General features: G+C 40.2%; 2 protein-coding genes across 3 annotated transcripts; both read right to left on the reverse strand.

The window, feature by feature from the left end:
• Positions 1-11,415: 11,415 nt before the first annotated feature.
• Positions 11,416-54,426, reverse strand: si:ch211-39i22.1 (cytochrome c1). 2 transcript variants are annotated; one of them, XM_041806495.1, is made up of 12 exons: positions 54,116-54,426; positions 34,556-34,677; positions 30,724-31,006; positions 29,572-29,669; positions 28,857-28,932; positions 28,124-28,159; positions 23,412-23,486; positions 19,222-19,248; positions 18,760-18,777; positions 14,168-14,284; positions 12,266-12,325; positions 11,416-12,165 (listed from the first exon to the last, which is right to left on the reverse strand). In XM_041806495.1, the coding sequence occupies exons 1-12, from the start codon at positions 54,177-54,179 to the stop codon at positions 12,137-12,139; spliced, it is 1,005 nt and encodes a 334-aa protein (XP_041662429.1). In that variant the 5' UTR covers positions 54,180-54,426; the 3' UTR covers positions 11,416-12,136. The 2 variants fall into 2 exon arrangements, with proteins under 2 accessions (XP_041662429.1, XP_041662428.1); XM_041806494.1 differs by having other exon boundaries at positions 18,760-18,780; positions 54,116-54,424.
• Positions 54,427-62,245: 7,819 nt separating this feature from the next.
• On the reverse strand, positions 62,246-79,947 carry snx4 (sorting nexin 4). The gene is made up of 14 exons (XM_041807267.1): positions 79,802-79,947; positions 76,384-76,508; positions 72,532-72,673; positions 72,204-72,353; positions 71,808-71,855; positions 69,089-69,144; positions 68,829-68,901; positions 66,727-66,788; positions 65,862-65,927; positions 65,630-65,719; positions 64,553-64,652; positions 64,317-64,462; positions 62,730-62,844; positions 62,246-62,547 (listed from the first exon to the last, which is right to left on the reverse strand). The coding sequence occupies exons 1-14, from the start codon at positions 79,895-79,897 to the stop codon at positions 62,500-62,502; spliced, it is 1,317 nt and encodes a 438-aa protein (XP_041663201.1). The 5' UTR covers positions 79,898-79,947; the 3' UTR covers positions 62,246-62,499.
• Positions 79,948-114,459: the final 34,512 nt, after the last annotated feature.

Genomic DNA, 114,459 nt, shown 5'->3' on the forward strand with positions numbered 1-114,459 from the left:
ATTTACTGCTACTTATATATACTGCTACTTATATTTACTGCTACTTATATTTACTGCTACTTATATATACTGCTACTTATATATACTGCTACTTATATTTACCGCTACTTATATTTACCGCTACTTATATTTACTGCTACTTATATTTACTGCTACTTATATTTACTGCTACTTATATTTACCGCTACTTATATTTACTGCTACTTATATTTACTGCTACTTATATTTACCGCTACTTATATTTACCGCTACTTATATTTACCGCTACTTATATTTACTGCTACTTATATATACTGCTACTTATATTTACTGCTACTTATATATACTGCTACTTATATATACTGCTACTTATATTTACCGCTACTTATATTTACTGCTACTTATATATACTGCTACTTATATATACTGCTACTTATATTTACTGCTACTTATATTTACTGCTACTTATATATACTGCTACTTATATATACTGCTACTTATATTTACTGCTACTTATATTTACTGCTACTTATATATACTGCTACTTATATTTACTGCTACTTATATTTACTGCTACTTATATATACTGCTACTTATATTTACCGCTACTTATATTTACTGCTACTTATATTTACTGCTACTTATATATACTGCTACTTATATATACTGCTACTTATATATACTGCTACTTATATTTACTGCTACTTATATATACTGCTACTTATATCTACCGCTACTTATATTTACTGCTACTTATATATACTGCTACTTATATTTACTGCTACTTATATATACTGCTACTTATATATACTGCTACTTATATTTACCGCTACTTATATTTACCGCTACTTATATATACTGCTACTTATATATACTGCTACTTATATTTACTGCTACTTATATTTACTGCTACTTATATATACTGCTACTTATATATACTGCTACTTATATTTACTGCTACTTATATTTACTGCTACTTATATATACTGCTACTTATATTTACTGCTACTTATATATACTGCTACTTATATTTACTGCTACTTATATTTACTGCTACTTATATATACTGCTACTTATATATACTGCTACTTATATTTACTGCTACTTATATATACTGCTACTTATATCTACCGCTACTTATATTTACTGCTACTTATATATACTGCTACTTATATATACTGTTACTTATATTTACTGCTACTTATATATACTGCTACTTATATATACTGTTACTTATATTTACCGCTACTTATATTTACTGCTACTTATATTTACCGCTACTTATATTTACTGCTACTTATATATACTGCTACTTATATTTACTGCTACTTATATATACTGTTACTTATATTTACCGCTACTTATATTTACTGCTACTTATATTTACCGCTACTTATATTTACTGCTACTTATATATACTGCTACTTATATTTACCGCTACTTATATATACTGCTACTTATATATACTGCTACTTATATTTACTGCTACTTATATATACTGCTACTTATATATACTGCTACTTATATATACTGCTACTTATATATACTGCTACTTATATTTACTGCTACTTATATATACTGTTACTTATATTTACCGCTACTTATATTTACTGCTACTTATATATACTGCTACTTATATTTACTGCTACTTATATATACTGCTACTTATATTTACCGCTACTTATATTTACTGCTACTTATATATACTGCTACTTATATTTACTGCTACTTATATTTACTGCTACTTATATATACTGCTACTTATATTTACCGCTACTTATATTTACTGCTACTTATATATACTGCTACTTATATTTACTGCTACTTATATATACTGCTACTTATATATACTGCTACTTATATTTACTGCTACTTATATATACTGCTACTTATATTTACTGCTACTTATATATACTGCTACTTATATTTACTGCTACTTATATATACTGCTACTTATATTTACCGCTACTTATATTTACTGCTACTTATATATACTGCTACTTATATTTACCACTACTTATATTTACTGCTACTTATATATACTGCTACTTATATTTACTGCTACTTATATATACTGCTACTTATATTTACTGCTACTTATATTTACTGCTACTTATATATACTGCTACTTATATTTACTGCTACTTATATATACTGCTACTTATATATACTGCTACTTATATTTACTGCTACTTATATTTACTGCTACTTATATATACTGCTACTTATATTTACCGCTACTTATATTTACTGCTACTTATATTTACTGCTACTTATATATACTGCTACTTATATTTACTGCTACTTATATTTACTGCTACTTATATTTACTGCTACTTATATATACTGCTACTTATATTTACCGCTACTTATATTTACCGCTACTTATATTTACTGCTACTTATATTTACTGCTACTTATATTTACCGCTACTTATACATACTGCTACTTATATTTACTGCTACTTATATTTACCGCTACTTATATATACTGCTACTTATATTTACTGCTACTTATATTTACCGCTACTTATATATACTGCTACTTATATTTACTGCTACTTATATTTACTGCTACTTATATATACTGCTACTTATATTTACTGCTACTTATATTTACCGCTACTTATATTTACTGCTACTTATATATACTGCTACTTATATTTACTGCTACTTATATATACTGCTACTTATATTTACCGCTACTTATATTTACTGCTACTTATATTTACTGCTACTTATATATACTGCTACTTATATTTACTGCTACTTATATTTACCGCTACTTATATTTACTGCTACTTATATATACTGCTACTTATATTTACTGCTACTTATATATACTGCTACTTATATTTACCGTTACTTATATTTACTGCTACTTATATATACTGCTACTTATATTTACTGCTACTTATATTTACTGCTACTTATATTTACTACTACTTATATTTACTGCTACTTATATTTACTGCTACTTATATTTACTGCTACTTATATTTACTGCTACTTATATTTACTACTACTTATATTTACTGCTACTTATATTTACTGCTACTTATATTTACTGCTACTTATATTTACTGCTACTTATATATACTGCTACTTATATTTACTGCTACTTATATTTACCGCTACTTATATTTACTGCTACTTATATATACTGCTACTTATATTTACTGCTACTTATATTTACTGCTACTTATATATACTGCTACTTATATTTACCGTTACTTATATTTACTGCTACTTATATATACTGCTACTTATATTTACTGCTACTTATATTTACTGCTACTTATATTTACTGCTACTTATATTTACTACTACTTATATTTACTGCTACTTATATTTACTGCTACTTATATTTACTGCTATTATAACCCATTTTTCACCACTTAGATCAGGGGTGTCAGACTCAGTCACAGCAGGGGCCAAATTCTGAGTTTGGGTCCAACCTGAGGGCCGATCAGGGTCCACATTTACCATAAACTGTCATAGACCAGCAATGAATTATGGGAGAATAAAACCTTAGCACTGGTGAAAAATGATTTTGATATGGAAAGATGTCAAAATGATGAGTTTAATGGCGCGAAATCTGAGATCAAAATTCAAACTTTTAAAGGAAAATATATGAGATGAAAAGGTGAAATTACTATTTTTAGGAGTCAAAACATGAGATAAATTCAAAATAATTGGTTTAAAATGTCAAAATGTGAGATTAAACATTTAAATTTTAAAATTCAAAGGTCAAATATTGCCTTAAATTGAGGATCTAAAAGGTCAGATTATGAGATAAAAGTCAAAGTAAGGAGCTAAAAGGTCAAAATGTGAGAAAAAATTCATAATCATGAGTTTTTAAGGTCCAAATATTACTTAGATAATTAAAATTGAGGATTAAAAAGGTAAAAAAATACAATAAAAAGTCAAAATGTGAATTGAAAAGGTCAACATGAAATAAAAAGTTAAAACCACGGCGTCATAACTGTGATGTGCAAAATTTAGAATATGAAATAAAAACAGAAATGGATCTGACTTTTTATCGAATTAAGTCAACTTTTTACTTTTTCTCATTTTTATGACTTAACAGGGATATTTTAGTCCAGTGGTTCTCAACCTTGGGGTCGGGACCCCCTTCGGGGTCACGAAACACTGAGAGGGGGTCTCCAGATTCCAAAAAAAATTAGGAATATTTTTTAAATTACACTGTTGCCACTTACTAAACTTTAGTCAAATTTTAACCTATTTTTTATCATTTTTCCCACAAATTTTAACACATTTTTACCAGTTAAAACTCATTTTTGCCCATTTTTAACCCTTTCCACCACTTTTTTCTTCCTGTTTTTGCCACTTCTAAACCAGTTCTTGCAGCTTAAGCCTAATATTACCTCTGTTGGCCCATTACTGCCACTATTAACCCCATTTTACCGCTATTTATGCCCAATTTTCTTATTTTAACCACATTTCACAAATACACCCGTTTTTTCCAGTTAACTAATCTCCACCAATAGCTGTCTTTTTTCTTTCTCAGTTAACAGTTTTTGCCAGTTTAAATCAATTTTTCACCAAATTTTCACCCATTTTTGCCCATTTGAAGCCTTTTCAGCCTCTTTCTGACTCTCTTTTACCACTATTTATGCCCATTTTTAATTTTTTTTTTTTCAATTTTAATCTAATTTTGCCTCATCTAACCCATTTCTCTACTTTTAAAATCCAATTTCCCCTCCTTTTCTACCATTTTTGCAATTTTTAACCCATTTTGATTCTTTTTTAACAAAGGGATTTACCTTTCTAAGAAGGCTATTTACTACACAAACAATTAAAAAAGATATTTCTTTCTTTGATTAGAGCGGTTATTTTTCAGGTTCTTTATAAAGTACAGGTATCACAGCTTAGCTGGACAGGGGACCAGGATTTCGCTGACCTCCATGGGTCACCAGTTTGGCTGGGCCCCAGAAAGCTCTCCCCTCATGGATGGCCTCATCTCCACATGGCTGTTCTACAATGTTCCTGGCTGTGTTCAACCTCCTTCAGGTCCAGTGGGGTCCCCGGTCTCTGGCTCCTTTATTTGGGGGGTCGCGGGCTGCAAAGGTTGAGAACCCCTGCTTTAGATCATCATTGTTAAGTTTACATTTTTAAACTGGAGGAAATCTGCGAACCTCAAACCAGTGGGCCAAATATAATAAAAATATATGAGCTGGTGGGCCGGGTGTAACTGTACCGGGGCCAGATTTGACCCCCGGGCCTTGAGTTTGACACCCCTGACTTAGACTGTGGCTCTTGCAGAGCTTTTTTACAACATTTAGGCTCTTGTTTTGAGAAGGGTTGAGTAACGCTGAAGAACTAGTCTGACACAGACGCTCCGTAGACCTCTGATGACCTGAGCGCTATAACACTACAGTTAATCAGTAACTTGACCCTATAGAACTCGTCTTTATGGCTCTAGCTCTTTTACAGTGGAGAACATTAATCTGATAACGTCTGTCATCTCTGGGATTTATGGATGTTTTTATGGTGCAGACTCACTCACAGCTGACTGTTAGTGTTTGTTCTGTGGAGTCACATCAGTCTCATTTAATTCAAACTGTATTTTGGAGAGGATATCAAAGTTAGCGCCGCTGCTCTCTGAGCTGTGGTTTCATTAAGCTGTTTATAGTGGGTATGGATATGGATGAAGAAAATGTGTGTGCAGATTCTCACGTCTACCTCTGAAGCCTCAGGTGTCTATCACCCATAAATCACGGATCACATGGAGACCGTGTGTGAGCGCTCTTCTTTAAATTCCTCTCATATCAGGCGTTTCAGGTCATGTCTAATAGGACTCGTTCTGTTTTTATTAGACAGCTGCATGAACTCAGACAAAAATACAAATGATGTATGTGTTTGAATGTTCCGGTTATTCCACAGCTGATGGCACAAACACACCTGACAAATACATTCTCAGTAAATAAACACACACACCAGCTCCCACCAAAACTGTTTATTGACTCCTCAAACATTATTTACACAATTCCAGAAGAACAACACAAGTGCCAGATGACAAAATAATGAAGAAGACGCACAAAAAAACACAGAACATTTAAATAAAAAGGAAGAATCACTAGTCTAAATCAAACATGAGTTGTCTAAATATATTTGAAAGAATCAGGATGGAAAGTGCTCCTCCCGTAGAGATCGATATTAAAATGCTTGTTTCTGAAAATGACACAGCAGGATAAGGCAGGACTGGTTTGAAGCCATTATTGGTGCCTTACATTTATGCCGAAGTGCACTTCAGGACCCTGTAAGTCTTCAATTTCCTTGGTTTTACATTCTAGTCTGGATGCTACGATCCATTTAACTGTGTTCACAAGGAATCTGACTGTTTGGGACTCTGCAGAATCAAAGTAGGGCTTGTTACACTTTCTTTTACTATCAGATGTCCTTCAGTCTCCTTTGCCTCAAATCAGTCCCTGCTAGGTTCTTTAAAGTCCCTGTAAAGTGACGAAAAAAATCTGGATTTTAAGTTTATTATATGACAGACCTCTGTGTTATGAACCTCCAGGTGAAATTAAACATCTCAGAGTTATAAAATTAAGCTTCAAAATCATGAAAAATGAGGCAGTAAAATCTGCTCCAGGGCGGTGTGGGCGTGTCTGCTGAATGAGCTGAAGCCACGCCCACTCAGAGCAGCTGCCTGGCTCTGTGCCAGAGCAGAGAGACAGGAGTTGAGGGTTAAATTTACTGTTTTCTGGCACAAATTTCTCTGTTCTGATGCTTTAAAGCAAGGGAGTCAAACTCAATCACAGCAGGGGCCGGATTCTGGATTCAGGTCTAACCTGAGAGCCTACAGGGTCACCTTTTAACCACAACTGTCAACCTCATTTTCACCAGTAATAAAAAACAAAAAACCAGCACTGATGATAAATCATTCAGAAATTCAAAAAAGTAAAAATGATAAGTTAAAATGATCAAATCTGAGATAAAAATTCCAAATTTTTAGTTAAAAAAATCAGAACACGATATGAAAAATAGAAAAATAATGTTTTTAAAGAGCAAATATATGAGGAAAAGGTTTGAATCATATGTTTGAAAGGTCAAAATATGAGATCAAATATGAAATCATGAGTTTAAAAGTCAAAGTATGACTTAAAATTTAAATTGTAGGTCTAATAGGTCAAAATATGGAATTAAAAAGGGAAAATTAGGAGTTGAAAAGGTCAAAATATGAGCTAGAATTCAAAATGATGACTTACATTGAAAATTGGGAGTCTTAAAGGTCAAAATATGATATAAAAAGTGAAATGTATTCATTTTAAATATCAAAATATGGGAAAACTTTGAAACAATGAGTTTAAAAGTCAAAATATGTGATTAAAAAGCCGAAGTAAGGAGTTGAAAAGGTCAAAATCTGATTTAAAATTTGGAATGTAAAAGGTTAAAATGTGACATAAAGTCCAAATTCTGAGTTGAAAAGGTCAAAGCATGAAAAGTCAGAATCAAAAGTTTGAGTTGTACCCTTGAGATGCAAAATGAAAATATGAATAAAACACAAATTAATTTCTTTTTCCACATTCTTAACTTTTTATGAAATCTTTCTTACTCTTTACTTTCTCAGGTTTTTATGGTTTAACAAGGATATTTAAATAATCAAGTTCAAGTTTATATTTTTATACTGGAGGAAATCTGCAGACCTCAGACTGGTGGTCCCGTTAGGATACTAATGTGAGAGGATCTTGTGGGCCGGATATAATCGTTCCACGGGCCGGATTTGGCCCCCAGGCCTTGAGTTTGACACCCGTGCTTTCAATGATCATAGACCACTGTGGCTGATAGATTTGGTAAATTTACCTCACAATGAACAAAAAAACAGCATTTAACTGACTGTTAAGTTTCAGTGAAGGCAGTGACATCAGCTAACAACAGACTGGACTGAGATTTTATTTCATTGTAGCGTTAGGGGGGCGGGGCTATTCACCTTCAAGGCTGGTGATGTCATGGGCTCCTTTATTTTCCCTGCTCAAATAAAACCCAGCCAGGAACGAGGTAAAAACTTGCAGAATCATCACAACCTTATTCTAACACAAAGTTTGGATTTCACTTCACAGGGACTTTAAATCAGAGCAGCAGAGAGCTTTTACTGTGAAAAACCTACTAGGGCTGTCACGATGTCAGGTTTTTAAACTTTGATGCAATACTCGTAAAAATCAAAGACATTGTAAAACAGATGAAGGTCGTAGGCATCAAATATTCAGCAGTTTCTAGTATTCAGTCAGAAAAATGCAGGTAGACTCCTGCACAGCTGAGACTGTGAGACTGATGCCGAAAGATCTTTAGCTGTTTTTCACTTTTATTATTTTTTGATGGAATCAAAAATCAAAATAACCGAGGCTGCATCGTTCTAAGACGTAGAATCATAAAGTTTCAAGCACCAACATGTTGATCCCCTTAGCTTGTACTTTTATGTCACAGGTATTTTGTGCATTATAATTCCATGCTGTTGCATGCAGTAAGACATTTCAGACACTTCCGCTTGGTCCCAATGTGTCGAGAGAAGCAGATTTTGATCCCAGATTACAGGATAAGAAGGCAGAGCTCTGATTGGACGAGCAGCCCACAGTTTATACAGTAGGTTTAGTTGATATGTGACATCACAAACTATTCATATTTCTCAGCTTGAGGCTAGGCTGTTAGCAACAGTCTCTGTCCTGTATTGCAGCTATATGGTGCTTTTACGAGTAACACACTTTACATGAACTGCAGCACAACGCGACACTAAAATGACCCTTTCTGGAGAGTTTAAAGGGAGCAGAGCAAGTACAAAAACTGCAAGGCAACAAAAAGACATTCAGAAGTTTATATTGATTTGTGCTACAGCTGCAGAAAAACAGAACAGGTTGTGTTTTTTTCACCCTCCTTTAAATGCACTAGCGCTGCTTCTGAGGCATTTCACAATAAGACTCACAAAATACCACAGCAAACAAGAGACTACCTGTGTCAGCTCTGAGGCACCACTGCTAAATGTAAAATTCCTATAAAAAATCACAGGAGGATTGCAATATACAAAAAACGCTGTGACAGCAACTGGCTTGCTCAAAAGAAGAGACACAGGATGAGGAGAGTCTTGATAGAAATGGAGGTTGGAATGCATTATTGGTTAATATAAAAGTACTAAAAATAAAAAACACAGCAAACTGGCCCACTGTGAAGACATTTACAGCAGCTGTAACAGTTTCACATACATGAGCGGTTCACCAACAGGATTGTTCTATGAATGATCACACATTCTCAGTTTTCTCACTAATATTTCTGAATTACATTCATCTACTATGATGCCTGCTTTCACTTCCATTGTCCCAGCTCTCTTTGTGTCTGTAGATTGTTCAAGCCAGGCTGTGTCAGTGAAAGGCACTAGAGAGGAGAAATTACTGCATCACAACTAGACTGACACACACTACATCAGAACATCACCTAGCACGTTATCACATGATCTCTTTAAAAAGGCTGGACTTCACTTCAGCTCCACCCAGTATGTTCCACAAAGTCTCTGCGCCTTTTCAACGAGGGAAATGGAAAACAAAACAGCAACTTTGGGGACATTTTGGTCAATTTTTAACGGATTTCTGCCATAAATTATTGCAAATTTCACCTTTGAATTTGTTGACGTGACTGAGGAGAAGCGTCAGTCGCCCGACAGGATCAAGAACGAAGCCCCTTCACCGATTAAAATGGACACACACAAACACAAACACACATACAGTGACATCAATGGCCCACTAATACACATCAGACCATGAAACTGCATTACCGTAAATCCTGGATTATAAGACCACACTATTTTTCAAAGAATCCAGGAGGTACAGCGGTAGTTACGAAGCCCCCTGTTAACCTTTCACCCTGCGTTTGTGCTGCAGACTGTTACGATGGAAAATATACTTGACATGCTTTCACTTTCTAAATCATACAGGTGGCTCGAATGATGACAGAACACGAGGAAAAAAGTCAATTTAAAGCTCCTGTGAGATTTTTCATGTGGTTATGAAACAGATTAAAACTGATGCTCCTGTCTCTTTAAGGCGGTTTTTCTCAACCAAAGAGCCAAGTTGTTGAAAAATACATTTGCAAGAGCCACAATCTAAGTGGTGAAAAGGGTTAAAGTGGCAATAAAATCAAGTTAAAGGTGGCAAAAATAGGCGAAACGGGGCCAAAACATAGAAAAAAAACATTGTGAAAAGTGTCTTAAATGGGCAAAAATTTGGGAAAAAATGGAGAAAAGCAGCAAAAAGTAGCAAAAATTGGAAAAAAGTGGCAAAAGGCAGATTAAATCTGTGCATGTGGTGGCGCGTACAAACGCAGCAGCCCGGCGCTCCATCACAGCAGAAAAACAAAGAAAACCCCCACAGTTCCACCAGAACTGACAGCGTCCCCACAGAGTTTACATCTTTTCTCTGAAAGTAGGAGGAGTGGAGCAGCACGACAGCTACAGCCAGTGAGGAGGAGGCAGAGATGGCGTTGTGCGAGAAGGTGGAAGCGGGGCAAACAAGCCGGGCTGCAGGCTAGGCTAAGAGGGTCCCACACAAACCTGTCGTACCAAGTATCTTTCTCCAGGGTGCCCGCGCCCTCGCCAGCAGGACGGAGACTGACAAATGTAATTTCATTGTGTTTTTATAATGCAATGACAATAACCGACTATCTGTCTGTCTGTCTGTCTGTCTGTCTAAATGGGTGAAAATGGCAAAAAAGGGGGAAAAATTGCAAATAATTGACTTTATGCAATAATAATTGAATACAGTCAGTATTGCACACATGCAAAAATGTTCTTGAAGCATTTATGCAAAACTGCTGACTCAGTCTTTACCTATGCTGCACAGATCCAGGTCTCCTGCAGACGCTGTAGTCTCGTTTACGTGCTGTTTAATCTAAACCAGTGTCACTCAACCAAAGAGCCAAATTGTTGAAAAATGCCTTTGCAAGAGCCACAATCTAAGAGGTGAAAAGTGGTGAAAAGGGGTTCAAGTGAGAATAAAAGTAAGTTAAAGGGGGCAGAATGGTCAAAAAGCAGCAAAAAAGGGAAAAAGGGGGCAAAATTGACATTAAAAAGCCAATAACTGGGTGAGAAGTGACAAAAACGGGGGAGAAAAAGTGGCAAAATAAAGGGCAGAAAATGTCAAAATTTGGGTGAGAAGTGACAAAAAATGAGTTACAGATGAAAAAAACGTCAAAAAGTGGTAAGAACATGACAAAAATAAAAGGAAGGTGACTAAAATGGGCTAAAAGCAGCAGGGTGGCAAATATTTGGGAAGAAAGTGGTAGAAAAAGGGGGAAAGGCCCCAAAAATTGCAAGTAAAGGCCAATAGAAATATGTAGACAACAAAAAGGTTGACAAACTGATAAATGTGACTCTCCATGGATGTTTTGTGAGGTCAGAGTTTCCTTTTTTTAAGGTTTTCTGGTGGAATAATATCCCAAATTTAGATATAAAAGCCATACATTGCCTTTTCTATGTGATTATTTAAATCTCTGTTATTGCTGCCACAGGGTAGGCGCCGAGTGAATCTATCATTAGCATGATGAGGAAACAGCCTTATAATCACTCTAAGTGATATGTTTGTTAAGACAAAGCAGGACTATTTTCACATGTAAAGGACAAAATAAAAGCGGTACCACTTTGTCCACAGGAGGGCGCCAAACCAAGACAAAGCAGAATTTCCTCACAGGAGCTTTAAATATTCATTACAAAGGATCTATCACTGCTTATATTCACATTTAATTACTAAAGCTCTATATTAGCCATACAAAAAAGTATTTCTATAATTTAGCCATCTTATGGTCATTCTAAATTTGAGATTCAATCTCTTTATTTTCCCTATTAAAAAAGAAACATTAGGATTTGGTTTAAAGTAGAAAGTTGACCAATTCTTTTCATAAATTCCTATTTTTATCAATCATAAAATCCCTAAGGTTCACATATTTCTACCTACTATTCTTTCCTTTCCCCCCAAACACACACACAAGCATTCACTCATTCAGACACACATTAAAAACAGACAGACACGCACAAACACAGCCCTACTGAGGGGCCTCACAGTAATTTAACTCCAAACACAATAGAGCCCAACAGTGAGATTGCCGCTCTGCTTGCCGGTGGTGTTCCAGGCGTTCATGTGATGGTCGCTGGTCTAGGAGGAGTTTAGCAGGTTGCTAAGGACTGCAGAGAGGAGAGCACATACAATGCAAAGGTCATGACGTTGCACGGTACCGGGCGTGTTTGGTTTGTGTGTTTAAATGTGTGCGTTTCTGCGTCCTACCCTGGGGATCCGACTGGGCCTCCGCTGCGTCGGCTTTGCGTGCAGCTTCTGGATCTGCTTCTGATCACAGACATCGACGAAGTCACACAGATGGGAGAGCAGAGAGAGGGAAAAATGAGCAGACATGTCGGTTTGCATTTCATGAGGATTTCATTAACTGTGCATAAATTAAAAGTGTGACATCATTAAGTCTGACAGTGATAGCACCCCGGGGGATTTTATGTTAAAAGGAATATTTCTCAGCTATAATTGCTCATTAACGCCACCATGAAAATGTGTTAGATTTTTTTTTTTTTTTTTTTAACTAGTTCTTTCTGGGCCCTCAAACCCCCCCATGCAGAGTGCAGTGAGCTGCCAGGCTGCACTGCCTTTAAATCATTCATACTCATGATTACTGACTAGACTGTCACAGAAATAAGCAATTTGAAATAAAATAAATGCATTTATCATACTCACATGTAAAGATGTTTAATTGCATTAGAGCATTACAATGCAATCCACAGCATAATGTATGAGCGGAGTGTGATGTTTGCCCTACTTTGCTAAAGCTGAGTGGCCTTTTGTTGATGTTGACTGTAAATGAAAATGTGCTGAATCGGTGTTATTGGTAAGCAGGGTGGGTGTGTCTGAGTGTTATTGACCACACTTTCAAAGAAGAAAGCTGAGTTAGCCAAGTCTCAAAGGAACTCTGCCGACCTCCAAAATGAAGCAGAACTTAAACAAATAAAGCTAAGAGTTGACTAAAGAGCAGCTGCTAAGTTTAATTTGGTTCGCTCTGGTCCAAGTCTACATTTTCCTGCATGGTGGTGTTATTTCTAAAAGATATTCACTTCTGACAGAGACCAAAAAGGCTGTGTAGCGCTGTGCTTGTTGACTCTTTACGATGTGGGCACCAAATAAATTAAAAAAAAACAACAACAACTTTATTCAAAAGTTCTCTGGGAGAAAAAAGGTTCAAAAAGGCCGGAGGACTTTCCTAAATGTGGGTGATTGTCCAGGACTGGACATGTTTTTTTTAAATCAGGGATGGGTGAAAAAATTTGTTCACACAATAGACTGTATGAAAAGACAGATCCTTCGATGTGAAGTCAAAACTACATGGTTGTAGCTAACATAGCTAAAGCTAGGCTCACAGAGCAGCTACATAAGCTACATATCTACGTTATCTGTGTAAGCTTTAGATACGTTTGCTAAACCTAACGTTCCTTAAGTTAACTTAGATAACCAAGCTTTGGAGCTAATGTAGCTTCGTGTGAATGTAGCTAAAGCTAAGCTCACAAAGCAGCTACATACGCTACATATCGATGTTATCTGTGTAAGCTTTAGATACAGCGCTTAACAAATTTATTAGACCACCAACCACAGTCAGGTTTCTGCCACAGCTGCCCTAAATTAACAGCATTGGTAATTACCAAAATCATTTTTGATGCTTCTGCAATGGTTAATACACCAATATGTAGAAGCTCTTTAACCCAAATGATATTTTTAATGCTAAAATAGAATTATTATTGTTATCCATGAATTTTCAATTTTACTGATTTACGAAAAAAATGAAAAAAATAGTAAAGCACATTAATATTTCTGATGAATGTGTCAGATTATAGTTATTTACTGTCATTCCTGAAGAGAAAAATGAGTTTTAGTGGTTGAATGTTATGCTTGATTCATTTCTGACTTCTCAGAGAAGCCCAGTGAGCCGGCTCAAATTTGGGTGAATTCAGTTTGAAATTCCTCATTCCTGTTCAAAATGGTAAAACGGGGAGAGCTGACTGAAAATGAAAGAGTCCGCATTAAAGCACTTCATGATGCTGGATGGTCTCTGAGACAGATATGACAGCTGGGCTGATACGTTTGTTGTATATTCACGTATATGGGGATGTAATAAGTCTGCGGGATCATTACCCTGTCTGTTTTTGAAGCACAGTTTCTTCTTCTGGTAGGCGATGTAGCCGGCAGCTGCTCCCACCACAGCAACAACGATGGCACACAGGATACCTGCTAAAGAGCTGGAGCCGCCCTCTGTGGAGAACAAACACATAGATCATTAACATCTCATCTGCTAAACGTCTTCACTATGACCGTACAGTTTAAAGTATGTTTGATTATACTAGAGGGACAGTGTGGATACAACACCAGCTCAATGATTAGAGAATGCTCAATGTCACCTCGCTGCGCCATTTTGCAGCTGAAATAATGAAGAGCAGCTCAGCAGCGAGGCTCAGTGACATGATATGATGAGCGTGTGTGTGTGTGCGTGTGTGGAGGTGACAGGTGGCGGAGAGAGATGAAGAGACGGAGCATGATAAAGGTATGCATCATCTTGTTCGAGCATTTTCTGATCCCCTTCCTGTCGCCTATCCTGTAATTTAGACCTGAAAAGCATGGAGTGGCAGCATATATCTGTCTGCACCTGTAAGCCTGTTGCCATGACAACATGAATCTGAATAGTTTTCATGCTGTGTCACATCAGATGGTAAATGCCTCTCATAGCTTATTAGAGGCACAGGAAACAGAAGCACACAAAGCCAACAATGTCATGATTAGTGACAAATACAGATAATATGATTATAAAGTATCATCAGCAAAGACTGGAGAGCTGCACCTGTGTATACATCACTCTGTATAATGATCATACCTGTGCATATGAAATAAATCACTCTGATTACATATAAATGTTATTTGTGCAAATTTACAACAATTTGCAGACGAACCAGAGTAGAAGATAAAGAAGATATGAGGCCAGTGTTACTGCTTTTCTTCTTACTGATCAAATAAAGACGTTACACATCAACTTACAACTGTCAGCAAGGAAAAAACATCACTGTATACTGTACAGTAACTTTAAAAAGCATTCACCGCCTTGGATGTTTTACCTTTTTATTGATTTTATAAATCAATCATGGTCAATAAAAACACTCCAAGCAACTCAGAGAAAATGTTACTGAAAGTCTAAATCAGAGGATGGAGACAGAAACATCTCCAAGTCTCTGAACATCCCCCAGAGTTCAGTTAAATCCATCATGAAGAAATGAAGGAATATGTCACATGTGTAAATCTGCCTAGATCAGACCGTCCTCACACACTGAGTGGGCGTGCAAGAAGGAGACTAGTGAGAGAGGACACCAAGACACCTATGACTACTCTGAAGGAGCTCCAAGCTTCAGCAGCTGAGATGGAGAGACTCTGCAGACAACAACTGTTGGCCGGGTTCTTCACCAGTCAGAGCTTTATGGGAGAGTGGCAAAGAGAAAGACACTGTTGAAGAAAACTCAGATTCAATCTGGACTAGAGTTCACCAGAAGGACTGTGGGAGACTCCATGGTCAAGAGGAAGGAAGTTCTTTGGTCTGATGAGACCAGAATGGAGCTTTGAGACCATCAGACAAGACGCCAAACACTGACATCACCACAAACACACCATCCACACTGTGGAGCACGCTGGTGGCAGCATCATGCTGTGGGGATGCTTCTCAGCAGCATCATGCTGTGGGGATGCTTCTCAGCAGCATCATGCTGTGGGGATGCTTCTCAGCAGCATCATGCTGTGGGGATGCTTCTAGCAGCAGGCCCTGGAAGGCCCAAAGCATACAAAGAAAGCTACATAGAAATGGTTTCAAGACAGCAAGGGGAATGTTCTGGAGTGGCCGAGTCAAAGCCCAGACCTCAATCCAATAGAGCAGGGGTTCTCAACCTTTTCAGCCCACGACCCCCAAATCAAAGGTGCCACAGACCTGGGACCCCACTGTACCTGACGGTGGCTGAAATTAGTTTCTTTACATAGAAACTAATTTGTATGACTTATTTTTGTTTATTTGACAATACTTGGTAGAAATCTGTTTTCACTTTTGCATTAAAGAAGTTTTTTCTTTTTTTTTTTTAATTATATTGACCAGATTGATTTATAAAATCAATAAAAGGGTGAAATATCCGTCTTTTTAAAGGCACTCTGTATTCTTTATGCAGTACTTCAGGTTTGTTGTAAACCGGGTAATTATGGCCAAAGTGAAGGTAATATTCGTGGTTACAGCCTGCAGCCCTCTGAATTTACTAGAAATGGGAAGATCATGAGGCAAATATTGCAAATTAAATACAGTTTGTGTTTTTTAAGTTTAAACCAGAAATAAAAGACAAAATCAGACACAGTGGATTAAACTCTGCAGGACTGTCCCAGAAGTGGAGTTTGCACTCAGAGTTTTCAGCTCCGATAAAAGGAGCCCTTCATTCGGCTGCGTTGACTTCAGTCAGCACAGAGTAATAACAGCAGGATATGCTGAGGTGATAATAGAGAAAGAGAGTGAGGCACGGCGGGAGAGCGATGTCGGAGTTAAATGGATGAGTCAGCAACGTGAGCACACAACAGAAACTGGCAGAGTCGAACAAATCCATGGATAAACAAAGAAAAAAACTCTTAAAAACAAGGGAGTGGTGTGAGTCAGAGCACTCGCATGATTCATGATCAATTCCAGAGTGACTCACTGAATTTAAATGGAATCAAAACAGGAGAGGAGTGAGTCAGTTAGAGGAAGTGGAGGCAGGTCCAGGCAGGTACGAACTTGAACATAATGCAAATGCAAAGCAGCCGACACGGACGCACCAGTCCGTCTGGTCTTAGATAAACAGACGGGAAAGTATCACTATGGAAACAAAAACGATGGGAACCGTTTGTGGTCAGCAGCCACAGCCCCTATCACCTGTGTTTGCTACATGGCTGAGGTTAAAGGTCAAAGGGAAAATCTGCAACAGTAGGCTGTCAAAATGGGAAAATTTTTGGGTACGTTTGCCGTTGGAGTCCCTCAGTGGTGGAATGACCTGCCTAATAATCTCAGAATCTCCCTTTAATTCACTTTAAAGCTCCCATGAGGAATTAAACCTCTGTTAACAAAACGTACTGAAGTTTATGCTGACGCCTCTTTATGGCCAACATAAATTAAAGAAATCAAGAGTCATTGTTTCAATTTAGCGCCTGTGATTTACACTATTAACAATGATTACCACTGACTAGGGGTGTAGATCACCAGTTTCATCACGATACAATATAATATCGATTCTCAGAACAACGATTCGATATTTACCGATATCGTCAAGTCTGCTACGATTCGATTCCGATTCGATTCGATTTAGAGACCTGCGATCGATATCAGACGATATTGTGAACCCATTTTCCACAATCTGTTACTTTCCACATAAAGCAAAAACACAATATTGAGACTCATGGATGGGTGGAAACTGTCATAACCAAGCACATGGGGGACTTTCAAATTAAAAGCGTAAGGTAAAAATGGCGATTAATATCGATGTTTATACTTTCAATCGATTTGACTGAATCATTGCTCAAACAATCAATATATCGATCCAGATCGATGAATCGTTACACCCCTACCACTGACTTTAACAGGAACCACACTAGAGCAGAGGTGCCCAAACTTTTCAGTCCATGATCCCCCAAAAACGCCATCAGAGATCAGGGACCCCATCTACCCTCGAAGGGGAGAACGCGCACAATACTGCACAAGGCATCGCGCACAAAACTCACATTTTAAGGTCATTTTTGCAACTTTTATTTACATTTAAGCACAAATATCACTTGATTGAATGATTGCTTGATTTTAATTTGAACTATTTTTAAGAACTTTTTTTTCAAAATAAAAGCTAAAATGTATGATTTTAAATCATATGAAATTTCTCTTACTCTTTGTCCCGACCCTCACTTTGGGAAAAGGGCTGAACGATGCGTGAAAATAACCTAATTGCGTTTTTTTCCCCCAATATTGCGATGGCAATCTAATATGCGATTATTTTTAGGTTCCTCATCTTATGCATTGTTCAGCCAACACAAGCAATAAGCCATTCTATACTACAGCCAACACAATGTTAGATAAATTAAACTAGGGATGAAAGATTACGAAAAATATCCAATTGCAATTTTGGCTTATGTAGCAACACTGAAGGGGAGAATACTTCTTTAATGTTAAACTTGTTTTAAAGAAGAAAATAATATACATGAACAGGAAAGGTAGGATTTTTGTAAAGCATTCCAAAAACAGTCGTTTGAATGTATGCATGATGTGTAGAGCATAAAATCTCTGCTGCAAAAAGGAAAGGTATCAAACTGGTATTTTGACACATTTCAGGTTAAGGAAATATTGCAATGATTGCAATTTGAAAACTGCAGGAGGCCATATTGCAATTTAATCTCATTTGTGATTAATTGTTGGATTTGGTTCCCGGGCCTTGAGTTTGACACCCCTGTACTGTGGGTACAATCACCCTAACGTTCCTCCTTTTAACCCTTTCAACTCCACACAAGTCCCTACAGACTCTCAAAGTAAAGATAACAGTCTGGTGAACGTCATGCAGCAGCTGCAGCGCCAACACACCTGTCGCTTTACATGACACTAAACATAGGGGAGTGCTTATGTTGCAGGTGTGTTTGGAGCGGTGTATAGGAGGGTGGCATAGTGTGTCCAAAACAGACAAAAAGGAAGGAAAACTCACCTTGGGCTTCAGGTTTGTCTGCTGTAAAGAACAGAAAACCACAGTTAGAAACGTGAAACCAGGCGACACACAAACTGGTTTAACAGTCGTGCCTCCAAGTAAAAGAGGAAACATCTGTGGAATGGTGGCCGACTGACACGTGATTTGAATATTAAAACTATGGAGAGCTAGATAGTTATCATAGAACGTGGAAGCGTTTAAAAGCAGGCAGGGACATGCACCTGTCATGCTGCTGCTACACATGCAGCGTGACTAAACTCAAAAACATGTGGCTATTTTAAACATTTGAGCTGAGACAACAGGGAAGAGCATTTCCGGCTCACTAATGCATCCTGTTTTTATTGTGCCAGTCATATCCTGTGAGCTTTATAAAGATGCTAAGCTACAGCAGCATGTGACTGGGTTGTGATTTTTCCTCTTATTACATAAATAATGGGCGTTCACAGTCATAAATAGACTTACCGTCTCCTGTGGCACCGGCAGCTTGTGCTGTAAGGAGAAAGAAAGAGACTTACGATCAAAGGAGGTTCAGGTTTTAATGTGCTAATGATGCATGTAAAACATTTGTCAGAAAGGACAGAGAAGGAGAGCCAGATTTCTTTCTACCTGTGAGGCATTACAGGTGTAGAGTTTCTGTCCTAACCAGTCTGTATGCATTCACACCTCTCACTTTTAGAGAGCCTTTTCAACATGAGAGATGGAGACACTTATTCTTCGATATGCAAACAAGCTTGTTATCTTCAGTAGTCCTGCATGCCCGTATTCGCCTCTGACATCACAGCTACCTGCTCCAACCTGACAAATCCGCTAATCACCGAGCACTAAAGAGGAGCCTCTTTCAGCAGATTATAATGATTATACCAAACTACATGAATCACACGAGGAATAAAAGGAGAGCAGAGAAATCCGCCTGTCAAATGGCTGTGATTAAACCCAGGAGGTAAACGGGTCGACCTGGTGTCTTGTCATGGGAACGCGGCTCATTACAACAAAGCTGCATTCTTGCAGGAGTCTTATGCAGCAGAATATCCGTTGATGATGGAGCACTGCTGTTTCGATGTAGGACTACAATAAAGATGGCTGCCTTACTGCAGGGGTTCTCAACCTTTTCAACCCACAACCCCAAAATAAAGGTGCCAGAGACCGGGGACCTCCACTGTACCTGACGGTGTCTGAACAGCCATGCACTATCAAGAATAGTCGTGTGCAGACAGTGCTGCCCATAAGGGGGATAAATGGGAGAGCTTTCTGGGACCCAGCCAGACTGAGGGCCCATTGAGGTCAGGAAATCAGGGTCCATTGTAAAGTTAGCTAGATATCCATATCCATATCCATATTTAACGTGAGGTGTAACCCCTCTTTACATAGAAATAGATATGTTTTTTAAGTCTTTTGTGCAGTAGTATATAGTCGACTTAAAAATGTAAATCCCTTTTCCTAAAAACAGTATTAAAATAGTTGAAAAAATGTCCAAAAAAGGTGCTTAAATGGGATTTTAGAAGAAGACATGGGTTAGAAGTGATAATAGTAGCAAAAAGAGCACACCATGGCAAAAAAGGGTGGAAATGGCAAAAACAGTCACAAAAATTGGTAAAATGGGATATAAAAGTGGGAAATCATGCTTTAAACTGGCAAAAAACTGATTAACTGGGGCAGATAAATAGGCAGAAATGGGTTGAACTGGTTAAAATGGGCATATCAAACAGTGAAATGTGGTTGAAATGGGGAAAATCAGCGTAAAATGGGATAAAAAGGGGTTGATAGTGGAAATAACGAGTCAACAGAGGCAACAATATACGGAAAGTGGTGAGAATTTGTTAGGAAGTGGCAGTAAAAAGTAGTGTAAAGGGTTAGAAATTGCTAAAAATGGGTTTAGAATGGCAAAAACTGTTGGCAAAAAGGGATGAAAATAGGTCCATATTGTGCAAAATTGATGAAAAGTGGCTAATAATAGTGACAACACCATGAGAAAAAATCATTTCAAAAGTATTCTCCATTTTTTAAGGCATCTGGCGACCCCTTCTTGGTGTTTCACGACCCCTAATGGAGTCCCGAACCCCAGGTTGAGAACCACTGCCTTACTGTGTGATGTCGGTGTTAGTGCTAAGCTGTAAAGCTGTAAAACTGATGCTAGTCACAAAAGAGAGGCGATGACAAAAGGAAGACATGATAAGGACATTTAGATAAGCTTGTTCCAGCTTAAAGGTCAGGAGAGGAGATTTAAGCACGAGAAGGGAGGAAACCAAGGTTATTACTAAAACTGTTCAGTGTTCTTACTAAACTAACGAAGATAAAATAAAATTACAACGCAGATACACTTAGATTAGGATAAGAGCTTTTTCATTATAAGTCAGAAATGAACTTTTTTCTAAAACAATATTCTCTAACTTTTCTGAGAGCGAGGAGGAACATGTTCAACTTCTCCTGCAGAGGCACACGAGTGCATGCATTTACACTTTCTATAACATATCCCCAATTATAATTTAGACTTAACCTAAAGAATCAACCCTTTGCCCCAAGCCTTGGAGTGTAAAAGGACCTGATCTGGGAAAGACTTCACACAAAAGCAATTTTAGGTTTTTAGTGACATGATTTTGAGCCAAAAGTTCCAGTGTTTGTCGACTAAAACTAACTAAAAATGTTTGTCTACAGCCTTTTCTCCATGATAAAACTGACTAAAACTAAGTTTATATCTGTTAATCTGTATCTATTCAACCTCTCAGCTGTAGAAAGCAGGGACCCCAGGTTTGGCAGAGAACACGCTACCATGATTTGGTACCAGATTTAGGCAAGAGAACTAAAAGTAAAGACTAAAACTAGACTACAGCCCGACTGATATGGGATTTTTGGGGCCGATGTCGAAACTGATATTGGGGGCTAAAAAAAGCCGATATCCAATATATCGGCCGATAACCGAAATATGAAATAAGAACATTGATATACACAGGATATATATACTGTACACGAACACAAATTCTTATATTTGTGTTATCTTTGTTGATTTCACAAAGATGAAACTTAGACGAAGTTAAAACGCCGTATAATAGTCTTTTATTAGATAATGGTGGACGTGAATTAACAGTTGCATTTATCTTTGTTTATTCTCTACTACAACTGGTCGACTACAACTCCCACAATGCTTTGCATGTCAAAGAAATATGGCTGCCCACTGAAGAAAGTCAAAGTACATGATCGAAAATGGATTAAAAATGGATTAAAAAGACGCTTATTATCGGATGTAACGCTGTGGATTTAATCTCCAAAGACCTCGAAAAGCCACCAAAGTTCTGGGCTCACAACAACTGCGTCCTTTAGAGCTACGGAGACATTGATGCAAACCAACAGCAAAACGGTCAGCTCTCAGAGGAAAAAACAGAGTCAGTTTCTATGACTCACGGTTTTTATAAACTGTGTCACGTATTAATGTATAGGACAACACCGTCCTCGGAGACTCCAGAAAGTCAGCCAAGTTCTGGGCTCACTAGAAAATGTTAGTGCCCACGACTTACGGTTCAAACGTTACCAAGTGATTTTTAAAGGGATGTGCCTGCTGCACGTATCCGTGCCGCGTGAGCTCTAAGGGTTAATACATCAGCTACATACTGGCTGATGGTGATTAATCTGTGATGCTCTATAATCAGCGCGATTAATCGGTCAGGCTCTAAACTAGACTGAAACTAAAAAGGACAGAAATGACTAAAATGTGACTAAAACTAAAATGCATTTCATTGAAAGACTAAAACTAAGGCTGAAATTAAAAATAGCTGCCAAAATTAAAACAGCATAAGAGTGATGTTGCAAAATTCAAATGTGTGCAGGGCTGTGCTACATGTGGAGTTTTTTTACTTCAACATCTGGGTGATTCATCTGTAAATGATGTTTCTGTCCTTTATTTTCCCATTTCTCATTTAATGATCAAAGCAGCAGAATCCTCCTGTAAGGTTTATTTGACCAAATAAATGTTTAGGCTTTTTATTATGGCATGCATTCTTTATTATAGAAGGTCCAGTCACTGGTTCATCAGTACTCCTGGCTACCATTACACCATGAAGAAAAAGAACACTCAGTGAAAAGGTGATTGAGGATGGAGACAGAAACATCTCCAAGTCTCTGAACATCCCCCAGAGTTCAGTTAAATCCATCATGAAGAAATGAAGGAATATGTCACATGTGTAAATCTGCCTAGATCAGACCGTCCTCACACACTGAGTGGGCGTGCAAGAAGGAGACTAGAGAGAGAGGACACCAAGACACCTATGACTACTCTGAAGGAGCTCCAAGCTTCAGCAGCTGAGATGATTAGCGAAGTATTTTCAGAGCCAGTGTTGTAATCTCGCATGAGTAGGGCCTGCCTCTGTGTGATAAAGCTGTGTGTAAAACAGGCTGTTATGTTTACATCACATCGCTTGTCAAAGAAACATCATTTCCAGTACATAGATTACAGATCTTGTCTCACTTTGGTTCCTGAGAGCAGAAATTCCTTTTTTCCCATTTCTGTTCCACACATCCTTTAGTACTTTGGGAGCTTTCAGCTCACAGTTTGAATAATAAAATCATCAGTAATTGGAGTAAAGATCCCTTTATACCACAGTGATCTAGGGTTCTTGATTATAAAATAAAACCAACAGTGAAAGTTTAAAGAAGTTTCTTACGCCCAGGCTGCAGACTGCGGCTCTTCCCTGACGTCTCTTTGTCGTCCAGAGCATCTTCCAAATTGAATCCCAGATCTGAGAAAATAATAAGATATCATTGGTGACAGAAATACGATATCTCTCCCTGCAGGGAAATTCTCTTCTCACCGCCCCGCCCAAGAGGGATTTCTTCCAGATGTTCACCTCAAACATGACATCTCTCTAACAAACTACCCTAACCATCCCAAACGGCGTAATAACACCAAACTATCTACCATCATGGACTCCCTCCCCTCTCCAGTCCCTCATGGCCCTGAGTGAAAGCCCTGCAGACGGCCCTGATAAGAGCCCTGGAACACTACCTGTTCCAAGGGTGTGACAGTGATCCTGAGAACCAGCGCTGACTTAGATTAAGGGATATCATCTGTCCTGAACAATACCTTACCCTGAATCTGGTCTCATAGGGGGAAAACCCAGGTGACTTTATACGACATGTGTGAGTCAGAGTACAAAACAGTTAGAGGCAGGGCAGGGTGAGGTAGCAGCAGGGAAGGATCCTCCGGCTGTGGAACCTCGGAGGTGTAATTATTCAAAAACCTGTTCTTCTAATAAATATCCTGACACTGAATCATGAGTTGGGACCGGGTTCATCTTCTACGGTGCAGTTTGTCCTTAGAGACTCAATAATGATAAGAGAGCTGAGTTTAACTCCAGGAGTGTTATAGTTCCTGTTAGGATATGGTCCTAAAACAGCAGCACAGCATCTACGGAGGCTTGGAAGGACAAATACAGTTCCCTTTACCAGTCTGCTCATGGTTCAGCTGTCAATCATACTTTTAACCACGGTGTCTGAACTACTGTACTCCCAGTCAGAGCTGGTCAAACCGTGAGCCTCTGCATGCTAGCGTCACCATGGCAACTGAGCCAAACATGCTAACCAAACTTACATTATTCTACTGACAAGACGAGGTTAAAAGCAACCGTACACTATAGACCTAAAACTACAGTAAGCTGTAGAACCCCTCATAGCCACCGCTAACAATCAGCCTTCAATCCTAAACCTCGGCCCGACTGCACTGATCTCCACTGTGACAGAACTAAACTTCTACAACGCTGAGAAATCCCCTCAAGAGACGATTCTACAATCTTCACTGATATTTAAAAAAGGTGGTAGACCACAGATGATCAGATTCTTAATATTATAATCCTCACAATGCCACACTAGAAGATTTGACTAAACTGTAAGACCACAGACCTGCTGCATGTAGGGACATTTACAGGAACCCTAACAGAAACCAGCGTGATCAAATCTGGTTTTCCCCTAAAAACGTGTTTAGAGGATGCTCAGTGTCCTCAGCAGTGTTGGTGTGAACTCTAATGTGCAGATAAAACCCATCTAGACATACAGAAGGTCAGTGTTACTCAACCCTGCTCAACCAAAGAGCCAAATTGTTGAAAAATGCCTTTGCAAGAGCCACAGTCTAAGTGGTGAAAAGTGGCAAAAATGGGCGAAACGGGGCAAAAAAGTGGCAAAAAATTGAGAAAAAGAGGGGCAAATAGCCATACAATTGACAAAAATGTGTGAAAAGTCACAAAAAGTTGAGTTACAGTTTGTCAAACAGTAGAAAAAATGAGTGAAAAGTGACTAAAATGGGCAAAAAGCTACAAAAGGTGGGAAAATGGGGGAAAATGGCATTCAATGGCAAAAGGAATAAGGAATTAAATAGGTGGAAAATTACAAAGAAGCAGGAGAAAAGCGGCTAAAACTGATGTAAAAGGGCAAAAATGGTTGAAAAGTGGCTAAAAGAAGTGGTACAAACAGGCTAAAAGCAGCAGAAATGGATTCAAAGTTGCAAAAAATGTAAAAAAAAAAAAAAAAAAAAAAGGGACAAAAAAATGCAAATAAGGGCAATGGAAATATACAGGGAAAAATAAAGACTGACAATTAAGTTTGACCATTACAGCCTACTGTATAAGTGTGATCAAACTGATCCATGTGACTTGCAATGGATAATTTTTGAGGTCAGTTTCCCTTTTTAAAGGTTTTCTGGGGGAATAATATTTCAGATTTAGACATTAAAGGCCACATGTGGCTCCAGAGCCAGGTGTTGAGTATCACTGCAGTGGGTAAAAGGATGCTGCATCTAGGTAGGGATTCTACCTCGTCTGCTCACTCTCTCTGGATATTAAAGGGAGTTCTGCTGGAGGCAGACGGCCTCAAATCAAGCCCCGTCCCTTGAGTGTGTGTGTGTGTGTGTGTGTGTGTGTGTGGGAGGGGCTTAAAATTGTGTTGGGTGTGTCCAGCCTAATAATTCCTCTAATAAAGGAATAAATATCACCAGTGCCAGAATCCCACCCCATAACCTTCCAGAGGGACTCTTGCTTTTTAATAGAAAGCCACATCTGCTTTCCATTATTTGTTCAGAGACGAGGGAGTTTTAGAACATGATGCATGACACCTATAAAAACAGAGCATGTGCATTATTTATAAAACTGCAGCAGATACTTCATGGGCATTTTTCTGGGGTCAAAATAAGACAAAGTGGAGCTCTAATAAGTTAGAAAAGGTTCAAAGCTCCAGAAAGACTTCTGCCATTGTTTTCACTGAGAAACACTTCTATCACTTTCAGCTGCAGAATTTTCACTCAGAGCAGAGAGATTTTTTTAAAGCTGCTGTGTGATTTCAACATTTCTACATCCACAGAGCACCAATTAAACAGAGCAGTCTCTTAGTCAATCCAGTGTTGATAGAGTTAGTCAAAAATATTCCTTTAAACTTTATATCAGTGCCCAAGGCACACTTAAGGTTAAGCCAAAATCTCAAGGCACACCATATTTAAATAGACTTTTAAATAATGTTACAGTCATGGTGGCCAATAAGGGGAAATAAAGGGAAGAGCTTTCTAGGGCCCAGCCAACTGGGGGATCATGGAGATGGCAAAAGTGGGCAAAAAGTGGCAAAACAAAGTCAGAAATGGTCAAAAATTGGTAAAAAAAAAAAAAAAGTGCCCAAACAATGGGTTAAAATTGGCAAAAATGGGTTACAAGTGGCCTAAAAGGATGAAATATTGTAAAAAGGGTGAAATTGGGCAAGAAAGTGGTCAAACAAAGGCAAAAGTGGGTAAAAATTGGCACAAAGGTGGCATAAGTGGGTTGAAAGTGTCAAAAAGGTGGGGGTTAAAGGGTTAAAGTTGCAATAAGGTGGTAAAAAAGGGGTTAATAGTGATTAAGAAGGAGTAAAAAATGGCCAAACAATAGTGATGCACGATAACTGTTTTTTTGAACTGATACTGATAACTGATAATTTCCTACTCCTGATGGCCGATAACCGATAAGAACCGATAATTCTTTTAAATTGTGTGATTTTAAAAAATAAGTTTATTCCATGAATTTATGCACATCTGGGGGTAAGAAGGGGTTAATATGTAGTGAGCAAAGATGTTTAAAACTAATTCTAACCGGCATTATCTCCTTTTCCCTTGGAAAACATTCTTGACAAGTGGTCAAATCTGACATTTCAATTAACTAAACAAGGATTCAGCTGACTCATGTCAAATCAGACATAAAAACAAATGATAGGCTGTCATGATAAACAAATGGAGATTTTTGGGTGTCTCTTTTTTATTTTTGCTGCATAAGTCAGAAATACAGCTGTTTTACATATCAGAGGTAGGTTAAGAAGGTAAAGTCCACCGTGGTCTGTAACTTCTGCAGGTAAACGTCTATGAAAGCAGCGGTGGATCAGCAGACTGTCAGAATGATTTGTCATTATCAGCGTTGCCTTTTGGCTCTGACGAACTTTCTGCAGTTTCCAGTGTCTGCTCAATCAGCACTCTGCCTGGTTTTAACCTTTGTGTAGGTCCTAATGCTAGCGGCCACTTCGTTTTAATGTCGTTAGGATGATGACTTTAAGTGACTTTAAAGACCAGTCGAAGACTTCTTTCCACTCTTCAGGACCTTTGCAGGGCAAATTCTGCACACACTGTCATGTTATCCTCCCAGTAAATACTGAATAACTTTGCCGTGTTGTTAGCTCTTAGCACAGAGGCCGCTTCTCTTCTTCTCTGGTGGTTAACAGTGGGTCATGTACTGTGGCGCCACCTACTGTTTCGAAATGTGTAGTCTCGTGAGAAAGAAAACAAACGCCTTTATTATCAGTGGATATTATTGGTTATCATTTTATTATTGGCAAAATTAAAATATGTAAAATGTATGCGTTACTGGCCGATAATTCATCGGTGCCGATAATTATCATGCATCCCTACAGAACAATAATGAAATTGGCCGAGAAGTGGCAAAAAGATTGCAAAAATGGGTCAACAGTGGTTAAAAGTGGCGAAAAATGCAAAAAAATAGGAAAATGGTTTAAGCTGTCAAAAGAACCAATCCAATCAACCCAAAATTTGCTTGCCATGCTTTTCAGCTCTAAATGAGTTAACCGTTAGCCAGGATGCTAGCACCAGTGCTACTGATCCAAACACACTTACACTGATATCATCAATAAATCACAACTGGGGCGGGAAAATTTTCTGGGGTTTTTCCAGCCAGCAGGCCTGGCTACAGAAGGCTACTTGCCACGAAGTCGTAACGTAACGTATGGTTGTTCAAGTTCCCAAGGCACACCTAGACCTGCCTCAAGGCACACTAGTGAGCCCTGCCACACCATTGGAGGACCTCTGCTTTAAAGACTGACCTGGAAAAGAAGATAACTGAAGGAAAAGAAGGATTTTTACCTGCATTCACCTTAGGCACAGCAACATCTGGTTTAACTGTTGGAAACACAGAGAGTGAGTTATCAGCAGCAGAACAGCTGAGGATTCAACTCTCAAACAAATAAAAACGCTATCAAACTGTCTTATTTCCAAAAACACGTCTTCTTCTATAATCCAGCCGCAGCTCAGTCTCCTTTTCGCTCAAACATCCATTTAAATGTAGAAAAGTAAAAAGAACTGAGCTAATCTAAACCCCCTAAGCTCAGCGTTTAGCTGCCACATCTGAAAACTAATGTTTACCTTTCTCATTTACTGCTTTATGCTGTGAACGATGTTTCTGAAGCTTTCACATCATTTCAGGTGAGTTATTATGATTGAAGACGCCGTTGCTACCATAACACACCATGACATGATAATTGGACAGAATGTGCCAGAACAAAGGAGCGGAGCATGAGAAGTTTTACAAACAAGTTTGTACAGTTTCCACATGTAAAGGACACGCATGTCAGAGAGGTGAGCTCATCCACAGAGAACATGTGTTTCACTTTCTCTGCTACTCCTCTATACGTTCCTATACGGTCAAAACAAACACGCTGACGAGGTACCCGCTCTCTCAACAACGCCTCGGCTCGTAGCGCTGGATAAATCCTTGTCACTGGTTTCAGTCTGCACAAACTCGACATGTTAGAAAGAGCATGTTGACTCTCAGATGGATCAAATGCATTTCCATGCTTACATAACTCTACATGCTTACTTGTTGGAACAGCGATGACTGGACCTGTCGGTTCTTCCTTGCTGTCTTCCTCTTCTGGATCTACTGCTGGTTCCACCTTTGAGAGAGAATAAAGAGCAGGAATAATGTTGGTGTTACAAACAAACGTTAATGAGAAACACAGAGTTTGTGTCTGAACACTCTAGAAATGTTGGAATTGTGAATGTGAAAACGCTGAGATCTTGTGGGCCGGATACAATCGTTCCACGGGCCAGATTTGGCCCCCGGACCTTGAGTTTGACACCTGTGCTTTAGGGGATTGTGGACAGGCCAGGGGCACATATTTATGTTAGAAAAGCCTGAAAAAGTGATTTTTGCATAATATATCCCTTTTAAAGATAAAAAATTAATTATATATACAATAATATTATGTAATAATACATTAAGAATAAATAGTGTATGTGGCTCTTGAGAAGTGTCTAGATTTTTAGAGGTAGAGAGATTTTACAATATGCACCAATTTATATTTATAAACTGTAGAAATAAATGTGCTAGTATACAAAATAAATCAAAAAAAAAAAAGTGAGAATAAATAAAGATGCTGATTAATACAGCACTGACATTTTTCATGGATATTTATATGAATACATAGATCTGGATCTAAATTTGTGCCCATATGTTTACATTTCTTTACAGATTTATTCTTATAGCACTGCTGAGCCTTCAGACACAGGGAAGACATGTTTCTGCTACAGACCTTCTTAGGAGCAGGAGTGGTGTTTTTGGTTGTTGTGGTGTCTTCATCGTCTTTCTCTGTTGGCTCTTCAGCCTCAGGATCAGCTGCAGCTGCAGGCTCTGCGGAGCGAAATAAAAGGAGGGCAAGTTTTACTGATCACTGGCGTGTTTCAACTCTTCATGTTGTCAAGGTTTTAAAGACAAGATGAATAAAAGAATTACACCTGCAAAGGAGAAATTCAGACTAAATGCAGGCCTCAGTGAGGGCTTATTGATCAAATATTAGCCTCGTGCTGGCTCTGTGGATCAGACTGGATGTCAAGGTTGCTTCTCTGAATAAATCCTATTTTCACTGCTGGATTGAGGACAGAGCTCAAGGATCAGAAAAGCACTGGACATGCCAAAAAAATAAATAAAAAACACCCTCTGATGATGCAATTTCATTCTTAGTCTCTGCCGCTGTGCAAAGATCTGATTGGTTGATTTTATGTGAAGAACACTAGGGTAATAATAAAGCAAACAAAGGAAAAAAATAATAATAATAATAATAGATAAATATAATAAAATAAAAATAAATTTTAAAAATAATAATAGATAAATAAAATAAAATAAAATTAGAACAAAATAAAATAAAAATAAAATAAAAAAATAACATAAAATAAGAATAAAATTTTAAAAATTAAATTAAAATTGAAAAAAATAATAAATAAAATAATAATAAATATATAAAACAAAACAATAAATAAAATAATAGATAAATATAATAAAATAAAAATAAAATTACAAAATAATAAAATAAGAAATAAAATAAAATAAAATTAGAAAAAAATAAAATAAAATAAAATTAGAATAAAATAAAATTAAAATGAAATAAAAACAATAAATTAAAATTGAATAAAATAATAAAGAAATAAAATAAAATTAAATAATAAATTAAATAATAATAGATAAATCTAATAAAATAAGAATAAAATAAAATAAATGAAATAAGAAATAAAGTAAGAAATAAAATTAAATTAAAGGAAAAGAAAAAAATGTAATAAAATTCAAGTCAAATAAGATTTTAATAATATAAAATAATAAATACAAAATAAATAAATAAAATAAAGGAAGTTTTCAGGAGACGTCATGACAGGGACTATAATTTTAGGTGAAGTCGATGAACATTAACCACCTTCTGTTGCTGCGGCTTTGTCCTCCTCTGCATCTGGAGCTTCGGTAGTCACTGCCTCCTCCTCTTTATCTTCAGGAGCTGCTGTGTCCGGCTCTTCTGCAGCGGGTGTTGGATCTTCCTCCGCAGCTTCAGTGTCATCAGTGGGCTCAGCATCAGCAGCTGGTTCATCAGTGGGCTCAGCATCAGCAGCTGGTTCATCAGTGGGCTCAGCATCAGCAGCTGGTTCAGGATCATCAGTGGGTTCAGGCTCAGGCTCAGGCTCAGCCTCGGTCGGTTCTTCTTCCTGTTTTCATCACATAAAAAAAGAAAATGATGTTCACATGCTGGTATGTTACAGGGATAAAAACAGCCGTTGGGTGTTTGGCAGATTTATCACTGAAGCCTGGCATCAGAAATCAAAAAGTTAAAAAACAGATACAAAGGTACCATAAATAATGCGTTCCTAACAAAGAGGAAGAAACATCTCAGATCATCCAATGACTGCCTGAGGACAATGAAGGAGATTTTTACCAGCCTTGAGTTAATTTGACGATTCACACGTCAGACAAACGTTCAGTTACTTTGGAAAAATCTGGTGGCCCTGAGCTGGCAGGGGCCCTGAAAGATCCAGGAAGAGGGCTCTATTATAGAAAACCGAAACTTCAGACTACATTCAGGAAATGTTCAACCCTGCAGTAGCATACATGTAGCCACAGCGGCAGTTTTATCAGAACATTTCTTTATCAACTCTTCATGAAAATGTTCTCTCTCTTCTCCCAGCCTGCTTTGACATGAGTTTGTGAATATTACAGGTATGAGGCATCCAATGGCTGCTACCATGGTAGCTATTAGCTTGGATGTAGCTGTAGCGTAGCGGCTGTTTAATAAGACTTGACCACATTTCTTTATTTAATGTGAACCAAGCTAGCCAGCTACGTCAGTCAGGCTGGGCAATTAATCATAAATTAAATTTAATTGCAGTATGAACCGCTGCAATTTTCAAATCGTAGAAGGTGCGATATTTCTTTCACCTGGAATTTGTGTCGAACTACCAGTTTAAGACTTTTTTGCAGCAGAGATGTTACGCATTACATATGCAAACATTCTGGTGGCATGTTTTCAGAATAGTGTACCAACAAAATCCTATTTTCTTCATTTTTTTCAATGTTTTTTTCCTGTTGGATATAAAAATTACATGAAAAAGCTCATTCCCTTTAATACAACCACTCATATCCAATTTGAAAAAGTAGTTAAAATCATCATAATTAGATATTAAAAAAGTAAAAACTGTTCAGCCCTAGTTTAATCTAATATTGTGCTGGTTATACTATAGAATTAATTATTGCTCTTTTTTGTAAGAAAAATGCATGAGGTGAGGAATGTAAGAAACCATCGTATAGTAAATCGCAAATGCAATATATGGTAAAAACAATCACAATTAGATTATTTTCCCAAATCGTTCAGCCCCATACGTCATGACTAGAAAACATTTGATTTGGCACAAAACAGCGTTCTAAAACCGACCAAAAGGCAAAGGAACGAGACTGTTTACATAGGGGCAGACGGCCTAGCGGTCTGAGGTGCGACCCACGTACGCGGGCCTGGGTTTGAGTCCAGCCTGTGGCCCTTTGGCGCGTGTCGCTCCCTACTCCTGTCTTGTTTCCGACTCCATCCGCTGTCCTCCTCTGTCAAATAAACGCACTCAAAAGCCCAAAAACAAATCTTAAAAAAAGACTGTTTACATATATTAAAGGAGGAAAGAACTACGTATCCCACAATGCATTTCGTCATCTTATTGTGATAGCTTTTCACCTTTATTCTACACTTATCTTGTGACTATTTTTGAAAAGTTAAATTTGAATGTTGTAACAGGTCATAGTTTGAGTATTTATGGCTTCTTAGTGCAGAGGCATGTACCGTCACCATCAACAGTCAGATATGGAGGACACGCCCCACCAAATAATCATGGCTAACCCCACCAATCACAGACGTCCCTCTTACACTCAAGAATTGTGGGTATTGTAGTATTTCTGCCTGAAATAAAACCGTTTTTCTTGAGGTTCTGAGGTTGATATCTTTCAAACTTTTGCAGTGATCATCAACAGGTGGCCCGGGGCCACATCAGGCCCCCACATCCTCCCAACCGGCCCCCAGAACATCATCAAATTCAGAACAGGTGCAGAGGAAAAGAAATGTAGAATTTTTTTAATAATCTTCAAACTGCTTATAAACTGACTCCAAAAACAGTCGAGATTGAAACTGTTTCTTCAAGATGACGTTTTTATTTTTTCAGAAACCCACCGGTCAGCCGTTACGAGCAAATATGATGCATGTTGAAAACAAATCTATCCGTCCACTCCTGATAAAACTGCCAACTTTTCAGCTTAAACAGGGGTGTCAAACTCAAGGCCCAGGGGCCAAATCTGGCCCGTGGTACAATAACAACCGGCCCGCAAAGTCATACCATGATCTTATTATAACTGGCCCGAAAATATGAGGTCTGCAGATTTCCTGCAGAATAAAAATTCAATCTTAACCTTGATGATATCAAATATCCTCCAAAAATCTGAAAAAATAAAGAGTAAAAATAACTAAATCAAAAGAAACGTGGAGAAACAAATTCATATGTGTTTTTATTTCATATTTTCAACTTTGCATTGAACAATTATGACTTCAATCTTTTATATGGAATTTTAATTCACATTTTGACCATTTTCAATTTATTATTTTCACTTTTTCTCTAATTTTTGACCTTTTCAATTTATGATTTTGACTTTAAATCTCATATTTGAAACTATCAATTTATTATTTTTGCTTTTTATCTAAAATTTTGATCTTTTCAATTTATTATTTCAACCTTGGTATCATATTTTGACCTTTTAGGTGCACCATTTTAAATTTAAAACTATATTTTTGCCTTAAAAACATGATTTCGACTTACTTTTTTATATATTTGCCTTTTAAAAGCATTATTTTAGCATCTAATTTCATGTTTTGATCTTTTGAACAAATAAGTTTGACTTTTTGTTTCAGAGTTTGAGCCTTTTAATCATTTTGACTTTTTAAATCTAAAAATATTTATCATCACTGCTAACCTTTTTTACCCATAAATTATTACTGGTAAAAGATGAGGTTGACAGCTAAATGTGGACCCTGTTAGGCCCTCAGGTCAGACCTGAATTCAGAATCCAGTCCCTTCTGTGACTGAGTTTGACCACCCTGAGCTAAAATATCTCAATCACCCCCTTGTGGCTGGCTGTGATAACTACGACTGATCTCACTGTTAGAGCGTAACAATTATATACATTTGAAAGAAAATTAAATACATAAAAAATACATTTATGTTAACGAGACCATTTATGATTTCTTTAGTTTTTTAAGATCGGCCCCCAAAGTGCCTTATAGAAGATTGGTAAGATTGACTTGGATGTTTTTAATAATAATCAAATCTGCTGAAAACGAATGAGATTTGGGGAGCAGGTGGCCTAGTGGTTAAAGGCGCTCCCCATGTACACAGGCAGCCGGGTTCGAATCCAGCCTGAGGCCCTTTACCGCATGTCTCACCCCCACTCTTTACCCTGTTTCTGACTCTATCCACTGTCCTCTCCTATCGAAAAAGGCACAAAAAAGCCCAAAAATACATCTTAAAAAACAAGGAATGAGATTTGTGCTTCCAGAACCACGCCGCTGAGTCCTGTTGTACATTTGTAATGAAAGAGCTCGTTGTGATTGGTCAGAACTGTAGTTCTGGAACTGGATTAGGGAACATTTGGATACCGTTACACCACAGCTTAATCATGTTCACCAAAAACATGAATCCAACAAACAAAGCAACAAATGAAAATCCCTCTACCTCAGATGTGTGCTCCGTATCGCCTTCAGTGGGTTCTTCCTCTTCTGGACCTGTGTCTGCCTCAGCGGTCGGTTCCTCTGTGGCCTCGGCGTCGTGGGCCTCCTCTGTTGGATCGACGTCGTCTAAAGAGGAACGAGTGAAGAAAGGAAGTTAGGAAAGAATGAAAGAGGAGGCTCTCTGCAGGGACATATCCATTTCAAAAAGTAGGAGGAAAAAGAAAGGGCTGTCCTGAAACCCTGCTGCTTTTATAAACTCCAAACCTGGGACACAAGTCTGCACCAGTTGGATTTTCTCTGTAGGAAAAAGAGGCCGGCACGGCAACCCAAACCAATGTCAGGATTTCAAAAGGAGTTCTTCCTGTCTTTGAAAGCACAGAAGTGCAGAGCAACAACAAAATCCCTTAAAATTCATAAAGTGAGTTTTTCTCAAAGTCCAAATAAGTTAGCACTGACAGGAGACCGGTAGTTAAACACGCCATTTCTTCATTCATCTGTTTTCATTTAAATCCATTAAAATCATCCATCAGAAGGTCATAGCGATGCTGTGGAGTCAACACAACCTCTGACATAACTATTATTAAAACACACCCACACAGAGCTCCGCCCTGCTGATTGGCGCCTGATGTTAGCGCCACGACTGCGTGACAGACACATTGATGAAGTCCGACCTGCCCCGACATCGTGCGCGGTCTCGACCTCGGTGATGACATAGCAGATGAGTGCTAATGAGGAAAATACAAAGTGTGTCTCCTGGTCATTTTGCGTGTGTGTGATGAGGAGAATGTCAGCGTGTGTGTGAGCCGGCTCTGTGACATTCCCCCCTCACATGTGAGGAGCTGAAGCAGCAAACTGAGCCCTGACTCGGTCTTTCTTTGCTCTGCTGATTTCAGCAGCACCCTGATGCTGGTCCATCTGGGCCGCACGCCCTTTAAATGAGGAGAGATTACAGTGGTGTAGATATTCCTCTGTGGGATGGGATGTTCTTCCTGTGGGACAGGAAGTATATCGCTGACAGAGCCACAGAAGCAACAGTCGTATAGATAATTACATGTGATCAACTTCCTGTGAGCTAAACTGGAACGATAAGAAGGCAGGACATGTAAAAAACTCCACCATCAGTCTAGAACAGGGGTGTCAAACTCAAGGCCCGGGGGCCAAATCCGGACCGTGGAATGATTCTATCCGGCCCACAAGATCGAATTATATTTTTATTCTACCCTGCCCACCAGTATGAGGCCTGCAGATTTACTCCAGTCTAAAAACGTAAACGTATCCTTGATGATTTAAAATGTCCTTGTTAAACCATTAAAACCTGGAAAAGTAAAGAGTGAGAAAAAAATCTTGAAAAGTCAAGAATGCAGGGAAAGAAATAAAGTTGTGTTTTTATTTCATATTTTCAGTTTTGCATCTCAAACTTATGATTTTGACTTTTCATTTCATGCAAATTTTTATCTTTTAGATTCTTAATTTCAAATTTTAAGTTATATTTTAACCTTTTCAACTCCTTGCTTTGGCTTTTTAATGCCATATTTTGACTTTTACACACATGATTTCAATTTTTTTCTCATATTTTGACACTTTAAATCAATCATTTTTACATTTTATATCATATTTTGAGCTTTTTGACTCCCAATTTTAAATGGAAGTTATTTTTTATAACTTTTTTAGTCATCATTTTGAATTCTAGCTCATATTTTAAGATTTTTAACTCCTTATTCTCCCTTTTAATCCCATATTTTGACCTGTCAGACTCACAATTTCAAATTTTAAGTCATATTTTGACTTTTGAACTCATGATTTCAAATTTGATCTCATATTTTGACCTTTAAAACTTTTGATTCCAACCTTCTCCTCATATATTTGCTCTTCAAAAACATTATTTTTCTATTGTTCATATCGTGTTCTGATCTTTTGAACTAAAAAGTTGGAATTTTTATCTCAGATTTGAGCCTTTAAACTTAATTTGAATTTTTTTTAAATTTCCAAATGATTTATCACCAGTGCTGTGTTTATTTTCATATTTTATCACTGGTGAAAATGAGGATGACAGTTATGGTTAAATGTTGACCCTGTTAGGCTCTCAGGTTTGACCTAAACCCAAGATCTGGACCCTGCTGTGGCTGATTTTGACACCCCTGGTCTGGAACCTCCTCCCTTCTTTTCCAGTCAGTCGAGCCAGCCTACCCATGACTGTGCCACTTTTATCAAGTCCACATTTGTTTCTGGATTAATTTGGAGTCTCTGAACAGTAGACAGAATGATCACTACATTTTGGAACAGGTTTTACTTGATGCACCATGCTGACGTGCTTTTGGCTCCTGTTCCCCTTGCAGGATTGGTGTATGTTTTACAGCTGTGATACCATAAAATGAAGTCACAGAGCCTGTGAGACTCAACAGCAGCATCGATAAGTTAGAAAGTTATGGGTTTTTGGGTATTTAAGGAAATGTACCAGTCAGTCTTCACTCCCATCCTCATCTACAGTCATGAGCTCTGGGTAATAACTGAAAGAATAAGACGGAAAGTTCCATCCACTCATACGGTAGGGCTGAACCATTTTGGAAAACACTCTAACTGAAATTATTCCTTAACTCGCTTTTATTCCTAAACGAGAGCTGAACAATCTTTAAAAAGTGTCTAATTCTGATGATTTAGACTTGTATTGCAAATTGTATATGAATTGTTGCATTGAAGGGTTTTTGTCATTTTAATATTTAATAAGGGAAAAGTACAAAAGTGCGGATTTTTTGTAGATGATTCTAAAAAAAATGGTCACTTAATACATCATGCATAACATCTCTGCTGCAGAAAAAAGGCTTAAACTGGTATTTCAACACAAATTTCAGGTGAAACAAACATTGCACCTTTTGCCATTTGAGAATCGCAGCAGGCCATATTGCGATTTAATCTAATTTTCCATAAATTGCCCGGCCCTATCATCTGTCGATTTTCTTCCAGTTATCGAGAGTCGGGTCGCGGTGGCTGCAGGCTCTGCTGGTCAGCCAAGATATCTCTCTCCCTAGAAACATTTTCCAGCTCCTCCCGGGGATTCTGAGGCGTTCCCCAGCCAGCGAGCTCTGGGTCTACCTGAGGGTCTCCTTCCAATTGGACATGCCCAGAAGACCTCCACAGGGAGGTGACCAGGAGGCATCCTAATCAGATGCCCGATTCTACTTCGAGATCCCTCTGGATGTCCAAGCTTCTCACCCCATCTCCAAGGCTGAGCCCAGCCGCCCTCCTGAGGAGTCTCATTTTGATCTCTTGAACCAGTCTTATTGAACCAGTCTGGATGTTATTCTTTCAGTCATTATCCAGAGTTCATGACCATAGGGTTGGGATAAGGTACAACCAGTAAATTGAGAGTTTTGCCTTCCGACTCAGCTCCCTCTTCACCACAATGGTGAAGCAATACTGCAGAGGCTGTAGGATCCACCTGTTGATCACACAGTCCCTTCTACCCTCACTCATGAACAAGACCCCGAGGTACTTTGAGAGTTCGAGCGGTAGAAATGAGATTCCTCATGAGGTTGTTTAGGCTCAGCCTTGGCGATAGCCTACTCAAAGTAGAGCCGGTGGTTCGGGTGTCTGATCAGGATGCCTCCTGGTCACCTCCCTGTGGAGGACTTCCGGGTGAGTCCAAGAGACCCCAGGGTAGACAAAGGACTCACTGGAGGGATTACACATCTTATCTGAGAAGAGCTGAGGTAGTTTCTGGGGGAGGGGGATGTCTGGGTGGACTTACTGGGCTTGCTGTCGCTGCCGACATGGTCCTGATACGCAAGATGAATGAAAAATACAGAACTGTGTCTTTATGGACTCAGGTCTCGATACCTATCCCTAGGCCTAACACGGTATATGTCATAGGTTCTGAAAAGTCCGGGGCCCTCCCACACACTGTGTATGGGTTGTCACCCAGATGAAATTGGAATGAAAGCCATTTAATGGAAATATGAGACGGTCTGTCCGATGTGCCAGCTCATATTTCTGTGGCCATGTTAGTTAAACAGATACCCACCTGTAACTGTGTGGTCTGAATTTTATCATCTCAAAGTTTGAGATGATAAAAAACTGCTCTGAATGAACTACTGTTGGGATTTGGTTCAAACTGAACTAAAATTGTCTGAGAAAAATGAGGACGCATCAAAGTGTCCTTCCTTTCTTCCTGACTACATTTGAAGAAAATAATCATTTTTTCTTACTCATGGCCAATCAAGTTTCCAAGAAAGTTCCCTGCGCTTGCCAAGAGAGATGATATCAGAGTCAGTGAAGCCTAGAGGGAAAGCAGCAGGAACACATCTCAGCTATTTCCATCACAGTGAATTCTCTGGAGGCGAGCGAGCACCAGTGACTACCTGGATCCCTCGACACACACAAACTTAAACTTCTACCATATCTAAGAACAAAAATCACACTCATACCCACAGAGAGAGAGAGAGAGAGCACGAGGGACGAGGCTAAACACACATTTGTTCACGTGATGGCAGAGAAGAAGGGAGAAAAAAACAAGCGCTCTTTGTTTCATGTCAGTGCATTAACCCTTTACCTGCTGAGTCTAAGAATGTCGATTTGGACATATTTAGTTATTCTGGCTTTAAAATAGTCAGGAAATGCCCTAAGTCTGAGAGCTTTGCTCCCTTGAACTTGACTTTTCAACATCTGGTTAATGATTATTGGACATTATATGGAATTGTCAGCAGTTTAAAAGAAGAAAAACACAAAAACAGATTTGTTTTCATGGCTTTTATGAGAAGAAATGTTGTTATTGCTCATGAAGTTTTGATTTGACATTTGAAATGTGAACCTATACATGTTTAGAACAATCAGCAGTCATTGTTGGAGTCTAGGACTCTGGGTGTGGATAACACAGTGCAAAAGATAACTATATACACAGGCCACAGTTAGTGCAAATAAAGGTGGAAAAATGCATTCTCAACATTCTCAGTAACATATTGTTATTGCACATGACAGACACGCACAAATGCCACTATCTAACACTATTTTAGAAAACTAAACCCCACTCTCGCTCACTCTCCTTTTACTCTCTTCCTTCACTCTCCTTTCTCACTTGTCTTCTGCCAAAGCTGCTGTTTTCGCTGTGCTGTTTGACATTACCGTAATATATATACCACACATCATACACTGCTGGAACGCTCAGTTCTGAGTACCGTAATGAACCATATATGTGAGCATGCCCACAATTCTCAGCTTTCCAACACCGTTGGTATTTTTCTGATCAGACAACCTTTGATAGAGTTACGGTAATAATACTCTGGACATATAAAACACAGCCTGGTGTATGGACAGGTATAGATCTTTGTATGGGCAGGTGTGGATCTATGTAGGGGCAGGCGTGGATCTATGTAGGGGCAGGTATAGATTTATGTAGGGGCAGGCGTGGATCTATGTAGGGGCAGGTGTGGATCTATGTAGGGGCAGGTGTGGATCTATGTAGGGGCAGGTATAGATCTATGTAGGGGCAGGCGTGGATCTATGTAGGGGCAGGTATTGATCTATATAGGGGCAGGTGTGGATCTATGTAGGGGCAGGCATGGATCTATGTAGGGGCAGGCGTGGATCTATGTAGGGGCAGGTATGGATCTATGTAGGGGCAGGCGTGGATCTATGTAGGAGCAAGTGTGGATCTATGTAGGGACAGGTGTGGATCTATGTAGGGACAGGGATAGATCTATGTAGGGGCAGGTGTGGATCCATGTAGGGGCAGGCGTGGATCTATGTAGGGGCAGGTATAGATCTATGTAGGGGCAGGCATGGATCTATGTATGGACAGGTGTGGATCTATGTATGGACAGGTGTGGATCTATGTAGGGGCAGGTATAGATCTATGTATGGACAGGTGTGGATCTATGTATGGACAGGTGTGGATCTATGTAGGGGCAGGTATAGATCTATGTATGGACAGGTGTGGATCTATGTATGGACAGTTATAGATCTTTGTATGGACAGGTGTGGATCTATGTAGGGGCAGGTATAGATCTATGTATGGACAGGTGTGGATCTATGTATGGACAGTTATAGATCTTTGTATGGACAGGTGTGGATCTATGTATGGACAGGTGTGGATCTATGTATGGACAGGTGTGGATCTATGTATGGACAGTTATAGATCTTTGTATGGACAGGTGTGGATCTATGTATGGACAGGTGTGGATCTATGTATGGACAGGTGTGGATCTATGTATGGACAGTTATAGATCTTTGTATGGACAGGCGTGGATCCATGTAGGGGCAGGCGTGGATCTATGTAGGGGCAGGTATAGATCTATGTAGGGGCAGGCGTGGATCTATGTATGGACAGTTATAGATCTTTGTATGGACAGGTGTGGATCTATGTATGGACAGGTGTGGATCTATGTAGGGGCAGGTATAGATCTTTGTATGGACAGGTGTGGATCTATGTATGGACAGGTGTGGATCTATGTAGGGGCAGGTATAGATCTATGTATGGACAGGTGTGGATCTATGTATGAACAGGTGTGGATCTATGTATGGACAGGTGTGGATCTATGTATGGACAGGTGTGGATCTATGTATGGACAGTTATAGATCTTTGTATGGACAGGTGTGGATCTATGTATGGACAGGTGTGGATCTATGTATGGACAGGTGTGGATCTATGTAGGGGCAGGTATAGATCGATGTTTGGACAGGTGTGGATCTATGTATGGACAGGTGTGGATCTATGTAGGGGCAGGTATAGATCTATGTATGGACAGGTGTGGATCTATGTATGAACAGGTGTGGATCTATGTATGGACAGGTGTGGATCTATGTATGGACAGGTGTGGATCTATGTAGGGGCAGGTATAGATCGATGTTTGGACAGGTGTGGATCTATGTATGGACAGGTGTGGATCTATGTAGGGGCAGGTATAGATCTATGTATGGACAGGTGTGGATCTATGTATGGACAGGTGTGGATCTATGTAGGGGCAGGTATAGATCGATGTTTGGACAGGTGTGCTATGTGGGTCGATGTTGTGTTATGACAGACTTCCTTGGCAACAGTCTTTATCAAAGTGTACAAAACATTCAAAGGCAGTGTAGATGCAGAGATTGTGAAGTCGCATGATTGCACAGAACACTTAAGGAGAGAAGAGCAATCAGTGCTTGTTTACTTTATCACACTTTTCTTTACAGAGCACCTCTTCAGGTTGAGGTAGATCATTAATGTCTGATTTTTACATAACTTAAGTTCAGGCAAAAATACGATGATAAAACTATTAAAATCATAAAAAAATACCACAGTGAGACTTAAATGTGTGCTGACGTGATAGCTGCATGCACATACATGCATGTTTACATTCTCCTTTACAGTAAATGTGGGCACATATTCCACATGGCGCTGTGCTTACACACACGTGTCGAGGTATGTGGCTCTCATGTAACTCCTGCGTGTGCGTTTGTGTGTCACAAAGACACAGAAAGGTACACTGCCCACCGTTCTCTCTCTCTTTCTCTCTCTCTCTTGCCACTCTATAGAACATTCTGTTCCCATCTATCAGTTTGCCACTTCCTGCTCTAACTACCTCCACTACACTCCCATAAACCCCCACCCCACCCCCACACCCCCCAGCGCACACACCCACCTCCACAACACACTTAACACACACATGCATGCGTGCAACCTTGTAAAAAGCACCTTCCCCTCCCCTCTTCAGCGCTAACATACAAACAACCACATGTTCACACGCACGTAAACTTCTCGTGCACACACATTAAGTAAGCAGAGTCCTGTTTTGTGTTAGCGGTGTAGTGGAACAATTTGTTGCCCTTTCAAAACTTCTCTCTCCCTCTCTTTCTTCTATTTCGTTCTTACTTTCTTGTCTTTCAGATGGCCTCCCCCCTTTCCTCTCCCTTCCCTCTCTCCCCCAAAACTCTTAACTCCCTTTGTTTCTTCGCCACTGCTCTCCCTTGAGGCTGATGAGTCATCTCAGTGTCTCTGACACGGCCGCACGCGATTTCTTTGGGACTGTACAGCGTGTGCAGAGATAAACCGCTAGCCCCCACTGGAAAACTCTTAAGTTAAACCAGTTGACACTTGTGGGAAAACATCATACTAACAGACATGTTTTCTTCTTTAAAAAACAACTTAACTGGTTTGATAGATTGATATTTACACTCCCAACACTTTATTAGTTATTCACAGTTCAAACCTTTGTCAGTAGAACAGCTCTGCCTTATCTTCTAACTTCATAAATCCTCTAATGGCCAGGTTGTGATCAAACCTTCCAAAAGGTGCTTAATCAGCCATGCTGTTGAACTAGACGGCATTACTTTGATATCTGTTTCCAATATTCCTCCCCTGAAAGTCAGTGGAAGGGTGTGGACCAAACTTCAGAAACATTTGTCAATAAAATGCAGCCAATTTCAATACAACAGAAAATTACACACCACTAGTTCAACTCCTTCTTTAAAAAGTTGCAACCAAACTTATCAAAATAGGTGTAAAAATGAGTAATGTGACAGAGTTGCATACTGTCTGACATGACCGTCTAACGGTCACATGGCCGGGCGCGGTTCGTTTGCATTCACACTACCGAAACTAACCCGGCTTTGGGCTCAAGTGCACTCGGATCCAGGACCGGGCCCCTAGCGTGAAAGCCACCTTAGTTTCACATAAGGACTGAAAACAGGCACTTGAGCCGTTAGCCTAGTCTACCTTACGTTGACTAAAGCCTCTGATTTAGTCCAGCATATACAGAGAATGCAAACAGTGAGATTATCATAGCATATCCGTTAGTTTACGTTAGCATGACCCCTGATAGCAAAGCAAAGTATCTAGCTAAACTAAAAAAAACATCTATCTTAACTTTACCTCAAAAACAAGCTAGCTTAGCATATCAAGTAAATAAAACTTTATCTTAGCAAACAACCTTAAACCAATTTAAACTATTGGTGTATCTTAGCGAAACAGGATGAAACTATCTTAGCACTAATATCTAACCTTAGCAAGTGCGCTGAAAACAGCGAACAGCCTGAATAAGGGTTAAGCCCTTAGCTTAGGCTACCATTCACCAATTTAGTACAGAGAACACAGAAAATACAAACCAAAAATGAGTAAAAACACACAAGTTTGGCAAGCATTAGCTAACCTTAGCAAACAACCTTAAACTGATTCCCTACCTTAGCATGCTGAAAACAGAGAGAATCCTAATGTAGCTAAACACCAAAGTAGGCCGAAGCCCTCTGGTCAGTGTTGCCAACTTAGCAACTCTGTCGCTATATTTAGCGAGTTTTCGGACCCCTCTAGCGACTCCTTTTCAAAAAAGCAAATAGTGACAAATCTAGCGACTTTTTCTGGCGTTACTGGAGACTTTTGGCTCACGCCTCCATGTGCAAACTGCAGATTAACCGCGCTGTAAAGGCGCCTTGATAGTTTTTTCTGGTGCCTCTTTTTGGTCTATTCAGATTGTTAATGAAGACTGTATACAAAAAAATAAATTGATTTGTTGTAGGCTCTTAAGTGGACCATAAGCTTTAAAACTAAACCAAACGAAGAAAACTAAACTTCTAAGAAAAATAGAATAATAGCCTCAATAAATAATAAACCAAAAGTAACATTTCAAGTAACTCTGCCAGAGTATCTCTTGAGTCATTTTGCAGTCCCAAGCCCAGATAAAGAAGGAGGGTTGGAAATGTGACGCTATAAAAGCAAAAATCAACAGAAGCAAGTTCATTTGTAGTTCCAGACATATTAAGGGTCTTTTTATTCACTTCTTGTCTCTCTCATGATGCTTTTCCTTTCTCCCACAACGTCCATCAAAATTAAATTCATATGAAAAATATGCAAATTAGGTGATGACGTCACTTAGCGACTTCTGGCGACTTTTAGGACAGCCAATAGCTACCTTCCTTCCTGGGGAGTTGGCAACACTGCCTCTGGTCTGTCATATACATAACAAAGCCACTATGGAGAACGCCAACAGGGAATAAACTATAGATTATCAAAGCGTAGCCGTTAGGTTATCTTAGCAGGACCACTGGAAACAAAGTTCAACATCTAGCTTAACTTAAAACTAAGTGAAACATCCAGCATGGCTTTGCATACCAACCAAAAAAGGAGTGAAAACGCTAGCTTTGCATTTAGCCTGCAGAGTGCAAACAGGATGAAAACACTCGCCTAGCTTAGCACAGTGGTTTTAAACCTTTTTTTTGCCCAAGGCACACCAAAGATTAAGGCAAAATCTCACCGTATCCAAATCAATACTAAACACCCTCTTTAAAACGTGACAGTAATGTAAATGGTCGGATGATTGTTGAACTAACTTACCGAGACTTGCCACATCATTTGAGAAACATTAGCTTAGCACACAGTCTGAAAACATGGGGAATAGCTAATATGGCTCTTACCAAGGGTTACAAACAGCTTTCTAGCATTGTAGTACTTTCAGTGTCTAGTTCAGGTATTTAGGGTGTTACGAGCCAATCTAGCTAGCAGGCTGTAAAAGTGAAACCTTTAGCTTAGCTTAGCATTCATTCAAAGACTAAAGTGACCTGCACTGTGAGATATTATGTAAAACTTTTATTCTTTTTGTGGCTCATTTTTCTAATAGCAACATCCTTTTCACAGATATTGATTAACAAATGCTCTGTACAGAAAATCAGTGTTGTAGACACGCTGCATTGTTTGGTTGTTCAGTTAGCATCATTGTTCAAACTGGGACGTAGCATTTTAGTGCTGTTTTTAGGGACTCCAGACCTCCTGGCTTCATGTCTTATCACCCAAAAGGTGTTGAAAATTAGCCTTTTCTACAAGTTTACACTTGAATGCTTACATGGGATGGATATTCTAAGCTGTCTATATCAGTGATTTTCAAACTTTTTTTGCCCAAGGCACACCAAAATATCAAGGCACATTATATTCAAATTGTTAAAAGCGATGCAAAAACAATGCTAAATTTGGCAAAAAAGCGGTGAAACAAAGTAAAAAATGGGCAATAGTTGGCCAAACAATGGGTTAACAGTGGCAAAAAAATGTTGAAATAAGGTAAAAATACTGGACAAAGATAGTAAAAATAGCTTAAAGGTGATGAAAAAATGGGGGAAAATGGGGGGATAAGTGGCCAAACAAAGGCGAAAATAGGCCAAATTGGCACAGTGTTGCAATAATGCTTTCTAAGTTGCAAAAATGTGGTTAAAAGGGATTAAAAGTTATGGAAATTTTGGCAAAAAATGGCCAAACTACAGCAAAATTAACAAAAAACTGGCCAGACAATGGGTTAAAAGTGGCAAAAACTAGTGAAAATGTCAAAAAGCTGGCAATAATGGGTAACCAGCGGCAAAAAAGTTAGTGAAAATGGGTCAAAAGTGATGAAAAATATGGCAAAATAAGGAAAAAATAGCCAAACAAAGGCAAAAAAAATGGGTTAAAATTGCCATAATGTGGCAAAAATGGGTTCAAAGTAGCAAAAAAACGGTAAAAAGAGGTTAAAAGTGATGAAAAATTGGCAAAAATACTGCTGGTCCAACACACTTGCACTGATATCGATAAACCACACCTGGGGAGGGTCCCATTCTCTGTTTTTGTTCAGGGGTCAAGGGATCCGTGCGCAGGCCTGGTTACAGTACTTGCCATATAAAAGTTGTAGTAATAATGTATGGTATGTGTGTGCCATGTCACACTATTTGAGAACCACTGGTCTATATATATCTGTCCTAACAAATAAAGCATGAATATAGAAATCTAACCAGACTGAAACATTAATGAAACCACCAGCTTAGCTTAGCATAAACACTGAAAACAGGGGAAACCTCCTTAGCTTAGCATACAGACTAATGACAGAGGGGAGCAGCTAACCAGCTGTTTCCAAATGTAACAAAAAGAGAAAATAACTAACACCTCCACATTTTAATGCTCTGTCTGATGTAAAGTGGACAGGGACGTCAAGTACAAAACTAGCATGCAGACTAGAAACAGTGAATCTCTAGTTTATTTCAGCATGCAGACAAAACAACTTCTGAAAACATGTTAGCATAGACGCTGGCACCAAGGTGAAACCGCTAACTTATGCTAGCAGCTAATGAACTGGCACGTCACCTTTAGGCTAGGTGTTACACGGTGTTATGTGCCAGACTATTTCTTGGCCAGGCAGAGCCACTTCCTGTTTGGCATCACAGTAAGTTATCTTCAGGTCCAAGACATAACGAATAAACAAAAACCACAAACGAGTTTAAGTTAGCGGCATGAAATATTTAGAGGTGTTGATGGGTAATGTTTTGTGCTGAGCTAAGCTGAATTAAACGTCTTCATATGTGCAGTAGAGGCATGAAAGGCCCTTCATGTAGCTCTATGAGGAGTTCTCTACCATAGACTACATGCCTCACTCTGAGTTAATCATTCTTCTGGCTGTACGTGTGGGCTGACATCCTGGTCTATAATAGTTGAACAAGTTTTTACTGACTAAGCTAAACTCCACACGGTGTAACATGGAGAGAGTTTGTAACTTAGAATGGCTCTGGCACATCTTCTTATATATTTAAGGGGTTTTATCAGAATATTGATTGTAACTCTGAGTGTAAGAATTCTTCTTTGATGCCACCGTGATGAACTTTATTGATCATTTCTCTACTATCTATATTCAAGCAAGCATGGCTGAAATCACGAACGTGTCTAGTCAAGTCAGTTTATTTATACAGCAGCGAATCCTGGGGGCAATATCTCAGGGCTGTTTTCTCACAGAGTGTAGACAGCACATTATGTGATTAGGTAGTAAATCTTTGAAAATAGAGACGGTAAATATAATCAGTGTGAAGTTTGTGCTTTTATGAACAAATTAGCTTTTTTGTGTTGCGTGCAGAAACTTTCAGCCTGTTGCATCATGTCAGAAAGCTCCAATGACAACAGGCGATGGAGCATGAAGAGAAAGGCAGAGGACTTTTACATTAATCAGGTTTCACACTGGGATGTGAGGGGCTTTATGCAGGTTCTGATGTTTTCATAACCAAAGGGCAGCATATGATAGACAAAGAACACAGCTGTACTCAGGTTAAAGTAGAGTTACTCTGGTTAATCTACTCCAGTAAAAGTATTAATGTGGAGAGAAGTTCAGAGTGAGGGGTTGGGCTGTAAAAGAACAACAGAATAGATCTTCAGTCAGGTTAAAGTAAAATACAGCCAAACTGACTGTGTTAATAGTGACGTAGTGCTGGAGAACCACGTTTCTAAAGGTCTTGTAAAGGAGAAGTCCTTGCTACAACGACAAATAGCTTCAATCCAGTGTAACTCAGTCCACGTGTGGAATAAGGACGAAGCTCTTAGGTGGAGAATGAGAGAAAAGAGAATAAACTAAAATAATAATGAGAACTATTAGGCAGTATGGTGATAACAGAAATTACAGAAGCCTTAGAAGGCCATGTATTTACTAGGGCTGGGCAATTAATCAAAAATTAGATCAAATCGCAACATGGCCTGCTGCAATTTTCAAAATGAAAAAGGTGCAACATTTCTTTTACCTGAAATTTGTGTCAAAATAGCAGTTTGAAACTTTTTTTTTGCAGCAGAGCTGTTCTGCATGACATATGCAATGATTTAGGTGCCATTTATTTTAGAATAGTCTAGAAAAAATAAAAAAATGTAAGAATGACAAAAACACTTCAATGCAACAATTCATATCCAATTTGCACTACGAGTCAAAATCACCAGAATTAGACACTCAAAATTGTTCAGCCCTTGTTTAGGAATAAAACAAAGATAAGGAATTGTCGCATATCAAATCGCAATTGTAATATTGGGGAAAAAATTGCAATTAGATTATTTTCCAAACTTGTTCAGCCCTAGTATTCACATACATTATTTACAGCATTTTCCTGAGATAAGTGGATAACTCAACTCATTATCACGTGAAAACAAACGTTTTTAACCTGTGATAACCTGAAAATTAAGTCGTTATCATAGGAAAACAGAGAATATATGTGAATGTATGGCCCTTTAGGGCTTCCATATATAATATAGATGAACGGTCATTTTAGGGAACAAACTGGTTAAAATAGTTGCAACCACCTGCATATTATCGGTAGGGGTGCACTGACTGCAATTTTCTGGCCGATCACCGATCTTTAAAAAGCCTGACCTGCCAATAGTGATTTTTTTATAACTGACAGCATACACCTTCAATGTTCCAATCTTATTCTATCGGAAAACATTGAACAATACCCTTGAAACAATAAAAACTTGTTGTTTTAACTGCACATGAGGTAGTTCTCTCAAATATAAATGAAAAGTTTAGAGCATTGCTGTCCAAACTATGAAATTATATCAGTTCCTTTAGTCTTTCATTTTCACATTTTAGTAGGTAGAGGTAGATAAGATAGGTGGATAAGATCAGTTTCATATGTATTGGCCGATCGAGATACCCCAAAATTAAGGAATTCTGCGCCGATTGATCAGTGCACCCCTATCGGCCTGATATCTGTATGAGCAGATATTAAAATTTCTGCCAATATTTTGCCCGTGTATTTCAGCAAACATCCACTGTAAATTTTGTCCATATATCCTAATAAATCAGTGAAGTTTTAGGCTGAACCATGTCAGCTGAAGGCTTTTTCTTTATTTATCTCATTCTTTAAATTTCTACATGTTTTTTAAGGGCTAAAGTTTCTTTCCTTGGTCATCCTCAAACCTTAAAGTGTCCAGAAGGACTACTATTTCGTGCCTGAAGGCATTATAAATATTGGTATCGATATGGGTATCAGCTAAAATGATTCTGTAAATATCGGCGAAAATCCAATATCATGGATCCTTACAACGACCACAACACATGCAGGGCCCAGCCACTAGGGGGCGAGACACCAGAATCCCCCACCATGCCACCCCGATCTGGACATCCAGAGCCCTGGACTGGGGTAGGAGGGACCAAGCTACTCTTTGGTAGGATGCGCGCGGTTAATCGCTGAAATGGTTAAATCCGTTTATCAAATTAACCGGCACAGGATTAACGAGTCGGTTCAACTAATTACCCACCATTGGCTCCAAATCCCGGTCTATAACGCTCTTTTAAACAGTAATGAATCTCTCACCACTAGGGGTCGCTGTAGCTCCAGTTAATGGCCGCTGCCTTCCTGTCTGACACCTCACAGATTTAAACATGAGAAGCTCAGCGGTTAGCATGCAGTAGGAACAGGTATTACCGTTTTTCAAAGAATTAAATGGAAATAAAGAGATGTGGAGGCTGTCGAGGGTTGAACTCTCATGTAACTTCCCCCCAAAGTGAAGAGAGGCCAGATCTCAAAGCAAGATTTTAATCTGCAAAGAGGAACGAAGGCTGGCGGCGCTAGCTTGTAATGTTAGCCACACATCAGGCTAATGTCACACCTGCTTACACGATGACCCCGTGAGGAATTTGACTGCTTTTTAAGTATTTTCTCCTCTTTAAATAGTCGGTGAAACAAATGTAAATGAGCATTTAGCCCAGTGGTTCTCAACCTTGGGGTCAGGACCCCCTTGGGGGTTGCGAGACACTGACAGGGGGTCACCAGATGTACCGATGTCTTTAAAAAAAAATTTTTTTTTTTAATTACACTGTTGCCACTTTACACCAATTTTACCAAATGTTAACCCTTTTTCATCACTTTTTAACACCAATTTGGCCATTTTTAGCACATTTAAGACCCATTTTTATCAGTTTTAAACACTTTCCACCCCTTTTTTCTGCCTGTTTTTGCCACCTCTAAACCTATTCTTGCCACTTTCCTTTTCTTGCCAATTGTTGCCTCTGTTGACCAATTACTGCCTCTAGCAGTCCCTTTTTACACCCCTTTTTTGTACATTTTAACCATAGTTAAGCCATTATTGACAGTTTAAATCACATTTTCATCCTATTCCACCTAATTTCCACCATTTGTTGCACGTAAAAATTGTTTTAGCCACTTTAACCCAAATATATTCTTTAGAAATCTAATCTTACCATCTTTTCTGTTATTATTTACCAATTTGGACAGTTTTTAACAAGTTTTAATTATGTTTTCAACAACAGTTATTTTCATTTAAAGAAGGCTATTTACTAAACAAATGAATGAATAATAATATTTGTTTCTTTAATAAGAGTGGTTATTATCCAGGTCAAATATAAAATGTGGTTTTGGACCATGGTTTTGCTGATCTCCATGGTCCCCCAGTTTGGCGGTATGAAACCTCCCCCTTTATCCCCCCCTGGCTGTGTTCAACCACCGTGTACAGTGGGGGTCCCCGGTCTCTGGCGCCTATATTTTGGCACCTAACCCCTGATTTAGCCGAATACGGAAATAGACGCTTAGGAACATCCTTACTCTTTGGTATTCAAAATCCCTTTTAGGTACGGTTTATTTGCAAGTTAGTTTGTTTTTCATTTCAGGTGGTTTGTCTTAAGGCCCATTTATGCTCAACGTTAAATATGAATCCGGATACGGACGGAGCCTTCTGTCCGTGCTCCGCGTTCATTTCGTCCGTATTTCTGCACATTTCCATAAAGCTTACAGATACGGGCCAAACAGAGCAGTACTACTGGAAACTGTGGGGGCAGTGTTGCTGTCACTATCCGATACGTAGCTCTAGAGAGACACGAAGAAGAAATAACAACGGCGGAACTTTTCGAGGAAAAGTTGTGCGAGTTGGTTAGAAACTTTTATGCAGAGGTACATTATCAGTACCTCCTCCACAGTCGCCATGTTTGTTTTTAAGTTTGTTTTTGTCATAAACTTCTGACTCTGGGCTGCCCCCCAGTGGATGTACTGGTTAACATCCATGCCAACGTAAAGGACGCATGGAAGTATGTGAGCAGTGGCGGTAACATCGTTTGTAAAGGACGTATACATTTTCATACGTAACGGGAGTATAACTGGGCCTTTAGTGTGAGCTGACACAAGTACACATAAAAAACTACTCAACCTCAGTAATCTGAGTACATGTTAGTTACTTTCCACCCCGATTATGGAACAGTTTAAACTGGTAAAACTGAGTTTCCTCTCTGTGACGTCCAGATTTGGTTTGGGGAATTCTAAAAGTACAGGGAAGTGCATGAATTCCCCTCATGGCTTTTTTTTCCACACACTAAATATGACATAAGTCAGAGTTCAACCAATGCCAGTAGCTGCAGAACTTCAGAATGTGATCTTTTTGCTTCCTGTCGTGAGATTGTGTGAGATCGTCTGTTGTGTGGTAGAATGAGTCAGGTTGCGTGTGTATGCATGCGTGTCGATGCCTGTAACACTAAACCAGACTGTGTTTGTGAGTTTGTGTTTGTCAGGTGATACGACGGCGCCTCCATAACACATTGTCCTGTCAGCTTTGGTTCCATTGTTGGTTTGTAGGACAGAAAGTGCTGTTTACCCCGACCATGCACACCTTCAAACTGCCCCCACAGAGGGGAGACGGTGTGTGTGTGAGTTTCACTCATCAACCACACATAAATCACACATCAACCGAGTGTGATTTATGTGATAGGAGGAGTAAACAGACAAGTCTGCACTCTCACACCTGGGACACAGCCCTGCTCCTTCTGCTCTGAACTGTGACTCACTTTAATGAAGCGCCGCTGTACCCCCACATGTTCTGTACGTTCAAGTAGGAACCTACACCCACGCAGATGCTGGCGGCCTGGGGGAGAGGAAAAGTGCTGAAACTAGTCGTGTTGTTGGGTGTCGTCTACAGCTGGGGCTGGATCCAGTTACCCAGACACTCCCTGTCCTTCACTTCTATAACTTTACTCACACCGTGCATGATGTGCACACGCATACGCCATCTTTTTCAGCCTAACTAGTGTGTGAAGTTGCATGCATGCGAGCACACACGCCCTTGGAGATTTCCTGCATCCATCGGGCTTAGAGCGAGGTTACAATTCAGCAATTAGGGAGGAAATGTGTGTGTGAGAACGAGAGAGAGGGACAGCCATGTGTGTGAGGGGAGGTTCCTCTGCTGCTTTATCTGGTAATAAAAGTGAACCGGTAGAGTGAGATTAACCTCAACGACGCTCCAACGGAAACTTTGTTTGCACAAACATGATCGTCGCTCAGGCTATCTTCTGTCATCTCTGCTATCGACATTTCTCTCTTATCTGTGTCCAACATCTTTCTCTCCTCATGCATGTGCACACTTTTTCACAATCCCCTCCTTCTCTCAGTTCTACGGCTCCTTCTGCCTCCAAGGGCAGGGGCCCGCGGCCCAGCAGAAGAGGAAAGAAGAGGAAGAGCAGCAGATGCATGAAGAGCAGTGGTGTGCACAGACTTTTTCAAGGGCAGGGGCCAAAAGAAAAAATGTTCCCCCAGAACATTTTCAATGAAGTAGATGCCATTTCCTGTATTCTAGTGCATTTTAACACCATATTAGCAGCAGATACTCCAAACTGGTTCTGTAGATATAGTTCTGGCTCAGTATAGATCAGAAAAGGCCCCAACATAAAAGTCGATGCAACACTAATGTTTCATAGTTTTTCTTGGACCTAATGGTCCTCTGGAGTTTAGTGTGTTTTGCCAATGAAGAGGGTACTTAAACACGCCTTTTTGCCACTCAAGTGGGCAGTTTATCATGTTTAAACCAGGCAAGGGGGCAGTTTAGTGTGTTTTGGCTTCCAAGAGGGCACTTTAACACACGTTTGTCCACCAGAAAGGGCAATTTAGCACATATTTGCCTCCCAAGAGGGCACTTTAGCACACATTTTGCCTCCAAAGGGGGCACTTTAGCACCGATTTGGCTCTCGAGGACACTTCAGCACATGTTTGTCCTCCAAGGAGGGCACTTTAGCACACATTTTGACTCCAAATGGGGCACTTTAGCACGCGTTTTTCAACAATGCCCCCCACACCCCCCACACCACTAATGAAGACAAATAAGAAAGGAAATCAGACTGGAGATGCAGACAGCAACATCAGACAGATAAAAAGTCAAAGGAGGAAGAATGAAGAGAGAAAAATGGGGAAAGTGAGAACAATGGGTCCACCACACCCTTTGTTGGCCAAAACTCATGTCCAAATAGAAACAGCCACATTACATGGCACAGCTACTTCAATGATCATGTCTGGGGCTGCAGATCTGTGCACAATCATGGCAAGGATGAAGAGCGCAGAGCTCTGTCTTTATTCATCCGGTCAGAACAGATTCAAAATGAGCAGACTACAGCTGAAGGTGAGGGAGATTGACATGCCGACAGGGAGGCAGACAGGATGGAAATTACAGTCACAGACACAGACATGTATGGATGAGGAAGAGGAGCAGAGAGGAAGACAGAGGCTGAGATGTGTTAATGAAGGAGAATTAGGACAGACAGACAGCTTTCACATAGATAGATAGATAGATAGATAGATAGATAGATAGATAGATAGATAGACAGATAGATAGATAGATAGACAGATAGACAGATAGATAGATAGACAGATAGACAGATAGATAGATAGATAGATAGACAGATAGATAGATAGACAGATAGATAGATAGACAGATAGATAGATAGATAGATAGATAGATAGATAGAGCAGTCGTGCATGCAAAAGCGCGCGACCGTCTGCAGAAAAAAAAAGAAAAAGAAAGAAAAACTGCAGAGTGCGCTGAATGAATTGCAGAATAAATGACTACCTTGTGCCTTGGCGCTCGCGGCCAGCAGGCTTCCTAACAGCAGAATCCACAGGTATGACATCATGGGAACACGGTGTTCTGGCTGCGGCTGGTCCGGGGCTCTCGGTGCCTCTCCTCGGCGTTCAGACAGGACAATTAACCGACCTGGAGCTTTCAGGTGGGTCGGGGGGAGGGCGTGTGCGTCGGTGTGCCGGTGCGTTCTTGCGCGTCGTATCAGAACCAGTGGCGTCTCCAAGGTGCTCAGATGCTCGAGTCAGCGCGCGCCCGATGCCCTTCCTTTTGTCTGGATTGGAAGAGAGGTCCAGTCTTTATTAAGGTGGGCGGGGCCCCTCTCCCAAATACAGGCAGGCAGTCTGGCAGTGAAGGCATGACTTCCCTCACTCATCAGCGCGTTTGATGACTAACACACACACTTCACACAGAAACTGGGTTTTTAAACAGCTGAGTGAAATCCTGATCAGACATGTTCCACAGAAATGTCCTTCACTGAAACTCAGAGTAATTAACGGGAGCTGAGTCAGCAGTTAACGGCAGATTATGGGTCCTTTAATTCATCAGCTGGCTCTGATTGTGTGCTCCACACTTATTCTACAATTACCTCCCTCTTCATTCACATTTATCCCTGTTTACCGTCCTCTGCTGCTCTCCTCAGGCCTGATTGGCTGTGACTGACGTGGATTTAATCAAATATCCACTTTATGAGAACTCTCCTGCTGAATGAGGGGAATTTAAGGCTCAGCCCTGCTTTTAATGTTGCGTTAATGTTAGGTTTCCATCTGACAAAAACCACACATGACCTCATCCAAACCATCCAGTCAGTGAAGAAGAAGAAAAGATCAGATTTTTCCTTTCCTCAGGCTGGTCTTCTTCTCATGACCACTGAAGGCAGCTTCAGAGCCAGGATGAGGAGCTGTACTGGGATTGGTCAGCAGGTGGCGCCATTTCACCCGGATTACATCATCAGAAATTCAGTCAGCTGTTTGATCCTCAGGGTTAAAGCTCCTGTGATGGTATGGACCAGGCAGAAACAGATGTGGAGACCTGGTCTGCTAGTCTCCATGAGCTGTGCCATGGTACAGAGACGGTGTCTGTCTGTAAACTGTGAGAGAACTGCAGGAATAGAGAGAGGCGTCTGACACTGATCATCCCATGGTTTTCACAACAGAAGCGCTGTAATCTGCAGGTACACTGTTTTTAAATTCAACTTCATTCATGAACAAAGTCTGTGGGTTTGAACCATGGAATAATGTTTATGTACATCTGTAGAAATGAGAGCTGGGAACCTTTAAGCACCTCACTCTTCCATTCTTCACGGGTTACTGATGCATTTTTGATTTCTGTTGTTCTGACTGTCCAACATAATAAAACGTCACATTTGGGTTCAGAAAAAAGATACATTAAATCTCCACTATCCTCTAATGCAGGAGTGTCAACCTCAGTCACAGCAGGGGCCGGACTCTGGACTTAGGTCTAACTGAGGGTCCAACAGGGTCAAGATTTAACTGAAAACTGTCACCTGTGTCTTCACAGGTATATTATAGGGAGAATTAAACAGTGATGATAAATGATTCATAAAAAACATTCAAGATGATTCAATATTACAGCATCAATAAACCTGAGAGAAAAAGTCAACTTTAGAAGTCTTAGAGATAAAAATACAAAATTAAAAGTCAAAATAAGGTTTTAAAAGGCAAATCTATGAGATAGAGTTAAAATCATGAGTTTAAGGGTCAAGAGATGAGATAAAATACAAAACAGTTTAAAAAGTCAAAATAGAAGATAAAATTCAAAATTCTGACTCTAGAATGTCAAAATATGAGATAAAATTCAGATCAGGAGTTTAAAAAGTGAAATTTGTGGGATTTAAAGTCAAAGTTAGAAGTTTAAAATGTCACAATATGATTTAAAATGAAAAACTGTGAATCTAAAAGGTCAATATGAGAGAAAAGGTCAAAATTAAGATTTTAAAGGTCAAAATATTTTAATAAAAAGTCAGAATCCTAAGTTTCAGTCGTATTCTTGGGACGCAAAATGAAAATATGAAATAAAAACACAAATATCTTTCCCTCATTCCTGACCATTTATCTAATTATTTCTACTTTTTCAGATTTTCATAACAAGGCTTATAAATATATATTCAAGGTTAAATTTACATTTTTAGACTGGAGGAAATCTGCAGACCTCACAGCAGCAGGCTAATTCTAACTGTCATCCTCATTTTCACCAGTAATAAAATATGAAAATAAAAACAGCACTGGTGATAAATCATTTGGAAATTCAAAAAAATTTAAAATAAGTTTAAAGGCTCAAATCTGAGATAAAAATTCAAACTTTTTAGTTCAAAAGATCAGAACATGATATGAAAAATAGAAAAAATGTTTTAAAAGAGCAAATATATGAGGAGAAGGTTGGAATCTTGTGTTTGAAAGGTCAAAATGTCAGATCAAATTTGAAATCATGAGTTCAAAAGTCAAAATATGACTTAAAATATGAAATTGTGAGTCTGACAGGTCAAAATATGGGATTAAAAAGGGAAAATAAGGAGTTGAAAATGTCAAAATATGAGCTAGAATTCATGATTTAAAAAGGTAAAAATATGACAAATTTGAAATTGTGAGTCTAAAAGGTCACAATGTGATATAAAAAGTAAAAATGATTCATTTAAAAAGACAAAATATGAGAAAAAAATTGAAATCATGTGTTTAAAAGTCAAAGTATGGGATTAAAAAGCCAAAGTAAGGAGTTGAAAAGGTCAAAATATGACTTAAAATTTAAAATTGGGAATCTAAAAGATAAAAATGTGACATTTAAAGTCCGAATTGTGAGTTGAAAAGGTCAAAGTATGGAATGAAAAAAATCATAAGTTTGAGATGCAAAACTGAAAATATGAAATAAATACACAAATTTCTTTCTTTCCCCATAATTTTGACTTTTCAAGAATTTTTCTTACTCTTTACTTTTCCAGGTTTTAATGGTTTGACAAGGGTATTTTAAACCTCCAAGGATAAGTTTACGTTTTTATACTGGTAGGCCAGTTAGAACAAAAATATAATATGATCTTGTGGGCCGGGTAAAACTGCACTGTGGGCCACATTTGGCCCCCGGGCCTTGAGTTTGACACCCGTAGCTCAGATCAAGTTAACAGGAAGGCTGTTTTTCCGCCCCCGACCCTGTGGCATTAAAACGCCCATATAGAAACAGCTGATCTTTAGGCTCATGGTGCGTTTGCTTCTGTGGAGGCATGATAGCAGCTAAAACTCAGGGGGCTTTACATGATTCATATGTACTATAACATCACTCTGGACAGAAATCAGAGGCGTTGAACTTTCTGACGTTTCCACAAAAGTGACCTTATCTATTTTAACTAGGAATCCTAAAAAAAGGGCTTTTCCTGTGTTTTTTGATGATTCGTGAGATTTTAAAGCTTGACAAGCATCGCCGCAGTACAACCCCATGACCACAAACACATCCGCCCATCGGATCTCCATCCACCGTCACCATAGGTGTCATGGAAATAAACAGCCCCGGCATAGGGGCAAGGCTGCGTGTTACTTTGACACAGGTGATTTACAACAGCCTGACATTTAGTGAGGGCTCATTAAAAGCCAGATTCTTTTATCCGCTGGCTACAAAGACCAACAAAATGCCACAGAACTAATCATACAAACTGAGTCATCAAGCAGCCTCGCTCTGTGATCTGTAAACAAGGTTTGAAGTCTGCAGAGCCTCGGGTTCAGACCATCATTGACTCCTACATGAGAGAGAGATACTACAGCACCGGTTAAAAAAGAAATAGTTTTATTAGTGTCTTGGCACAATGATTACATACACATAAAATACAATCTCTCGTTTCATGTATTTATAATAAAAACGAACATCAAGCAGGAGTTTGGGACCATATTGATTCATTTTTCTGTTAAATTTCGTTCCCATTTGTCCTCAGAAATCAGAAAACAAAGCACTAGTAACAGGAAATGCACTGAGCTCCTGTAGTTAGGGCTGTTTTTGCTCATAACCTGAGAAATTCTGTGAACTTGTGTTGATAATGATAATGTGACATGGTAGAAAAAGAGGCTGAAATAAACTTTTTAAGGCAATAGGGCATGGCGGTCAGAGAAAAGGCTCCACTTCTCATGTCTACCTACTTATGGCTGCATGTTGTTTAGGCAGCTTTAAGGACACCAGGAGGACAGCCTGCATGACTTCATCTCTCTCAGTGCTCTCCAAAAAATACAAAGATCAGAATCATTCACCAAACTTCCCCTCGGTCTGTACCACTGGAGGACCTGGTCCAAGGCTCTTTGGTCAGCTTCAGCATAAAGAGCATGAATTAAACCACCTGTCATTCAAGAAAAGGCAGCACACAAATATGACTGAGTCTAGCCCATGTTCTCAGCCAGTCTGATAATTCTCCTCTGATTGATGAGCCGACGTTTTTATCTAAACTCCCAAACAAAGGAATGTAATGTATTAGTGATTGCTGTCAGGCAGAATTAGCCCAATGCTCAATCTTAATTGTACCAAAAAGGAAAGTAGTAGAAACTTCACGCATTGATCCTTTAAATTACTCCCTTATGTCTCACTGCTCAGCTCTGCTACATTTAGGAGGCCCTGGGACGCAGTTTGAAGAGTCTCTGCAAGAAGTCGAGTAATTTGGCAGCTTTACGTATCCATAGCTTTCAGTCACGTGACTGCAGAGGCCTGGAGGCTAAAAAGGATTAGGACAGGAGCAGGATCAGGATCAGGATCAGGATCAGGAGCAGGAGCAGGATCAGGAGCAGGATCAGGATCAGGATCAGGAGCAGGAGCAGGAGCAGGAGCAGGATCAGGATCAGGATCAGGAGCAGGAGCAGGATCAGGAGCAGGAGCAGGATCAGGCACCATGGAACACCGGGAGGGGCTAAGGCAACAAGAGGGGTCTGGCTAAAGCTATGTTAGCTTTGGCTAAAGCTAACAGAGCTATGCTAGCTACATAGTTAAGGTTACTACATTATCCAGTAGCTCTGTTATCTACAGCTAAGTGAGCATAAGCTATGTTAGCTACATAGATAACATATCCATGTAGCTAACATTGCTGCTTTGTGAGCTTCACTTTAGCTATGTAGCTAAAGCTAACTTATTTTGGTAGATATGTAGCTGTTTTGTAGGCTTAGCTTTAGCTACGTTATCTAGCATTTGCTGCTAAGATAGATATGTAAGCTACGTTTGCTGCATTAGATTGTCTACATGTAGGGCTGTTAGCAGACGGTTTACACAGCTTTATTAAATGTTTTCTTCTCAGGCTTTAAGTTCTTGGTTTCCTAACCCTTACTTTAACCCTAAACTGAAGTTTAATCCAATTTTATCTGAACGTTTAGTGCATATTTTCGTTCTGAGATATGCGGCGTCTCAGATGAGCGGTCTGAGAGTGACCATCAGACATCAACGGGGGCCGTTTATTCTGCATCTCTGAAAACCACGCATGTTTCCATCACCTGACAACCGTAAAACCAACAGAGATGTTATTAGAAACTTCAGGTTTATGTCACTTTAAACCTTTAAACAGCACCTGGAACATCATTTAAATCTCTCTAAACAGTAAATCTGAGCCCAAACTCAGCTCCAGAGACGCTCAGACACGGTTACATCTACTGTAGTGGAGAATTTTCTCCTTACATCATCACCAGGACAAACGTTTGCAAAATTATGGACCGTTTCATGCATTTTTCATGCCAAGAATGCTGCTGTATGGGAAGTGGAGGACAAGAAACACCTCATCATTAAACTGGCATTAACAAACATTAGATGGTTCAAACTTCGCCTCAGTATCAGGATCAGCTATCAGTCGCTGTCCTGGCGCTGTAATGTTCTGCATTAATTTTTTTCTGTGTTTTCTTCCTCTGATTGGCTCATGGTTCCATGAGTGTGTGACGTCACGTGAAAGCTATGAAAAGGTTAACAGTTCTAGCTGTTTTCACACATGTACTCCTGAAAATGTCTTTAAAATCTCAGGAGAGCGTGCTCATGAAATGTTCCTTAGTTGTTCAAAAAAGTCCCTCGTAGCCTGAAATACTTCCTGTTGAGTTGGAGGGAAAACTTCATCCTCATTATGACTGAGATGGTGAGTGGAGCATGAGACTGTAGCTGCTTTTTTGTTTCCATGTTAAATGCTAGGTGTAAATGGACGTATTCGCAGGATCAACAAGAGCAAAAATCGAGCATGGCCGGCAGAAAGAAGCATGAAGCTTTGTTATTAATGTCATGACAATCACAGCAATCACTGAGCAGAGTCTTTTAGCTGCTGTGTTCATGCAGATATTTTACTATTGGGGCTGGCAGGAAAAAGTCTGGATAAAGCTAGTGGGACACGCCTTAAAAAATTCAGGAATTCTTCAGAAGTTTTGTGCATGTGTGAAAAAAGAAAAGTAAAAGTCCAATTCTTGTGTCAAATCAGACCAGACAAAAAGAACAGGGGAAACTTTACTAACTACAATTAATCTTTATATTTTCATCAGCTGCCCATCATGGTTTAAGGCCCTGTCCACATAGAGACGAAAACGATATGTTGCTGTTTCATTTAGGAAAAAGTTTTCTGTAAAGACGGGATCGTTTAAAGAAATATCTGCTTAAGTATTAAACCACTGGAAACTGAAAACGCCGTAGTGCATATGCCAAGCCTGTACGTGGCGCTGTGTTGCTGCCACGGAAATGCACCAAAAGAGAAGAAGATGACAGAAAACTGACACAAACTTTCTTCTAGTTGCCCTTCTGGTTGTTCTCCGCGTTGGACTGAAGAACATCTGGTGTCTGCGTTTCACGGTGGTAGTAAAGGAGCATCAGATTTTTCTGTAAAAGCCATAACAAGCTCAGTAGTTTCTGCAGCACCAACACAACCATGTAGTCCACTATTATTGTTTTGGCCGGACCCGCGCAGTGCCTTAAGGCTATGGTTCTCAACCTTGGGGTCAGGGACCCCATTGGGGGTCGTGAGACACTGAGAGGGGGTCTCCAGATGCCTTAAAAAAGACAAAGAATATTTTTTAAATTACACTGTTGCCACTTTACACCAATTTGATCAAATTTTAACTCCTTTTCATCACTTTTTAACACCATGTTGCCAGTTTTAACACATATTTGCCACTTAAAGCCCATTTTTGTCCATTTTAAACCCTTTCCAACAATTTTTTCTGCCTGTTTTTCACTTATAAGTCAATTCTTGCCACTTTTTGCCTGTTTTTGTCTCATTATTGCCACTATTAACCACTTTTTACACCCCTTTTTGCCAGTTTATATCAATTTTTCATCCCAGTCCACTTAATTTCCCTCAATTTTTTGCACTTTAAAGCCATTTCAGCCACTTTGTAATCCACTTTTACCACTTTTTGTACAAATTCTTGCCAGTTGAATCCATTTTTGGTTGTTTTTTGGCAACTTTTGTCTATTTTTTGCCACTTTTAATCCATTTTTGTTCTTTAAAAATCCAATTTCAACATATTTTCCACCATTTTTTGCCATTACCAATTTAAGCAATTTTTCACTCATTTTTAATGTTTTTAACAAAAGTTATTTTCATTTATAGAGGGCTATTTACTACACAAATGAATAGAAAGAGATATAGATAACCTCCCCTTTATCCCTCCTTATGGACGGTCTTGGATCCACATGACTATTCTTGAATGTGCGTGGCTGTGTTCAACCACCTTCAGGTATAGTGGGGGTCCCCGGTCTCTGGCACTTTTATTTTGGGGGTCCTGGACTGAAAAGGTTGAGAACCACTGCCTTAAGAGAGCTACGCCGTGTGTGACGTAATCGTTTCAAGAAAGATGCGGATAGCCGTCCACACGGAGACGAAACGGTAGTCGTTTACGGATTTATGCACTCTGGGACCCGTTTTCAAAAAGTATCGTTTACAGTCACCCAAAACACTGTTTCCGTGTGGATGAAATGCCGATATGACAAAAAACTTTTGCATTCACGCCTGAATTCATCTCCGTGTGGACGGGGCCTAAGTATGAACCTTGTCTTTTTAGGCTAAGAGACAAGTCATGAGAGTAAAATCTGGATTTAAGAGCAAAGCTATTCCTATTGTGTATTCATGCACTATAAGAGCAGAATCTCCATCTGGGACACAATGCTAGCTTTGCAACAACGTTGATTAGGATCATCTTTACTAGTTAAGTCTGCATGAGCAGAGAGGCACGGGAAAATATTTCCATACTGGAATTTTAAAGGAATGTCGCTGTTGTTTTTGGATTTTATTGCATGTGTGTGTGCATGTTGGGAGAGAAAGGTGAAAGTCTGTCCAGGTAGTGTTAATCCTGTGAGGGCTTTCTCTGCAGGTCCCTCTCTCAACAATCTGGATGTTTATTGCTTTGGTGCAGGACAGTGATTGGCTGGAAGGTGGCTCACATTTTGTTGAAACACTCCTTGGCGTTGGACCACACCTGGATTCCCTGCGACAGAGCAGGATTGAAAGAGACTGATTTAAAAAGAGAGGCAGCACAAACGAGTCAATTTTCTCTAAAACAGATGGGGAGCTTCACTGCTGAAGAATGAAATGTAATTTCATGAACAAACATCGCCAAAGCCTGGCGTTCTTCAGCACCAAAATAAACAAACATACAGACGCCCATACCTTCTTACACATGCTGATCTGCATAATGGCATAGCTGATCAGAGCTTCACGCAGATCATTGTCCTTCTGCTCCTTGAAGCGCTCGATGTCTTCCCAGGCTGTGCGCACAAACTCTCTGAAGAGACGAGCACAAACAAAGACACATGCTGCCGTGAGTCATCGCGGAGAGGAGCAGGCATGGAGGAAGTAAAGAAGTCACCATGGAAACATTGTACACGTTACATATCTTTCTGAGCTAATTCCCTCTCTTCTTATTGGTGCAGGTGTTTTCTGTTTGTGAAAATACTAAATATTACTTTTCCTTACTTCTGATGATCCTAACACAGCTGTAACCACCAATTTAACCATAAACTGTAAATCAATCAGATTAAATAGTTAAAACATTTTATCAGTTATTTAAAAATGATGCCAAACAGTGTACCTTAAAAACTGGACTTTACAAATAGTCACTGTTTTGTTCTGTTTTCATCTGAATTTTTTATTATTTCTTAATTTCATTTTATGTTGCTTTTTTTTTACATTCCAACCTAACTTCCAGTGTTTCCTCATTTTGAAATTTCAGATGGCGTTTACACGTTCCTGTTATTACTGAATGATATAAAATGGACTTGGTAAATGGATTTGAGCTTGTATGGTGCTTCTCTAATCGTCTGACTACTCAGTGTGCTTTATGATATACTTGCCAATATTGTGTTTGGATTACAGGGTGGGGATGAGGGGAAAGGGCTGGGGTGGGGTGATGTAATTTTTATTTTTTTATTTTGTTTGTGTGTAAAGCACTTTGTGCTACATTGTTTTGTATGAAAAGTGCTTTACCAATAAAGATTGTCACTTTTTATTCTGTTCACAGGAAAACTGCACCATTTACCTGTTCCCTTTAATCACAACAAAAGAAAATCAGTGCGGTATCTGCACAGTTTCTGTTTCTCTCCTTTCTGCATGCATGCAGCTCGCTAAATTCACTAGTGAGATGACAGAGAGGTTACCTTAAGCTAGGGAAGTATCCACCTTATGTACAGGAGGCTGTGTGCCATCTAACATGTGGAACAGGAAGTCCATATGTAAGGCAGTAATGTAAAAGCACCCTGATTTTTACCCCGGCTTTTTTGAGAGCTACTGATTTGCTGAGTTTTTAATTTGATCTTAATGAAGCGTACTTCAGCCTCTTTCATGACTATTTCTGCTTTATTGATGGAACTTTGAGCACTTTTATGTTTTACCTTTGTTTCTGGCACGTTCTTTCACTTCTCAGGGGTTGGGGTGGGGGTGGGCTGTCTTGGAGGTTTTAAATAACCTTCATTTTTTTCCCTGTGTGTTTTTTTTTTGCTGCACCTGTCCTGGGATCTGCGTTTCGAGATGGATGTTGGAATCTCACTGACTGCAAAACAAATCTACCTACGGGTACAAATAAAGTAACCTGAACCTGAACCTGAATTTAAGGCAGTAACATAACAAGTTATGTTTTAATGATAGTAATCACGTTGAAGCCATGGTCACGACAGACATTTCAGAGACCATGTAGGGGAAGTTTAAAAGACCAAATACTGAGAAAACTGTGTTGAATAGAGTGATCTGTGTTGAGCTCACTGGCACTCTTTATTCTTCTCCTTCAGTGTTTGCTCTCCCTCCTGAATACTCTGCTCCAAAGCTGCCAGCCTGCTCTCCCTCTGCTCGGGGCTCTCCTGACCAAACAGCTTACTGGTCATCCCCTTCAGCGAGAACACGCGCACCGTCTGCACACAAAAACACACGCACCGATTAAAACCACAGTACAAACATGCATTTTTAAAAACACCTGATGATGATGAGCGATGCTGTGTTACCCCTGTAGCCAGCTCTTCTTTCTGCTGTTTCTTGTTGGCGAGATCCTGAGCGACCATCTCCAACTCGTACTGGATCAACTCGTGTTTCCTGCAAACTGACCTTCATTCACACACAACAGTCAGAAATGTTTATAATGCTCATTAGAATAAAAAGATTTATTACATCCTGATACAAATATGAAAATAAACAGTCAAACAGAGAGGACACACCAAACTATCACCTATAACTAAAAAAGACTTTAATGACTTAAAGCCAGGCAAAGAGCCCCTTTGTCCATCTGTTGGTGCCTCTTTCAGGGTTTCAGTGTGTGCTCTACTGAAAGATTTGCATGTGTCAAAAGGATTTGCATTAGTGCTGCTGCATGCTGCTTTGTTCTGAATGAAGTTAAAGGAGGATGGCTTCATGATGGAGAAGCACAAAGTATTATTTGTAGACTAGACAGACCCAAAAGCCTTTCTGAGGCACGCTTCTAATAAACACAAAATACACCCACCCTGAACTAAAGGCAAGCATTTAAAATGCATGTAAGTTTAAGCTTGTAAAACAATGATTATTATTATTTTAATAAGAAAGTAAACTGCACAAGACTTCAGCATTAAATACTTCGAAGCAAAAATCAGAAAACTCTCATTTGGGAAAAATGCTTCATTCATTTGCTCAATAATCCTTCAATAATATTCAGCTAGTGGGAAATTAGCTTTATTAGCTTTACACCACCATGTATTCACTCAACAATGCTGTTTTAAACCATTCATGATCCCATTTCCCCTTATCCTGATGTCATTTCAGCCCAGACTTAAAGGTCAAGCTCAAAGAGGAACCCTCCAGCAGGATCTATGATGTATGCTGCCTTCATCAAACTTAGCATTTATGAATGTATGAATCCATTAGGGGGTAAGTTTAGCTTCTGTGGACACAATTTAAGTGATTATCAACTAGGAACTGACTCTGTCCACCTGTTAAACCCAAAGACAGGATCATCTTAATTCACTTACACTGTAAACAGGAGATTTAGTTCTGATCAAGCATGATGAAGATTAAAATATGTCTTATATTAAAGAGAAACAGCCACTAACCTGACAGCATCAGTGTAGAAGAGGTATTCTTTCAGCTGGTCTGCATAATGCTCTTCTTCCTCTAAAATGTCGTCTATTGATGCAGCGTACCTGTGTGCACACAAAGTGGGTGAATAAATACAAAATAAAGTATGTGTGAGAATGTGTCTAAGTTTATGATGATCCATTTCTGCAAAAAAAACAACATGTCAGTGTCACGTTTCAGTTTGTGACAGTGCAGTTAATGACTCACGTGTCCATGTGGTGGCCCGCACTCTGTAGTCCATCTCCCATCTCCTTTTCTATCGCGCTCCACTCACTGAAGACACAAAAACAGAGAGATACTTCAATTCATCCATTTACTCTCTGTTCTGACTTTTCTAACAAATGTAAGAAGAGTAATTTAATATCCTATTACCCACATTTACTTTACACTCTTAAATGTTTGTTAACATTTTTCATGTTTGTTTTGACATGTTTTCATGTTTTTACATTTTTACATGTTTGTTTACATGTTTTCATGTTTGTTTTTTTTACATGTTTACATGTTTGTTTACATGTTAACATGTTTTTTTTACATGTTTACATGTTTGTTTACATGATGGTGGTTACATGGATTTCAGCAGAAAGTGAAATAAACATTTCAGTTCCAAAAATGAGAATTTTCTGGCTTTTATTTGTGTTTTCAGGCTTTAATGGGTTAGAATGAGATTGACATAAAAATGATTATCCCCTTCAATATGGCAACTGATATGAAAATAATTGCAATTAAATATTTGTTTAAAATTGTTATCCCCAGTATAATCTATCTAATATCACGTACATTATAATTAAGAACGATTTATTGCTTGTATTTACTGAAAAATATATAAGATGAAGAACCAAAAAATAATCACGTATTACATCGCAATCACAATATTGGGTGAAAAAACGCAATCATCCGTCATCCTACTGTCAAAAAACATAAAAATTCCAACAGATATAGAAAAACATGCAGTGATAAACACATCAAGTGTATAAATTAATCCAAACTTATCCTAATGACTACTGCCGTCTATAGAGTCAACTCTGATTTCAAGAATGTGGAAGACAGTAACTTCTGGAAGAGTGTTCCTCACCTGAAGACCCTGCCGTAGTTACCATGGACCTTGTAAACTCCATACAGTCTGTCTGCTACTCTCTGAGAAAATGAAGAATACAATTTTCCACTTTAGTTTGTTATTAATTAAAAAAAAAAGTGTGTTGCGGCTCTTAAAGAAGCAGCATGGTTACAGGAGGAGGCCGGCCTAAAAGTGACCAGAATAAGAGGAGAGTGGCCGCAGATGTTATTGTTAATGTAGGCCAATCGGATGGTCTATGCAGGTATAACTGCTTTCTTCTTACTGGTTATGAGACTAGAAATGTTAGGAAGCCAAAAAAAAACAACGAAACAGAATCATTGTTAGAGCTTCATTTCTAATAGTTGTAATCCTCATGTTTCAGATGGCTGGATGAGCTCCTGTCTTTGTCTTTCAGCCTCCAGCTGTGCATCTGCAATCATACCAAAGCAGCTTAGATTGATTATTTAAGTCTCCAGATATGCAGATCAATTATGATCAGTGTAAATTCATGTTTAGTGTTCTTAAACTGCCAGCTCTTTCATGCACACCCCAGGTTTATACAGTTGGATTACTGAGAGTAAATCACTCCTCTTCTATTGAACCCTTAACTCAGCCACAGTGGTTAAAAAATACTTCCTATTCAAGAAGCTTAACATTTAATCGGCTTCCTCTCAAGCAAGGTTATTATAGTTAACTAAAACTAACTAAATAACTAAAACTAAAATTCAAAAATCATTTTAGTTAACTGAAACTAAGCCTGACCAAAAAAAAATGAAAACTAACTAAACTAAAATAAAAATGGAGACAAGATCTCCTTAGTTTTAGTCTTTGACACAACCAGACTGACTGGCACCTACACCAGAGTCTGGAGAGTAAAATGGCCTGATCTGATTGGTTAAGACTTCACACAGTGGCAGTTTTATGTCTGGGGTTGTATTCAAACATCATCCTTAAATAAATAAACGATAAGTGAAGAGTAGCCTGTTTGAATATGTTTTTAAAATGTATGACGCTCACTCAGCCCCGACATCTAACCATAAAAAACAAAAACTAATAAAAACTAAACTGAAATCAAACACAGAAAGTGAAAACGAAATAAAGATAGACACTAAAGAAAAATCCAAAACTACTATAACCTTTGTCTCAAGATAATTGCAGTCTTATGCTTAAATCACCTACAATATGTTTCAGGTGATATTATGGTGTACAACGGTACATCAATAATTACTGAAGGCAGGCTGTTTATTTTATTTTTTATTTAAAAATTGATAAAGGAATCAAAGATAACGCTGAAAGCACCCTGCTCAACATAATCTAAAAAGCTATGCTGCTCACACCTAACACCTCCAGAAGTCCACACCGAGTTAAAAATGTGCGTGAACGGGCTGAGACCTGGGTTTAGATTTGAGCTTATCACATACTCATGCCCAGATTGGTAAATGCTGATAAATGTGCGTCGGAGGGGCGCAGGTGACCTAGTGGTTTAAGGCGCCAGCCCGGGTTCGTATCCGGCCCGTGGCACTTTCCCGCATGTCTCTCTCCAGCTCTCTCATCCCTGTCTCTAATTCTATCCACTGTCCTCTGCTATCAATAAGGTATAAAAAGCCAAAAATACATCTAAATAAAGTGCCGTGTGACATGTTCGTACATTTGATAAATGAGCACCAGCGTATGGAGAAATTCTGCCCACCTCTGTCGCTCCCTTCTTGTTTTGAATTGAGGACTCGGTTTAATCTCATATTCATCCAGCAGCATGACCACTTTTAACTAGGGCTGCACCAATTAAAATTTTTTCCTTCACTATTAGTAAAAACACCTTTTGAGTTTTTCTTAAAGACTCCTCAATTAAAAAAGACAAGTAAGCAACAGAGTTGGGAGGAAATGAGCTCTCTCATACAACTATAACAATGAAGGATATCTCCATCATTAAAAACTTCTGGAAAAACTGGAACTAATCCGAGTACTCAACTAAAATATGCATATAGCATAGAATTAGTTATTTTAATTTGACATGTAAAATGCTACAGATTATACCTTGAACTAGTGGCAGACCTTAGCATATGCTATAAGTTGTTAGGCGTTGCCTTGTTGTGAGTGTAGTTGCACTTGTCAAAACTTACAGCTCTCACTCGGAGTAACTGAGAGACGACCGTGTTGAGTTCATCACTGTACTGTTTCAGAGCTGTGAATCGTCTGAAAACACAACAACAGAGATCAGAAATCAAGAAGAATCCAAACAAATCAAAGGTTTTCTTTAACTTTGTGCTGTTTTAATGTCTGGCTCTATTATTTATTTATTATTTACTCTCCTCATTAACGGTCATAGAAAAGTTGTAAATAATAAAACAAGAACATTTATTCTGGCCGTTTTTATACGTACTTGTCCGGGTTCTTGACTCTAAACATGGCACTCAGAGACTTTAATCTGGAGTCAGCCTGGAAGAGATCATAACATCACATTCAGAGGATTTCATTTTGCATAAGACACAGAAACAGAACACTATGTAGAGGGAGTCTATTATGATGGATTTCTCCCATCCAAAAAACAAACTGAACACAGACAGTGCCAGTTAACTACAGGATGCTAGGGGGGTTGTTGTTGCTAAAATGCATCTCAAACATTTAAATACCAGCTACAAACAGCAGTCCAGGGTAGGGCTGGGCAATTAATCCCAAATCAGGTTAAATTGCAATATGATGACCTGCTGCAATATACAAACCACAGAAGTTGCAATATTTCTTAAACTTAAAATTAGGGCTGAACGATTTGGAAAATAATCTGTTTTTTTTTACCCAATATTGTGATTGTGATTTTAATATGTGATTATTTCTTAAGTTCATCTCATGTATTTTCAAAAAAACAAAAAAACAAAAAACAAGCAATAATTCAGTCTATACTATAACCAACACAATATCAGGTTAAACAGGGCTGGAGAATTTTAATAAATATATTTAATTGTGATGATTTCAACTCATTTTAAAAATTGAATATGAACTATTGTATTACAGGGAGTGATGATTTTAATATAATTCTCTTATTTAACAAGAAAAACATACAAAAATGAAGAAAATAGGGTTTTTCTTTACACTATTTTAAAAATATGCCAATAAAAGGATTGCATGATATGTAAACTTCACCTCCTCCACCCCAGCCTCCTCCTTTATAGCTTCAAGCTTGTTCCATCCCCATATTCAGATTCGTGCTACTATGGATTAATTGATTCTGAAATAATTTCATGTTTTTCAGTACACATTGTCATTTATGTGTCCATCCATATGGGGGTTTCTAGCCATGTGAACTAGAAAGTTAAAGCAGCTGCTGACTAACCCAGGTAGAGCAGAGCCTTCTCTGCTGAGTTAAACTGTAGGCCACTGATCATCAACTGGCGGCCCGGGGGCCAAATCAGGCCCCCCAAGGCTTCCCGTCTGGCCCCCAGAGGATTATTAAAGTCAGAAAAGCAGGAAAAGAAAATGTTTTGGTTTTAAGAGTGTCTTTTGGCTCTAAATGTCTGCATCTGTTAAATCCACCCCTAAAGCAATAAATATTCAAATAGTTTTAGAATGACTTCACATTTTATCTGTTTTTACAGAAATTCACTTGTCAGCCATTAATAGAAATTTTAGAAAAAGGGGTTAAAACTGGCAAAAATGGCGGGTTAAAGTGTTGAAAAGGGGTTAAAGAGTGGCAAAAATGGGCGATAGGCATCCAAATGGGTTGTGGAGTGGCACAAAGGGACAAAAACTTGCAGGAAAAGTGGTGACAAGAGGTTACAATGTGGCAAACCATTAGTATAAAAGAAAAAAAGGGGCAAAAAGTGGCAAAAACGGTGAAAAAAGTAATGAAAAGTGGCAAAATATGGATAAAGCAGTGGCACAAAAAGGATGGGCAAGAAAGGTGGTTTAAAGAAGTTAAAGAATGGCAAAAAATGGATTAAAGAGGCAAAAAGTATCACAAATGGATTAAAAGTGGCAAAATGGTGCAAAAATAGCCAATGGCAAAGCAGTAAAAAGGCAGGAAAGTGGGTGATAAAATAGCAAAATGTGGCAAAAATGGGTTAAAGGTGGCAAGATGTTGCAGAAATAGCAGAATGAAGCAGTGAAGTAGTGAAAAGTGTGAAACATGAGTTCATATTGGTGCTAAATCATAATTGTTGAGGGCCCAGTCTCTGGGATTTTCAGCAGCTGATTCTGTGGGTCTACGGCAGGATAGATCTCACTGGTAATGACCACAAATGTCCTGAAAGAAAATTCTAATAAAATAATTAACCTGACACACCAGATGGATTTGTTTCACACATCCATCTGGGAAAGCTTCAACAGGAAAGGTCTGAGAAAAGGCAGAGGCTTTGAAAAAAACTCAGAGTGTGATTGGGTGAACTTTCTGTCTGTCACATCTCTACGGGCCAATCAGAGCAACAAAACACGTGATGTAGCAGCTACTGAGCTGCACGTGCGCAGCTACAGGGAATAACGCAAAACATGGCGACTGTAGACATGTAAGTACTCGACTTTTGTGGTTTTTGAAAAGAAAACAGCTCACTGCTGTTCTTTGTTCTTCTTTTAACAAAGAAATGTTGTCAAGTTCTGATAAAACTGACGCTATAGCAGCATCCACGCTAATCTCTTCCTCCATAACTGCACCAGCACTTGCTGCTGTTTACATCACGACTCTGCTGTGCCTGAAAGTACCGCTCCTCGTAGCTGATTGGTCCTGTCACTTTCTAATCAGGGCCAAACGGTTCAGATGGGAGCTTTGCAAGATGGATTCACCAGTGAGAAACAAGGAAACGGGCTTATCCATCTGCTTTGCAAGGTTATAAAATAATAAATCTGGCCCTTGTGAAAATGTACTTGATGACCCCTGCTCTAGGCTATATCCATTTTGCAATGAAATGGTTAAATGTGTGATGAGGTTGTATGTAGGTTGTAAAACTGATTCATTGCTTGAACTTGTTGAAAAATACATAAGTTGATTAAGCTAATAACAACAGCATATTCAATTGCGATTGCAACATCGGAGAGAATGAATCGCAATTCGATTATTTTTGCAAATCGTTCCACCCTAGTCCAGAGGAGGAAACGCTCCTTTTAATGTTTACCTTGTCTTGAAAGCCCGTCTCCAAAACTGCCTCCCTCCATCCCTTCTCCTGAGGAGAGATGACAGTCACATGACAGGCAGGATTATCAACCACACCGTGTCAAACAGCTGCTTCAAGGCAACAAGATCACACAAGAGGCTGTACTGAATGAAGATCATTGCTTCAGGCCACAGGAGAAGAAGAAAATGTGAAATCACAATTCAGTGGAATTAACAATCTACTCTGCTTTTCTCCCTCTCTGTCTGAATCCTTCACCACACGCAGCCTCCTGCACAGCCAGCCGTTGAGCTGTCAAATTCTCAGAATGAAACCACTGTAAAAACTCTGAGCATAAAAGAGAGTGCGTGTCTGCAAAGCTGCAAGGAAAGGCTTCATTGAGATATTCTGTGTGCTAACCTCTGTCAGAAAGAGGAAGAAGATTTTGTCGTTGGAAAGGACAGGATGTGATGCAACCCGCAGCAAGAAGTTTTCCAGACCAACTCTCCGCCGCTCAACAAAGTCTGGGTCCAAGTTGTCCGCTGACAGCTTGTGCCACACAAACTCTGCCTGCAAGACCCACAATTAAAGAGTTAAGATGTCAGTGAAGAAATACACATTTTGTACTGAGGTATGTTTCTAATCCATTCCTGAATCACAAGGAAGTTACAAGCAGAAAACTTTTTATAAGATATTTATACATATATTCTTCCATTAATGACTCTTATTCCATGTATGTTCCACTCACCCTTTTCTCTGGTAATGGAGGGATGATGACGTAAGGGTAGGTGACCAGGAGAAATGTTCTGAGCAGCTCAAACTCACTGTAACGTCTCCACAGAGTGTCAGGCGCTGCAGGCGTACCGCCTTCTGGGACAGAGTCAGCTGGGCTACAGAGAGGCAGTCAGGATTAGCTGTGCTCTTAGGTTTTTAATACAGGGAGGTAAAACACTAAATATTCATCTTTAGAGCAAAAACAATCTGAAGTAATAGTTAAAAAATTAAAGATATTAAATTAATTCAGCAGCAACACTCAGGCAGGTTTAGAGAGCGACTAAAATGCTAACTGAATTAAGCCAAAGGTGAATGAAGCTGGTGAGGTTATCAGTGCAACTGTGAACTAACAAGATCCTGTGAGGAGTTTCAGTTGAAATTGTTCCACACAACTCTGCTTGACCTACAAAAGCAACCATCAGTCAGTTTGACATTTTCTGCAAAGTCGGTTCAAAGGCCTTCATGTGCTGCCACCAGGCCAGAATACTAGAGGTGATTAATATTAGCCTGCTGCCTTTAGTATACACTCTCCACATCAATGATTAACCCTCAGTTATGTGTTTCACTCTTAAAAAGAAGTGGATGATGCACAACAGAACCAGCAACAAGAAGAGAGGTGCTGCATATAACCTACCGACCTCACTGCTGCCCTCACTTCACTGACACTGACCCTAACTGCTACCATTGCAAAGTATTCTTAATTTATCTCTAGATTTAAGTTGTTTATTTATTGCTTATTTACTGCTTTGTTTATTGGCTGTCACCGGGACCTCAGTGACCAATTTCGTTCTTTTTTCATGTAAATACAGACTAGAAAAACAATAAAACTCCTTGAATCCTTTGTTTGTCGACAGAGGCTGCAAAGATTGGCGTTAAAATGACAGCGGACTTAAATTATGCATTTCAGAAAGTAGTCCAAATATAGATTCTAACCACAAGCCAAAGATTTACTCAATATATGTTCAGAAATGTAAAGTTATGTACAAACAACAGTAACGTTCATGTGACGCAGACAATACCATACAACACAGGTGTCAAACTCAAGGCCCAGGGGCCAAATCCGGCCCATGGTACAGTAACACACGGCCCACAAGATCATATTTCCATTATAGCTGGCCCTCCAGTCTGAGGTCTGCAGATTTTCTCCAGTATAAAAATGTAAAGTTAACCTTGATGACTTGAAATATCTTTGTTAAAGTCATCCAAATCTGAAAAAAGTAAAGAGTGAAAACCAAGAGATAAAAAGCCGGGAGTGTTGGAAAAGAAAAATTGTGTTTTCATTTCGTGTTCCTTAAAATTGTGATTTTTCGCACAATGATGCCCCTTTGTGGCACAACATGAATGTACTGATTTGGAACAAGCCACTGAACTTTAAACTATGGTCTTTGAAAGGTATTAATGTTATTGGGGACTTGTATGATGGCAAAGGCATGCTTGGCTATCAGGATTTGAAGGACCACTTTAGCCGTGTTTCCATCAGGGGGTCCGGTTTGATTCAGTTTGGTTTGGTATGGTTTGGTACGCTAAACTTTAAAACAGTTTGCGTTTCCACAGACACCCGTGCTCTCACTTGGTGGGCGGGGCTGTAAAAGCATGCATGTAAAGTCACAGACAGCACGAGTCAGCTGTTGCAGCTGCAGATTTATAGAAAGGATGAGTGACAAAAATCAGTCAGGAATAAGCAGTAGACAGCTTTATTTCAGCTGAAAGTGATTTTAAAAAATAACTACATCTTAATGATGTTAACCGCTGTCAGTAAAGATCCTCAGCTGATGGAATACGTGTACAGAGACGGTTTGAGTCGTAACGCTACATTAATATATGAATATATCTAGTCTAGAACAGTTTATATGACTAAATATGAAAGTTTAGAGCTGTACTGTGAGAATTCGCCGCATTGAAAATAAATTAAAAGTTCAGCTGGTGTTAAAATCAAGCTAGATTAAGTCAGAAATCCGGGGTGCGCTGATCTCATTTAAAAATAGTCTGCAGCCTGAAGTTTTACGAGCCAGTTCAACAACCACAGAGTGATGTTATCACAGTTTATCTAACGTAAGACGTAGATTAATAACTAGTTACTGATGAGAATGAACAGTTCAAAGGCTTCGTATTCACAAAACTTCTGCATTAATTTAGCTTCTCATCCATCGTGGATGGATCAGGCTGATGTGAGCCTTCAGGCTCTGCTTTGTGTTCTTAAAATCATCCAGATAAATGTCAGGAAACTTGATTTGTGGTTAGGTACCAACATCCATAGACTAGGAAACAGTTTGGATCACCGTCGAGTCCAGATATTTCCCATTTAGGCAGATATTGGTCTATTTTTCTCCCGTTTTCGCCCACTTCTTGCAGCAGACTTCCGTCTTTGAAGCCCGGAGGCAAGCAGCTGAGTCGCGCGCTGACGTGACGTCAGTGCAGCCCCCTATTGTTGTGTGTGTAGCTCCACCTTTTTGGTATGGTTAGGTAAGATTGGCACCCCTACGGAAGGGTGCAGAAAAGTGGGATGGGACGGTTCGCTTTTTTGGCACCCTTTCTCTATGGAAACGCCAAAAAAAGCGTGCCGTCCCGCACCGAACTGAGCTGGACCACTCGGTAGAAATGACCTGTTTGACCTACAGGACTCTTCCTTCTTTTATTATTTACAAATAAGGTCAGCACTTAAAGCACATGGGGTGCCACTGGGGGCTAGGCCTCCCATACATCCTCTAATAGACTGGATAAACTCTCTAATGTTCAAGTGGCTTTATATCGAAAGTCTATTACAAACTATCCAGACAACGAGAGACTCTATCGATGCTCAGAGCATGGCAGAGAGACTTTGATCTGAAGGATGATGATATTTCCTGGGACAATGTGTGGGAAAACATCTTTCTTGTGTCCAAGAACCCAAATCACCAACTTATTTATTTAACTTAATTTATTTAAGATTAAATAAAATAATTAAAAATTATGGTTTAAGGTTAAATAGTGGCCACAGGCCAAGTGCTTGGTCTGACCTGCTCCTTGTTGAACGTCATTTTTAATCATGTGGTGATAACACCACCAGTAAATTTTGGGAAGATTTGATTGACTGATTAAATTTTATGACTGTGTCATGAATAAACAATATGCTCAGCCCATATCGGCTTACAAGACACCCTTATCTTTACAGAAATACCAGAAACCAAAAGTAGACGCTCAATAATCTAGTAGACTAGACAAAACAAACCATCCTGACGCTTCTTCCAGGCTTTGGCAACAAAACAAAAACGTATAAATATTAAAAGTAAACAACCATCCCATCCTGTCATCATCATTGCTCCAGAATATTTCAGGATTTTACAGACATTTCAGTCATCAGAGGTAATCTTAAATCCTCATAGAAAGGACAGAACAAAAGAAAATGAGACACAGATCACACAGATTAGACAACGGGAAGATTAAACAGTATTACTCTGCAGAGGCCCTGAGAGAGGAATATAGAAACACAATAGTATATGTTTGTGTGATTGAATTTGTTCTGTTCTTATGGGTGGTTATCAAAGAGGTGGTGGGTCTTGAGGCTAGACCAGTTGAGAGTCACTGTTGTAAACATCCAGCTGAGAATTTATCTAGCACCGTTACAATAGGAACACCAGAAAACACACTGTGCTGAGGAAAGGGTGCATGTCCTGTTTTCTTTCTAAGGCTGACAACGTTAGAGTTTTTGGTGCCACTTCACTGATGTTTTAGGTACTTTAAGTTACTTATATAGGCTCCAAATTGAACATTATAATCAATGTGAAGAAATCAGGAGACATTAATTTATTATTTAAAGGTTTAACATGTAAAAAAAGAAGACACCTACCGTGTTTCTATGAGATAGACTGTATACGTTTCCTGCATGTTAACTGTGTTTTTGCCGGTTCTCTTCTCAGCCTCAGCCACGTTAATCTCCATTTTTCTTAACAGCGCCGTCCCTCTTTCCACCATCTACACAGACAAGAAATAAAGGGCAAGAAAAAGAAAAAACAAGGTTAAAAATGATAAAATCACCTCTATAGAGACAAGGGATGCACAATATTATCGGCCAGATTTCGGTATCTGCAGATATCAAAATTTTTGCCGATATGATCACCCGATATTTTGGACGTGCATATCAGCATATATCAGCTCTAAAGTTTTAGGCTGGGCCAACAGACCTATGTAAGTTAGGATCTTCTTCTTTATTCATTCTTATTCTTTAAACTTTAAAGTGAGTTTTAGGAAAAAATGTTTTTCTTTTTTCATCCTCAAACCTAAAATTGTGTTCAAATGACAGAATTTTTAGTCATTTAAAACATATCTAAATATCGGTATCAATATCAGTATCGGCTAAAATGAATCTGTAAATATCAGCAAAAATGCAATATCCCTAATAATGACCTTAGGACAGGGGTGTCAAACTCAATCACAGCAAGGGTCAGATTCTGGACCCAGGTCTAACCTGAGGGCCTAACAGGATCCCCTTTTTACCCAGAAACTGTCAACCTCATTTTACCAGTAATAATATATGAAAAAAAACAAAAGTTTAAAGGCTCACAGAATAAGAAAAGTAAATCTATTAGTTCAAAAAGATCAAAACATGAAATACAAGTTGTAATCACGAAATAAAAGTCAAAATATGATTGAAAATCTTACATTTTGAGTCTAAAATGTCAAAACTATGGGATTATGAAGTCAAAGTTAGGAGTTGAAAATATGAGGTAATATACAATATAGGCCTAATTGGTTGAAAAGGTCAAAATATGACTTATATTTTAAAATTATGAATCTTAAAGCACAAAATATTATATAAGGAATCTCAATTATGCTTTGAAATGCTCAAAGTATGAAATAAACTTAGGATTTTGACTTTTAAAGTTCTTTCCCCACATCCCTGACTTTTTCAGATTTAGTGACTTAACAAGGATATCTTAAATCATCAGGATAAGTTCACATTTTTATTCTTGAGGAAGTCTGCAGACCTCAGACTGATGGGACAGTTAGAAGAGAAATATCATACAATCTTTTGGGCCAGACTTGGCCCCCGGGCCTTGAGTTTGACACCCCTACCTTAAAGGGAACACATTATGCAAAAATCACTTTTCAGGCTTTTCTAACACAAATATGTGTCGCTGGCCTCAATCCCCTCAAATACCAGAAAAATCCATTCCCTCTCCCCCCTCTGTCTCCACCTTTCAGAAAACAAGCCGTTCTCAGATTTTACATCTAGTGACCTCACCAGGGGCCTAAGCACCGCCCCCAGGTTTGGTTGGCCCTCCCCCACTAGGAGGAAAGTTCCGCCCTCCTCTACTGATCCTCTCAGCTACCGGCTGAGATGCTGGATAGCTCAGTGGGCTACCCTGCTGACTACAGTCTAGAACAGAGGTTCTCAACCCTTTCAGTCCAGGACCCCCAAAACAAAGGTGCCAGAGACCGGGGACCCCCCCAAAAAAGGAGCCAGAGACCGGGGACCCCCAAAATAAAAGAGCCAGAGACCGGGGACCCCCAAAATAAAAGAGCCAGAGACCGGGGACCCCCAAAATAAAGGAGCCAGAGTCCGGGGACCCCCAAAATAAAGGTGCCAGAGACAGGGGACCCCCAAAATAAAGGTGCCAGAGACAGGGGACCCCCAAAATAAAGGTGCCAGAGACAGGGGACCCCCAAAATAAAAGAGCCAGAGACAGGGGACCCCCAAAATAAAAGAGCCAGAGACCAGGGACCCCCACTGTACCTGAAGTGGCTGAACAGCCATGCACATTCAAGAATAGTCACGTGGATCCAAGACCGTCCATAAGGAGGGATAAAGGGGAGGTTATCTTTATCTCTTCTATTCATTTGTGTCGTAAACAGCCCTCTATAAATGAAAATAACTTTTGTTAAACATTAAAAATGCATGATAAATTGCTTAAATTGGTGAATAATGGCAAAAAATGGTGGAAAATATGTTGAAATTGGATTTTTAAAGATCAAAAATGGGTTTAAAGTGGCAAAAATTAAACAAAAGTGACCAAAAAAAACAACCAAAAATGGATTCAACTGGCAAGAATTGGTACAAAAAGTGGTAAAAGTGGCTGAAATGGCTTTTAAGTGCAAAGAATTGAGGGAAATTAAGTTGACTGGGATGAAAAATTGATATAAACTGGCAAAAAGGGGTGTAAAATTGGTTAATAGTGGCAATAATGAGACAAAAACAGGCAAAAAGCGGCAAGAATTGATTTATAAGTTAAAAACAGGCAGAAAAAAGTGTTGGAAAGGGTTTAAATGGACAAAAATGGGCTTTAAGTGGTAAATATGTGTTAAAGTTGGGAACATGGTGTTAAAAAGTGATGAGAAGGCGTTAAAATTTGATAAAATTGGTGTAAAATATTCTTAGTTTTTTAAGGCATCTGGAGACCTCCTCTCAGTGTCTCACGACCCCCAATGGGGTCCCGACCCCACGGTTGAGAACTACTGTTTTTTTTTTTCATTTCATTTCCTGAGAGGGGTGTGGTCAGGGGCGGAGTCAGACAGCTAATTACCATTTAAAGCCACAGAAACAGCTGGCTCTGAGCAGGGCTGAAACAGATACTGGAGTGTTTCTGCAGAGACAAACTTCACAGACAGGTTTTGGGGACCTCTGAGAGCCATATCAACTTGTCTTAAAGGTAAAATGTGTGACCTTTAAGATAATGTGACATCCATGTGCATGCTCTGAGGAAACCGCCCTGATGATCAATAACTGAGTCAAACCAGTTTATTCTCACAGGCAGAGCTGCAGTAAAGCAGTTAAACTCAGAGGGACAGTCAGCTGGTAAACACACTCTTCACTCAGGTCACGGGACCAGCTAGAATCCCCACAACTATGTACTGAAACCATCACATCTGTAAGATGGAAACTTAAACAATGAGACCGGACTAACAGAACATAAAACAACCTTCACATTTAACTCCAGGGAAAGCTTTACGTTTGTTGTTTACAGTCGCTAGCTAACAAGCTAAGAGTAAAGTTTTACGTTAGCTGTGAACTGTTAGCAGGAGTAGCTCCGGCTAACTTCCCGGTCTTAACGCTTCCTCACACAGCTAGAAACCACGCTGAACTTTACAGTCTGTTATTAACCCCAAACTCCACCAAACTCTCTGAAAAGGTGAGCGGAAAAAGAGCCAGCAGCTCCAGCTCAGGGCTAACGTTGGGGTGACGTCAGGCCTGTTAGGAAAGTTGCTCGAGCTCCGAGCAGCTCTGAACCCTCCCAGAGACAGACACCGGCAGTAACCCCGGCTCCCACCGTGTTTATCAGGTTGTTCTCGGACTCCGCTGATGTGATGTCGGTGTTTCCGATAACGGCCACTTCCTCGCTGCTCCCAGAGTCTGCCATCATCATCTGCCTACCGAGGCGCTGCTGTTGTCAGCTGAGCTGGCTGGAGGGACCGTTTCTCCGCTGTGCGCATGCGCGGTTCAGGCTGCGATCAGGGACCACTGAGCAGTATTTTTAATGGATCAACAACTAATTAAATCAAGATCGTTTTAAAGATAGTAAATGAGAAATACAACACTAAGTAAATCAAATATCTAAGGACTAAATAAATACTGTTCTTACATCCACAACAGGAAACATTTTATTATTTAACTTTGGAAATCATTCATGTAAAGAGGAAAAAATATAAAATTCAATTATAATTCTAACACATACCTAAATTGCTCTCAATATTGTAAGTCACTCTAAATCAGTGTTACTCAACCAAAGAGCCAAACTGTTGAAAATACCTTTGAGAGAGCCACAATCTAAGCGGTGAAAAGAGGCGAAAACAGCTTAAAGTAGCAATAAAAACAAGTTAAAGGTGGCGAAATGGTCCAAAAGTGGAAAAATATGGCAGAAATAGGAAACAAGTGGTATTCAATGCCAAAAAAGTAGCTTAAATAGGCAAAAAGTGGAGAAGAAATGGTGAAAAGGGGCAAAAGTGGTCCAAAATGGCAAAAATGTGGCAGAAAATGAGAGAAAAGTGACTATAATGGGCAAAAAGCAGTCAAGAGTGGCAAAGTAGGGCAAAAATAGGAAATAAGTGGTATTTAAAGACAAAAGGTAGCTGAACTGGGCCAAAAATTGTGAAGAAATGGTTAAAGGGGCAAAAAAAGTGGCATAAAGTATGAAAAGAAGTGGTGTTTAATGGCAAAAAGTAGCTTAAATAGGCAAAAAGTGGAGAATAATTGGTGAAAAGGGGCAAAAATGGCATAAAAGTGGCTAAAAGAAAATGAGAGAAAAGTGACTATAATGGGCAAAAAGCAGTCAAGAGTGGCAAAGTAGGGCAAAAATACCAACAATGGGATAAACCTGTCAAAAAGAAGTGGCAAAAATGGGCAAAAAAGCATGAAAAAAAGTGGTATTTAATGGCAAAGGAAGCTTATTTAGGTGAAAAGTGGCAAAATAGTGAAAGTTTGGCAAGTGTGACAGTGAAAGCTTTCACTTTAAGTCTGGGAAAGAAACTGAGTCGTGATTAATTTCTGCTCAAAGTTTTTCCTCTCTAAGGTTTTCTGGAATAAATTCTCAAATGAAGAAATAAAAGAGCCACAAATCATCACAAAAGAGCCGCTCTATGTCGTACAGATCATTGCTTTTATTTAAAAAAGAAAAAAGTACCAGAGAATTGCAGTTTCCATGGGTAGATATGACACCAAAATTCTGATGATTCAAACTGGTCCACTTGTGAAAGTTTCCGTGCACTTCTGCAGAATTGGTGAACCCGTTACCCTTCTCTGGCATCGCTTTCATGGCCCTTAGACTTCTTTCCTTTGACAAGGCTGACATCTACTGGTGGGATCGTGTAATAGCCGTTTTGGCCCATGAGGCTATTTCTTCTTTGAAAACACGGCTGAAACTTTCTCGTCTGTGTAGGGCTCATTTGCAGCAGATTTATCATGTAGACTGTCATGTGCCTCATTTTCCTATTGGTGATTTGTTACTACCCAGTGGGATCCTGTCAGGCTCAAGGATGCCAGGAAATACCTTCCAAATGAAGACTATAAGGGTTTAACCATATAAAATGATAACAATAATAATGACACTGTTTATTTTTTCTGGATGTTGCTATATTCTTGCATGACAACTAAAATTAAATCCTCAGAAAGGCTCCATAACAGATTCATTTCCTCATGTTGTTGACATCATTTGGGTCCCTCTCTCATTGGTCACAGAGGGTTGTGGGCCCAGATGTGAATGAGAGGGATGCGGTCTGCCTCAGGCTAGTAAACAGCACAGAAACACGGCCTTTTAGTTCCTGTGGTCACGCTGTTGTGCAGCGTTTAATGTTTAAAGAGAAGGGTGGAGCAGCATTTAGTAAGGAAGCATTTTATAGAGATGCCACTGGGCATGGAGACGGCTGCTGTAAATGAAAATGGGAGAAGAGAGGGGTAGATAAAGCAATGCATGCTGGGAGAAATGATGGATACTCATATTAACTGATTGATTATGAAATGATGGATGTCACATCTGCAGGGAGGATGGATGGAGTGATGATGGGATGCGGTTTTGGGCCAAAGCGTGTCAGGAAACCCGAAGCCTGTTGCTGTGACCAGCCGTCGTCACAGCAACAGCATAGTTACCATTCTTTCCTGCCACTGACCTCAGACCAAACACCGCCACTTCCTGTCCGCACACAGTGGCACGCAGACATGCAGATGTGTGCACGCACACACCTCAGGCCCTATTTTGGCTGAGCGTAATTGTCTATTTCACAACTTTTCAGAGCCTCAGACAAACAGTTTTAACACCAAACTGCTATAAGTTATGTCGTGTTTGTTCCTGTCTTGTCTATTTTTGGAGGTTTGGACCTAAAAAGATGCGGAGTGGATTCTGATGAGTTTGGGCCTATTCTGAGTCCTGATATCTCTGCTGTGGTTCCTGGAAACAGACGAGGATAGGATAAATGCTGCTGATCATTTGGATAATTTGGATAATGTACGATTAAAAAGAACAGAAACAATTAGAATTATCATTGTTAGTTCTATTCACACAGTTTTTTCATTTCTGTTGCCCTGAAGCTCTCATATATATTCTAATGTAAGCATGATCAGGTGTTTGAAAAGCTGCGGTTTATTCATTAGGTGGTGTGTATGACCATTCTGATCATTGTGTTTGTGAACAGCAGAGGGAAGCAAAAACCCAATAATGTTCATGAGCAACATGCAGCACATACGTTAGAGAAGCAGGGCCACTGTAACGCAGCACTGGTCCAACATCAGAGCCTGACCTCATCAATGCTCTACAGGATGAATGGACACACATTCTCACAGACACACTCATGAATGTCGAGGAAAGCCTTCAGAGGAGAGTGTGTGTGTAAATGTTGGACAAACTCTGGTCTTTATGGTCAAACGAGACAGAAAGTGTCGCCGTAGTCGGAGTGTCACACCAAAAGAACAAATGATTTAAAAAATCCTCAATCATTTGATCCTTGAATGAATATTTAAAAACTTTTCTGGTACAAAGTTATCCTCTTATTATTATTATTTCTCAGTTACTGTACCGTCTGTAATTGAAGTTTGCACGCATTTATAAAGTAAAGCTGGAAAAGTGATGTGTCCGGTTTAATTCTGGGATCATTCATGAACCATTTTTTATCTTTACAACAACTGCAATGGCATCTTTTTTAAAGGAGTTAGAAAATCAAATCAAACCTTTTCAATTCTTTGACTGAGGACAGTCAGTCTCAGTGAAAACTGCAAATAAACCACAAAACATCCAGCATTGTCGTCATTTCTGAATGGATTTATTGTTCATTTTCTACTCAGTTTTTCTCCTGTTGCTGATTAAATAACATCATTTTTGGAAATAATAAGTAAAGTATCAAATTAAAAGTCTTAGGGCACAGGGGTGTAGCTGGGGATTATGGGTCAAAGAAAGAATATTACAAAGGACCCCTTAACCGGCTAGCCAAGCAACAAAAGTGTCATTTTTATAAATATGTATGCATTAAACATTAAAATGTATTTTTGAGCCCACATTTGCAGATTCAAAGCAATTTTTAAATGATTAAATTAAATCTACGTGCATTATTTTGCTAACCTTGCAAAGCAGATGGATACGCCCGTTTCCTTGTTTTTCACAGGCGAATTCCTTTTTTGCAAAGCTCCGGTCTGAACTGTTAGGGCCCGGTTAGAAAGTGACAGGACCAATCAGAGACAAGGGGCGGTTCTTTCAGGCGCAGCAGAGTCGTGACGTAAACAAGCAGCAGCAAGTGCTGGTGCAGTTATGGAGGAAGAGGTTAGTGTGGATGCTGCTAAAGCGCCAGTTTATCAGAACTTGACGACATTTCTTTGTTAAAAGAAGAACAAAGAACAGCAGTGAGCTGTTTTCTTTTCAGAAACCACAGAAGTGGAGTACTGACATGTCTGTAGTCGCCATGTTTCACATTATTCCTCAGTAGCTGAGCATGCACAGCTCGATAGCGGCTATGTCACGTGTTTTGTTGCTCTGATTGGCCCGTAGAGATGTGACAGACAGAACGTTCATCCAATCACACTCCGAGTTTTTTCACAGCCTCTGCCTTTTCTCAAACGTTTCCTGTTGAAGCTTTCCCAGATGGATGTGTTGCAGCACTGGATAGACGCTTCGGACATTTTTGAGCTCCAGGATTAGTCTCTTCTCTGCCGACTAACTTCCTTTTCATGTCAGGGACACTAAAGCGAGACAACTTTATTATTCCATCCTTCAAATCAGTCCTTTAAATAAGTTAGCTTGTTTTCAATTTCTGTTTTGCATGATTTTAAATATTTATGTCACTGCTTGAGTACCCATAAATCTATGAGATTTTATCAGATATCTGAAGGCTAAAGATTATATATGAATTTAGTGTGTGTGTGTGTGTGTGTGCGTGGGTGTGTGTGTGTGTACGTTGCACACAGGGCTGGTCACGAAGGTCATAAAGAGGAAATCCATGTGGTCAGTTGAAGGGAACACATGTTCTGCTTCATGTCTTATTCTCCGTCCTTCAATTTCCTCTCATTCATCTTTCTATTCTGGACTTGATGGTGGTGAAAAAGTCTGAACAGCCGTGTTTGAGTGGGTCAGTCTGTATGAACACACATCAGTCATGAAGTAAAGCCGTGCCGGTGTTTGATATTTGCGTTCACAGATCTTCTCACTGATCGATATCTAAAGAGGTCAGTGTGTTTGAATTTCTCCTTTACCAAGGATGATCATATCAGATTACCTGTAGCAGTGCCAGTCTCAACCCTCCTGCCCTGGGTTTGGACTGTTTGTTTTCTGTGGATAAAAAATACACACCCTTAGAAAATGAAGACGCATCAACATGGCCGTAGTCCGGGGTTCTGATTATTTAGCCTTCATGTCAAAACAAGAGCCATCCATTGGGTTTTATTATAAAAGACCAAAATGTTCTTTATACAATGTATGATAAATAATTTAAATTGTAAACGTACTGGCAATTTAATTGATTGTAATTTAATTATCTTTATTCTTGATTAAGGTCCATCCACAGCAGAAATAAAGGCTTTTATTTTGAAATGCTCACCTTTCCCAGTGGTCACATGACTGCCTTTTCCTCAAGAATTCCATTAAATGAAGAAAACAAAATAATGGAATAATGAACACAAAAAAAAGGAAAAAAAAAACACAAAAACGACTTGTTTTTCTGTTTTTTCATTTTGGGTCAAGAATGGAAAAACAGAATAACGGCTAATTTTTTCATTTTTGTTCAACAACCAGAAAAACGGAATAACGAGAGTGTCTCTCGTTTTTTCAGTCTGGTTTCAACCAGGAAATGGATTTGCCAGAAAATACACTGACCTAAGAGGTCAGGGGACTAAAGTATAATCTGTTTTTCTGTCAAAACCAATAAATGAAAAATGGCGCCCTTTATCCTTTATTTGTTTTCAACCAGTAACGAAAAAACGTTTTTTTTTTCTTTCTGAACAAAAAAACGAAAATGAAAAACAAAAAATCAGATAACGGCCCGATATTGGTTTTAGGATTTTCCCTTTTTCCTTTTGCTGTTTCAGGTCTGGAAACAAAGAAACAGAAGCAGGTGACCATGCAGTAAATGTCCTCCCTACCAAAATAAAATCCAAACTTATAAATGAATAATAATAAAAAGATAAGAAACGTTAAATATTTAATTTTTGAACAATGTTACAGTGTTTATTATATGCACCATTAGGCTTATTATGATCATTTCAGGAAATGGACAAATTCAAAAATTTGAAAATTTAAAAATTTAAAATATTCCAAAATCTTTGTTAAAAATAAAAATTTGAAATCTAAAATTTTAAAATTTTAAAATTGAAAAATTGAAAAAATTAAAAATTAAAATTTAGAATTTAAAGAAATTGAAAAATTAAAAAAAAAAAAAAAATTAAAACGTTTAAAACATAAAAATTTAAAATTAGAAAATTAATAATTATATAAAAATCAAATATTAAAAATTAGGAAGCTGGCGAATACTTGTTCACAGCATCATGTAACATTGTTCAGGCCCTTCATAAGGATGCTTTTTCAGGAAGTGGCCCCCATTCTGAATTCATTGAATAGCTCTGGTTTATTGGTTTTGACAGAAAAACGGATCATACTTTAGTCCCCTGACCCTGAAACATATCAAACCATGACTTGTGTGTTGTCCCATCACTGACTGAACCACAGGTAGATGACATTATTTTTGAATGCTGACGTCTTTAAGTAAATGTTCATATCACTTTTATGTCTTTTTTCTTTTCCCATCATATTTGAAACGTTTCCTCAGGTTTTCCTCTGCCCATCCATCACCAGGCTGCTAACAAATTAAGACATGCGAGTTTCTCTGAACTCTCCCCTGCATGACTGGTGCTGCCTTCCAGCCGGCTCTCCCCTGCATGCACACTTGCATCTGTCCGCATTTACAGCACACGGCCACTTAGCCCCTCTCAGACGCACACGCATGCAAACACACATGCAGAGTGTGAGCAATGCTGTATAATAAGCAGCGTGGCAGCCATGTGGTCAGCGTTGCCCCATGTGCAATCGTTGAGAAGCCACATGAAGGCTTCTGGGTATTAAAGGACAAGTCTTGGTTGGCTGGGAGGGAATCTGTCATGCAACAAGAAATCTGTGTTTTTCACCCTTTTTTTCCCTCTCTCATTTCTCCTCCAGCTCTTTTTTCAGCGTCCCAACTTCTGTCGTTCTTTCACCAACTTCTCTCTCTAGCGCTGCCCACTTTTCCTCCTTCTTCATTTCTCTCATTCTGTGGCATATTAGACTCAGTTGTACTACTCTGCAGCTTCAAATGCTGCAACCACTGGAATGTTCCGTCAAAGAGGTGGGCGGACCCTGGGGGGGGCGGGACAGACCAGCATAACCAATTAAGGAGGAGATTGAGGTAAGACAGACAGCTTCTAAATGGTGTAATAACAACCTACTAAAATGTAATTACAATGCAATAGCAATAGACACTTCTAATGACAGGATGGATATGCCAATGTGATTTCCTAATTGTGGGCTTGTGCATAATGGGTGACTGTTAACATGGCGTGGAGATTATAGAGAGGTGTCTGGATGCAGAAATCCAACCGCAGGGACTTGTAACAGCGCTGAAGTCCTGCCAAGTATTGATCACAACTGTTAGATGAGTTAGGGCGCTCGAGAGGATTTGATTGGCTGATTTAATGAGTTGTTTATCCATCGATCCGTTTGTCCTCTCATCTGTCCGTCCTTTAGATCTTTTTCTCCTCTCTGGCTATCGATGAGGGTTTCTCCTTCCTCTGACTTCGGTTCTGTCCGTCTGTCTCTCTGTCCTCATGATGCTGCCATCCATCCATCTGTCCATCCATCCATCTATCCATCCATCCATCTATCCCTCCATCTCTAACAAGAGGAGTGGATGGTGGCGTCCATTATTACAGAGCATCCCAGAATAGAGTCCCGTTTTATTACAAGTCCCTCTGGTCGCCGTGGCGATCCAAATTACAGGCCAGCCTTCTCACACATAAAAAAGGTTGCGCTGCCGAAAACCAGCCACCTCAATAAAGGATGGATTAGAAAATCCTTTGCTGTTTTTTTCCCGTCCTTTCCTTTTTGAAAGGTTTTCTGTACATTTTTTTCCCTCTGGTGTTTTGTTTTATGTTGGGGTGCAGCGGTCTTCTTCAGTGGTTTTGCTCCCCGACCCTGCGGCGGGAAAATACGCTCACTTGTGGGTTTCTGGGAAGGCAGCGGTGGACAAAACATCTGCTGGGAGCAAGATGTATGTAAGTGTGTGTGCACGATGCAGGGACACAGCCCTGGCATGGTGTTCAGCTGAGCTGATCTGTTTGACTCGTAGCAACATAATCTGTGATGGCGAGTGAGGAACAGACGAGGAATGAGAGAACAGACGAGGAACGAGAGGAACAGACGAGGAACGAGAGGAACAGACGAGAAACGAGAGGAACAGACGAGGAACGAGAGGAACGGACGAGGAACGAGAGGAACAGACGAGAAACGAGAGGAACGGACGAGGAATGAGAGAACAGACGAGAAACGAGAGGAACAGACGAGGAATGAGAGAACAGACGAGAAACGAGAGGAACAGACGAGGAATGAGAGAACAGACGAGAAACGAGAGGAACAGACGAGGAACGAGAGGAACAGACGAGGAACGAGAGGAACAGACGAGGAACGGGAGGAACAGACGAGAAACGGGAGGAACAGACGAGGAACGAGAGGAACAGACGAGAAACGAGAGGAACAGACGAGGAACGAGAGGAACAGACGAGAAACGAGAGGAACAGACGAGGAACGAGAGAACAGACGAGGAACGAGAGGAACAGACGAGGAACGAGAGGAACAGACGAGAAACGAGAGGAACAGACGAGGAACGAGAGGAACAGACGAGGAAGGGGAGGAACAGAAGAGGAACGGGAGGAACAGATGAGGAACGAGAGGAACAGACGAGAAACGAGAGGAACAGACGAGGAACGAGAGGAACAGACGAGGAAGGGGAGGAACAGAAGAGGAACGGGAGGAACAGACGAGAAACGAGAGGAACAGACGAGGAACGAAATATCAGACGAGGAACAGACGAGGAACGAGAGGAACAGACGAGGAATGAGAGGAACAGACGAGGAACGAGAGAAACAGACGAGGAACAGATGAGGAACGAGAGGAACAGACGAGGAACGGGAGGAACAGATGAGAAACGAGAGGAACAGACGAGGAACGAGAGGAACAGACGAGGAACGAGAGGAACAGACGAGGAACGGGAGGAACAGACGAGGAACGGGAGGAACAGACGAGGAACGAGAGAAACAGACGAAGAATGGGAGGAACAGACGAGGAACGAGAGGAACAGACGAGGAACGGGAGGAACAAGAGGAACAGATGAGGAACGGGAGGAACAGACGAGGAATGAGAGGAACAGACGAGGAACGGGAGAAACAGACGAGGAACGGGAGGAACAGATGAGAAACGAGAGGAACAGACGAGGAACGAGAGGAACAGACGAGGAACGAGAGGAACAGACGAGGAACGGGAGGAACAGATGAGAAACGAGAGGAACAGACGAGGAACGAGAGGAACAGACGAGGAACGGGAGGAACAGACGAGGAACGGGAGGAACAGACGAGGAACGGGAGGAACAGACGAGGAACGAGAGAAACAGACGAAGAATGGGAGGAACAGACGAGGAACGAGAGGAACAGACGAGGAACGGGAGGAACAAGAGGAACAGATGAGGAACGGGAGGAACAGACGAGGAATGAGAGGAACAGATGAGGAACGGGAGAAACAGACGAGGAACGGGAGGAACAGATGAGAAACGAGAGGAACAGACGAGGAACGAGAGGAACAGACGAGGAACGAGAGGAACAGACGAGGAACGGGAGGAACAGACGAGGAACGGGAGGAACAGACGAGGAACGAGAGAAACAGACGAAGAATGGGAGGAACAGACGAGGAACGAGAGGAACAGACGAGGAACGGGAGGAACAGACGAGGAACGAGAGAAACAGACGAGGAATGAGAGGAACAGACGAGGAACGGGAGGAACAGACGAGGAATGGGAGGAACAGACGAGGAACGAGAGAAACAGACGAGGAATGAGAGGAACAGACGAGGAACGGGAGGAACAGACGAGGAACGAGAGAAACAGACGAAGAATGGGAGGAACAGACGAGGAACGAGAGGAACAGACGAGGAACGGGAGGAACAGACGAGGAACGAGAGAAACAGACGAGGAATGAGAGGAACAGACGAGGAACGGGAGGAACAGACGAGGAATGGGAGGAACAGACGAGGAACGAGAGAAACAGACGAGGAATGAGAGGAACAGACGAGGAATGGGAGGAACAGACGAGGAACGAGAGAAACAGACATTTAGAGTCTGTAAAAAGTTACTGACGATAGCATGCATCACCTGAAAACAGATGAGCTATTGTCAAAACATGTACAGCACAGACTAAAGAAAATGTGGAGGAACTGTATTATATGAGAATAATTCAAGCAATATTATAAATATTCCTGCTAACTGTTACATAAGGCCTACCTCAACTTAAAGGATAGCTATGAAGTTTGGAAATGTCTGAAAATGTATCTAAAAGAAAACACCTAAATTATAACATCTACATGAATATTCAGACACTTGAACACTTCAGATTTCACTCTTGGAGTTTGCAAATAATCACCCAAAGGACTCTCAGATTGTGAGAAACAAGATTCTCTGGTCTGATGAGACCAAGATTGAACTGTTTGGCTTCAGTTCTAAACATCAGGTACCACTCATGGTGGCGGCAACATCATGCTGTGGGGGTGTTTCTCAGCAGTATGGACTGAGAGACTGGTCAGGCTTGAGGGGAAGCTGAACGGCACAGAGCTATCTGAACCTAATCAGGACCTCAGACTGGGCTGAAGGTTCACGTCCAACATGACAATGACCTTAAGCCTGATTTATGCTTCTGCGTCGCGCCGACGGTGTAGCTACTCTGTGTGGACGCGGGCCCCTATGCTGTAGCCTGACACGTGCCTCCAAAAAATTCTTACTACGCTTCGTGGCGATGCAGAATGCAAGGGCTGTGATTGGTCTCTCAAAATGTCATTTCTTCATCCAGGTCCCTCCAGTGTGGTAAATTCACCCGTTTCTCAGCCTCGACTCGTTTAGCGGTCGTACAGACCGCCTTCGCGAACGTCTTCCCTGTCGCCTGCGCTTCCACATTTGTAACAAAAGAATTTGTTTGTCGATATCGATGAGCTCCAACTCCAAACACACCCGCTCCACCTCGGTCGCTATTGTTTACTAACCGGACCGGAAGATAAACAAGGATTCGGACGTGACCCCCCAGCGGCATGGCGGTGAATTGCAGAGTGAGGCGTTCCCTCGATGCAGAACTTCGAATGGTCAACGACGGCGGCGCGTCGACAGCGTAAATCAGGCTTTAAGACCACAGCAGACAGCACAGGAGTGTGACTGTCATAGAGGGGCCCAGCCAGAGTCCTGACCTGAACCCGGTCTACCAACAGCCCCCACCTGCTGAGCTTGAAAGAATTTGCAAAGAAGAATGGCAGAAAATCCCCCAATCCAGGTTTTTAAAGCGTGTCCAAGAAGAGCCTGTGCTGTTATCACTGACAGAGACGCTTCAACTAAGAACTGACTATTTATTTAAAGATGATGTTTGAATAAAACTCCAGACATAAAACTGCCACTGTGTGAAGTCTTAACCAATCAGATCAGGCCATTTTACTGCCCAGACTGACAGACTAGGTGTCAGTCAGTCTGGTTGTGTCAAAGACTAAAACTAAGGACATTTTGTCTCCATTTTTATTTAATTTCAGTTAGTTTTGTAAGAGCTCTATACAGTTTTAGTTAGTTTTTGTTTTTTCGGTAAAGCTTAGTTTTGATTTAGTTCCAGTTAACTCAAATGATTTTGAATGTTAGTTTTAGTTATTTAGTTTTAGTGAACTATAACAACCTTGCTTGTAGATCTTTTAGCCTCCTCCACTCTGTCAGACTGGTGCTCTTGAAGAGATTTCTGGATTTATTTGTTGTAAAGATCTCTTTTGAGTTCGATACTGCAGAGAAAGACCCTGGGGGCGGGGAGGGTTGGAGTTTTGAAACTAAGAAGAATACCTTGCTGTAATGTCTCTTCATTGTTGTCATTATGAATTCCTGCGATGTCACTGATACATAAAGATGTACGCCTAACCTGACACACCAGATAGGTGTGTTTCACACATCCAGCTGGTAAACCTCTCATAGATGGTGTCTGGGAAAGGGCAGAGCCTTTCTGTCTGTCACATCTTTACGGGCCAATCAGAGCAACAAAACATGTGACGTAGCAGCGACCGAGGTGAGCACACAGTTACGAGGGATAACGGTAACCATGGCGACTGTAGACATGTCAGCACATTTAGCAGCATTCTAAAACTCTGCCAATCAGCATCGCTGTGACAGGGCCAATCAGATGCTGATTGGTCCTGTCACTTTCCAACTGGGTTCAAACAGTTCAGACGGGAGCTTTGAGAGATGGATTCACCAGTGAGAAACATGGAAACGGGCGTATCCATCTGCTTTGTGAGGTTAATGCACGCCTGCTTCTGTTAAAAATGAATAAAAATTAAAAAAGGGGGATTTCTGGATCCAGCAGATCTGACAGTAATCAGGTCTGACACTGAACTAGCTTTACTAAAAATGAGATAATCACAGTTCATTCATGATTTACCTGCAGCAGCATCTTCTAACACTGTTTTATTGAGTTTGTCCTCTATGAGGCTGCTTTTCTGCTGAGGTCATTTCATGTACTGATCCCTTCCTGTCTGACTCCATGACTCTGAACGTCTGCAGTTAAATTCTGAATGTTTCCTGAAAGTTCACCAGAATGTGTGAAATGCCAGCTTGAATCCAAAGTCAGACCTGGACATTATTGTGAATAAAGCCTGCTGATGACGGTCGGTCCTGTGAGTGAATAAGAATGCAGCGTGGCCTGTGGTCGGATCACAGGAGGGAGATTACAGAGATCCGAAGGGAGAAATTGAAGGGGAGGGTTGGTGAATAAAAGACAGGCTGGGGGCTGGGGGGCACACAGATCTATCAGAGATGTTTTATTACAGTTTCACATCCTCAGAAGGGAAATACAGGCTGGGACGCCGCCTCATTAAACAATACCAGGGCCTTTATTGTGTGGCAACCCACCGGAAGTAGGGCTGTGACCCATCCTGGGCTCCGACCCATCGTTTAAGGAGCCAGCCTTTTACGGGAAGTGTGAATGTGGTGTACGATGAAAGGATGGGCTGAGGTGTGTGTGTGTGTGTGTGTGTGTGTGTGCACTGCACGCTATTATTATGTTGCTGCGGTCGTAATGATGTAAGATGCGCGCAAGGGAGTAAACAAGAGCAGCACGCTATCTGCAACCAACGTCCCAAAACATCATGTTTTTCTGTGACGGACATGATGTCGACAAAAACAGGAAATCTTTACAGCAAAGAGACGCAGACAGGATTAACCTGATCACTCTAATAACCTGATTTACAAACCTATCTCACTGCTTTAGCTTTTACACAGTGGTTATCAACCTTAGGGTTGGGACCCCTATGGGGGTCACGACACGCTGAGAGGGGGTCGTAAGATGGCCTAAAAAAAAACTAAGAAAATTTTCCAATCACACTGTTGCCACTTTACACCAATTCTGCTAAATTTTAACCCCTTCTTAACACTTTTTCCACTGATTTTGCCAATTTTAACGTACTTTTGCCACATAAAACCCATTTTTTTCCCATTTCAAACCCTTTCCAACATTTTTTTCTGCCTGTTTTCACCGATTCTAAATCGTCTTGCCACTTTACACCTTACATTACATTTTTGCCCCTGTTGACCCATCATTGCCTCTGTTAACCATTTTTTACTACATTTTACACCCATTTCAACCACATTTCACTATTTGATTTGCTCATTTTTGCCAGTTTAATCAATTTCTGCCATTTTTCTGTCTTACTTAACCCCTTTTGCCAGTTTGTATCAATTTTTCATCCCATTTCACCAAATTTTCCACCCATTTTTGCCAATTTAAAGACTTTTAAAATATTTTTCATTCCCTTTAACCACTATTTATGCCCATTATTGCCACTGTAGCCCATTTTGGTCTTTTTTCTGTAATTTTTTGGCATTCTAATTATCCATATTTCATTTGACTTAAAAAGAAAAGGATCAGAATGGGTTAAAAATGGAAAAAAAATGGTGAAGTGGCCTAACCTGGGGTCAGGTTTTGACATTTTTTGTCAATTTTAAACCCTTTCCACCACTTTTTTTAGCCCGTTTCTGCCACTCATAAACCAAATCTGACAACTCTCTGCTTATTGATGGCTCTGCTGACACATTACTGCCACTATTAACTCTTTTACCACTTTTTCCACCACAATTTCTATGCCATTTCACCAAATTTCCACCTATTTTTGCCACTTTAAGCCATTTTAGCCACTTTTGAATCCCCTTTTACCAGTTAGTATGCCTATTTTTCCCACTTTAACCCATTTTTAGCCAGTTTTAAGTAATTTTTGGCATTTCTAACCCATTTATGCTACTTTTAAAATCGAATTCTACCACCTTTCCCTACATTTTTGCCATTATTTACCCATTTTAGCTATCTTTTGGGGGGGGGGGGGGGGTTGGCCACTTTTCCATTTTTAATCCATTCTGATTCTTTTTTTTAAACAAAATATGGATATCACAGCTGAACTTTACAGACCATGGTTTTGTTGACCTCCATGCGCCCCCAGTTTGGCTGGGCCCCAGACAGCTCTCCCTATTATCCCCCTCATGGACGGCCTTGTCTCCACATGGCTATTCTTGAATGTTCATGGCTGTTCAGGTTGAGAACTTCTGCTTTAACCCTAAAAGGTAAAAGGTCAGCTCACTGACTGAAGAAGGTTACAACTTTTTATCTGTAATTTTTATATCATTCTCTTTAATGTCTCAACAACTGTTGACCAGCATACAGACAATGCATCATCATTTAGATAGATTCTTCAGGGTAATGCACTGTGGAGCTGCTATCTATGGTGGCCATTAAGGGCAGAAACAATGCAGTGTTGCAAAGATATGCACTAAAAGAGACAAGCTGCAAATTCAAAAATCCTACCAAACATCCATAAAAACACAGAAACTGAAACAAAACAGGAACGTCATATTCACATCACTGGAGGCTGTTTAATACAAAAGAAAAAGACAATATTACAGTCTTTAATATCAAAGTGGAAACCGATTTCTATACAAAAGTCAATTAAATAAAAATCTGTAATATAAAAAAGTGTCAGCATAAATATTTCTCCTTGTAGTCAGTCTTTAGGAGAGTCTCCTCTGTCTGCAGTCTCAGCTCTGAGTCTGTGTGGATAGGTCTCAGTCAGGATCAAACTTCTGGACTCTGGAATTTTCACTCCATTCTTCTTTGATAAACTGCTCAAGCTTTGTCAGGTTGCTCAGGGATCAGGTCTGAACAGTTCTTTACGAGTCCAGACACTAATCCGGCCACTCCAGAACATTCCCCTTGTCATCTTTGAACCATTTCTGTGAAGCTTTCTCTGGATGCTTCCACTCGTTGTCTGACTGGAAAATAAATCTCTGTCAGACTGAATAAGACTGTCCTGAGAAGCATCCCCACAGCATGACGCTGCTGAGAAGCATCCCCACAGCACCATGCTGCTGAGAAGCGTCCCCACAGCATGATGCTGCCACCAGCGTGCTCCACAGTGGGGATGGTGTGTTTGTGGTGATGTCAGTGTTTGGCGTCATGTCTGATGGTCTCAAAGCTCCATTCTGGTCTCATCAGACCAAAGAACTTTCTTCCTCTTGACCATGGAGTCTCCCACAGTCCTTCTGGTGAACTCTAGTCCAGATTGAATCTGAGTTTTCTTCAACAGTGTCTTTCTCTTTGCCACTCTCCCATAAAGCTCTGACTGGTGAAGAACCCGGCCAGCAGTTGTTGTCTGCAGAGTCTCTCCATCTCAGCTGCTGAAGCTTGGAGCTCCTTCAGAGTAGTCATAGGTGTCTTGGTGTCCTCTCTCACTAGTCTCCTTCTTGCACGCCCACTCAGTGTGTGAGGACGGTCTGATCTAGGCAGATTTACACATGTGACATATTCCTATGAATGAACTTTAATTCCTGGACAGGTATGAGAGCGTATGCCGGTTCGGCACTTTGCCAAGCTTGGTCCTGTACTGCTCCTCCAGGCCTGCACCAGGCCCACGCGCTATCTCTCCAGGCATCCCCCCCGAGGCGCCTGGACCGACCCAGCTGGTCCCTGTCACCCAGTATGCACTGAGCTGGATCAGGTCCAGGGAAGTGCACTGGGAGCCTGTAAAACTGCAGCTGCCATCCCTGTATCAAGCAGCTGATCCTTTTCAACCCCGCTCTCCTGAGAGAGCCAGCGTTACCCAAAAATGCACCGAAGAGAGGTCAGGAGTACAGAGAGACTGGAAGGGCCAAGGACTGATAGACTCTGACTTTTATCCTCATGCTCAGATCAGTAACACCACTCTGTCCCGATCAGTGAACCCACTGTCCCATGTGCAAGTCTAAGTTCCAGTTGATCTCAGCCTCACAGTCGGTGGATCCATGGATCACACCACCTAGGTCGGTGATGTCTGGATCTTTATTTTGACCCGGGAGACGTGCATTCCCAAAGCTTCATTCTCCTCACTCTGCAAGTTAAGACCCCCACAAGGACATCTACAGTCTCTGCAAGGACCCCAGCCTTATCAGCAAAGTCCAGATCTGGACGTCACCAAATGAGCGCCCCGTTATCCAGTCCATGCAGGTGCTTAGGAGCCAAATTAGAAGAAGCTATCTTATGAGCATGCACAGGTTAGTTTCTGGTGCACACTTCAAACATTTGCTCTCTTTTCTGCAGAACTTGTTCCTCCATGGAGCCACCAGAGATGCTGAATTAAAACTAAAAGCTTGTCTCTTAATAAACCAATCATTTTAGTTGTCTGAGGTAGGCAAAGCGGCATCAAAGATGCCCAAAAAAGTTTCCTGCTTCCATGAAGCAGTGGGATTTTCTTTCTTAATGCCTTATTCCCCCTCCCCACCACCCCATCCTCCACCCTCCTGCCTTGTCAATCAGTAGAAGGAGGAAAAAGTCATTAAATCTCTCTGTTGGCCATACATGTAATTACAGTCTGCCTGTATGTTGCTAAATACGCCCCGGCGCTAGTCTGGTCTCCCTGGTCATGTTTTTTCCTCCCACCGGCCGTGTTTAAAGCCCTTATAATTGGCAGAGGCAGCGTGTCAGGATTAGAAGCTGCTGGTTTGAAACCTCGACCCCCCACCCCCCCACCCCAAACCCCCTTTATCCCCATTCAGACAACCACAACCTTAAACCCTAACCTCCCTCTTACCCAACATGCCTTTTGATTAAAAACAGAATATCATTTCATTCTAATAAATTCTAGTAGTAGGGGTGTATGGGTTACTTTAGGATCTGTGTTATTAGGGTGGTCTATGAGGCATTTATTGATTTAAATGACGTTTATCACTCAAATACATCCTATTTGAACATGAGCTCACATTACATAAAGCTCCTACATCCTTCTGTAGTGTTCAATTATACAAACCTATCATGGATCACCTTGTAAGCCTTGTAAAGGCTTTTACAAGTGTTAAATAAGTTGGTGTATATTTGACTGGTGCCTGCAGGACGCCTGTGGTTAGTTGTCTACCTCTCTCATCTCAGTACAGTCCTCTTATTCACAGCACCGCTCTCCAAACAGGCAGGCACGGCCAAGACATGAAGACTGCAGGAGTTTTTCAGCCATCATACAGAGATATGAGAATCATCCCCATAGAGCAGCCCAGGCTGATGCTGGAGGACAGTCGGGGCTTGATGCTAACTTTTTTCCCCAAGGAGCACATGAAGAAATTTAGGGGCAATAAACGTGATGCAAATAGACATTTACAAGCAAAATTATTTAATGAATTTGTATACAAAATGTACAGAAAGGTAAAATCATCAAGTTTTGAAAAAGTGCTGCAATTTAATTTTGTCTTTAATGTTACTAATTTTGGTACTTTAAAGGAGCTCTATGCAAGATTTAGAAAAATATCAGAGTAGCGACACCGCTGGCCATTAGGTGAACTACAACAACACTGTTGCTCGTCCACGACGGCGCGCTCCTTGCTCATGAACGAGCCTCCGGTTTATCAGCTGATACACACGCAGACCAAGGTGATTTACCGGCATCGTGTATACAGAGGAGGTAAGTGGAGTAACACTTTAAAGTTCCACCAACTAAAAATGAAAATGAATAAAGCAGATTTGAACCTCTAGTGCAAACATGGCACAAAGGCTATTAAAAAAGGTCGATATTTTCACGACCATTCCTATGAATGAACAACTTAGCGACTTCGTGCAGCACTGACCAATTCAACTGTCTTTTTACGTGTGTAATGTGTGATGTGTATTGAATGGGACGCGTTTTAGAGCAGAAGCAGCAGGGCTAACGTTGCTTAGCTCTGATAATGGAGCCTCGACCACGGATATCAGACAGCTGACATTATGTGCTGAAGAAATTTTACAAACTAAGTATCAAAACATAAACTCAGTAAGTTGAGTCCAGTGCCAGGAAGCAAGAAAAAGATGAAATATTATCCAGAAAACACTAAATGAGCAACGTGACATTCTCGTTGTTTGGATAGCATCTTTGTAAGCAAGCTAACGTGATGTAGCATATGGTTTATACAGCATAAAACACTACATTGTATTTCATGGTCTGGAGTGATGCTTTACCTGTTCAACAGAAAGACGGCCATCTCTGGATCGGTATTTCTCCCGAGTGCCAAGCGTAGCTCCCTCTACCTCTCAAATGCTCCACTGATATTTATCCTGGATTTCCCCCTGTTACACTCTCTTTTAGCTTGACGGGCTTCAGCAGATAAAACTGTCTTAGTTTTTTATGTTTTTGTGGAGTCTGTTTGGGCTGAGCTAGCCGATCATTTACTCGCGGAAGCGGCCTTCTCCATTCAACACGCCGTTGTCAGGTATAAACAGAGCAAGGGGGTGCGCACATTACGTAGTACCCGACGTCACTTCTGTTGAGATTTCGCGGAAAATTCGACCCAAGTTCTTCACAGAGAAACGACTCCACAGGCTTATACAGGCAAACAAGGAAGACATAAAGAGCCTCATTCTTCACATCGGGATAAAGTACGCACCATTATATACTCAAAAGTGGGAAGTTTTAAAGCAAAAATCTTACATAGGGCCCCTTTAAAATTTACTTTAAATTTGTCCACTTCAGTCGGAGTCGGTCTAAGTGACTAATAGGTTTCATTTTTGCGTGTTTTGTGTAGTCTGGGGGACTCGGTCCGTTTTGGTTCACATTCACTCTGCTCTTGGCCAAACGGACCAAACCATCTGATCACCTACAACCTCTGCCCGTAAGGGCGCTGTCGTCACAAACGGCGACCAAGAAGAAAAGCCAGCGTAGAAGAAGACGAAATCCAGCTCCTTCCATCTGTCTTTTTTCCACATAACAATGAAAAAATACTGAATTACGCTGTCTTGGGGTTTCTGCTCTTGCACTGGGGCATCATGAGCAGCCAGCGAGACGGTGAGCTGTCCACCATTTCATTCTTAACATGAGAAGAATAAATAAGCACGGACTATGACGTGTTGCTATGGCTACACAGACACCAAGTGAGGCGTCTCTCCTCCATGGATCTCTACTCCGGCTGCTTCAGCTGATTTCTTCATGCGCACATGTGCCCCTAAATATTTTTTACAGCTCGCACACACCTAGTTTTACCTTTAACTGTCGAGCCCTGACAGTGATACTCAACATGTGGCTCTGGAGCCTCATGTGGCTCATTATATCTTCATTTGAAATATTATTCCTCTGAAAACCTTCAAAAGGGAAACTATGACCTCAGAAATTATCCATTGCAAGTCACATTAATCAGCTCTATCCCACTGTTATACAGTAGGCTTTAATTGTCAACCTTTATTTATTTTGTCAGTATATTTCCATCACCCTTATTTGCATTTTTTGCCACTTTAAAGCCCCTGTAAAGTGAAATCAACAGTTTTAGTCTGAACACTCTAGAAATGTGTGAATCGTGTTTCTGTAAACATGTGAAAACTCTGAGATCTACATGAGACTGAATTCTGGATTTAGACTGTTAGAAAGTTTTCCACCTCTTTCCTGGCTGGATCTAATGTGGGCGGGACTAATATGTGGTCTGATGATGTCACACAGTAGGGAATGGCCCCGCCCCTCTAACACTCCAATCTAAAACCACAGAGCAGTTCATCTCAGTCCAGTCTGTTGTTAGCTGATGTCTCTGCCTTTATTAAAGTTAACAGTCAGTTAAATGCTGTTTTTTTCTTCACTGAGGTAAATTTACCAAATCTATCAGCCTCAGTGGTCTATGGATCACTGAAGCATCAGAGCAGAGACTGGAGACAGGAAACAGACTTTGTGTCTTCTCTGGACCAGAACCAGGCAGCTGCTCTGATCATGAGGTCAACGTAAGGTCAAGGGGCGGAGCTAACAGCATGAGAGCTTTCCTTCAATCAGATTGTAGCATTTTTTTTAAATGTGAGAGGATCATATTTCTCCTGAGTGGGCGTGGCTTCAGCTCATTCAACAGACACGCCCACACCATCCTGGAGCAGATTTTACTGCCTCATTTTTCATGATTTTAAAGTTTAATTTTATAAACTAAGATATTTTATCTTACTGAAATTTGACCTGGAGGTTCAAAACAGTGAGCTGTCATACAACAAACCTAAATACAGATTTACTTTCACTTTACAGGGTCTTTAAATCCATTCTAGCTGCTTTTAGGCCTTTTTGCCTCTTCTTTTTGCCTTATTTTTTTTTTTACCAGTTTTTGCCTTTTTCATCATACTTTTTGCAAAACCCCCCTTCCCCTTTTCATTTTTTCCACTTTTTGCCCTTGTAAGCTGCCATTTAGTGCCACTTTTCCTGCCTTTTTTGCCACTCTCTGCTGCTTTGCCTATTTTAGCCACTTTTTACCCATTTTTTAAAAACATTTCTGACATTTTTTGACCATTTTTGCCACCTATAACTTATTTATTTGCCACCTCTTACCCATTGTTGCCACTTTTTCTCCCCATTTTGCCACTTTTCACCAGTTTTTGCCATTCTATGCCTATGTTACCCTTTTTCACCCATTTTTTTGCCAATCTTTGACCTTTTCCTGCCAACTTTTAACTTATTTTTACTGCCACTTAAACCCATTTTTCACTACTTTTTCCCCACTTAGACTGTGGCTCTTGCTAAGGTGTTTAACCAGTGTTTAACTCTGCTCTAAGACATTCAGAGCCATTTTAATAACGTTCCTGCTGCACAGACCTGCAGTGGCCTCTCTCTCTGACATCGCTCCCCCTGTCTCACTGGCACTAGTAAAACTCTTGTGGGCAGAGACAAATGAAGGTTGTTAGGGCCATCAAAGCATCTGAAGTCGAAATGATTGAGCCGATGGTCAGTGATGTCAGAAGACATGTTGACTTTGTCTGAGTCAGAGCACTTTCTGGTCAGTGGAGCCCCTAATTTCTCGGTCTGTCCGTTGCACTCTCTCTGCTTCTGTCTCTCTTTAAAACTTCTCTCACATCATCTTTCACTTCTCTCTCAAAGAAAGAAAATCAGCTGCCCTCTCATCCAGGTCAGACTCTGACCTTAGCTGAAAGTCTGCATCCAAAGATTTAAAACACACAAACAGTGTAGGGGCGTAGGGGTGTAGGCGACTTCCTGAAAATAGTAACTAATTACTGCTAGCAAAAAGTAACTGAGTTACTGCATTGTAAAAGTAACTAGTTACTTTTCAAAGTAACTCAGAGGTGTTACTTGCTTCAATTCTTAATATTTTACACATCATATTAATTTTTGTTGTTGTGGCAGTATGGAGGAAATACCTGTATCTGTCATATTTCAGTCACCAGATGCCTTTGAAAAAAACAAGAAAATTTTTGAATGATTTCAAATGGTACACTTTACCCCATAATAGAAAACAAACTGTAGATTTAGTTAAAACAGAAACATGTTCATTACATTAAATTTATGCTGAAATAAAGTAATTGTTAAAGGTGTTAAAAGAAATTATGCACACAGAGTTCTCTAAACCCAGAGACTGGACCCTGATAAACCCAGAGACCGGACCCTGATAAACCCAGAGAATGAACCCTGATAAACCCAGAGAATGGACCCTGATAAACCCAGAGACTGGACCCTGATAAACCCAGAGACCGGACCCTGATAAACCCAGAGAATGGACCCTGATAAACCCAGAGACTGGACCCTGATAAACCCAGAGAATGGACCCTGATAAACCCAGAGAATGGACCCTGATAAACCCAGAGAATGGACCCTGATAAACCCAGAGACTGGACCCTAATAAACCCAGAGACCGGACCCTGATAAACCCAGAGAATGGACCCTGATAAACCCAGAGACTGGACCCTGATAAACCCAGAGACTGGACCCTGATAAACCCAGAGACTGGTCCCTGATAAACCCAGAGACTGGACCCTGATAAACCCAGAGAATGGACCCTGATAAACCCAGAGAATGGACCCTGATAAACCCAGAGACTGGACCCTGATAAACCCAGAGACTGGACCCTGATAAACCCAGAGAATGGACCCTGATAAACCCAGAGACTGGACCCTGATAAACCCAGAGACTGGACCCTGATAAACCCAGAGACTGGACCCTGATAAACCCAGAGACTGGACCCTGATTGTTGCCACATTTTAGCCGGTTTTCATCACTTTTCCCTTCCAGGTTTTTGACACTTTTATCATATTTTAGAAAGTTAAAATCTGAACTCAAGCACTGAAGGACTCTTTGCCTCTCAGATCTTCCTCCAGACTCTGGGACCTGGATTTACAAATGAAAAACAAAGTCTACTCTCACCTGAAAACAGGACTTTAGACCAGAGAGCAGCAGTGTTGGAGATCTTTGAGCCTACTTTATCAGACAGGTTTTATTTAAGAGCTTCCAGGATTCTGTGGGTCTGGCATCAGGCCTGGACAGTCAAACTGAACTCTGATTGGTTAATCACAGTTAATTCATGATTAACGAGGTGAGCAATGACTTCTCATGTAGGGTCAGGTGGGTTTGTGAGTCTTTTTTACCTGCCCGATGAATTCAGATGAACATGGTCCCTGTGGTGAATGAACAGAGGTTCCAGCCAGCTCAGTCTGGTTTTATCTGAGAAAGTTAGAGGAAGGCATCAGCACAGCATGGCCTCGAACCATGCAGAGGAAAACCACTGCAGCAACGTCCCCTGTATTCACACGTCCATGCATTTTTGAGTGATGTTTCATCACCTCTGCAAATACACACAGACTGTCTTTTTCTCTGTCTGACCACTGCTCCGCTGAATAAACACGAGATATTCACGTATTTAACAGGTCAGCAGCAGCTCACACGACGATTTCCCATCAGCCATTTCATTCATGAGACACAAACAGCCTCCTGAGCTTCTATATGATACGATTTACTGAACCCTTAGTGGAGACATCAATCTAGAAATGATAAAAAAACTACAAAGTTAGTAAAAAAGCTTCTTTATCTCAAATAAAGTATGGAAGCCCATTTCTGCCACTTCAAAAAATAAAGTTAAGCAATGCTATAAAGACAAAAAAGAATCCTGAATCATAGTGAGATAAGAAGTCATCTTATGATTTTACTCTTGATGTCATAAATATGATTTAGGGTTCTTTTGCATTTTTAAAAATTGGCTGCTAAGTTAGCTTTAGCAAAAATAGTACAAGCTAATGTAGCTTCATTTGGTTTAGCTACATTAGTTACGTGGCTAGTTTATGTGAATGAAATATGGCTTTAGAATTTTTGCAAAACTATTAAAGGTGTACTGTCTTCAGCTACACTTTATGTAGCTAAAGTAGTTTCATTAACATTAGCTACATTGGCTGCATTAGAGAGTTCTCAAGGAGGACAAGATTTTTCCTGTAAGCATTCTGATCATTCAGATTTATAAACAATTTGTCAACAAGTTTTTATAATCAGGTTTTCAACTTTAACTGTTGCTAGCCAAGTGGCTTCCAAACTTTTCTGTCGGGCCCGCCATCGGTGGAGGAGGTGGAGCTTCAGTCTATAAAGGAGGAGGCTGGGGTGGAGGAGGTGGAGCTTTAGTCTATAAAGGAGGAGGCTGGGGTGGAGCTTCAGTCTTTAAAGGAGGAGGCTGGGGTGGAGGAGGTGGAGCTTTAGTCTATAAAGGAGGAGGCTGGGGTGGAGCTTCAGTCTTTAAAGGAGGAGGCTGGGGTGGAGGAGGTGGAGCTTTAGTCTATAAAGGAGGAGGCTGGGGTGGAGGAGGTGGAGCTTCAGTCTTTAAAGGAGGAGGCTGGGGTGGAGGAGGTGGAGCTTTAGTCTATAAAGGAGGAGGCTGGGGTGGAGGAGGTGGAGCTCGTAAAGCTGCTCCAAAAATGAATGTATTAAACTGCTATTCTGACATATTTCAAGTGTAAGAAATTTTGCAACTTCTGAGTTGTAGATTGCAGCAGGCCATTTTGCGATTCAATCTAATTTGCATTTAATTGTCCAGCCCTACTTATAAGTACGTTTGTCATGCATCTTCTTTGCTAAAAATGACAAATAATAGTTGAATCTTTGTAAAACTGACCAAACATGAGGCCAATCTTTAAAAGACTCTTTAGATCTCTCTTGTTTTTGGAGTTTATCAGACGTCTGTAGGGATCATAAAGGGAAAGAAAGAAAAGCCACCCTAAATACAGAAATGCGTGTTTTTTCCTCAGCACTTTTCTGAATTTAACTGAGCTTCTGTGGGCCGGATGGGAAGCCATGGAGGGCCTGATGTGGCCCCCGGGCCTCCAGTTGATGACCGGTGCTGTAGCCTTATGTGAAGCTCCTATCTGAGGTCCTTGTTCAAAGGCCTCGCCTGTGTCTCTGTGGCCTTTTCACCCTCTTCTCCATGTTCTAGATGGCACGTAGTCCGTGGTCTCTGCTTTGAATGGACTTTATGAAAACCATTGTACCCATTAGAACAATAGTGAAATATCTAAAAAGGCCTCTGAATGGAAAAGTCATCATTCAATAAACAGCTGAACAATAAAGCACCAAGGAATTTCCCAAAGTTCTGTTTCCAGAAAATAAATATTTCGCTGTCCTGCTGGAGCGAGTGAATGGGTCGACCCATCAGAAGAATATTTGATTGGTGAGTTTATTTTCTCTTTTGTGAAGCTAATGGATTGCTATCAGCTTTTAGAGTTTTGTTTCATTTTTACAGAGATCTCACAGTTGTTCTTATTTCTTCTTCCGTCTTCGCACCGCCCTTCTTAGCCTCCTATCTTTCTGCAGAGCGTCGGCTGGATTTCCTTTTCCTCTATTAGATTCTTGTCTTTCAGTCTCTCCACTTGTTCTCTGTTAATCTGTAGAACCCCCCCATCCTTCCCACAGGCCGACGCCCCCTCACCCCCACCCCAGACAGCTGTCTCGCCGCAGCACAGAGCTACAATGTGACACCATGCTATAAATATGAGTTCACAAACACATCCACTCTCACTATAAATACCGTCTCTGTGCAAAACACGGGGCTGCAGTATAAATATTTAAGTATAAATGTGTAATGAATTTATTGATATGTTGCCCATGCCAGCAGGCACTGTTTTGAACCGCAGCGTGGTGAACCAGTGTGGTGGGATTGAAGTGGTGCTGAGGGATTGTGGTAACGCATGTTCCGAGTTAGGCAGCTGACCAATCGGTGGGCTGGAAGCTGGAAGCCGCATCACAGAGAGAGCTACTGATCAGTACCAGTCCTCGGAGCGATCCATCTCTCCTCTTTCGCCCTTTCTCACACTCTTTTTTCACTTGCTTGTTTTTTATTTCAAACTCAAATTTTTCCTCCTCTCTGCCACCTTTCCCTTTTTATTCCAATCATTATGTAATAAACCCGCTCACTCTTTCTGAGTCTCTTTTTCAAACCTTAGAGAAGTCTTTACACCCAATTCAGTCTATTTGTTCTCTGAACGTCCACATGGTGCAGTTCAGTAATTGGTAGTTGCATCAAAGCTTCCCAAAGTATGTGTCTGATTTATGAACCAGGATGCTTTTGAGGGGAAATTTGCTCAAAATGCGGGAAAAGGATCCCACAGTTCTGCCGAGAGCTGTGCAAGTAAACAGGTTTTCTGTGAAGTGATCTACAAGTGAACCACCACGTCTGTTTTTAGGACCATGACACTCTGCATTCTTCGTATTCATAATTACACCAAAAAACACAACTTACTTTTCTATGGCACAGAAAAATCTCCATATTTGGATAGATTTGATCAAACAGACGACACTGAGACGTTTAGAAACTGTCCTGTCATGTGGAATTATTGCTAAATACTAATGAGCATTTAAGTGAGGAGCAGAAAGCTAGAGAGCCAAAATAAGACCAAGGTAGTAAAATAGTAGCAAATCCATACTCTAACACAGCGCTACTCAACCAGAGAGCCAAACTGCTGAAAAATACCTTTGAAAGAGCCACAAACTAAGAGGTGAAAAAATAGGCTGAAAAGGGTCAAAAGTAGCAAAAAAAGGGTAAAAAGGGTGGACAGGGGTAAAATAGGCATTAAGAGGAAAAACTGGGTGAAAAAGTGGCAGAAACAGGTGAGAAGTGGCAAAAGAAATGAGGAGTGTACATCTTTCCTGATTATCCAGAGAACGGGGCGCTCGAGACTGAAAGGAGGAGGACGTGGAGCAGCACGACACCTACAGCCAGTGAGGAGGAGGCAGAGACGCCGTTGTGCGAGAAGACGGAAGCAAGGCAAACAAGCCGGGCTGCAGGCTAGGCTAAGAGCAGCCCCACACAAACCTGTCGTACCAAGCTTCTCTCTCCCCTCGCCAGCAGGACAGACGACGTGAGGCTGCGGATTTCTATCTAATGCTTGGACCACTGTGGTTGCTGCTACAGAGGAGACTGCCAAACATGATTTTGTTGTGTTTTTACAATACAATGACAACCTATCTATCTTTCTATCTGCCTGTCTGTCTATCTAAGGGAAATGGAAATATACAAACAAAAATAAGTTTGTCAATTAAAGCCTACTGTATAAGCGTGGGAAACAAACTGATTAATCTTGCAATGGATAATTTCTGAGGTCAAGGTTTCCCTTTTAAAGATTTTCTGGGGGATATTTCAAATAAAGACATAAAAGAGCCCCATGTGGCCCTAAAGCCAGGCATTGAGTATCACTGCTCTAACACTAGAGCATGTGCAGTCTTGGCTTTATATTAGCCAGCATCACTTCCTGTTGATAACAATCTTAATTACCCTCGATGTTTGCTCAGTTAAACCATCCCAGTGGCCCAGTTTCCTTCCTCAGCAGAAGCCTGTAAATATTTCCCTCATGGGAATGTAGAATTCTGCTAACAATGATTGTGTTATATTGACCAGTGGAGTCAGAGCTTTGATAAGAGTTGATAGGTTTGAATCACACTTGATATCAAAAGAAGAGATTTCCACCGTGGTTCTCCTGACCATGGTCTGGTCACACTGAGGAAGGTCACATTTGTCTGAGGATGGATGAGGGGAGCGGCAGTAAACAGCTCACTGTTACTGAGTGATATAAGGACATTTACAAGGCAAGAAACACAAGGAGTTAACAACTAGGGCCATTCAATAATCAAAATGAAACTCAAGATCAATATCTGAATTTCTGTAGTTTACTTTGATTATTAGCCATTTTCTAAAGAGGACTTAAGTAAAAAATACTTTTTCCAGCTTTTCTAACATAAACACGTCCCCCTGGCCTGTCCACAATCCCTCTAGTACCAGAAAAATCCATCAACCCCTCCCCCCTCTCTTTCTCCACCTTTCAGAAAATGTGTTACTAAAAGCTGTTCTCAGATCTATCTATCTATCTGTTGATCTATCTGTCTATCAAACTATCTATCAATCAATCTATCTATCGATCTATCGATCTCTATCTATCGATCTATCCATCGATCTATCTGTCTGTCTATCAATTTATCTATCTGTCTATCTATCTATCTATTGATTTATCTATTGATTTATCTATCTATCGATTTATTGATCTATCTATCTATTGATGTATCTATCTATTGATTTATCTATCGATTTATCTATCTGTCGATTTATTGATCTATCTGTCGATTTAACTATCTATCTATCTATCTATCTATCTGTCGATTTATTGATCTATCTATCTATCTGTCGATCTATCTATCTATTGATTTATCTATCTATCGATTTATCTATCGATTTATCTATCTATCTGTCGATTTAACTATCTATCTATCTATCGATTTATTGATCTATCCATCTGTCTGTCTGTCTGTCTGTCTATACTCAAAGCTATTGTCAGATTTTCCCCTTATGATGTCATGTGGGGAGTTAGCCCCGCCTCTAGGTTCAGTTTGCCCTCCCCACTCGGAAGAAAGTTCCGCCCACCTCTCCTGATCCTCACCTGAGCTGGCCATTTCCTGAGAGGGGCGGAGTCAGGGGTGGAGTCAGACAGCTCAGTAACATTTAAAGCCACAGACACAGAAACAGCTGATTCTGAGCAGGGCTGAAACAGAGGGGTTTTTAAACATGCAGAAATCAATACTGGAGTGGTTTTATAGACACAAACTTCACAGCAATGTTTAGGGGACCTCGTCTAGCAGCAGATTATCTTTGTGGAATGCTGACCCCTTATGAGCCAATGAGCAGCCTTAGATCTTCAGGCGGGGGCTTTCTGGTTGTTCCAAAGTCGAGACTAAAATCTAAAGGGGTCAGGGCTTTCGCTGTCAGGGACCCTCGACTTTGGAACAACCTGCCTGAAGAGATAAGGCTGGCAGATTCAGTATCATCCTTTGAATCACTGCTTAAAACTCACTTTTTTAGACTTGCTTTTTATTTATTTTATTTCTCCTCTTTTATCTACGCTGTTGCTTTTACTCTTTTTTATATTTTTACACCCTTCTTTATTATCCCATGCTTACTTACTTGAATTTTACTCACTTATTCTCTGTTCTCTGTTTTGAATCCTCTTATTTTTGTTTTACTGATGTGACGCCGTCATCTTCATGTCTTTGTCTGTTTATTTGATTATCTGTATATGTTGCTGTTACTCTCCCATAGATCATCTGTCATCACCAGAATCATATTATCTTTCACTGACTCTTATATTTTAGGTTTTTATCTCTACCATTTAAAATCTACTCGTGTCATTGTTCTTTAACAAGCTGTTTCTGTGTCCGTGGCTTTAAATGTTAATGTGCTGCCTGACCCCACCCTGGCTCCGCCCCTCTCAGGAAATGGATGTGGCTTAATGGGTGTGGCCATAGCTATATACAGAAGAGTAGATATGACACGCCTCTTTGAGCTGCCTACGGCGAGGCTAAGCTAGTGGGGGCAGAAGTGTCGGGCGTTCCATGGTTGTAGATGTGCTGCATACGGTTGCACACTACACCGTACGGTTGAAACAAGGAAACTGGAAATAACCTTTCATAGGTAAAAATAGTTTTTGGCTCTTTTTTCATTATTAGACCTTGTTGAGAGCTTCAGTAACTACCTGGCTACTAGCAGAACACTAACGCGAGCTAGCAGGTTGACAGCTAAATAGCAGACGATCAATAGTAGCTGTAGTATAGCTGTACATCAGCAGTAGTATAAAAAGCCTTTAGAGTCGTAGAAGTAGTACCAGCATTTGTAATAGTATTACCAGTTGTAGTAGCAGTGCCAGTATCAGCAGTAGTAGTTGGTACTACCACTATTACTAGTAGTAGTTATATAAGTTATATATGTTATAGTTATATATGTTATAGTTATATATGTTATAGTTATATATGTTATAGTTATATGTATAGTTATATATGTTATAGTTATATATGTTATAGTTATATATGTTATTTAAGTCTAAGGTGAAGTGTTACTATTTACTCAGTGACATGCTCAACAATTTCAATGTACCTGTTTTTAACTTGTATAAATGGCAATAAACTCTTTTCTATTCTATCTCCACAGAGTGTTTTCTATAAACATTTATATATATATATATATATATAGAGAGAGAGAGAGAGAGAGAGAGAGAGAGATAAGGAGGGAGAGAGAGACAAATAAATTAATATAAATGATTCTTTGATTATCTTTACAATTAAATCTTTCAATCTAAAAACATATTTTCTATATATGTATATCTTTATCTTTCTATTTTTATACATACAACTAAATGTCTATGTATATACATTTATAAATAGTTGCTGTTTTCTCTTTCAGTGTGCTGTTGTTAGACATTTTACTTGTATGTTAATTCATTGTTTGTCTGTAACTTTATCTGTGCTGCTGCTATCTTGGCCAGGACTCTCTTGAAAAAGAGATTTTTAATCTCAATGAGTTTTGTTCTCCTGGTTAAATAAAGGTTAAATAAAAATAAAAAATATAAAAAATATAATAGCTGAACATAAATGATTCCCAGACCTCTGGACTTAAAGAGTATAATAACTAGAATTGTAGTCTACATTGGTAGAAAGCCCTTTTCCATTTATTTTTCTAAATAAATGTTCTGTATTAATAGCACGTTCTGACGTTGACAGTTAAGCAAACCGCATGAAAATCAGTTGAGAAATGAGCAAGTTATGAATTATTTTCAATGTACATGCATTGCCTTTAATGAGAACGTCGCCCCGGCCAAGACGGCTGCCACATAAGCACTTTGCTTGGTGGGCTGGTACAGCGCGCTGGCGTATCTAGTGTTCTATAGATATCTATGGATGTGGCTCTCAGCTGCCAGCTCAGACGAGGCTCAGGAGAGCAGGGTGGAACTTTTATCCCAAGCAGGGAGGGCCGACTGAACCTGGGGGCGGGGCTAACTCCCCACATGACATCATGGAGAGAATCTAAGAACGGCTTGTTTCTGATTCTTGGAGAGAATGTGGACAGGCCAGGGGCACATATTTTTGTTAAAAAAAGCCTGTTAAAGTAGATTTTGCATAATATATGACCTTTAACCCTTTAAGCGCCAAAGTCGCAAAATTGCAACAAACAACATTGCTGAATTAAACAGGCTCTAGCTGCAAATATGGTGCCTAATGTTGTTACCACTTTACACCAGGAGATGGCAGACATGAGTAACTTCAATCCCACCAGCATTTGTGGGCGTGTTTCTATTCAAAGTTTTGGAGAGAGAGAGTTTGACATTGGGCATGGAGACAAGGAAGTGGTAGAAGTGGCTGTAGTCAGTGAGTAAAAGAGAGAAACAGAGTGAATTGTAGCGAGAATACTCACAATGCTGGGAGGAATAGAGAATTATTCACCCCTGTGATGATGACGTTCAGTCGATCGGTGAGACTGAGACGTCGGAGCCACAGCGACTCCGTGCGCCATGAAAGTCCATCAGCAGCACATACCAAAGCTGATGCTTTTCCTCACCGGGGCCAGGGTGGGAGTAATCGGCGAATGCCGATGGGGGGACGTGGTGGGGGTTTCAGGGGTGGTCAAGATATGATGTTGGGCCGTCCAGTGAGACCAAACCGCCGTGCATCTGTGGGCAGCCACTGCGAGTCTGTGCCATGAAAGTCCACCAGCAGCACATACCGAAGCCGATGCTTTTCCTCATCATGGCCGGAGTGGGGACATGGTGGGGGTTGCAGGGTCGTCAAAACACCAATATTGACAGAGGTAGCGGGAATAAAAAACACAGCGGAGGTAGGGGCAGACGTGGTAGAAACTGTTGACGGTGTAGGCCGCCCGGTGATGTCAGAATATGCAAATTACATGCGTGAATTTACTCCCACCACAAACTTTGGGTCACCCAAAGGGTTAACTCTGAAAATTTTAATTTCACTAGTGAGATTAAAATTAGGACAGTAGAATCAGAAGAGTCTGTTAAAAATGATTTTTGCCAGTTTGGGTATATTTCTTCTGGCTACTGGTCGACCAGAGGCTGGAATTAAAGTCATGTGATGACAGGTCTTTAATGACAATGGCCACAGTTACATGTTTTTTAATTCAGAATTAATTATTCAGAACTAAATAATTTGGAATTAAAGTATTCTCCTTCATGTTTGCATGGAAATAGTCATTCTGAATTGAGGTTTACATGGAAAACACGTTTAATCGCCTTTATTCAATTCCCCCTAAGGTCTGGGGGTTGGGAAGGGTTCTGATTGGACAGGGGGCAGACAGGACGTATTTACGTCTATCGGAAGAAAACAAACTCCGTCTGCTTCCGTCCATCCGCTCTTTTCATTACATCCATATCTTCTAAGGCTCTTATTAAATAAAAAGTCTCGGCTTGAGTCCAACGCTTGCTTCGGGCGGCCATCCTGGAATATGTGCCCGCTAGCGCAGAATATGTGCGTCATCACGACAGGACAAGGGAACGAGCGTGTGCAGAACAACCGGAATTAATTTAAAGTGGAATGAACATTTGCATGATCGAGGAAGTATTCAATTGGGATTTAAAATCAGAATAAACCAGCCCCTTACTTCGGATTTAAGTTTAATTCAGAATGGTCATTTTCATTCGGAATTAGATGTTTACAAGCCTTTTAAAGAGGATTTCATTTTTATTCTGAATTAAAGGGGAATTAAAGCTCTCATGTAAACGTAGCCAATGGTAAAGGAGTAGGGGGAACAGGACCCTGTTAAAACTCTACAGGCCTTGATGCTTCTCTCAGTGTTTCCTCCACACCTTCCTGCTCTGTTTACATCCTCTCCCTCCAATCAACCGATTCCTCCTGTCGTCTGTCGTACCTCCCCTGACCTCCTCTCCCCTCATCCGTAGACTTCTCCCCTTCCTCCTCTCTCATCGGCTCGGCCCCCTCTCCGTCCCTCCCCGCGTTCCTTCAAAGCCACATCCCTGTGTCCTTCCTCCAGCTCCTCTCCTCAGAGTTCACGGCTGCTTTTATCTGATCCAGGTAGTCTCTGTCTGAGTGTGAGTGGATGTGGACTCAGTGTCTGTAGCGCTGCTTTCATATCCCTGCAGATCCTCATCTGAGCGCCCAGTCTTTGTCTGTTTCAGGGTTTCTACTCAGACCCTTTCCTACCTGTCCAACCCTAACCTACCTAATCCCAGCTCTATGCCATTCCCTTCATCCCCTACTCCAGACGGCCCGGGCGTCTGCTTATGTGTGGTGAGGTTGTACCTTCTCACACCTGACCCCCTGACCCTGCTTCCTCCTGTGCTTTATTTCCTCTTCCTCCTCCTACCTGTCTGCCGTCCTCTACCCTCCGTCCTGTTTTGCTTCTTGTTTGCCTCTCTCTGATTTTTTCCATCCTTAATTCCTCTCTCTCTCTCCTCCCATTTGCTTTCTCTCCCTCTGTCTGTCCAAAAGTGCTGCAGCCCAGCTGGCATGGTTTTCTAGTGGTGTAGTAAAATATAAATATAATAAGGACGTTTTTGAGCTGGTGAATCCATTCTGAGCAGAGAAACATCACCACAGAGCCCACAGATGTGGCACACAGTCAGGAGAGAGGTGGGGGGGTGGAGAGAGGGAGGAGAAGACATGGAGAGAGTGGAGCAGCAGGACTGACAGCATTATTGTTGGCTAATGCTAGCTCCAGGACGTGTTATTAGGACACTTCCTACCAGTTTAACGCCAGTCTTCTTCCTCAAGGAAACTTTAAACTCAGCCTTCAGCTCCTGTTTTTAGAAAAGACGATTAAACGGACCTAAAAATGGACCTGAGATTATCCAGGAATTAGTAAAAGTCAAACAGCTATGGGGGAGTTTAACATCCTGACACACAGACAAAACAAGCCTGCACTGATGCTAATAGAAGCTAAAGTGTGTCAGAGTGAATGCACATTTAACAACTTTCTATTTTTACAATTGTAAATAATCATTAGCTGGTAATGTTCTCTATAGTTAACTGTTACTGGCTGCACTCATAACCAGGGAGAAAAGAACCGAAAACTTCTTTAAAGACCCTGTAAAGTGAAATCAAATCTGCATTTAGGTTTGTTGTATGACAGCTCACTGTGTTATGAACCGTCAGGCATAATTTCAGTCAGATAAAATATCTCTAAGTTTATAAAATCAAACTTGAAAATCATGAAAAATGAGGCGTGTCTGTTGAATGAGCTGAAGCTGCGCTCGTGGCGGTCGCAGTCGCAGAGGCAATGGTTTAGTAACACTGCACGTGGGACGGTTCAGGCCTCCACGTCGTCCGTAAATGCCTGATAATTGGACATCAGGCTTTAACCCTTAATGCCCAAACATACTCCAGCAAGTACGCGGAACGGACTCCGGGGAGATCCGCGTGGACTCAAAGCAGACATCCACAAGGCCCGTGCACGCAAAGCTCAAATTTTACATCCACGTGGACTTCGCGCCGTGTACTGGTGTCACACAAAACACTGCTTGGCACGTATTTTTCACATCGACCCACATTAAATGTGACACAGACCTGCAGTTTGCACTTGTTTTTCCACGTCAATACTTTGCATTTCCTTCATCAACATGGCATACTCCCCTCACTCGTCTCTTGTGGCATTTAATGGCCGTACCACCGTTTCTTAATTTTATTGCTTTGCAAAGCCAGCAGGCAGAGCAGCTCCTCTTCCTGGTCATCAGTGTAGGCAACATGCCAGGAAAAATGTAAACAATATGCAAGGATTGTGGGAAATGTAGGATTTTACTGCGCGGCACTGTGCTCAGCTATGGACGCTCTGATGATTATGAACATTCAGCGCGGAGTCCGCTCCGCTCACAGTACGCTGGAGTATGTTCGGGCCTTTACTTATACTACATATGAAGAAGCAGACAACAAAACCCACGAAGAAGAACCTCCTCCCACTGCAAGCGAAGCAGAGAAGTGGGACCACCAGCTTCTCCCTCTCCTCATCTCCACGTTCAAAAGCCTCAGATTACAAAAGCAGTGAGGATTGAAGACATTACAGAAGCTTTACATGTTCAAGAACATCGACTACAAGCGTGTTTTTCCACTCAGAGCTGCGATGTCCCAGTCTGTGAGCTAGTCTGGGGTCTTTTACTGCGTTCCATTTACCT

The sequence above is a fragment of the Cheilinus undulatus genome, linkage group 15, assembly GCF_018320785.1.
Source record: "Cheilinus undulatus linkage group 15, ASM1832078v1, whole genome shotgun sequence".
Taxonomy (NCBI): domain Eukaryota; kingdom Metazoa; phylum Chordata; class Actinopteri; order Labriformes; family Labridae; genus Cheilinus; species Cheilinus undulatus.

Excerpts from the sequence above, each read along its gene's own strand:
- si:ch211-39i22.1 (XM_041806494.1), bottom strand. The coding sequence starts at position 54,179 with ATGATGTCATACCTGTGGATTCTGCTGTTAGGAAGCCTGCTGGCCGCG. Across the intron at positions 23,487-28,123 it reads TGTGCCTAAGGTGAATGCAG|ATCTGGGATTCAATTTGGAA; the intron begins GTAAAAATCCTT and ends TTATTTTCTCAG. Across the intron at positions 14,285-18,759 it reads AGACAAACCTGAAGCCCAAG|AGGGCGGCTCCAGCTCTTTA; the intron begins GTGAGTTTTCCT and ends TGTTCTCCACAG.
- snx4 (XM_041807267.1), bottom strand. The coding sequence starts at position 79,897 with ATGATGATGGCAGACTCTGGGAGCAGCGAGGAAGTGGCCGTTATCGGA. Across the intron at positions 68,902-69,088 it reads AGAGTCAAGAACCCGGACAA|ACGATTCACAGCTCTGAAAC; the intron begins GTACGTATAAAA and ends TTGTGTTTTCAG. Across the intron at positions 62,548-62,729 it reads AGATCAGCATGTGTAAGAAG|GGAATCCAGGTGTGGTCCAA; the intron begins GTATGGGCGTCT and ends GCTCTGTCGCAG.